The sequence below is a fragment of the Bubalus kerabau genome, chromosome 3 (genome assembly GCF_029407905.1).
Source record: "Bubalus kerabau isolate K-KA32 ecotype Philippines breed swamp buffalo chromosome 3, PCC_UOA_SB_1v2, whole genome shotgun sequence".
In the NCBI taxonomy this organism is placed as follows: domain Eukaryota; kingdom Metazoa; phylum Chordata; class Mammalia; order Artiodactyla; family Bovidae; genus Bubalus; species Bubalus kerabau.
The window spans coordinates 156837834-156982012 of NC_073626.1; the positions used below are offsets into that span (position 1 = coordinate 156837834).

A 144179-nucleotide genomic window follows, 5' to 3' on the forward strand; every position below is an offset into this window, starting at 1 on the left:
GTTCTATGTATACAATGAGTTCTTGTTTTGAATCATTACACAATGAGGACAGACATTTAGAAAACGCAAATAACCATCTAAGTAATGACAGCATCTGAAATTCTTTATAGGATGCCATGACAATTTCTCACCAAACATGGAGACTTCTCCCCCTACTGGGGATTGAAGATAGTTTTAAATCCCTCAGTCCCTCCTTCCATTGACATGTGGGCTCTGTCTTCCCTCCCCTGTACCTGGGATGGTCCCGGGATATGCTCTGATCAACAGAATGCAGCACAAGTGATGCTGTAATTTCTGAGGCAAAGCATCAAGAGGTCTGCAGTTTTTTCCTTCACTGCTTGAAATCTATTCTCTTTGGAGCCCAGCTGACACAGTCTTAGCAGTCTAAGTTGAGAGGTCACATAGAGAACCAACACAAAAGGAGGTTATGCAGCCAATAGAGGCTGTCCATTCTGTGAGTGACATGTATTGAATAGGCCAGCCCATTCAAAGTTACAGATATCTGCAGTCCCAGCTGATACTATGTGGAATAGAACCACCCAGGTGAGTCCAATCAAGCCACAGCTTCATGAAATATGATACATTATAGCCACTAAGTCTTTCTTTAGTGTAATAATAATTGACACATACCCTCCCATGTTAGATTGAGGACAAAATATATAATTTGCTTTCATCTGACTTAGACTTAAAATATTTCTTGTCTTTTTAAAATGATTCTTAAGTTTGTTAAATCATCAGGAAAACACAATTTATCTGCACAAATCAAAAATTGTGTTTTGTCTTTAAATCCATACTGTCTTGACCAATAGTACACCTGGTCATCATGTAAATATTTATTTAAGAAATGAGGATATTCAAAAAATATACACTTACAATTTCAAAAGTAAATGGGGTGTAAAGAATGAAGATTTTTTTTATACAAGCAGCATAAAAATCTCGATAAAAAACATTCTTTTGGAAATTATTTTGAGCATTTTAAGAATGACACATAGAATGATTTCCTTCAAAAAATCATCAAAAAAAGGAAGAAAGAAAAAAAAATGACTTTTAGTAATCTGTTAGTCATATTGCGGAGAAGGCAATGGCACCCCACTCCAGTACTCTTGCCTGGAAAATCCCATGGATGGAGGAGCCCAGTAGGCTGCAGTCCAAGGGGTCGCTCAGAGTTGGACAGGACTGAGCGACTTCACTTTCACTTTTCACCTTCATGAATTGGAGAAGGAAATGGCAACCCCCTCCAGTGTTCTTGCCTGGAGAATCCCAGGGACAGGGGAGCCTGGTGGGCTGCTGTCTGTGGGGTTGCACAGAGTCGGACACGACTGAAGCGACTTAGCAGCAGCACTAGCAGTAGTCATATTGAGTTGCTCTCTGATGACTGACTACTTTTGAGAGCATATTTCCTGTACCATTACAGTCTTGCAAGTTTTTAAGTTCAGATCCAAATTTCAAATTCACCTATTTTACTACACTGAAATGAACAAGAATACATGCATTTTTTAGACGATTCTCATGTGATTACTTTGTGAATTCAATAGTCAATGCCATCAAAGTCCCCCTTTTTAATTCTTGAAGGTGAATCTATGTATGACTGAGAATCCAATGTAAAGATCAACCTTGGTTACAATTTAAGATTATTCAATACCAGTAAGAGTATGCAATTATGAAGAACAGTTCAAGAAGATATTCTTTCTATTCTATAAGGTTAAAAAAAATGTAAGGAATAGGAATAAAACATTTTTGCCTAAGCATTTCTCCTTACCTAAGAATGTAAATAACCTTTTTCAAGAAATAACTCATGACCATAAATCTGATTATCAGAACTGCATAATAGTTGTATCTTGGTAACAATATATGTACCTATAATTTTGATAGTATATAGTATTCATTTAAAACTACCATTGATTTTTATTTAGTTTTTATTACCTGAAATCTATAACATATATCAAATTTTGACAGATGACTAATATTCTGATAATAATTTTACAATTATTGTAATTCTATGTCTTGAGACTAGAGAGCTTCTGGAGACATTATCCATTTCTAAAACATCATAACCTATTTGATGTCAAAAACTCTTCCCATTTCTTCTACAGCCAGTAACTTTGTTTTCTATATCTATCAATGAATTTCTTCCCTTGATAGAATAAACCCTGAATTTAGAAAGGCCAGTGTGGTGTTAAAAACCACCTAGAATTCTTTTATATCTATAAAGGAACTAACAATTTACATTTACATTATTACTTCATGTGTAAAGCAACCCCATGGGATAGGCAAAGATGATTATTCTTGTGATATAGGTCAAGAAAAGGAGACTGTGAAAAGCCTTGTCCAAACTGACAGTTAGTAAATGGCCCAGCGGGAACTCAGTCCAGAATATCTAACACCTTGTCTAATGCACTTGCTACTGTATCATGCTGTTCCGGATGACACAATATACTTTAACTTGAGGGACTGATAGCAGAACCTACAACTGCTGACTCTGAAAGAGAAGTGTAAATTTATTTTATGTTTTATTAGAAATTATAGAATATTGTAAAAGACAGGGACATAAAGTGTGGTTACTGTCAAAAAGAGCCTTTGCAAAAACAGCACCTCAGAAGAACATATATTTCTTCCCCATGTGTCTTCTGATTCACGTCTGCTTAGCTTACTCAGAAAAAATAAATTTTTTACTACCACCTCCTCTGTGGAACCAATCTTGCTACAGAAGAGCAAAATACATGCTATTCTGCCTCACAAATCAAAAATATAGCTGCCTAAATTCTGATTTCAGAGTCGCCATTGTTGGCAATGATACATAAGCCGAAAGAATTTTTGTTTAAAAAAAATGGTTTCAGTGTTATGTTTTAATATATAAAATGAAAACATTTGGCAAAATGTTGTATTTGAACCCTGTTTCAGAAATACTTGAATTTATTCTTATAGAGACAGAAATGCTTGACATCTTAAGTGATGGATACGTGAATGTGCTCACAAGAGTGGCAGTCGCAGATCTTATTATCAGGAGGTGGTGATTTAGTTTCATAAATTCTTGAGTTTTGTGTGGCAGAAATATGTAGCAAAGCTCAAAAAAATTGAGAAGCATTGTCCTGGCCTAATCATGCCTAGCAGTGATTTGAAATTAGGTAAAGCAAAATCGTTCAAGCCATAGACAGTACATCTACATAAATCAGAGCTTCTGTATGACTGCATCAGCTCTTATCTTTATAATGGCAAACACCCAGCGGCTGAAGCCAGCAAACTCCATCAACGACACAATGAAACAGGCCCAACTCATAACTGCAGGACACAAATATTCCTGTCTTCCTCCAAGAGCAATGATGACTCAAACACGAAAGGCTTGATTCTAGAATATTTTTTAGTAAATTCCCCAGACAGCCCAGCACTTAAGAATTTCTCAATTTTTTTCATGTTCCTTGTTCACTAGATGGGATAAAGTTTGCCTCTTTTCTGCATTCTTTTGTCACTAGTTTGTTTTGTATAAACAAGCAAGAATCTTCTCTGAAATGGCCTATCTCATGAAAGGGTAAAAATGAATTGCTTGGACCAAAGGCAAAAGAAATGTATATAGGTCACTGTCCTCTCTCAAATGCAGGCATGTTAAAATCACATTACCTTCATATTTTAAAGCAGATGGGGAGAAAAAGTCAGTTATATTTTTCAGCCAGGATGTTTCCCAGCATTATAAGAAATTCACCATTAGCAGTGAACCTGGGCATTATTCTTTGTGGGCTCTACTTCTATCTGTTCCATCCATTTGCATGGCCACTCCTGAAGACTTCTTTATTTAACCCATTACATATATATATAGCTGGGAAAAATGTATAAACCTATTGTTTATCATCTTAGCTATTAAATATTGATGACTAAATTTTTTTAAATGAAACTAAGTATCATTGGGACTTCCCTGGTGTTTCAGTGGCTATGACTCTGCAGTTGCACTGCAGGCGGCATGAGTTCAATCCCTGGTCAGAGAACTAAGATCCTGCATGCCACAAGGTGTGGCCAAAAAAGAAGAAAGAAACTCAGTATCATTAAAATTACCCTGTTTTCTACCTACCATTCCCTTGTTTTATTTTATTTTTTTTCCTTTTATGATAAAATTTTACTAAAATAAAAGTTTACAAAATGTCTATTATACCACCTAAAAGGTTTTATTTATATGGAACCAGAAAAGATTTCAGTAACTTGAATCTTATACAACCCCAAATTCTAGCCACATTTTTTTTCCCCAAATAGTAAAAATAGCATTTTATTTATTGTTTGTTTGTTTTTAATATAAAGTTATTTGTTTTAATTGGAGGTTAATTACTTTACAATATTGTATTGGTTTTGCCATACATCAACATGAATCCACCACAGGTATACACGTGTTCCCCTTCCTGAACCCCCCTCCCTCCACCCTCCCCGTACCATCCCTCTGGGTCATCCCAGTGCACCAGCCCCAAGCAACCAGTATCATGCATCGAACTTGGACTGGCGATTCATTTCATATATGATATTATACATGTTTCAATGCCATTCTCCCAAATCATCCCACCTTCTCCCTCTCCCACAGAGTCCAAAAGACTGTTCTACAAATCTGTGTCTCTTTTGCTGTCTTGCATACAGCGTTATCGTTACCATCTTTCTAAATTCCATATATATGTATTAGTATACTGTATTGGTATTTTTCTTTCTGGCTTACTTCACTCTGTATAATAGGCTCCAGTTTCATCCACCTCATTAGAACTGATTCAAATGTATTCTTTTTAATGGCTGAGTAATACTCCATTGTGTATATGTACCACAGCTTTCTTATCCATTCATCTGCTGATGGACCATCTAGGTTGCTTCCATGTCCTGGCTATTATAAACAGTGCTGCGTTGAACATTGGGGTACATGTGTCTCTTTCAATTCTGGTTTCCTCAGTGTGTATGCCCAGCAGTGGGATTGCTGGGTCATAAGGCAGTTCTATTTCCAGTTTTTTAAGGAATCTCCACACTGTTCTCCATAGTGGCATTCCCTTGTTTTAAATCAACTTCAGAAATGTGCACTTACCCTCAGATGAACTCAAACCTTGTCAAGCAAAAAGACACCAAAATGCCATCTAAATACAATCCAATCAAGTATCCAAGGTTAAATAAACCTTTGATTATATAATTGTTTGAGCAATGTAGCCCAGGCACTGAATGTCTCTATTTTTCACTACAGATCAATAAGGCTAATGAAATCAACCACTGGCAGGGCAAATGTCAGGTAATCCTCTGGTTCATCCTGGTCAGGAGACCTCCGATGTGAAAAGTTTACTCCAGAAATGAATCTAGTGTGCAGTGGGCTGATGACAAATGGGCCCCTTCTGATGGCTGTTAAGCCCCAGCCAAGCATGTGCCTTCTGTTACCACAGAGCTCCTCTTGTCCTTCAGAGCAAAGATGATGCTATCAGTTCATTATCTATTTGAATGGATGTTCTGTGGTATGGGAGTGAAGAGAGGTTGAAAAAAAAACTTACATTCATTACTGTCTGGACTACATTCATTTATGAGAAGGCTGGCCAAGGACCGATGATAAGGGGCTGGGTAATTAATCTCTGTGGAGTTCAAGCCCAGTACCAAGGCTTTGTGATAATTCTGCCTAACCAATTAAGGCAACTTCTTAAGACCTGGATGTAACCTTTAGATATGACATTAAGATCTATATATGTCACACACACACACACACACACACACACACACACATATATAATGGCATTTACACGTCATCCTTTTACAATGGTCAAGCACATTTTTTGTCTTAATATTTTAACATATGTAGTAGGAACATCTTTTCATACCCTCTCCAACTTATTTCCCTCAGCTTTTATGAAGTGCTTCTGCTCCTCAGGTTTGCTGCTGGATAGGATACTACTGCTTCAATTCTTCCCTAGTTTTTTGGTGGTGGTTGTTCATTCCCCAAGTCATGTCCAACTCTTTGCAACCCCATGAACTCAGCACTCCAGGCTTCCCTGTCCTTTACCATCACCTGGAGTTTTCTCAAACTCATGTCTATTGAGTTGGCGATGCCATCCAACCATATCATCCTCTGTTGTCACCTTCTCCTTCTGCCTTCAATCTTTCCCGGCATCAGAGTCTTTTCCAATGAGTTGGCTCTTCACTTCAGGTGGCCAAAGTATTGGAGCTTCAGCTTCAGCATCAGTCCTTCCAATGAATGTTCAGGGTTGATGCCTTCGGCACTCATCGTTCTTTGTGGTCCAACTCTCACAACTGTACATGACAACTGGAAAAACCACACTTTTGGCTACATGGATCTTTGTTGGCAAAGTAATGTCTCTGCTTTGTCATATGCTGTCTAGGTTGGTCATTAGCTTTTCTTCCAAGGAGCAAGTGTCTTTTAATACCGTCTGCAGTGATTTTGTGTTGTGTTAGTAGCTCAGTCATGTCCACCTCTTTGCGACCTCATGGACTTTAGTCTGACAGGCTCCTACGTACATGGAATTCTCCAGGCAAGAATACTGGAGGGGCTTGCTATTCCCTTCTCCAGGGGAACTTCCCAACCCAGGGATTGAATTCATGTCTCCCACGTTGCAGGCAGATTCTTTACCATCTGAGCCACCAGAGAAGCCCCTCCAAGAAAATGAAATCTGTCACTGTTTTCACTTCTTCCCCATCTATTCGCCATGAAGTGATGGGACAAGATGCCATGATCTTCATCTTTTGACTGTTCAGTTTTAAGCCAGGTTTTTCACTTTCTTCTTTTACCTTCAACAAGAGGCTCTTTAAGTCCTCATCACTTTTTGCGATTAGTGTGGTATCATTTGCATATTTGAGGTTGTTGATATTTCTCCCAAGACTATTGATTCCAGCTTGTGCTTCATTGAGCCCTGCATTTCACAAGATGTACTCTGCATAGAAGTTAAATAAGCAGGGTGACAATAAACAGCCTTGATGTACTCCTTTCCCAATATTGAGCAGTTCGTTGTTCCAAGTTCAGTTCTAACTGTTGCTTCCTGACCTGCATACATGTAGTTTTATGGTAGTTTGTTCTTGATCCTATGGCCTCTGGTACACAATAAACACATGTATCACCATGTATGAACACACATGTAGTCACATACCTATGTTGGCTAGCTCCTGATTCTTTGCAAACAGTTCCATTTTCTTTTGTTGTTGTTACAGTCAACACTTTGCAGATGGGGTGAGCATGTAACTTTCTGATCAGTGAGACAAAAGAAGCAGATTTGGGGTGTGCCTTACAGAGCCAGCAGTTCTTTTGCTCTCTCCTTTCAGTCTAAAATGCAGACATGATGGCTAGAGCTATAAGGAACACCTATATTAATAACAATGCTGTAAGGTAGAGAGAAAGGCAAACAAGACAAGGAAAAGGAGGTAAGGCAAAAGTAAAAAGGAAAGATATACCCATTTGAATGCAGAGTTCTAAATAGCAAGAAGAGATAAGAAAGCCTTCCTCAGTGATCAGTGCAAAGAAATAGAGGAAAACAATAGAATGGGAAAGACTAGAGATCTCTTCAAGAAAATTAGAGATACCAAGGGAACATTTCATGCAAAGATGGGCACAATAAACGACTTTGAAACAGTATGGACCTAACAGAAGCAGAAGATATTAAGAAGAGGTGGCAAGAAATCATAGAAGAACTATACAAAAAAGATCTTCATGACCCAGATAACCACGATGGTGTGATCATTCACCCAGTGTCAGACATCCTGGAATGTGAAATCAAATGGGCCTTAGGAAGCATCACTACGAACAAAGCTAGTGGAGGTGATAGAATTCCAGTTGAGCTATTTCAGACCCTAAAAGATGATGCTGTGAAAGTGCTGTACTCAATATGCCAGCAAATTTGGAAAACTCTCCTGGGGCCACAGAACTGGAAAAGGTCAGTTTTCATTCCAATCCCAAAGAAAGGCAATGCCAAAGAATGTTCAAATAACTGCACAATTGCACTCATCTCACATGCTAACAAAATAATGCCCCAAATTCTCCAAGTCAGGCTTAAACAGTATGTTAACTGTGAACTTCCAGATGTTCAAGTTGGATTCAGAAAAGTCAGAGGAACCAGAGGTCAAATTGCCAACATGTGCTGGATCATCAAAAAAGCAAGAGTTCCAGAAAAACATCTATTTCTGCTTTATTGACTATGCCAAAACCTTTGACTATATGGATCACAATAAACTGTGGAAAATTCTTCACGAGATGGGAATATGAGACCACCTTACCTGCCTCCTGAGAAATCTGTATGCAGGTCAAGAAAAAAAGAGTTAGAACCAGACATGGAACAACAGACTGGTTCCAAATTGGGAAAGGAGTACATGAAGGCTGTATACTGTCATCCTGCTTATTTAGCTTATATGCAGAGTACATCATGCGAAGTGCTGGGCTGGGTGAAGCATAAGCTGGAATCAAGATTGCCAGGAGAAATATCAATAACCTTAGATATACAGATGACACCACCCTTATGGCAGAAAGTGAAGAGGAACTAAAAAGCCTCTTGATGAAAGTGAAAGAGGAAAGTGAAAAAGTTGGCTGAAAGTTCAACATTCAGAAAATTAAAACCATGGTATCCAGTCCCATCACTTTATGGCAAGTAGATGGGGAAACAATGGAAACAGTGAGACATTTTTGTTTTGGGGGCTCCAAAATCACTGCAGATGGTGACTGCAACCATGAAATTAAAAGACACTTGCTCCTTGGAAGAAAAGCTATGACCAACCTAGATAGCATATTAAAAAGCAGAGACATTACTTTGTCAACAAAGGTCCATCTAGTCAAAGCTATGGTTTTTCCAGGAGTCATGTATGGATGTGAGAGTCGGATTATAAAGAAAGCTGAGCACTGAGGAATTGATGCTTCTGAACTTTGGTGTTGGAGAAGACTCTTGAGAGTCCCTTGGACTGCAAGGAGATCCAACCAGTCCATCCTAAAGGAAATCAGTCCTGAATATTTATTGGAAGGCCTGATGCTGAAGCTGAAGCTCCAATACTTTGGCCACCTGATGTGAAGAACTGACTTATTGGAAAAGACCCTGATGCTGGGAAAGATTGAAGGCAGGAGGAAAAGGGGATGACAGAGGATGAGATGGTTGGATGGCATCACTGACTCAATGGACATGAGTTTGAGTAAGCTCTGGGAGTTGGTGATGGACAGGGAAGCCTGGCATGCTGCAGTCCATGGGGTCATAGAGTTAGACATGACTGAGCGACTGAACTGAAGGTAGAGAATGGGACCCACTGTACCAGCCTTGGACCATTTGCCTCTAGGTTTTGTATTACATAAGAAAAAAATAATTCCCTACCTCGTTTAGACTGCTGCCTTTTAGATCTATTCCTAAGACAGATTCCATGTACAATTATTACTCTTTTCACAATAAGCAACTTGAGTGAAGAGTGAAGTTGCTCAGTAGTGTCCGACTCTTTGCGACCCCATGGACTGTAGCCTACCAGGCTCCTCCGTCTATGGAATTTTCCAGGCAAGAATACTGGAATGGGTTGCCATTTCCTTCTCCAGGGGATCTTCCTGACCCAGGGATCGAACCCAGGTCTCCTGCATTGTAGGCAGATGCTTTACCATCTGAGCTAAATAAGCAACTTATATGTATTCATTTATCTTCATGACCCTTCAAAACATGTTTCTCCTCATTTTACAGATGAGGAAATTGAGAGCCAGACATGAATCATTCAAATTAACTTCATAATTTAAAGTTAGCCCATTATGAACCACTACACTACGTCGTCTCTTTCACATGCTTTTCCTGGTTCATCCTCCTTAGTGAGTTGCTTCAGTGAGCTCAGGCATTGATTCTTTGCACCAAAAACTCTTCTGGAGCCACATCTGGGTTCAGAGATATTGTAGGGGGCTGCGGTGGTAGTAAACAGTTCACACTATTGAGTCAGATTATGTAGACTCAACTCTCAGCAGGACTAAAGCTATCTGTATGACTTTGGTCAAGGTGCTTAAACTTTCAAAGCCTGTTTTCTTATCTTTCAAATGGGACAAAAATTGTGCTGGGGAAATCAAGGCTGTTGCAAGAATTATTTAATACATGTAAACCAATGAAAATGGTGTTTGATCATGGTAGGCATGCAACAAGAAGACATTCACTGCTTTCATTACTATCTAGTCCTGACTTTAAGAAGCTTATACAAATTAGGTCATGGTTTCTTTAGTAAGAGCCAAAGGACCATTGACCTTCACCAGTAACTGGGAATAAGAGTTTTTGGTAATTTCTGATAGCTACACTGTGTCAATGTTGAAGTAAAACCTAAATTCTGGAGAGAAAAAAGAGAGAAGGGAAAAAAGCTTAATTCATAAGGCAAAAAAAAAGTGTTTTATCTACACAAGTAGGTGAACATCTGATGGCTTTATAAAACTAGACAATTCCAAGAATCCTGTGGAAGCTTGTTTACTCTTAGATGACAAAGCTAGAAAATAACTGGAGAGCATCGAAGCTCAGTTATGAGACTGAATGCCATTGACGGTCAATGAAGGGTAAAAATATGGAGAGCAGGAGAACGGTGATACAGAGGGAATGGAAGTCTAGCTGAAGACAATGCAATTAGTCTTCTGCTCAAGGTGTAGCACAGGGATGGAGGCAGAGACCTTTCTATTAAGGAAGAATGTAGTCAAGACATCTGGTGGCAGAACTGACAGTAAGAAAACACTCAAATAGAAAGTGGCGAATAATGGGGGAAAAACCCTGAGGTCCAACTCTGTAACCTTTCAGTTTACATGTGATGTAACATTTTTAAACACAAAGACAACTTAAAGAATAAGCTATTTTTAGTGATCCTTAGGATCACCTACAAATGGAAATGATTTATAATGGAACAGAATTTTGGAAAAGATTGAAAACAAGAGAAGGAAACGGCTGAGGACCAAGATTCTAAATCCCTGTTTACTGACACTCGATACAAGCTGACAGTATTACAAGGGATGAGCCCATCAAGGACATGTTGAACTCTGAAAAACTTTTTTTTGTTATTCAATGGATTCTTTTCCTTCAAAAATTATTATAAAATATTAAAATATTCTCCAGAGATAACCACCTGAATATGATATTTCTATGGATTATTTATCATCCAACACAGGGTAAGAGGTCTATTGCCCTAAACTCCCACAAGGTACCGATATGCTCAGAATTGAAATACTATTTTCTTACAGATAAAAATTACAAAACCACAAGCTTATCTTTGAATAAAGAAGCTTGGCTTATCTGCAAATCCTTAAGAAATTACAGTTTAACATAAAATGACATAAAGCAAGTATTGTGTATGCTTCATTCTGTTTATTCCTTCTTCCTCTTCCCTCAACCATAGTCCTGGGAGATTGATAGACTTTCCACTCAGTATTTCCATCTTCCAAAATGTCCAAATGGTCATCACCAATTGGACTTATATTTTTGTATCATCATTACCTGATAGCTTCCTCTTCATACACACTTTTAAAATCCCCATCACCTCCCCTACAGCTAGATGACTTCCATTTCAGATTTTTTTTCCAGATTTTTCCCATTCCATTTTACCAGATCTCCTGTGAATACAGCCTTTAGTTTTAGGCACTAAGGCTTATAAATCTCAATAGTACTACCTAAGGAAAAAACTTGATGCAAAGAGCAGATTCACTGGAAGACCCTGGGAAAGATTGAAGGCAGGAGGAGAAGGGGATGACAGAGGATGAGATGGTTGGATGGCATCACTGACTCAATGGACATGAGTTTGAGCAAACTGCAGGAGATGGTGAAGGACAGGGAAGCATGGTGTCCATGGGGTCACAAAGACTCAGACATGACTGAGTGACTGAACAATAATAATAAAGGTAAAATCATGCCTGGCTAGGAAATATTAGATAAGAAGGTTTAGTGCTTAAAAGATTAACCATGAATATCATGATACTTTGTATATAGAATATTACAGATAGAATCAGTGGACTTTTCTGAGCAAAGAATGAGTCAGCCATTTAAAATCATCATTCAAAGCCCCAAATCTCATTTGGAAAAGAAACTGTAGAATTTATATCAGTTGATATAAGGTGTAGAACTTATATCAAGTTGCTCCAAGCCCCACACAATTAGCCTGCTTATTTTGTCAAATATTACTCTAAAAGGTTAGACTACATCTTTCTAAACAAGGGTATGTCCAATTATTTCCAAATGGCAGAAATATTCCAAAGCACCATTTTAGTAATTATATATAAAAGGTAAAAATTTCTGGTTTTCAGAGGAATGTAAATAGATGTTGAAGACATTATACCCTTGCCTGCCCCTTTCTTTGCCTGAAAACCACACTGAGAAACCCATGAAAACAACTTCATAGATAGGAGAAGGTCAAACCCCAGTGCCTTAGAGGGAAGACAGACAAGAAGGCAGAAGTTGATTTACCCCTTAAAGCTTGACTCTGAGGGAAGTCCATTACCACCTAAGAATTATTTACCAAGCCAAAGGTCAGTGGTGATGGGAGAATAAAATATTTTTCAGACAAAATATTTAGAGATTGCATTCTTTCTCATGAAGCTACTGGAGGATATTCTCCATCAAAATATTGATGTAAAGCAGAGAACAGGGACTCCAATAGAGAAAAGAAGCAGGCGGCTTCCCAGGACCTGTGAAAGGGAAGTCTCAGGATGAAAGCTGGCAGCAGATTGACAAGTGAGCAGTCAACATTCAAGAGGGGAAGACAGAAGGCTTAGGAGGGAAGTGTTCAGGAAAACACCGAAGCCAGTCTATTGCCCAACCAGGTGTTTCTTGGAGAAAAAGTATATCATGAGACATTTCTCAAAGATCTCAGAAAGTAGTGGAAGATGCAGACATAGGTTCAAACATCTGGGTGTAAATTTTAGAAACTAATAAAAATAAAACCAAAAAGGTTTGCAAAAAGAAAATGCAACCACTGCAGATAACTTGGAAGAGCAAGAAATATTTCCAGTCCTTATGGTGAAAACCCTGAAGAGAGATTTAAGCCACCTATCAGGAAGGTTTGTAGAGGAAAGACGTGCCAGGAGTGCCGAGATGACCGACCATCTACCATAAGAGAAAATCAATACATGTCTAGAATGGATGAATCAAGAGAACCCAGAGCATACATACTTACTAATGGAGAAGGCAAATACCAATGTGAACTGCTGAAAGTGTGCAGAATGATTGCTTCTGGGGAGAGAGAGAGAGAGAGAAGTTCAGGAAACTGATGCTTTTTCATCTGAATCTTTTAGTATTATTTGACTTTTTAAACTATGTACACACATTACTCCTCTACAAAATGTAAATTCTTTTAACCACCAACAATCCATATTAAACGGCTTTCTTACAATACATTAAAAAAAAAAAAAAAACCTTCTTAATGACTACATCTGAATTCAGAGAAAACCAGCATGAATATTAAAAGCATACATTTGCAGAGAGGAAAAGGTAGATGAAATAAATCTGGATAGCTTTAACTGCTGTTTAAATTATCTTGAGATTAACTTTGGTAACTAAGCAAATTAAACACTGATATCAAAAAAAAAAAAAAAACCTCTCATTTCCTATTCATTGCTTCAGTAAGATACTGAAGATCCTATTTCTGACTTAACTTTCTAATTAAAGAAAAAACCTTCTAATAAAATATTGATAAAATGTCATTCTCTTACAAATATCACTCAAGGGGAATCAAAAAATGTTTAGTGACTATCATGGCGAATATTAATTCATTTGATCCTAAGAATGAGTCCTAGAACCCTTTTAAAAGCATTAAGCTGCACGTCCAGAGCAAACACTGGTGGGTTCTTTTGCCAAGTAAGTCACCGGTAGCTGTGTGTGAGACAGCCTTCCTGATGTCCTGACATAAAAATGCCCCCTAGGGTACATGGCTCCTCCAAGCCCTTCTTCCTGCACTGGTAAAAGTGGCCTGCTTTGCCAGACACAGTATCTGAGCAGCCATCTGTCTACTTGTTTGACTCTCCTACTAAAGTGTGAGCCGTTTTGAGGACTGTGGCCACATCATTCACTTTTCACTGCTCCAAGCGAGATGTGATATCCAGCAGTTTCCCAATAAATATCTAATGCATCAATGTACAAACTAGTGAGTGAATCAGTATCAGACTCTTGTTCAGCCTCCTTTAAAAATGTTAATGGTGGATTCATTTTGATATTTGGCAAAACTAATACAATTATGTAAAGTTTAAAAATAAAATAAAATTAAAAAAAATAAAATAAAATATTTTAAAAAATGTTAATGAGATCTACATTTTTAAAAGGATAAACTGCATATGTAATTACTAGTGTATCTTTGCATACCTCTTTAAAAAAGAGGATACTTGGTGAAAATGTCAACTGCCTGCCCTTTGTGCTTTTGTCATGTATCTGTAAACGAAAGGTCAGTGAAAAATAGCTTCAGATTTCATTTACTTTTCAGAATGTATTAATTCCTTTTTAAAAGAAATTGAAACATCATACCTGTTATCATTACTTCCACAGTCAAGAAATATAATATGAATTTACACTAGGTATCAGAACTCCAGAACTTACAGGAAAAACGAAATGATTACATTACAGTGAGAACAGTGATGATTTTAAGACACATGCATCAATCACATTCTATAGCAAATTTCACATACCTTAGTTTTATAAACGTGTGTTTTGAGAGATCACCTATATTACATACATAAGATATGGCTACATTTAGTCAAATTACACCATGCACATTTTGCATTGCAATAGGTGCCTGAATCAAAAAATAATCTCTAAATGGTGTGACCACATCACAAATTTTCAACAAGAAATGGTACCAAAGATGTAACTTGCAACTGTGGGAAGTGCAGGCATAAAAATCACCTAGAGAGCTTTTCCAAATTATCTTCCTCCTTCCGACTCTCTTCCTGCCTTAGAGCTTGTTTTTCCCCCTTCAATGACCAACTAAGAGGGCATGGCCTCCGAGCTGAGAATCACTTCTAGACTGAGCCACAGTTACTGACTGGAATAGGTCCTATACTTCCCATACACTGTGGAGAAAGCAACACACATATAAGGATTACTTAAGTTTTTTGAGCATGGCTGGTTTTATGAAGGTAAATAATTCTAACTGAAAAACCAATTTGACTAGTTGGCTGTGACTGCCTGAAATAAGAAAGATTTGAAGAAAGATTTGAAGATCCTTTTTGGTCTCAAATACAGATGCAATGACTGCTGAGGTGGAGGTGGGTAGGGCTGCGGCAAACGTGGGATGAATGCTATCTCCTCTTCTACATCAGCTTGAAAAGTTCAATCAAGTAGAAATCAGATTACAGGCTCTGTAACAGCAAATGCTTTGGATTTCTTAAAGAAACAATGTACCCTGGAAGGTGAGATAGCAGAAGCAGAACAACACATGCTTTTAATGTGGGCCCTGCCAATAATGAGGTATGTGACCTAAAGGTCTCCAGACCCATTTCCTCATCTTAACAGAAGAGCTCCTCACTGGTCAAATGTTAGTCACTCAGTCGTGTCCAACTCTTGTGCAGCCCCATGGCCTGCAGGCTCTTCTTTCCATAGAATTCTCTAAGAATATTGGAATGGGTTGCCATTCTCCAGGGGATCTACCTGACCCAGGGATCGAACCCAAGTCTCCTGCATTGTAGGCAAATTACCATCTGAGCTACCAGTGGAACACCCTCACTGGCAAAGTGATCCATAAGATCTCTACCAAAAAGCCTAAAATTCCTTTTCCTCTTTTTCCTGTTAGCTTCTAACCTGTAAGAGCTGGGATGTTCTGAACCTTACATGTAAAGCTTCATCAACTCATGAAAATTGCAGCAATCAACTAAGGCTTTTTAATTTCTGTATTTTAAGCATAACTGTAAGTCTTAATTTAAATAGGTAGGGTGTGCACTGCATTTTATAGATGATAATAATAGTGACTTAGCTTGACATTTTAACAAAATCTTCTCCCTTTCCCCAGGACCAAAATGTTTATATAAATATGTATATATATGACCAACCTAGACAGCATATTTGGAGAAGGCAATGGCACCCCACTCCAGTACTCTTGCCTGGAAAATCCCACGGACGGAGGAGCCTGATGGCTGCAGTCCATGGGGTCGCTAAGAGTCGGATATGACTGAGTGACTTAACTTTCACTTTTCACTTTCATGCATTGGAGAAGGAAATGGCAACCCACTCCAGTGTTCTTGCCTGGAGAATCCCAGGGACGGGGGAGCCTGGTGGGCTGCCGTCTTTGGGGTCGCAGAGTCGGACATGACTGAAACGACATAGCAGCAGCAGCAGCAGCAGACAGCATACTAAAAGGCAGAGATATTACTTTGTCAAAAAAGGTCCATGTAGTCAAGGCTATGGTTTTTCCAGTGGTCATGTATGGTGTGAGAGTTGGACTATCAAGAAAGCTGAGCGCAGAAGAATTGATGCTTTTGAACTATGGTGTTGGAGAAGACTCCTGAGAGTCCCTTGGACTGCAAGGAGATCCAATCAGTCCATCCTAAAGGAAATCAGTCCTGAATATTCATTGGAAAGACTGATGTTGAAGCTGAAACTCCAATAATTTGGCCACCTGATGCGAAGAGCTGACTCATTTGAAAAGACCCTGATGCTGGGAAAGATTGATGGCAGGAGAAGGGGACAAGAGAGGATGAGATGGTTGTATGGCATCACCAACTCAATGAACATGGGTTTGGGTATACTCTGGAAGTTGGTGATGGACAGGGAGGCCTGGCGTGCTGCAGTTCATGGGGTGACAGAGTTGGACATGACTGAGCAACTGAACTATACAGCTTTATCTGTAATAGTGAAGTCACTCAAGTCATGTCCAACTCTTTGTGACCCTATGGACTATAGCCTACAAGACTCCTCTGTCCATGGAATTTTCCAGGAAAGAGTACTGGAGTGGGTTGCCATTTCCTTCTCCAATCTCTGTAATAGAAATGACCCAAATAGTCAATAGCATGAATTTGATAAAATTATAACACATTTTTAGTAGGCAATTATACAACTATAGGAAAGTACATATAAAAATATTTAATCACATGGGAAAATATGGGAAGTATATTTAGGATTTAAATCCTTAGTTATAAAAGCTGTATGTGTATGTGCTTGCATAGAAAAGGATGTTAATAATTGTGCTTCTGAGTTGTGGACTAACTCAATATTCCCAAGGCCCAAGAAGTGGAGAGGCAGGAGAGTAAGGAATGATGGAGGCTGTGGAAAACTGAAGCACTCAAGCCCTTTCAATAGCATTCAATCTTTTTTTTTTTTTCACATTATGAAAGCCAAAACCAACTTGTCAGCTTATGGTTCCTGAATCTGGCTACTATTTTCTTCCTTGTGTTTTTATACTTTGCAAATTTTCTACAGTTATTATGTAATATTTCTATAAGAACTTAAAAACTTGAAGGTAGTCACATTGCTAAGATTCAGAAAAAGAACTATATATTTCACTGATGGAAGAATATTTTGACACTATTATTTTAGCAGCAGGCAACGGGGAGTGATTTTGAAAATTCTGTAGTATTAATAATGAAAATATGAGTTTCACAAATTATTAACTAAAGGTAGAAAAAAATCAATTTTCTTTTTTTAAGAGATGTATAAAGATTGGGCTTCCCAGGTGGTGCTAGTGGTATAGAATCCACTTGCCAATGCAGGAGACACAAGAGACATGAGCTCGATCTCTGGGTTGGGAAGATCCCCTGGAGGAAATGGCAACCCACTCCAGTATTCTTGCCTGGAGAATCCCATTGGACAGAGCCTGGTAGGCTCCAGTCCATAGGGTCACAAAGTTGGATGCGACTGAGCACAAAAATGTTATCCCTAAGTCACACAGCACAAAGACTGAGGTGCCCAGAAAGCACTGTGACACAAAGCCGACAGGAAAGGTTTGGCCAGTGCTTTCCAGGTGTACATAATAAGTATAGAAGCCTAAGCAATCTTGGTAACCAAAGCATAATACACACAATTCAGGGAATGAAAGCTAAATAAAATCTCACCTGAATGGGCAGGAGAATCTACATAGCTGGGGAAGCTGCACTCATAGCTGGGGAGAGAAGTCAGAGGAGAGAAATTAGCCAGGTCCTGGATGTTGTTAAGGCTAACATCAGTAAAGTGAAGACAGCACAGGCAGCATTTAAGCTGGAGTTGATGACGATGGCCAGAATGATTCAGGACCAAGACGACCAAGACCAGGACCAACGACTTCTCAACGAGCTGCTTTTAGAGAAGTCTGATCCATCTGCTCACACAGGAATGAAAAGTGATCCTGTGAGTGCCTGCACAGTGCTGTGCTTTCGTCCACCTTGACATCCATGGGCAACAGATAGCATTTTCCCACCTTTATAATTGTAGACACAGGCTAACTAAAGTAGTAAAGATATGGTAAACAAGTCCAACTGACTTTAAAGCCTGTGCAGGAGGCATGTCCTTCCTGGGTCTTTAATCCAATCTTCATGCCTGCCATTAGGCTCACTGACCCTCTCAGAATGGCCTGCACAGGCAAACTGGAGCACTGTGGCCAAAGTAATCCTTATCTAAGCTAGGGTGTTAGTCACAAACCAGGTCAGAGTCTGAACAGTTAAGTGTTCCCCCCACTTCTCCCACATCACCATTCTAATAGAAACTTTCAGGTATCAAAAGTTGTGTTTCCATATACCAAAAACAAGGTACCAGGAATAGAAGAAAACAGTCTAATTTACAACTGCATAAGGAGAATAAAACACCTAGGAATAAATTTAAGCAGGCGGTGAGACCTGTACCTTAAAAGAATTTGAAGACAACATAATTAAATGGGAAAATATACCTTGCTCATTGACTTGAAGAATTAACATTGTTAAAATGTTCATACTACCCCAGGCAATGTACAATCAATCCTTATCAAAATACCCATGGCATGTTTCACAGAACTAGAACAAAGAATCCTAAAATTTGTATGGAACAACAAGACCCAAATAGCCAAAACAACCTTGAGAAAGAAGAGAGCTGGAGGCATCATACTCCCTGATTTCAAAACATACTAGGCCCAGAAATAACCATGTATATATGGTCAATTAATCTATGACAAGAGGAAAGAATATATAATGGAGAAAAGACAATTTCTTCAATAAAGATATTGGGCTTAGCACATCTTTACTACTCAAAATAGGAACCAGTAAAATCAACACATTTTTGCCAATGAGAAATAAGTTTGTTTATTCTTGTAACATAAAAATTTGTGCTTAGGGATTCAACAAGCTCTTGGAAAGCATTTTCTGCCTCCTGCTCATTGTGGAAGCATTTTCCCTGCAAAAAGTTATCAAGATGCTTGAAGAAGTGGTAGTTGGTTGGTGAATGGTCAGGTGAATATGGTGGATGAGGCAAAACATCACAGCCCAATTTGTTCAACTTTTGAAATGATGGCTGTACAACATGTGGTCAGGCATTGTCCTGAAGAATTAGGCCTGTTCTGTTGACCAATGCCAGAGAAGGCAATGGCACCCCACTCCAGTACTCTTTCCTGGAAACTCCCATGGATGGAGGAGCCTGGTAGGCTGCAGTCCATGGGGTCGCTGAGGGTCGGACATGACTGAGCGACTTCACTTTCACTTTCCACTTTCATGCATTGGAGAAGGAAATGGCAACCCACTCCAGTGTTCTTGCCTGGAGAATCTCAAGGACGGGGGAGCCTGGTGGGCTGCCGTCTATGGGGTCGCACAGAGTTGGACACGACTGAAGTGACTCAGCAGCAGTTGACCAATGCTGGCTGCAGGCCTTGCAGCTTTTGGTGCACCTCATCAATTTGCTGAACATACTTCTCAGATGTAATGTTTTCGCCAGGATTCAGAAAGCTGTAGTGAATCAGACCAGCAGCAGACCACCAATGACCATGACCTTTTCCTGGTGCAAGTTTGGCTTTGGGAAGTGCTTTGGAGCTTCTCCTCAGTCTAACCACTGATCTGGTCATCATCAGTTGTATAAAATCCACTTTTCATTGCGCATTGCAATCTGAGAAATGGATTCATTGTTGTTGTATAGAGTAAAAGACAACACTTTTAAAAGTGACAATCCTTTTGATTTTCAGTCTGCGCAAGGCACCTGCTTATCAAGCTTTTTAATCTTTCCAATTTGCTTCAAATGCCAAATGACCTTAGAACTGTTGTTCTCTGACACCTTCTAGTATAGCTGTAAGAGTGTAGCTTTGATGATTGCTCTCATTTGGTCCTTGTCAACTTCTGATGGCCAGCCACTACACTCGTCTTCAAGGCTCTTGTCTCATTTGCAAAGCTTCCTGAACCACCACTGCACTGCACATTTGTTAGCAGTTCCTGCGCCAAATGCATTGTTGATGTTGAGTTGTCTCCACTGCTTTGTGACCCATTTTGAACTCAAAAGGAAAACTGCTCCAATTTGCTTTTTTTCTAACATCATTTTTATAGCCTAAAATACATAGCAAGTAATGTCATTAGCAAAAAACATAAAGCAAGCAATGCTCATTAAAATGATGTATAACATTTAAGAATGTATTCTAATATCAAACAGCAAGATTCAACAATGCAAAACCACAATTACTTTTGTACCAACCTAATTTTTTAAAAAAGTGTTGGAGAGAATGAGGAGAAAAAGGAATACTTGTGCTACGTTGATGGGAATGTAATCGTGAACATCGTTCAATCATGTCCATGGAATTCTCCAGGCCAGAATACCGGAGGGGTAGCCTTTCCCTTCTCCAGGGGATCTTCCCAACCCAGGGATGGAATCCAGTTCTCCCACATTGCAGGTAGACTCTTCACCAGCTGAGCCACAATGCAAGCCCAAGAATACTGGAGTGGGTAGCCTGTGCCTTCTCCAGGGGAACTTCCCGATCCAGGAATTGAGCCAGGGTCTACCTGCATTGCAGGCGGATTCTTTACCAACACTATCAGGGAAGCCCTGTAATTGGTGAAGCCACTACAGAAAACAATAGGAAGTTCCTCCAAAAGTTAAAAATAGAACTACCATTATGATCCAGAAATCCTACTTCTGGGTACTTATCTGAAGAAAACAAAAACACTAAACTTGAAAATATATATGCACCCCAATGTTCACTGCAGCATTATTTACAATAACCAAGATACAGAACCTAAGTGCCCATCAATAGATAATGGAAAAAGATGTGACATATATGTACAATGTAAATATACAATATTAACAAATTCAGCGGTAAAAAAAGAATAAAATCTTGTCATTTATGACAACATGGAAGGATCTAAAGGGTATTTTGCTAAGTGAAATAAGACAGAGAAATATAATTATTCTGATTTCACTTATATGTGGAATATAAAAAACAAAACAGAAAGAATCACAGATACAGAAAACAAACCAGTGGTTGCCAGAGGGGAAGGGGTGGGTGGGTTGGGAGTCAGGCAAAATCAGTGAAGGGGATTAAGAAGTAAAGATTTCTAGTTATAAAAGAAATTTAAGTCACTGGGATGTAATATGCAGCATAGGCAATATAGTCAATAGTATTGTAATAACTGTGGTGATAAACAGCAACTAGTTAACAAGGTGACCATTTGAAATGTAAGTAAGTATTGAATCACTACGATGCACAAATGAAACTAACACAATACTGTCAATTACATTTCAATTTAAAAAAAAAAGAACCACAAGGGAATCACTGTGTAATGACAGTCTTAATGACGATTCCAAATTACCAACGTTACACTGTATTCAAAACATTTTATTTAAGTAATAAAGTACTTAATACACATTTGAAATATAGTACTCAAAAAGATTAAGCTTTGGTCAGCTGAAAGATTTCCTCACACATCTTGCTGAGCCTCATTTTTCAACAGTGCAGAACAGGCCCCTTCTATAGAAGAAACAGAGATATGCAAGCACAACTTTAATGGTTTACGGTAATTAAGAAGGAAGCGCGAATCTCTGACTGAAAAATGAAAATAATTACAAATGTATCTATACAGAAAATACAAGTTTTCAAGAGCTTAACGTCAATTAGCTGCTGTCAAAATAAATAGTTAAGGAAACCAAATATAAAAACGCTTAATAGTGGGGCACAACATATGACAAAGAGGGAAGACAAACCAAGAGAATGAACGAAGGAAGGCGAGATGTAAATATCAGAAGTGTTTTTACAAACAGGGATTCAGATCAGAGAAAACAAACACACATTTGTCTAGGATATGACCAATGAGGCAATAGAAAGCAACCAAAAGTCAGTTATAAATCAAAAATGACAACCAAAATCCCAGGGAGTCTTAAATTATTTAATCCAGACATTATCTAACCCCTCAGAATTGCTTAGTGCTAAATATGTTGTTCATCATTCTCCATTAGAATGAAATGCAAAACAAACACATTACTGGTTGAAGAGAGTGTTTCAGAGCTAATTCACCCTTTGAAGGTCAGGATCAGCAGCAGTATTATTGTGTTCACATAATACATTTCTTAATATGGAAAAATAACATTGCAAAGAAGAAATTAAAGTAAACTTTATTTTGAAACAATCAGCCAAATTTCAAACTTCAAATAAATGGATCTTAAAATGTTCATGAACTTCAGACTGTCCATATTCTAACCTAATGGTTACCAAAAGGGACAAAGCTGCCAAGTCTCAACAGTAACACCTTCCCCATGTTTTCAATATTATAAGTACATTAAATTCCTAGAAAGACTTATTAAAGAATTCTACTTCTTAGAAAAATGTTTTTAAATGACTCAGTCTACCTTGCTGAATCACAAATAAGAACACTCAGACCACAGTAACCTTCCCAGGTCTCCCCATTCTCAGCTGATGTCCTGTCCACTGCTTTGCAGCCTTGGCAGTCCTGGAATCATGAGTGAGCCCTTTTCCTTGCTACCATTAAACTTATTGTCACAACCTTTTGTATCACCTGGACAAACTCTGTTTGAAATCAAGTAATTACCAACTTCTACCCTCCCAGAAACCTAAACATGAAAAACAATTTATGAAGAAAGAAATTAAGACCTATGAAAAAATTATGTTAAGGATATATGTTAAGGTCTACCAGAAAGACTGTATTCTAATTCACTTATATTTGAATAAAAATTTGTTAGTCTGGTGAGACCTTCTAAGAAATACTGAAATTAAAATATGTTAAAGAAAATGTTCTACACAGATAGATACATATGCTATTAACACAGTTATAAGCTGATTATTAATAAGCAAGTATATACAATAAAATATCATGAGCCCAATGTTGATTTTTCACCAAAAAACGATAATGTGAAGATTCAAATCATGATTTCCTGATTAAAAGACTTTTTTTCTTTTTAGAAAAGGGGGATAAAAATGTAGGAAGTCATCCAAGTAAATTATAAGTAACTAAAACACAACTGTAGAAAGCAAAAGAATTTTAACACCTATGGTGGCACATTTAGACCAGGTAAACTATTTTCATTATAATAAAACCAGAATACATTATTTGACAATATAATCTGCTTACTAAACAAAGGCAAATATTTTTGCTGGTGGCAGGTGTGGATTTTTTTTCATCAAAGAACACTAAAAGCGAGAGACATGATACCACTTGTAGATGTAACCAACAGTTCTGATACCATCTCATTAATCTCTGATATCTGATAGCATGAATAGTGACTTCCCAGGTGCTGCTAGGGGTAAACAATCTGCCTGCCAATGCAGGAGATGTGGATTCTATCCTTGGGTCAGGAAGATCCCATGGAGGAGGAAAATGGCAACCCACTCCAGTATTCTTGAGAGGAGAACCCCATGGACAGAGGATCCTGGTGGGCACAGTCCATGGGGTTGCAAAGAGTAGGACATGACTGAGCATCTGAGTACAATGTGAACAGAAAGACATGATGAATCAACACATATGCTAGTTTTAAAAAGAAAAATTCTTTAAAGCAATCTCAGCACTCAGCATCTAAATGGTAAATACAGAATGAATTCCTAATCTGGCAAACAATATATATATATATATATTTTTTTTAATTCAAGGGAAAAAAGTATATGAATGAGTCTGCTGCTGCTGCTGCTCCTGTTGCTAAGTCACTTCAGTCGTGTCCGACTCTGTGTGACCCCATAGACGGCAGCCCGCCAGGCTCCCCCGTCCCTGGGATTCTCCAGGCAAGAACACTGGAGTGGGTTGCCATTTCCTTCTCCAATGCATGAAAGTGAAAAGTGAAAGGGAAGTCGCTCAGTTGTGTCCGACTCTTCGCAACCCCTTGGACTGCAGCCTACCAGGCTCCTCCGTCCATGGGATTTTCCAGGCAAGAGTACTGGAGTGGGGTGCCATCACCTTCTCCCATGAATGAGTCTACCTATTTGTAAAAATGTGACTGATGAAAACAGTGCAGTCACTAGGTTATCACACTGTGCGAGTTCAGTTGTCAAGAGGGAGCAACTCAAAGGACATCACACAATCTATAAACCAGCTGGAAGGAGCCATCCAGACTTTGCCCTGCCGAACCCTTTCTGGGCGATGATTAGACAAGTCCTCATAGATGATATACTGTGTGCAGAAGCGCTGATCAGAATCAGGTCTGGCATGGTACGCGACTGTATTGATGGTTTGAGTCACATCACTGTCTGGCTTGGGCTTTCTAATGAGGATCTGGCCCCCACCGGCAGCGACAAGCTTAATAAGGTTGTCCTTTGGATGGTGTTTGAAGGTTCCCCCCAAATAGAAGTAACATCCATCAAACAGCTTTGGCAACTGAAAAAAAACAAACAAAAAAAGTTCATTAAAAGCAGACAAAAATATTTAAAAACACTGCACATGAAATAAGGGAAATAAAAAGTCACAAGCAGTTAAGAAGCTATTTAATGAGGTGCAAGGACAAGACACACTTCAAGAACTCTTTGGGTTAAGAAAAATACTCATGAAAATAAAGGTTTCCAATAATTTTTTTCTCCTGAAGACTCTGGCCCTTTTCACTCTTCTCACATTTTAGGTGTGCTATGAATGTGTGTGTATATGTGTGTTTGGTACACATACATATTTAACATCTGTTCCTCAAACTTCTTGTATCAGAATCTTTATTCATACTTGGTAGGACTTAAAGTCTCAAGAATTCCTTCTTCCATATCTAAAATATGCTCTGGGTATACCGAGCTAAACTTAACTGTAAGTGTAACAGCTTGTCCATGGAGCTTTCCAGCTCTGCCCATCCACATTCAGGTCCCTATATACTAACAACCCAGGTTCCCCCAGGGCAGCATGTGGGAGGGTGGCCTCCAGGGTTCTAGAAACGTTTTCCTTAGAGCACAACACATTAGAAAGCCAGGGCCAGAGAGCCACTTAGCTATAAACACATTTCTGTGTGCTTTACAGAGAAAGCTTCACAAGTCCCTTCTACAAAAATTCTTCTTCAACATTTTTAATACACTTGTATGTCAACAGAAAAATGGAATTTTGTTCATTAAAATCTCAATATGTGGTAATAAAGACATGGTTAACTAAACCTGAGCATCAGCTGTCTTCTCTCAAACTACTTCTTGCATCTAAGACTTCCCTCAGACTCTAAAAGGTTTATGGTAATGTTTGAAATGCCCAAAATGCAGTAATCGTATGAAATTATTACCTTCTGGATTTTACTGCTCATTGTTATCATCTCTCAGAATCAAGCACTTGAAATGAGCACAATTAAAATTTTAACCAGGGGTTTCCCTGATGGCTCAGTGGTAAAGAATCTGCCTGCCAAGGCAGGAGACATGGGTTTGATCGCCGATTGGGAAAGATCCCACACGCTGTGGAGCAAATAAGCCAATGTGCCACAACTATTGAGCCTGGGCTCTGGAGCCCGGGAACAGCAACTACTGCACCCCGCATGCCCTAGAGCCTGTGGTCCACACAAGAGAAGCCACCACAATGAGAAGCCCGAGCACAACTACAGAATGTAGCCCGCTGCTGGCTGCAACTAGAGAAAAGCCTGCATAACAATGAAGAACCAACACAGCCAATACATAAATAATTTTAAAAAATTTTAATCAGTCACCTGTACTTGTTAAAAGGGCAGGAGAAGTTTTTCCTGATGGCAATAATAGTATTAATTTATGATAAGAACAATGAAAGTAGAATCAAAAGGAAAATACCAGCTGTTCTCTGTTGAGCCTGCTTTTCTGTGGTCCTTCAGGAATTTCATACTTTTCTTCCTGTTCACATTCTTTGCTTTGTAGACATGCTTTCACCCCTGGCAAAAACCAAGGATAAAAGCAAAATAAATATCAAGTGAATTTCTTTCACATTAAAATGAAGCCATTTACCTATGCCATTTTTCCTCTTCATGGTTAAGTACTGCTCTGAAACAGAAAAAGAAACCTAACTTATGCTAAAACAAAAGGTAGTAAAACTGATCTTTCCTTCAGAAGACTAAGCAATGAGGCAGTACTGAATACAAATTTGAGTTTTCTTTGTAAAAAACCTAAATCAATACATTATTCCACGTACAAAGTAAAAATCTAAATTTTAGTTTATGGCCATTATCAAAATTAGGGTGAATAAAAAGTCCCATGAAGTTCAGCTCACAATGATCTGACCCCAAGATCTAACCATATGTCCCACTCATCCTGGCAATCCCGTCTAACCTCCTGTTAGACTATAAGTGATCTGACATTCAGCAAAGTACCTGAGTCCAGAACACCTCATTTAAGCTGGCCACCTAACAGGGGCTCTATAGCACTTGTTAAAATAAACAGTAAAGCAGAGTCTGTGACATGTTTGGAATTGACAGGTACACACTGCAGTCACCAAGGGACGACTGGTAAGTACTTCAAATGCCTTAGAGCTGCTTCAAGGAAATCAGTCCTGAATATTCATTGGAGGGACCGATGCTGAGGCTGAAACTCCAATATTTTGGCCACCTGATGTGAAGAAATGACTCACTGGAAAAGACCCTGATGCCGGGAAAGATTGAAGGCAGGGGGAGAAGGGGATGACAGAGCATGAGATGGTCAGATGGCATCACTGACTCGATGGACATGAGTTTAGGCAAGCCCCAGGAGTTGGTGATGGACAGGGAAGCCCGAAGTGCTGCAGTCCACGGGGTAGCCAAGAGTCAGACATGACTGAGCAACTGAACTGAACTGAACTGACAGCTGCTTCAGTTGAGATGTTCCAAGATATTATATACTATAACAAAAGTCAGAATATTTTAATGACTGAATACTCCATCTCTTCAAAAGCATAGCTTTGTCAAGGGACTGAATTTTTCTTAACTTGGAGCTATGAATGCATATCACAATTCAACGTTCAACGCTGGCATATCTGTAATTCTCTATCACGTGATTCTTAATTTTCTGCTAGTTTTGCCTGTGTTTTGGGGTCCCTTTCCCCCAATGTTTTCAATACAAGAATCCTATTTAGCTAAGTCTGCTATGCTGAATCTTATTCTGATCAGTAACTTATAAATATGATAGTTTTATAAAAACTGTTTTTTTTGTATGTAATTAAAAACTATATTTTAAAAATATAATTTTAATAACCACTCACAGGGTATAAAAAACTATCTTTCCAATGAAGCTAATACTAAACTATCAATTTTACCATTTATTAAAAATGAATTTCAAAATAAAAATTATGACTAGGTCAAAATCATACCAGAAACACTGACAGTGTGCTTACATGATATACTATATTAAATATCAATACAAAAAACATTACCAATATAATCAAATAACTGACTTACCTCAGACTTATTATTTCACATATAAATTATTCCTTTTACTTTATGTCACTTAAATATGTAGCCCCTTCTCCTAATGGTATTTGCAGAGCATTTATACTGGTTTCTTTAGATGAACTGTACATGCCAGTACATAAAGCCAAGAACTGAACACTGAATACCCCTATGATGTCTAACTGCAACAAGTAAACAGCTAATGTGTAACTACAAAAATAAATACACTGCGCCTATGCTGGCTGCTTACCCAACCTTATGGGTTTATGTGATTGGTTATTTAAACTATCAAAAAATCATACTAAAATTATTTTAATTGACCCAAGGGATTTGCCAGCATTAGTCAATTAACAGAATATAGCATTAACAGATAGCAGAATGAGACAAGCACAGCATCAAGAGAAATGAGACGGCAGACACCAAGAGGACAGCTTTTTCAGTGTAAATATGCCTCAAATCATAAAACTTCCAGCCTTATAGTAATTGTTCAGTAAATTTCTGTAAAGGTAGTCAGAAAAATCCAAGGCTTTAATTATAACTGTTGAGCTAAATGAAGAATGCATTCCTCTGATATTCTCTTCTTACAAAGACAACTCTCTCTGTCACTTAATATCAACTAAAGAAGGAAAATATAGTTCCCCACCCCGCCCTGCCTGAAAACTAAGGAACAGTTTCCAGTTCTATGATAACATGGTAGAATTATTGCTGCACAGAAAACATGGAGAATTTTTTGAACCCTGGGTGAGAATAATGCCTACAAGGGCCTTGCAAATTACATAATCATGTTGGGTATCTCGTGTCAAGTGGGAGGAAGTTATGGAGACTGTAATGGTAATATGCACATCTTACTTAAAGACACAGAAATTAAATGATTATGATGAACTAAATCACATAAATTGTACCTGTTTTGGACTTAAGACTACCAATTTGAAACTCCTGATGCTTCATCTAATCAAATTCTTCATTTCACAGATAAAGGAAAGTTAAATTCTTTAAGTGACATAAGTGAGATAAAAACTCAGATTATCTTCCAACTCCTAGATCAGTTTTTTCCTATCTTTATTTTATTAAAAAAATAAAGCATCTTAGGAAATGCCAGGTACTCTCTACTCAGATTTAATATATTATATCTCTCTTAAAAATAAATGACCTAATGACTAAATGACTAAAATGAACAGATGACTAAATAGGAGGATCCCTATTTTTAAGAGATTAGCCAAAAAGTGTACCAAAATGTCAAAAACTGCTGACTACTTGGGAGTTTGGGAGCAGGGAGAATAATGCATTTGCCTTTGTCTTTAGTGAATCAATGAGTTTGTTTAATTTGAAACCAAAGCTGCCACTCTCTCATTTGTACCCTTTGAGTTTCAGAATAGTCTCCAATGTGTCAGTAGACAATTATAATTACACTTCATATCAACTTCCTAGTTGACTTCTTTTGCAATAAACCAACTGAACAGATTTACTACAACATGAAAAGAAGACTTTAAACTTTCAGAAACTTAAATGGTGATATTTATCTAATCCAATTTCATTTATCCAAACCAATGAAATGGATGAATCTACAAGCCAAAATACTATTTAAAGTTACTACCTTAACAAACCTAAATAGATAATCATTAAGGTAATTATTATTAAGATAATTATTAATAATAGAGAATAACCAAAGTTTTAATTACTCAATACTATAAGTTAGTTAACCAAACTGCAGCAAGAATTATTAAATCTATTTACCATATTAAACAATCAGAACTTTCAAAATATTCCTAGTCATAAACTCATCTAAAGTAATAATATATACTGTAATCCTTAATCTCTATAAAGACTTTAAAAATAGGTCATTTTCACCAATTTAATATTTCCTTACTGTAGAGCAGAGACAATACTTAATAACCTATGATAAACCACCATGGAAAAGAATATTTTAAAAAAGGATGCATATATACATATAACTGAATCACTTTGCTGTAAAGCAGTAATTAGCACAGTGTAAACCAATTATACTGCAATAAAAACTTCCTAAAACTGAAATTATATTTTGTATTTGTACTTAATAAAGTCCATATTATTTCATCATCTGCAATAGTTCAGCAGAAATAAAAATCTATGCAAGATCACTGCTTAACTTTCTCAGCTAAATAGGAGGATCTGAATCCAAACTGAAATGACTTTACACGAGTAACTTATATTGCTTATATAAACACAGATTTCTGAATATGCCAGAAAGATACATACTTCAAAATGTGTCAAGCCACTACCCTTGTAAAAGGTATGCTTTATAACATCTTTACTTGTCACATGTTGTATTTTAAGATTGTGACCAAAGCTATCATTTTGCAGAGACATAGGAATAAACTAGTTATCTTATTAAAACGAAGAGATTCCTTTCAGTTCAGATGTATTCCTGATCATGTCTACCATTTCAGGTAAGCTTTCCTTGTGCCCTGATTTTATTACTTTTTAATACAGAGGTAAGCAGCCCAATTCCCAAACTACTGCTTAACTCAAAGTCATTAACTCTTAACTCATTAAGGCAGCTCCGGCTACCTAAGAAACCTCTGGAACCTGCATACTCATGCAGCTTATGAATTCTGGGATATGATTTTTTTTAAAAAAGAGAGTCTTGTACCATCCAAAAATGTACTTCTTTATTCTAAATCTCCAGTAACCACTCTTGCCTCCTACTTCATAAAACCATACAAATCTTTGGATGTGTATTTTTATTTTAGCTACATGAACCACTGATGATGTTCATTAATTTCTATTAAGCTTAGTCACTTTTCCTAGTTTTAGAAGGAAAAAAAGGATTACACAAATGGGAGTAGGTTCCTGAATCCAAAGCTACACACAAATGATTATAGAATTCAATGAAGACAGAATAAAGCTTTAAAATGGAAATCTGTCAAATGCTCCAAATTCCAAATGTCCAAAGGGGAAATGATCCTTCGATGAAGCCACAGAACATGCTCACTCTCTTCAAAAGCCAGACCAATAAACAAACTCTTATTTTAAAGAACTGTTATTCTTCCGAAGCCAGTGGCTATTTGCATTGACAATTAGAACTAAATATTACTCTCAGCCAAGGCTAAATGGTATCCTAAAAAAAAAAATAAAAATACAGAATCAAAAATTTTATGTCAAAATAAAAAATCCTAATAAATATGTCATTAGATCCAAACTAGGCACTAATATAACTCAAGAAACTGCATATTAGTAAATTTCCTTTCTGATTCTATTAAAAATGAACACCCAAGTTGTAAAAACAAAACAAAACAAAAAATTATTTTTTAGGTGCTTTTCTAGTGGGCCTTTTAGTCAAATAGGCTATCATATCACTAAATTTTAGACAAAAGGAAATTGTTTTCAAGAGGAAACTTTCTACAACAATGACAAAAGTGGGAAAACAACTTTTATTCTCACTGTAATTTTTAAAAAATTGGATGGCAAGTAAAAGAGCTAAAACCAATATTATGAAATTCCACAGTGAGGAATGGAAGGACAATAAAATGAAGGCTGAAAACATAAAAGGTAAATGCTCCTCTCATGCCATCATAACATTTGGATTTAGAAATCAACTGTCACAAATCATTAGATTTTGCATTTTCATATAAATATCATTGAACAATTATTTATTTTTGGCTACATTTTAAGCCAGTATTCTAATTACAAGCATGAAAGTGAAAGTGAAGTCACTCAGTCGTGTCCGACTCTTTGCGACCCCGTGGACTGTAACCTACCAGGCTCCTCCATCCATGGGATTCTCCAGGCAAGAATACTGGAGTGGGTTGCCATTTCCTTCTCCAGGGGATCTTCCTGACCCAGGGATTGAACCCGGGTGTCCCACCTTGCAGGCGGATGCTTTAACCTCTGAGCCACCAGGGAATTACAAGCATATTTATACATAAAAATATATTTCTTCATAAGACAGTGTGCTAAGTTTATTTGTTTTACTTAATGCATACTGAGAAGCAGGTCAACTTCTATCACAAAAGTATATTACTGTATGATAAAATTTGCTTAGGCAAAATTTGGTTATCAATTCTAAAACCTTGTATTATGAATAATAATATCAAATCAATCCTTCTCTTTATAAATGTGGTTAACGAACAAAGTCAGTTTAACGTTCAAAAATTTTCCTAATAAAATACTTTAAAAACTCATACTTGGTGCTCTTTCTTCATCGTATATTTAACACAAATTATTTATGTAAGATTTCTATGTTCATTGGACAATAACCATATTAAAATGTATCTGGCTAGATCTGCGTAACGGGTATACACAATTCATGGTATCAGATTCAAGCAATATACACACAGAGGTTCTAATTTCCCTGATTAAGAATGAAACCATTAACTCCTCAATAAATTTTGAGAAAAGATCAAAAAGAAGATCTAATTGTTATTAGAATTTAAGAATTTGAATTTCTTCCTAAAACACTTAAGAGACATATATTGATGTTAAAACTGTTATAAACAAATAGACCTCTACCAAATCCAATCCATGATTGTTTACTTCCTTCGCCTGTACATATTCACACATTTATGTAATATTGACAGAAAAGATATAAATGTTTTATGCTCTTTAAAAAGTTTAAACAAATTTGTTTTTCATACTTCAGACCTGTTATCATATAAAAATATAAATTTTTTTCAGAAAATATCTTTAAGCATTTCAGAATTTTCTTAATCCTCTGACACTCCAGTTATGCCCCCCTATTTCTTGTTATAAGAAATAACAATAGAAATCAGTTTTTTTTCCTTCTCTATTACTTGCTTGGGTATCTCAGAAATAGGACTATTAGTATAGTAACAGATGTTATTTTTTTTTTTTTTCTTAAACAATCTTTGGTAAAAGATTTCTGTAAGCATGAAGTTGTCTCTCTAATCTTAGTTGATAGAAATGCTTTGGTATATATAAAATTTTTCTTTCTTTTAAAAATTCCACAGCACTCTCAATATCCATTTAAAGAAAATTTTAATTGAAAAACATGTTCATTAATCTGATTATGAAGTTATTTATGAAATGATGATGTAGTGATTGCCTTTTAGGTTCCATCTTCCACATCTAAAACAAAAACAAAGCAACACTGTATCTGGACCTTCCTCTCCTCACAGATAAAAGTCCAGAGGAAAATGTTTGGCACATTCCCACACCAATTTCCTTAGGTGCTAAGGTCTTTCAAAACTTCTACATTTTATTTCAACTCAGATAATAGTGGGGAAGAGATTATGAAAGAAAAGATGACAGCCATCTGCTCTCCCCTTCACAATGAGACAAGAAATGAAGAGGCAGAATTCAATTTTTTTCAAAAAAAAAAAAAAAAAGGTTAGGCTAGAGGAGATTTGAAAGCAGTGTACTGAAAGAACAGTGCAGTAAAATACATTTTCTCTTTCTGAAGGTTAGTTTACATCTTTAGGATGCAGTTCCATCTTCTTCATTCTCTAAGAGATGAATACAATTTATACATCTTCTATTTTTCATTCTAGCCACCTCTAATTACCAAAATCACCCTGTACAGGGATGGTTATTAGTTTCCTGTGAGGAATTGGCACCAAAACTAGGACTAAAGTAGAATCTCAGGTACAAACTCAATCTTGAAGAAGGAATTTTCCTATCTATGCCTCCTGTTTCTATAAAATAAATACCATCCAATAAAATATCTGTAAAATAAACATGATGAGAGAGAATGCCTGGCACAATAGCATAATTATGGCCTATTAGAATGTTCATGCACAGTTCATTAACTATGACGCTGTAAGATGCTCCATATATACAAAATAGAAAAATAAGAGATATTAACCAGTTAAGAGAAAAATACATTTAAACAGAAAACTTCCAATTAAATTTGGATCCAAGGAATCCAGACTGTTCTATATAATTATTTTTGTTAATTTATTTAAATTTGTTTAATTTTTTAAGTAAGTCAATTCCCCCTATAGAGAAAGTTTACATGAAACTTCCTCTTCAGTCTACTTGGTTTATGGAAAATACTGAAAAAGTTAATACTAAACATTCTACAGAGTTCAGCCAGTAAAGATTTTTTCTTTCAGGCAAGTTAGTGAATATCTCAAACACAAAATTTAGTTTTAATAACTCATAGATCTTTGTGATTAGTTTTGAAAGCTTTGTCCCATCATATCATTCCTTAATATAGATGATTTTCAACTAATTTTGAATACCTCTGAACATGTTTTTAAAAATCACACTAAGTTGCCTGACATTAAGAACAACACAAAACAATAGAAAAATATATTAGGATAGAAAGTGTTCTTACAACTATTTCTTGCAACTAAACCCAGCAACTATTTAAATTCATTGTCTCAAACCTTGAACCTATTCCTCTTTGTACTTTGAATTAGAAAATATGGGGATGTGAAGTTCAGTAAGAGATTCCATCCACCTTTTATCCTAAAAGAACCATTGATATTAAGAGTATGTTATTCACTGCTGTGACAATCACCAAATAGCACACTATTAAGTCAGCTTGAGTCCATTAGTGATTCTATAAAAATGACATGGCCAAGCCATTAAAATGACAAAACTTCCATTTCTTAAAGAAGGCAGATTTTATGGAAATGAATCATGTAGTCTGTGTATGTAACAAGATGCAAGTTCAGCAAATTCACAAGAACTAGACTTACAGGGTAAGTGGTAAGTGCCTTAATATTTAAAATTTCACATAGCTTCTTTATTACTGAGATTCTTGTTACTATGAAAATCCATTCCTTTCTATAACCACTGGCAAGGTTTCTGGCAAAAGTTCAGTACAAAAACATCCATAATCATGGAAACATTTTAGGTCAATTTTTAAAATACTGAGGCCCAAGAAGACTTGACACAAATCTGAAAGGGAAGCAAAGGTCCAAAAATAAGGGACTAAAGAAAAAACTTTTTTTCTACATAAACGGCCAATCAGTCCAACTTCTTCTCATACTTTTTAGCGTGGCTGACTGGCAGAGTAGAGTAACAGATACAGACTAGAACAGAGAGAGTGGCACTGCTAGTTATACATGTCACAGGCCAAATCAATGGAGACGACCATCAAAAGCAAAGTGGTAGCTGTATTTTACTGAGATGAATCTCAACCGCTAAAAGAAAACTTTTTACCAACCAAGTTAATTTAAAACAACAGATTAAATTAATAATATAATTCAGGCTTTGATTGAATCAAGCAACTCTACCATAAAACCTTGAAAGTACAAATCTTAAAACAAAAGATTTTTCAAAACTAACTCTAACCCATCATTTGCTTCTTACAAAGAAAGTTTCATGAAAAACACTATTCTTTAATTTTAAAATTTGAAATAATTATAGATTCACAGGCAATTGCAAAGAAATGTACAGGAAAGTTTCATGCCCTCTTTTTCTAGTATCCAGTGTTAATATCTTACACAACAATAGCACAATTATCAGCACCAAGAATTTGACACTGATACAGTCCAAAGAACTTACCCAGATTTCATCAGTTATACATTCACCATTTGTGTGTGTGTGCACACACAGACCTGACATTTAATCATATATGTAGACTATGTAACACAACTACCTCTAAGATCAAGATATTCAACTGTATCATAACAGGACTTCGCAGGTCCCTCTTTAACAGACACTATTCTTTTTATAAGCAATCAGTTAGCAAAAAGGTCATTTCATTGTCCTATTTTAGCTGTCACATCAAAAGCAGAAGACACTTTAGTGATTGAGGAGTAGAAAATAACCTTGTACAAGCTTTCTTTTTATTTTGTTAAGTCCTAGGTAAAACAAACAGGTGAGAGCTGGGAAGGTGAGAGGCAGCATCAAAGGAGAAGGTGGTTGACTGCTAACTAGAAAGGAGTAACAGGAACACATTTTCATCAGAGGTTTAGAGAATAGCTAGTGTAATTGCCCCCAGTCAGGTGGTACAATTGCCTGGAGGATCCCAGGGACGGGGGAGCCTGGTGGGCTGCCGTCTATGGGGTCGCACAGAGTCAGACACGACTGAAGAGACTTAGCAGCAGCAGCAGGTGGTACAAAGCAGTCTCAATTTCCAAAGACCTTCCTAAAACAAACCATATTAGCTGAGAGAGCTAAAGAGAGTTATGCAGATAAGTTTTTAGACATCACAAGGAAAAGCAATAAACTAATTTCATTTAATAGTCATATATTTAAAACAAGCATTTATTGAGTTAAATATATCATACAATGGTAATATGGGCTTCCCAGATGACTCAGTGGTAGAGAATTCATCTGCCAAGCAGGAGACGTGGGTTTGATTCTTGGATCAGGACGATGCCCCGGAGAAGGAAATGGCAACCCACTCCAGTACTCTTGCCTGGAAAATCCCATTGACAGAGGAGCCTGTCTGGCTACAGTCCATGGCCACCAAGAGTCTGATATGACTGAGCAACAAAACAACAACAACAATAATGGTAACACAGATTGCTTAAGCTTACAGGTCTATTACAGGATCCATTTACTCTGGATTAAAATAGTTGTTATGACAGGAAGATTTTGAAGTGAGAACATACTTGTATATATTTACCAAGAACACTTAAATGATACCATTAATATGAAAAGCTTTTTCAAAATGTAGGGACTAAACAGAGGTAAAAAACATTAGCATAAGGTCTTTAAATAATTACTGGCAATACTGCAATAAAAAAATGAAATTACTCTATTTAGTTCCCTTTGCAATTCTCCCAAATCCAATACTTACATTCAAATTTTAGGATCCAGCATCCACTGAGAATTCCAAGCATACATTTCAGGGTGCTTTGAACTGTATCACCAGGAACAATGACATGAGTTACTATAATACAAAAAAAGCAGTAAGAGAAACAGAAATATAAACCAAAATAATTATTTAACTAGTCCACTCACATCTGAATTTTCTTCAAAGGCAACAATTTTTATACTTTGGTAAAGACTTCTTTATTTAATTTCATTCTCTATTATGGCTACCAATATGAAAAATTAGATCATAAATCATAAATCTTAAAGCCACACAGAGTGTATGTGTGTGCTCAGTCGTTTCTGGGTCTTTGTGATGCTATGAACTATAGCCTGCCAGGCTCCTCTGTCCATCGGATTCTCTAGGCAATACTAGAATGGGATGCCATTTCCTCCTCCAGGAGATAGTCCCAACTCAGGGCTCAAACACACATCTCCTACATTGGCAGGTGGATTTTTTTTTTACCACTGAGCCACCTGAGAAGCCCAAAGCCACATTGGCCAAAGCAAATTTCTTTTCTATTTCCAATTACAACTAAGGAATTAAATAAAGCACTACATTGTTCAACCATTTATCTGTCATTAGCAAACTCATAAAATTGCTCTTCTGACATATGCCCTAAAATAGGGGCAAAGCTTTAAACTTTATATTTCCTAACTAAATGAAGACTGTAAGTAATTTATAACTGTAGAAACATTTTAGAATTATTACCAGATTCAAAGTATATAGACAGATTCCAATGGGTAAAATGTATAAATTATCAAGGTGAGTTCTACAATGGAATTACCCATTTAAAATTCTCTTCTACCAAAACTAAATAAATAAATAATCCCCACCTGTACTGTCAAACTCGGCACATTTTTTAGCTTTAAGAATCGTTGCAAGCTCACTGAGCATTTTCTGTTGTTCGGAAGAAAGTCCACTGCCTATAAGTACAAGAGGCCCATCCCGACGCTGACCAGTGTTTACCTGTCAATAGAAGAGGCGATGCCACAGTGTCAAAAACATTTAAAGGCTAGAGAAAGATTAAACTGAGTTTCAATTGATATGAGCTTGGATTTCTCTACTTTATCTAGTAATTCCCAATAATTTCCATTGAATCGTCACTCAGAACCTTAAAGCACAATGCATCTGGTTCTACTTCTTTACCCCCTGCCCCTAATAAAACACCATTTGGGATACCTCTCTATAGCTAGGGTGTCTTGTTTCCTCGATTCTAAAGTGGATCTCTCTAGGGTTTTCTAACTTCATTCTGTTACCAGTAAGCCCTACCTTTTTATAAAATAACCCCAAATACCCACTTAAAATGATCAATTCTCTACCCCGCCCAAACTAACTTACTCCAACAGAGCTAAACCCAACCTGGTGTGTTTAATTTAAACTGAGATTACATAAAAAATGAAAAAACACCAAGGCTTCTAGAACAGCACTGATCTCGAAGACAGAAAACAAAATTTTAACAATGAAAGAATTATTTTTCAAAACCAACAAAGTAAAAACAGACAAGGGAATACTGAAGTTATTATATCAGATTCACCAACAGAAATAAGTCACTGAAGTTTATGAAAAGGAAAGTGCTCTAACAAAGATTAATATTTTCACTTTAATTTACACTTAGAATTTACAGGAGACAAAAAAAGACAAGAAATTTAATTCCAAGAAATTGGAATGAGAGTTAGCCAAAAGCTACCTGATGAAAAAAAGCAATGATCCAACAGATAAGAAAGAAAGGGTAAATGAGCACTACTGTATTACAAGATAAAAAGCAAGACATAATACTTTAATTTTCAAATACAACACAAAGGACCCTCCTACATGTATGAGTGTCTAAGTATTCTGGACCTCTGGCCTCTCAGAAGTTCCACAGAACGTGAGTGAAACACTGCAGGTATAATTACCAGTATAGTTCAGCAACTAGACTGGAGGAAATTTATATTTAAATATTCACTTCACATATCTGAATAATGATAATTTATCTGGTCTGATGCCCTACAATATTACATGTAAATTGCTGGCTACATCTCTAAACAGACTGATCTCAATAATTCATTCACTCAAAATGCATTAAATAGGATTCTACTATATATTAAGCAAGAATGTATTCATGACATTTTAAAAAACATTTCTATAAAGTTTTTTTAATGACAATATTCAGCACTTAAAAGTTTCAGCTTCCTGAACTACTTTTCTTGAAGGTTCAAGTTACAGAGGTTTTACTGGACGTGCTGTGCACACACCACACACATACTGACATCACATTTCTGTCCATTTATCTTTCCTATTCACTCAATTATAAGATGAGGTAACCATCTTATAAATACTCCATAACATGAAAATAGTTCAGTTTACTTTATCAATTACTATATTATAATCATATTAAAAAACAGCATTTCAAATATTCTTGTCAGTTTACAAATGAGCATCATAAAGTAGTTCTATATGGAACACATTACTTTTCAATTTTTATAACTCCACTTCAGCTAAATGAGTTCTCTGCACAAAATAAAAAGTGAAAAGATATCAGTTGTAAATATAGCATATGATACTACTTCCATCAATTTCAGGAAAGCACCAAAGTGGGTCAAGCATTTTTCTATCTAGTTTCTAAGTTTGAATAAATAATAGAAACTGGCACTAATTTCTCATAATTAAGGAAAGCTATTAAAAATAAATAAACAAAATCAAGCAAAGAGCTGTCAAAGCCACATATCTAATTTGGGGCAGGAGGTGGGAGTTTGGAGGCATTCGATTTGAGTAAGCAGAGGTCTCAGAATCAGGAGATTCAAAAGCTGTTCAGAAAATAATCCAAAGGTTCAATAATCTGTTTTTAGAGATATTAGATACTATGTACACTGACATTAAATAAACTTATCTAAGGAATAATTTGATATGAAACTTTTTCTTGGAAAAATTAGTTACTCTGAATTTATCAAAATTAATGAGTTTATCAAAAACAAAGTTTAAAAAACTACAACAAGAGCCAGAGGAAGTGAGGAAGCATGCCATGTGTACATCTGGCTCCCTACATTTGTTCCTGGTGGAGAAAACTGCTAGCACCAAGGACTTGAAATGGGAACGTGTCTGGGGGATTCAAGAAAGAGCAAGGCAGCCTATGTGGCTGAAAGAGACGAGTGAAAGGGAGTCTGATGCTATCTGGCGAAGAAGATCCCAGATCTTGTCTTTAGTGAGTATACACAAAGAAGCAACTCTTTCAACTTAAGTAACTGTTATTGTTCATGATCATTTCCTTAGCCAAGTATCTACCATTAAGACAGTAAATAACTGCAGTGTTCATGTGACATGCAGCAAGTATAGGTTTCTTACATTTAACAAAAACACAAGAGTAACTGGAAGGCCAAATTAAGAGGAAGATTGCCACTTTCAGATTCCAATAATACCATTAACGTATCTTTATTTTTGACACATCTAAAATAATCCTTTTCCCGATTTTTACATAAAAGAAATATTGTCAGATGACAACTTAGTTACATTATGTTCTGCCATCAGAATCCAAGTCCAAATGAATAGAGTAAGGATCAATTTATAGTTAAGTACAATGGGACCGAATGAATACTGACCTAAAATTTTCTTAATATTCTGAATTCACTCAACTTCTAATTCATCTATTGGAAAAAAATGTGTTGTGTTTTTTTTTCCTATGGTGGGCTAACCCTGAGCAAATCAAACTACATGTTAGTTTTCTCATCTATAAAACAAGGAAATTAAACTGCTGATTTCTAGGTTCTCTTCCAGGTCTATAGATAGGGCACACTTACAAGGCTGATGCCTGGAGCAAGGAGATTAAGAGTTTTCAAAGAATAAGGGTAACCAGCCTGTGATAGCATATACTGTTCTTCAGTTGCTCAGTCATGTCCAACTCTTTGCGACCCCATGGACTGACTGCAGCATGCCAGGCTTCTCTGTCCATCAGTGTCCCCTGGAGTTTGCACATACTAAAGAAATAGAGGAAAACAACAGAATGGGAAAGACTAGAGATCTCTTCAAGAAAATTAGAGATACCAAGGGAACATTTCATGCAAAGATGGGCTCGATAAAGGACAGAAATGGTATGGACCTAACAGAAGTCTCTTCAAGAAAATTAGAGATACCAAGGGAACATTTCATGCAAAGATGGGCTCGATAAAGGACAGAAATGGTATGGACCTAACAGAAGCAGAAGATACTAAGAGGTGGCAAGAATACACAGAAGAACTGTACAAAAAAGATCTTCACAACCCAGATAATCACGATGGTGTGATCACTGACCTAGAGCCAGACATTCTGGATTGTGAAGTCAAGTGGGCCTTAGAAAGCATCACTACGAACAAAGCTAGTGCAGGTGATGGAATTCCAGTGGAGCTATTCCAAATCCTGAAAGATGATGCTGTGAAAGTGCTGCACTCAATATGCCAGCAAATTTGGAAAACTCAGCAGTGGCCACAGGACTGGAAAAGGTCAGTTTTCATTCTAATCCCAAAGAAAGGCAATGCCAAAGAATGCTCAAACTACTGCACAATTGCACTCATCTAACATGCTAGTAAAGTAATGCTCAAAATTCTCCAAGCCAGGCTTCAGCAATATGTGAACCGTGAACTTCCTGATGTTCAAGCTGGTTTTAGAAAAGGCAGAGGAACCAGAGATCAAATTGCCAACATCTGCTGGATCATCAAAAAAGCAAGAGAGTTCCAGAAAAACATCTATTTCTGCTTTATTGACTATGCCAAAGCCTTTGACTGTGTGGATCACAATAAACTGTGGAAAATTCTGAAAGAGATGGGAATACCAGACCACCTGATCTGCCTCTTGAGAAATCTATATGCAGGTCAGGAAGCAACAGTTAGAACTGGACATGGAACAACAGACTGGTTTCAAATAGGAAAAGGAATACGTCAAGGCTGTATATTGTCACCCTGTGTATTTAACTTATATGCAGAGAACATCATGAAAAACGCTAGACTGGAAGAAACACAAGCTGGAATCAAGATTGCCAGGAGAAATATCAATAACCTCAGATATGCAGATGACACCACCCTTATGGCAGAAAGTGAAGAGGAACTAAAAAGCCTCTTGATGAAAGTGAAAGTGGAGAATGAAAAAGTTGGCTTAAAGCTCAACATTCAGAAAACGAAGATCATGGCATCCGGTCCCATCACTTCATGGGAAATAGATGGGGAAACAGTGTCAGACTTTATTTTTCTGGGCTCCAAAATCACTACAGATGGTGACTGCAGCCATGAAATTAAAAGATGCTTACTCCTTGGAAGGAAAGTTATGACCAACTTAGATAGCATATTAAAAAGCAGAGACATTACTTTGCCAACAAAGGTTCGTCTAGTCAAGGCTATGGTTTTTCCTGTGGTCATGTATGGATGTGAGAGTTGGACTGTGAAGAAGACTGAGCGCTGAAGAATTGATGCTTTTGAACTGTGGTGTTGGAGAAGACTCTTGAGAGTCCCTTGGACTGCAAGGAGATCCAACCAGTCCATTCTGAAGGAGATCAGCCCTGGGATTTCTTTGGAAGGAATGATGCTAAAGCTGAAACTCCAGTACTTTGGCCACCTGATGTGAAGAGTTGACTCATTGGAAAAGACTCTGATGCTGGGAGGGATTGGGGGCAGGAGGAGAAGGGGACGACAGAGGATGAGATGGCTGGATGGCATCACTGACTCGATGGATATGAGTCTGGGTGAACTCCAGGAGTTGGTGATGGACAGGCAGGCCTGGCGTGCTGCGATACATGGGGTCGCCAAGAGTTGGACACGACTGAGCGACTGAACTGAACTGAACTGAATGCCTACTGTGGTGATGATGCCACCCAACTATCTTATCCTCTGTTGCCCCCTTCTCGTCTTGTCCTCAATCTTTCTTAGCATCAGGATCTTTTCCAATGAGTTGGCTGTTTGCATCAGATGGCCAAAGTATTGCAGCTTCAGCATCAGTCTTTTCAATGAATATTCAGGGTTGATTTCCTTTCAGTTTTAGTTCAGTCGCTCAGTCATGTCTGACTCTTAGTGACTCCATGGACTGCAGACTGACTGGTTTGTTCTCCTTGTTGTCTAAAAGACTCTCAGAGTCTTTTCCAGCTCCATACTTCAAAAGCATCAATTCTTCAGTGCTCAGCCTTCTTTATGGTCCAACATTCACATCTGTACATGACTACCGGAAAAACTATAGCTTTAACTAGATGGACCTTTTTGGTAAAGTGATGTCTCTGCTTTTCAATACACTGTCTAGGTTTGTCATAGCTTTTCTTCCAAGGAGCAAGTGTCTTTTAATTTCATGGCTTCAGTCACCATTTGCAGTGATTCTGGAGCCCAAGAAACGAACACCTCAAATTAGAAACACCTTCAGTTACCTCCTTATCTTAAACAATCAGGTCAATCACTGAGTATCTGCTGCCCCTACTGGACAAGAAGCCTTCTCTGAACGGTTCTAGATGTGTTTACCCTTTTCTCTCATTTTCCCCCATCTGAGCAGTTAAGATACACTGAGTCCATCACCCCTCTCTTTAAAGCCTCTCATCTTCACTTCACACCCCCATCCCCAACACCACTTGTAGTTCCAATCCTCTCCACTTCACATGGACACACAACAACAGTCTCCTCACCAGTCTTCAGTCCCAGCCCGCCCCTGCTATCCCCCAGAGTCCCATTCCACTGAGAGAGACACTGAGGGTGCCTCACTAACTGGGGAATAAAGTCTCCATTCCTCCACAGAGAACTCAATGTCTTTCCCAATCTGATCCCAACCCAGGTCTTTACTTCCAATTCCTCTTTAATACACCTCATGCTTCTCTCACACTAAATTCTAGTTTCTCAAATTTCTAAGGTCCTTTATATCTCCTTGTCTCTGAGCAGCTGTTCCTGAGATCTGGGCTTCTATTTCTGCTTTGTGTACCTGATTGCAGTGGCCAATGAAAATCCATTCCTCACTCCTTCTAGAGTCTAATAGAGTCCTAATGCTGTTCATATCTTCAAGGATTGACTCTATCTTCAACCACAATGTATGTCAAAAGCAATTATGTGACCAGTTCTGACCAATAAGACGTAAGAGGAAGTCCATTGGAAGGCTTCTGGGAAAGGTTTTAGTCCTAACACTGGACACTGTTGTATCTGGAATTGTGGCAATCATCCTACAATCACCAGCAGGGAGATTAGTGAGGACACAACCACCACACTGAAGACAGGGAAGCAGAAGAACAGAAAGAGTTTAGATCTTTGGTGCAGCCTTGTAATTGCTAAGCCAAATTATAACAAGAGCTGTCGTATATTGAGATTATATAAGAGAATACACTCTTTAAGTATTTGAATGAATGTTTTCTGTTATTTGCAAATAACAGCCAATATAACACAGTATTAGATATCTTGCTAAAACTTGTACCTTCAAAGGCTTACTTAGATATCATGTTACCTTCTCTTCTGATCCCTCCTAAAATCAGCTTCTTTCTTTAAGACTCTACTATACATTTGTATGGCATCTATTACAAATATATTGCAGTGTGCAATAATTTTTTTTTACATCCATATTCCCAACTAAACTACAGGTTCCTAAGAAGTAGGCATTTTTTCCACAAGGCAGCAAATGGCACCCACATCTACTCCATTGGTAAAGTAAAAAGTGGATGTGTTAGTCGCTCAGTGGTGTTTGACTCTCTGTGATCCTATGGACTGTAACCCGCAGGCTCCTCTGTCCATGGAATTCTCCAGGCAAGAATACTGGAGTGTGTTGCCATTTCCTACTCCAGGGGATCTTCCTGACCTAGGGATCAAGCCTAGGTCTCCCACACTGCAGGTAGTACCATCTGAGAAAACAGTGAAGCCTAAGTCATATTAATTCTACTCTTTCTCCATACTTCGTCTATAATCTATCCAAAAGTTCTGATGGCACTACCTCAAAAATACATACCAATCTCATAACTTTTCACAACTTCCATTGCTGTTCCCTTAATTCAGGTCATCATGGTCTCTCTCTCTTCTTTACCAAGAAACAGTCCAAGTAATTTCCCTGCTGCCACTCTTGCTGCCGCTCCATCTTTTGTTTAGAAGCTGCCAGAGTGAACTTTCTAAAGTGTAAATCAGATTATACCATTCCTTGCTTTAAATTCTTTCAGTGGTTTCCCCATTACTCTTAGACATGCCCTATGTCAAAGCCTTTGACTGTGTGGATTACAATAAACTGTGGAAAACTCTGAAAGAGATGGGAATACCAGACCACCTGACCTGCCTTTTGAGAAATCTGTATGCAGGGCAGGAAGTAACAGAACTGGACATGGAACAACAGACTGGTTCCAAATAGGAAAAGGAGTACATCAAGGCTGTATATTGTCACCCTGCTTATTTAACTTCTACGCAGAGTACATCATGAGAAACACTGGGCTGGAGGAAGCACAAGCTGGAATCAAGATTGGCAGGAGAAATATCAATCACCTCAGATATGCAGATAACACAGCCCTTATGGCAGAAAGTGAAGAAGAACTAAAGAGCCTCTTGATGAAAGTGAAAGAGGAGAGTGAAAAAGTTGGTTTAAAGCTCAACATTCAGAAAACTAAGATCATGGCATCTGGTGCCATCACTTCATGGCAAATAGATGGGGAAACAGTGGAAAGAATGACAGACTTTATTTTGGGGGGCTCCAAAATCACTGCAGATGGTGATTGCAGCCATGAAATTAAAAGACGCTTACTCCTTGGAAGGAAAGTTATGACCAAACTAGACAGCATATTAAAAAGCAGAGACATTACTTTGCCAACAAAGGTCCATCTAGTCAAGGCTATGGTTTTTCCAGCAGTCATGTATGGATGTGAGAGTTGGACTCTAAAGAAAGCTGAGAGCTGAAGCATTGATGCTTTTGAACTGTGGTGTTGGAGAAGACTCTTGAGAGTCCCTTGGACTGCAAGGAGATCCAACCAGTCCATCCTGAAGCAGATCAGTCCTGGGTGTTCATTGGAAGGACTGATGCTGAAGCTGAAACTCCAATACTTTGGTCACCTGATGTAAAGAGCTGACTCATCTGAAAAGACCCTGATGCTGCAAAAGATTGAAGGCAGGAGGAGAAGGGGACGACAGAGGATGAGATGGCTGGATGGCATCACTGACTCGATGGACATGGGTTTGGGTAGACTCTGGGAGTTGGTGATGGACAGGGAGGCCTGGCGTGCTGTGATTCATGGGGTCACAAAGAGTCGGACATGACTGAGCAACTGAACTGAACTGAATAGAACTGAGTCACCAGCAACAATGACTTTCTCTCTAACCTTCAAACACACCAAGGTCACCCACTGAGGGACCTACACACTTGCTGTTCGCTCTACTAGGACACTTGTCCTCCAGATATTCACCTAGGTGCTCCCTTGACATCAATCAGGTTTTAGAGCAAATATCAGTTCTTTAAAGGCTCTCCTCGATGACCCAGGTAAAATGGTACCTTTCTTGAAGCCCACAACCTCCAGTCTATTACACTCTATAAAGTCTTCATCAAAGAACTCATTTGTAAGTTTCCAAAATTATTTTATTTATATTAGTTTATATATCCACAGTCTTTATCTTTCCTAGCTCTCATTAGAAAGTATACTTTTTGAGAATAAGAGTTCTATCAGTCATATTTATTGCTATATGAATGCTACCTAAAATATGGAGGATGAAAACAACAATAAGTATTTGTTGATTTATTCTGATTATTTCTTTGAAATCACAACAGCAACTACATAGAAAGTGCTCAACTGGTGAATGAAAGCAGTTCACTAACTAGAAATTTTGCCATTTTGTTCATTTTATAATCGATTTCAATAAAACACATAAATGTCCCAAGGCTACATCCATACTCACTACAGAGCAATGGCTGGTTGATGAGGATTCCTTCTTCTCCGGTAACAGCAACACTGATTTCATATTTTCACTGTCTGCATAATCCACAGGCCGCAGACCAAATATGTTGCTGGTAAAATAAGTACAGATGGGTTTAAGTAAATAAAATGTGTGATCTGATTTTTCACTAAATGAATACACTAGTGGAACAATTTTTTCAACTTTCCTAATAAGACACAATTTTTTGAAAATAAATGACTCAAGAATTCACATCAGGCATAAGAATCAAGTACTACAAGCTGCTGAAAAATAGAAAAAAATATGTGAAAATAGAAAAAGAGATGTGAAATTTCAATTTAACACCAGACCATTACAGGGACTCTTCTTAACTGAATATATTGTTACTTAAACATGATTTTTTTTCACAACTCCATATTGGTATTCAAATTCATATTTTAAAATATAGCTTCATAATCATTAATCACTATGGGCTGATTACATGCTTTCAAATGCAAATAAAAATCACTTACTGTAGCTGTTACAGGCTCTATAGTCTATATAAACAAATACAGAAATTAGATAAATTCACAAGATAGGTATTTAGATTCACTAGAAGGAAAAGTATGTCACATGACAATTTAATAAAGTGGTAAACAGGGCATTTTAAAATTAATTTTTAATATGTATGTACACTACAATCTACAATAATTATAGCCATCACAGAATAAACTGATGGGAGTTCAGAAAGCGACCCAGACTTCCCTGCTGCACTAATTCGAGAGTCACAGAACATTACAAGGGAAGAGACCTCAGACACATGGTACGGCTGTTACTTCACTGAAAGCTTCCACTGACTTGACAAAGGTCTCGCTTTCCTTCTATTCATTCTAACAATATTCCATATTGCCCATGATTAGTCTTTCAATCATAAGGACACTGTTAAAATTACAGCACTTTGTCTAAAATCCACTTCTTTACATACAGTTTCAAAATGATTTTAATGCATTATATCATGGCAGAAAAGTTTTTACACTGAACCTGTCTTTTGAAATCTTCTCTGGTTTTTAGATTACAGGATATCCATACAACAGTCATTATTGTTCATGTAAAAAAAAATGCAATGTGTTAAACAGGATATAAAATTATAAACTTGGTACAATACGAGCTTTCAAATTTGTATCAAATGTGCAGGAAAAGATCTGGATGGAAACACGGAAACATTAAGAGGGAGAGAAAGGAAGAAGGTGTCAAATCTGAGAGCACGGGGTGAGAGATACGAGCACCTACTAGGTTTAGAGTCAAGGTCATTAATGACCTTAGAGAAAGCTGTTATGATGGCAGAGTGGAAAAAGAAATGAACCACAGCAAATGTTTCTCTAATGACTGCTATTCACGACTATCAGGTTCAGTCACTCTTTCTCCTTGGGCAAGTGCTACATAAACTCTGATCATCGTGTATTCTCAGATTCCCTTACATGCCCAAGTCCTACAGCATGTGTCTTTCTTCTGAAAAGTTTTTCTCAAACCAAAGTATAATACAGTTACTTGTATTTCAACTTTCTGATTTAAAAAAAAAAGGACACCAGTTACTGCACCAAATTATTATATATTTAAAGCAGGAGCGGGGGCTTCCCTTGTGGCTCAGCTGGTAAAGAATCTGCCTGCAAGGAGGGAGACCTAGGTTTGATCCCTGGGTTGGGAAGATCCCCTGGAGAAGCAAAAGGCTACCCACTCCAGTATTCTTGCCTAGAGAATTTCATGGACTGTATAGTCCATGGGGTTGCAAAGAGTTGGACAGGACTGAGTGACTTTCACTTTCACTCTCAAAGCAGATAAGGTCATTTTCTTTCAAAAGGGAGCTGATCTCATCCACTACACTTGACATTTCTCAATTTCATTATCTGTTATGGCCATGTACCAAATACACAATCTCCTCACATACAAATGTTGTAAGTATGACAATCAAAAAGGAATCAATATGCTAGGTCTTATATCCCCAGATGCAAAAATAAACAAAAAAAGTCACACTATATGCATTAAAAAAAAAAAAAATCAATCAGTGCACACATAAGGACTTTTTATCAAAGACAAATGTAGATTTCTCCAAGGAAATGAAATTTAAGAGCCCAATCAAGTATACTTTAATGCACAGTAACTACAGCATAATTATTTTACACAAATACAAACTAAAGAGAACCATGACAACATTTAAAAATGTTAAATGAAAGTACTTTCCAAAGAACCAAATCAGCTTAAAAAGGCATTAAATCAAAAATAAACAATGGTCTCTGAACAAGGAAGATGCTTTTACGATCTTAAAAAAACTGCTTCATAAAATGACTAGCAAGATTCTAGTCATTTAGAGTCCTTACTACACAAAGCTTACTACCTCAATATGGTTTTTAAACATGTGATTTCTCTACCTGGATTATGGATGGCTTCTGCCTATACACAATTTGCTAAACGCTTAGCCTTCCTGCATTGCTAATGAACTGGAGAATGGCACATTAAAAATGCTACTGAAATAATCAGTTAACCCTTAGTCCTGCATCATGGGAGATGCAGTCTATTAAATCCTGTCATGATACTGCTTTGCCATGGACCACTGAAATTTGGAATTAGACACAAGTTTTTATGTGACACCTTCAAAAACCATAGCAAGAGAAGACAGAGCATATGTAAGATTTCTCCTTTATTATGTGGGCACAAAAAAGGCATAAAACTTTTTCCCCATAATGATATATTTGAATGAATACTGTGCTTACACATTTATGTCAAAAATCAGTTTAAAATATAATTAGATTATCTTCTTTAAAAAAAAAAAAATAGGTAATACATAGAGGAAAAGCCACAAGGAACTATTGATGTGATCAATTATTAACTGAAGACATGATAAATCACTTATTCCCCATCACTATATAAGGAAGAAGTGTTTTGTTTGCTTTAGATTTACTGCAATATCATGGAGCAGACTAAGTATCAATAATTTGCTATTAGAATGGGTTACCAAGGGAGCTTATAGAACGATTTTTTTCCTAAATGTTCTTAAATATAGCACGTTCTTTATTTTTTGACATACTTTAATCTAAAACCTTAACCTTAAAACAGATTATTTTGGAGGGATACATAATACTTAGAAAAAACATTGTCTTTGCCTGTAATCCTACTGAGGACAAATACTCTTTAAATAGATAAGTATAAAACTAAAAAGCATTAATCAAGGCACAAATAATTAGGTGAAATGTGAGATGGATTTTACAGGAGGTTAAAAAAAAAACACACACAGTAGCAAATAAAATGAACTCAAACTCAGGACTAGAAACTAGAATTTGGAAGATGAATGTGAAGGGCTTGTTGGGGGAATAAGTAATGTGATTATTGAAATGGATGGAATTAATGGAAGAAAGCTTTCTATCAGGGCTGAAGAGCCTAATTACTATATGCTCATGTGTCTGAGCCAAATAGAACATGGAAAATTGAAAACTATATGCAGGTCAAGAAGCAATCAGTCAGTTCAGTTCAGTCGCTCAGTCGTGTCCGACTCTTTGCGACCCCATGAATCACAGCACGCCAGGCCTCCCTCCATCACCAACTCCCAGAGTTCACTCAGACTCACGTCCATCGAGTCAGTGATGCCATCCAGCCATCTCATCCTCTGTCGTCCCCTTCTCCTCCTGCCCCCAATCCCTCCCAGCATCAGAGTCCTTTCCAGTGAATCAATTCTTCGCATGAGGTGGCCAAACAACTGGAGTTTCAGCTTTAGCATCATTCCTTCCAAAGAAATCCCAGGGCTGATCTCCTTCAGAATGGACTGGTTGGATCTCCTTGCAGTCCAAGGGACTCTCAAGAGTCTTCTCCAATACCACAATAGTTAGAACCAAATGTGAAACAATGGGCTGAGTCCAATAGGGAAAGGAGTACATCAAGGCTGTACACCGTCACTCTGTTTACTTAACTTATATGCAAAGTACATCATGCGAAATGCTGGGGTGGATGAAGCACAAGGTGGAATCAAGGTTGTCGGGAGAGATATCAGTAACCTCAGATATGTAGATGACACCACCCTAATGGCAGAAGTGAAGAGGAACTAAAGACCCTCATGATGAAGGTGAAAGAGGAGAGTGAAAAAGCTGGCTTAAAACTCAACATTCAAAAAACGAAGATCATGGCATCCAGTTCCATCACTTCACAGCAAACAAATGGGGAAACAATGGAAACAGTGGCAGACTTTATTTTCTTGGGTGCCAAAATCACTGCAGAAGATGACTGTAGACACGAAATTAAAAGATGCTTGCTCCTTGGGAGAAAAGCTATCACCAACCTAGACAGTGTATTAAAAAGCAAAGACGTCACTTTGCTGACAAAGGTCTGTACAGTTAAAGCTATGGTTTTTCCAGTAGTCATGTCCAGACATGAGAGATGGACCATCAAGAAGACAGAGCTCCAAAGAATTGATGCTTCGAACTGTGGTGCTGGAGAAGACTCTTGAGAATCCCTTGGATTGCAAGTTCATACCAGTCAATCCTAAAGGAAGTCAACCCTGAATTCATTGCAAGGACTGATGCTGAAGCTCCAACACTTTGCCCACCTGATGCAAAGAGCCAACTCACTGGAAAAGACCCTGATGCTGGGAAAGACTGAAGGCAAGAGGAAAAGGGGGTGACAGAGGACGATACGGACATGAGTTTAAGCAAACTCCAGGAGATGGTGAAGGACAGGGAAACCTGAAGTGCTGCAGTCCATGGAGTTGCAAAGAGTCGGATATCACTGAGCAAATGAATGCCACAAATAAGGCATAAAGCAACAGTCATTAGAGACAAAGACAGTATGTAGCTGTGAAAACAGAAAAACATATATGTATACTGGCTAAACTATGGGTCAATGCAAACCAATAAAATTAAAACTATTTTCAGAATATAGGAAAACCGCAACATCTTCACTGCTGAATTTACACGTAGTGCATGACAGTATATTAACAACTTTCATATGCACCATTTTTGACAGTTCAGTTCTCTTATGACCTATCAAAGAAATCTCTTTATGATTCAGTGAATGGCAAATGACTACATATAGATAACATACTTTATCAATACTAAATCATAAAAACTGATAAGTAAAACATTTTATATAGTCACTAACCAGGAAAGTATCTTTCTGATTCCAATTTTTCTTCTGTTTCTTCACAACATATTATATTAGCAAATTTTACCACTTTTTTCCCTCTGATATATTCCTGCTCTATTTTTTTAGTGCTGATTTTAAATAATTTTAAATGTATTTCACATAAAAGTTTTGAAGGTATGACTGAAGATTTTAAATTTCTTTTCAAAAATTTAGTTTAAAATCTTGACAGACAATCTAAGTGTCCATAAATTATTGCTTTTTTACTACAGAAAAATTAATAAGAAATGTTGGAGGGTCATTGTTACTGACCTGTAACTGACCCAGGTTAATAGAATCAACATAAAAACGCATATATGTATTAATATACATAATGTATATATATATCACAACTAGTAATAATCATTTATTTATTTAACACACATAGACTGAGAATATGTGCATGCAGCCTGCCCTCCATTTCCACAGGTTCCATATCCATGGATTCAACTAACAGTGAGTGGATCAAAAACAATAAAAAAGAAAAAAAAAATTTTTTTTTTAGAAGTTTCAGAAACAAAACGAATTTGTCATGTACTAGCAACTATTTACATAGCATTACACTGTATTAAGTATTATAAGTAATCTAGAGATGATTTAAAGTATATTGGAGAAAGTGCATGGTGGCACCAGTGGTAAAGAATCTGACTGCCAATGCAGGAGATGTAGAAGACCTGGGTTCGATCCCTGGGTCAGGAAGATACCCTGGAGTAGGAAATGGCAATCCAATCCAGTATTTCTGCCGGGATGATCCCATGGACAGAGGAGCCCCTAGTGGGCTACAAGCTATGGGGTCGCAAAGAGCTGGACATGACTAAAGCAACTTGACATGCTCAGGCACACACATGCATAAGTTATATGCAAATACCATGCCACTTTATTTAAGGGACCTGAGTACCAGATTTCGGTACCCATGGGGGAACTGGTTCCAAGTCCTTTGTGGACACCAAGAGGCAATTCTGTACACCTAGGGGAGAAGCTACAAACATCATTTTATAATAAGTTTGGCAAACATGCACTCAAGTAGTTCTAAGTTCTCTTAGTCACTAAAGAACCAATGAGATAAAAGGGCCTCACAGAGCTGAGTGGGGCACAAGCCAAGGAAAGAAAACAGGAAGAACTTTAAAGCCTGGTAAAGCTGCGTAGACATCAAAGGAGAAACAATAAAAGGAGATACAGAAGTAGAATAAGAATCTCCCAGGAGAGAGAAAAGCTTGTGTGAAGGCCTGACATAAGCTAGTGTGGAAAATGAGAAACACCAAAAAATACAAAGAGAAGAGCAAGAAAGAAGAAAAGAAGAGGGAGAAAGAAAGAGAAGACAAAGAATGCAGTGTTCTGGAAAAGTAAATTGTGACCTGAAACGAAAAGGAAGGAGCTGAAGAGGTGGACTGTCTCCTAAGGACCCTGATCAGCTCCCTGAACGGCTATCAGCAGAAGGGAGGCATCAACAGAGCAGGACAGCTGAGAGCTGGGGTTACACAACCAGACAGCCTGAATTTAGAAAGCGTCTGTCTACAATGCGGGAGACCCGGGTTCGATCCCTGGGTTGGGAAGATCCCCTGGAGAAGGAAATGGCAATCCACTCCAGGACTATTGCCTGGAAAATCCCATGGACAGAGGAGCCTGGTAGGCTATAGTCTATGGAGTCACAAAGAGTTGGACACAACTTAGTGACTAAGCGTACACGCACAGGATACAATACAAGGATAAAAAAAAATGAAAGGTACAATCCTCACTTGGATTCTTTTTCATCACTAAGGCTAATAAAAACAAAGTACTTACTGGAGTGTGTTGTAACATTTCAGCCTTTTTTTCAGGTGTTTAACATTTCAGTTTTACCCCAAAAGCAGAGATCAGAATACAGTATAGGCCTTCAATGTCCTCCCCCTCATGAATGACAGAATAATTAATACGGACCTACTGTAAAACACAGGGACTCTTCTCAATGGGAAAAGAATCTAAAAAGGAGTGGTTATATGTATATATTTTGAGCAAACTCTGAAATTTAGTGAAGGGCAGAGGAGCCTGGTGGGCTACACTTCATGGGGTAGCCAAGAGTCAGACATGACTTAGCGACTGAACAACAACAAATATGTATGTGTTTATCTGATTGACTTTGTTGTACAGCAGAAACTAACACAACATTTTATATCAACTATATTCCAATAAAAACTTAAAAAAAAAAATGATGAATAGACACACACCTACAGCTGTCCCCGAGATGATCTTGACCACTAGTACAAGGGGAGAAGGAGACAGGGGCTAATTTAAACTTGCACTTGCACATATAAATCAGTCTATCCCAAATAACACATGAAACAGCATTTTTACTAATACTAAACCTGTAACATATGACAGCAAGACTGTCCACGATGAAATCCTTTATGAACAACTATGAAACTGCAACACATAGATTTTAATTTTTCAAGTCACTTAATTTGTGGTGAAACAAGAAACAGCAGAGAAATTCAAAAGAGCAACATGATTCTTAACAGCTATAAATAAATTATCTGTTACATAAGATGAATATTTGAAAAATTAACAACAGTAGTGGAATAATAACTTCAATGTATATACTATATTCTAACTAAGAATTCTACATCCTTAAAAAAAAAACTCTGTTAATAGCAGACCAAGTATCAAATCCTGAACTCTATATTTCTCTTAAAAAAAAAAAAAGCTTATGATATGCTCCAAACACCCAATATACTTCTGATGTGACTGGAATAGTTCTGTTTTAAGTTCAGTCTGAGACACATAGAAAGCCACAGAAAAGGATAACCTGCTGCTGCTGCTAAGTCGCTTCAGTTGTGTCCGACTCTGTGCGACCCCATAGACGGCAGCCCACCAGGCTCCCCCGTCCCTGGGATTCTCCAGGCAAGAACCTGGAGTGGGTTGCCATTTCCTTCTCCAATGCATGAAAATGAAAAGTGAAAGTGAAGCCGTGTCCGACTCTCAGCAACCCCATGGACTACAGCCCACCAGGCTCCTCCATCCATAGGATTTTCCAGGCAAGAGTACTGGAGTGGGTTGCCATTGCCTTCTCCTTAAGTATAGCCTATGAGGTTTTAAACAGTTACCAACATATTTCTGAGAAACAAAGAAACACAGAAGATTTGAAATTTATTTTCATATATGAAGTTAAAAATAGAACTTTTTCCCTCCTGGGTAACAGACTCTTATTTTAGCCCTCAAGGGGTAAATGTCTCATGCAAAACATAGCAACTTCAGAGCAAAGCTGATTAATCAGTTCACTTCAGTTCAGTCGCTCATTCATGTCCAACTCTTTGCGACCCCATGAACCGCAGCATGCCAGGCCTCCCTGTCCATCACCAACTCCCGGAGTACACCCAAACCCATGGCCATTGAGTTGGTGAGGCCATCCAACCATCTCATCCTCTGTTGTCCCTTCTCCTTCAGCCTTCAATCTTTCCCAGCATAAGTCAGCTCTCTGCATCAGGTGGCCAAAGTATTGGAATTTCAGCTTCAACATCAGGCCTTCCAATGAATACCCAGGACTGATCTTTAGGATGGACTGCATAGATCTCCTTGCAGTCCAAGGGACTCTCAAGAGTCTTCTCCAACATCACAGTTCAAAAGCATCAATTCTTCGGCACTCAACTTTCTTTGTAGTCCAACTCTCACACACATACATGACTATTGGAAAAACCGTAGCCTTGACTAGATGGACCTTTGTTGGCAAAGTAATGTCTTTGCTTTGTAATATGCTATCTAGGTTGGTCATAACTTTCCTTCCAAGGAGTAAGTGTCTTTTAATTTCATGGCTGCAGTCACCATCTGCCGTGATTTTGGAGCCCCCCAAAAAAGTTTGTCATTGTTTCCATTGTCTCCCCATCTATTTGCCATGAAGTGTTGGGACCAGATGCCATTATCTTAGTTTTCTGAATGTTGAGTTTTAAGCCAAATTTTTCACTCTTCTCTTTCACTTTCATCAAGAGGCTCTTTACTTCTTTGCTTTCTCCCATAAGGGTGGTGTCATCTACATATCTGAGGTTACTGATATTTCTCCCAGCAATCTTGACTCCAGGTTGTGCTTCTTCCAGCCCAGCGTTTCTCATGATGTACTCTGCATAGAAATTAAATAAGTAGGGTGACAATATACAGCCTTGACGTACTCCTTTTCCTACTTGGAACCAGTCTGTTGTTCCACGTCCAGTTCTAACTGTTGCTTCCTGACCTGCATACAGGTTTCTCAAGAGGCAGGTCAGGTGGTCTGGTATTCCCATCTCCTTCAGAATTTTCCACAGTTTATTGTGGTCCACACAGGCAAAGGCTTTGGCATAGTCAATAAAGCAGAAATAGATGCTTTTCTGGAACTCTCTTGCTTTTTCCATGATCCATTGGATGTTGGCAATTTGATCTCTGGTTCCTCTGCCTTTTCTAAAACCAGCTTGAACATCTGGAAGTTCACGGTTCACGTATTGCTGAAGCCTGGCTTGGAGAATTTTGAGCATTCCTTTACTAGCGTGTGAGATGAGTGCAATTGTGTGTAGTTTGAACATTCTTTGGTATTGCCTTTCTTTGGGATTGGAATGAAAACTGACCTTTTCCAGTTCTGTGGCCACTGCTGGGGTTTCCAAATTTGCTGACATAGTGAGTGCAGCACTTTCACAGCATGATCTTTTAGGATTTGAAAAAGCAAATTAATACTATATTCAAATGCAAGAGGCATTTATAAAATGCCAGTTTGCACAGCAAAAGCTCAAAGCGCATTAAGAAAGTATTCTAAGCAAAATGTGACTGTAAGAAAATAGTAAAGAAACAGAATATTAAAATTAAATCAAAATAAAATTTAAAGTAAGAAATATATATGGTCTCAGATTTAACTACAAAATAGGTAACTTTGTTTTACAGTTCACAGGGACAATTTCAGGATAAATTAAAAGGATAACAAAAAGTCCATCTTCTCTTTAGTACCTATATTCTACTATTAATACATTAGAATTTCAGAGTGATAACTACTAGTAGTAACCAAATTGAGAGATATCTCCAAATATACAGTATGAAAGTGATCAAAATAAATAATGTTATGGCAGGTTGGGGACAAAGGACAGGGGATGGGAAACAGGAAGTAGGGTGGGAATTATTTCTGTTAGATACTCTATTCACATACCCAAGACCAGAGAAGGCAGAAAGCATCCTGATTATTTTTAAGAACTATAAGTATCATTTTAACATCAAAACCTGAGGGTAAAAAATGGAAGTTAAAACAACAAATTATTCTAATTTATACCTATAGATGCAAAAGTTTTAAATAAATCCTAGGAAACTAATGTGAACTATTTCTGTAAAGATTAACGTAATAAACTAAGTTTATCCCAACAATACAACATGGAGTAATATTTTTAAATGTGTTAATAACATCAACTGGCAAAAAGTGTAAGATCATCTCAAAATCACTTAATAAAATAAAATCCAGTCTTGTTTAAAAATGCTAAAATAACCGGAAGGAAGCTCTTTTTTAAAAATTGAAGTGTAGGTGACTTACAATGTGCTAGTTGCTGGTATATAGCAAAGTGATTCAGTTATACACACATCAGTTCAGTTCAGTTGCTCAGTCGTGTCCGACTCTTTGGACCCCATGAATCCCAGCACGCCAGGCCTCCCTGTCCATCACCAACTCCCAGAGTTCACTCAGACTCACATCCATCGAGTCAGTGACGCCATCCAGCCATCTCATCCTCTGTCGTCCCCTTCTCCTGCCCCCAATCCCTCCCAGCATCAGAGTCTTTTCCAGTGAGTCAACTCTTTGCATGAGGTGACCAAAGTACTGGAGTTTCAGCTTTAGCATCATTCCTTCCAAAGAAATCCCAGGGCTGATCTCCTTCAGAATGGACTGGTTGGATCTCCTTGCAGTCTAAGGGACTCTCAAGAGTCTTCTCCAACACCACAGTTCAAAAGCATCAATTCTTCGGCGCTCAGCCTTCTTCACAGTCCAACTCTCACATCCATACATGACCACAGGAAAAACCATAGCCTTGACTAGACGAACCTTTGTTGGCAAAGTAATGTCTCTGCTTTTGAATATGCTATCTAGGTTGGTCATAACTTTCCTTCCAAGGAGTAAATGTCTTTTAATTTCATAGCTGCAGTCACCATCTGCATTGATTTTGGAGCCCCCAAAAATAAAGTCTGCCACTGTTTCCACTGTTTCCCCATCTATTTCCCATGAAGTGATGGGACCGAATGCCATGATCTTCGTTTTCTGAATGTTGAGCTTTAAACCAACTTTTTCACTCTCTACTTTCACTTTCATCACATACATTTATAAATATATACACACATATATATATTCTTTTTCATATTCTTTTATGCTATGGTTAATTATAGGATATTGATTACAGGAGTTCCCTGTGCTACACAATAGGACCTTGCTCTTTATTTTATATATAGTGGTTTGTATCTGCTAATCCCAAACTCCTAATTTATTCCTCTCTTACCCTCATTCTCCTTTGATAACTATAAGTTTGTTTTCTATGTCTGTGAGCCTATTTCTATTTTGTAAATAAGTTCATTTGTATCATATTTTAAATTCCATATGTAAGTGACATCATATGGTATTTGTCTTTTTCCTTCTGATTTACTCAGTATGATAATCTCTGCTGTGATGATCTCTGATATGATAATCTAAGATAATTCGCTCAGTATGATAGTACCAAAATCAGATTGTTTATATTCTTTGCAGCCAAAGACGGAGAAGCTCTATACAGTCAACAAAAACAATACCAGGAGCTGACTGTGGTACAGATGTTAAACACCTTATTGCCAAATTCAGACTTAAATTGAAGAAAGTAGGGAAAACCACTAGACCATTCAGGTATAAACTAAATCAAATCCCTTACAATTATACAGTGGAGTGAGAAACAGATTCAAGGGATTAGATCTCATAGACAGAATGCCTGAAGAACTATGGACAGAGGTTCCTAACATTGTACAGGAGGCAGGAATCAACACTATCCCCAAGGAAAAGAAATGCAAAAAGGCCAAATGGTTGTCTGAGGAGGTCTTACAAATAGTTGTGAATAGAAGAGAAGCTAAAGGCAAAGGAGAAAAGGAAACATACACACATTCGAATGCAGAGTTCCAAAGAAGAGCAAGGAGAGATAAGAAAGCCTTCCTCAGTGATCAATGCAAAGAAATAGAGGAAAATAACAGAATGGGAAAGACTAGAGATCTCTTCAAGAAAATCAGATACCAAGGGAACATTTCATGCAAAGATGGGCACAATAAAGAACAGAAATGGTATGGACCTAACAGAAGCAGAAGACATTAAGAAGAGGTGGCATGAATATACAGAAGAACTATACAAAAAAGATCTTCACAACCCAGATAATCACGATGGTATGATCACCCACCTAGAGCCAGACATCCTGGAATGTGAAGTCAAGTGGGCCTTAGGAAGCATCACTATGACAAAGCTAGTGGAGGTGATGGAATTCCAGTTGAGCTATTTCAAATCCTAAAAGATGATGCTGTGAAAATGCTGCACTCCATATGCCAGCAAATTTGGAAACCCCATCAGTGGCCACAAGACTGGAAAAGGTCAGCTTTCATTCCAATCTCAAAGAAAGGCAATGCCAAAGAATCCTCAAGCTACTGCACAACTGCATTCATCTCACATGCTAACAAAGTAATGCTCAAAATTCTCCAAGCCAGGCTTCAACAGTACATGAACCATGAACTTCCATGTGTTCAAGCTGGATTTAGAAAAGGCAGAGGAATCAGAGATCAAATTGCCAACATCTGCTGGATCATCGAAAAAGCAAGAGAGTTTCAGAAACACATCTACTTCTGCTTTATTGACTATGCCAAAGCCTTGACTGTGAGGATCATGACAAATCATGGAAAATTCTTCAAGAGATGGAAATATCAGATCACCTGACCTGCCTCTTGAGAAGGAAGCAACAGTTAGAACTAGACATGGACAACAGACTGGGTCCAAATAGGGAAAGGAGTACGTCAAGGCTGTATATTGTCAACCTGCTTATTTAACTTATATGCAGAGCACATCATGAGAAACGCTGGGCTGGATGAAGCACAAGCTAGAATCAAGATTGCCAGGAGAAAGATCAATAACCTCAGATATGCAGATGACACCACTCTTATTGCAGAAAGCCAAGAAGAACTAAAGAGCCTCTTGATAAAGTGAAAGAGAGAAGAGTGAAAAATTTGACTTAAAACTCAACATTCAGAAAACTAAGATCATTGCATCTGGTCCCAAAACTTCATGGGCAAATAGATGGGGAAACAATGGAAATAATGACAGACTTTATTTTTGGGGGCACCAAAATCACTGCAGACGGTGACTGTAGCCTAGAAATTAAAAGACGCTTGATCCTTGGAGAAAACTTATGACCAACCTAGACAGCATATTAAAAAGCAGAGACATTACTTTGCCAACAAAGATCTGTCTAGTGAAGGCTATGGTTTTTCCAGTGGTCATGTATGGATGTGAGAGTTGGACTCTAAAGAAGGCTGAGAGCCGAAGAATTGATGCTTTTGAACTGTGGTGTTCAAGAAGCCTCTTGAGAGTCCCTTGGACTCCAAGGAGATCCAACAAGTCCATCCTAAAGAAAATCAGTCCTGAATATTCATTGGAAAGACTGATACTGAGGCTGAAACTCCAATACTTTGGCCACCTGATGCGAAGAAATAACTCATTTGAAAAGATCCTGATGCTGGGAAAGATTGAAGGCAGGAGGAGAAGGGGGTGACAGAGGATGAGATGGTTGGATGGCATCACCGAGTCTATGGACATGAGTTTGAATAAACTCTGGGACTTGGTCATGGACAGGGAGGCCTGGCATTCTGCAGTCCATGGGGTCACAAAGAGTTGGACATGACTGAGCAACTAAACTAAACTGAAGTTAATCTCTAGGTCCATCCATGTTGCTGCAAATGGCATTATTTTATTCTATTTTATTTCAGAGTAATATTCCATTAATATTGCAGCTCTTAATATTTCACTGTATACATATCCTACCTCTTCTTTATCCATTCCTGTGTTGATGGACATTTAGTTTACTGCCAAGTCTTGGCTACTGTAAATAGTTCTTTTATGAACACTAGTATGCATGTATCTTTTCAATTAAAGTCTTCTCCAGATATATTCCTAGCAGTGGGATTCCTGGATCATATGGCAGCTCTAGTTTTATTTTTTAAAGGCATTTCCATATAGCTTCCCATAGTAGCTGTACCAATTTACAGTCCCATTAACAGTGTTTCCTCCACACCCTTCCAGCATTCACTGTTTATAGACTTTTCTTATGGTGGCTATTCTGACTGGTGTGAGGTGGTACCTTATTATAGTTTTGATTTGCATTTCTCTAATAATTAGTGATTTTGAGTATTTTTTCATGTCTCTGTTGGCCATCTGTATGATAAGATCATTATTTTTAATACGACCTTAATATTGACTTGTAAACCTACAGCCAATATTTTTTATAAAATGAGAATAAAGCAAGTATGCCAGGTATACCACTATTATTTTATAATATGGCTCTGGAAACTGTGACAAATGTAATACAAAATAAAAGTTAACATATGATCATTTGATCCTTCTCTTTACTTCTCCCTTTGATTATTGAAGAGACCTTTTCAATTGGATTCCTTCCCAGCGTGGAGGTGAAAATTTTCAGCTTCATATGTGAACTCTTTAGCACACAAGGCCTTTCACTGCCTCTGCCCACCTTCTCTGGCCTCTTATCTCACCGTGCTTCCTCCCTTCATTCTAGTCCCCTAGAAGTAAAACAAGTGCCTAGTACCTTAGCAACCATTATCCTCTTTCTGCAAAGTCCACCCTCTTATCCTTTTTCTTCAAATTCAGTTGAAGTGCTACATCCTCTAGAAAACCTTTCATGACTTCCTCTAGTCATTATTTGTAGCCCCTATCCTCGATATTCATAGAATCTTGGGGGCACTGAGCTATGAAGACATGTATCATACTGTTCTGTAACCACTACCGTGAGGGCCTGTTCACATCTACTTGTATTATACAAGTAGCAGATAAAACAACTGGGGAGATGAAGATGTAAAGGGGGCAATGGAGAAGAGTGTAAGAGAAAAATCTAACACTCATTCCGTTGAAAATCCAGGAAAAGAAGGCATGTAAGTAGAAAGAAGCCTTTAGCTTTGAGATAATGAAGAAGATTCCAAAATGTCTCTTGTAGAGCTAAAGAATGGCATTTAGAAATTTAGAATAGGCAAAAGGACACTACTTATCTACAACTTCAATTAGCCGAAGCACCAAGGGCCAAAGAAGGAAGGATAAAGAACAGTTTTTGCCCTTTCTCGTCTCTACCCTTCTTCTAGAGATGGAAAAAATCTAGTCCTGGTTACTCTGAGATAAGATATATTAAGAGTAAAATACATGGTAAGCAGAGAAAAAAAATGGAAGCACACCTATCAACTCAGATTTCAGAGTCTGAGATATTAACAGCTTAAATGGAAAATGAACTTTAGGCGGAAAAAAAACACAAAAGAGTAGTAAGAACCCTACAAAGTCTCCATGACACCCTCCCCATGCTCTATTTCAGACATGGAGGAAAGCACAGGAACAAATTTCATCTGTTCTCACCTGTTAATACTTAACTCTAGAAAAACAGTATACAGAACACTGGCAGAAAGAAAAATAGACCTTAAAAATGTCAAGGCTAGAGGAATTACTTTGGGTGGCCTTGATCCCACAAAAGGAAACAGGAATGCCCAATGGGCAAGAGACTAACAATTCTGCCCAGGGAGCATACATCGTTCGTTCACTCTGATCAATACGGGGAACCAGTTCTACCATCCGAGATAAGGTGCAGCTTACAGAAACTTGGATTTACACATTCTCTTCATAGTTATAGCGAAGTTGGGAGCAGAGGGAGGCAATTCCTATTTTCATCTTGTCTGTTCCTTTAACCAAGAGATGAAAAAATATATCATCATTTTATGGATTCAGAAAAGTGCAAGTGTTAGTCGCTCAGTCGTGTCCGGCTCTTTGCGACCCCATGGACTGTAGCCCAGCAGTCTCTCCATGGGATATTCCAGGCAAGAATACTGGAGTGAGTTGCCATTCCCTTCTCCAGGGGATCTTCCCAACCAGGGATCGAACCCAGGTCTCTTGCATTGCAAGTCGATTCTTTACCATCTGAGCCACCAGGGAAGCCCTTTTGTGCATTCAGAAAAGTGAAAGTAAAAGTTGTTTAGTCATGTCCGACTCTTTGCACCTCCATGGACTATACAGTCCATCAAATTCTCCAGGCCAGAATACTGGAGTGGGTAGCCTTTCCCTTCTCCAGATCTTTTCAACCCAGGGATCGAACCCAGGTCTCCCACATTGCAAGAGGATTCTTTACCAGCTGAGCCACAAGGGAAACCCTTTATGCATTCAAAGACTGACCAATTCACTCTACAAATAACTGTGGGTACAGACTACCCGGCATGCTAGAGTCCATGGTGTCGCAGAGTTGGACACGACTTAGTGACTGAACAACAACAGACTACATCAGGCACTCAGGAGGGCCTGGGAGAGCAGGCATGATCCCTGGCACACAGAGCACACAACCTAACGAGAAGATAGTAAGAAGCAGGTACACTGCCACCTCCATTTATAACCAGGAGGAAGCACCATATACAAAGGACCCACGAAAGCCAGCCAAAAACAAACCATACCTAAGATGAAACCCAAAGGAAGAATATACCACACAACGCAAAAGCATATTTGATGGTTAGGAGGCAAAATAGCTTTGCATATCTTAAGGAAATAAAAATTTAGAAAGGCTAGTGCAAAAAAAGTTGAAGAATGGGGACAGGAGGGACCAGAGATGGAGTTGGAGAGATGAGGAAAGCTGGACCACCTGAGGCCCTACAAATTAGGTTCTTAAGTCTGACTTCTATTTTTAAAACATTGAGTTACCGGGAAGGGTTTTAAGCAAATAAGTCATTTGGCCAGAACTGTATATTTTGAAAGCTCTTGGACTGTGTAGTATGAAGAGTAATCTGAAAAGGAGATCAGTTAGGAAATGGCAAGGCTAATCAGGTCAACAGCAATGATCACAAGATAAAACAGAAACCAAAAAATACAGAAAATACTTAAGTATGATGACCACCAGTCCAGAACAGAAGGAATAACGATGTTTAGAAACAGCTCCCGGTCTGTTACACCTTAAATCAAATCAACTCTTGCAATTGTCCTACAGTTGCCTTAGTATCCTATACCCAAAATCATTCCTGATTTCAGTCACCAAATAAACCTGCCTTCCCTACTATCCAAACGGTACCAACCGGCTCTCCAATGCAGTAACCATCTGGCATATGTGACTATTTAAATTAATTAAAATGTATTTTAAAATGTATTTCCTCAGTAGCAACAGCTCCATTTCAAGTGCTGAATAATAAGAGATGTCCAGTGACTACTGAGTGCCTGCAACTGTCACGGAGCGCCTCCATCAGTGCAGAAAGATCCACTGGACAGCAATGGGCTGGCGGTGTACCTACACCTGCTGCTTCACCCCATAACCCTACTGGGTACAACACAGCCATCTGAGAAGGCACCTCTGAAAGCAGACCCGCTAACCGTCTCAGACCCACACCTTGTGTATTAACGAGCTTCACAGTGTAGTGAAGAATCATGGTGTACAAACCATACGACAGACCCTGGGTTTTGGCTCATTAATCCCCACTATACTCTGAAGAAATAGAAAAGCAGCAGGCATCACCCATGTTTTATAGGTGAGGACACCAAGGCACAGAAACTAACCTGACTGAAGCTATAAAGGCAATAATGGAATCACAAATAAAAGCTGGAATCCCTAACACCCTGACCAGTGCTCCATTCATAAGAGTGGTCATGGCTGATTTAAGCACCCATGAACAGGAACTATTCCGTTTTACCTGAACAAAGCAACCACCTTCTCTACCAAATGGATCGCTATCCCAAGAGGGTCATACCTGTTAGACATGTATATATGTATACATACACACAAACACACGGCCTAATCTAATACACGTGTGTGTAAAAAATTAAAAAAAAAAAACAGAAAAATTAAAAAAATAGAAGAGATGTGTTTTCTGAGTTTGCCTCAACCATCTTATCACATGTGATGAGAAAGAAAGGACATTAAAAACACCAAAACTAACAGCACCAAGGTATAGCAATTTCCTGCATTATTATTTATCTTTCAACTATATTATATGATTCCCTATTTTTTAAAAAAATGAAACCTATAAGATCTGCATTTTGGAATCTTTATTCCCTTCTGTAAACAGAGCAAGTCCTGACTTCTGTGTGCTACTTCCAAACCTGCAAAAGTAATGGCTAAACAGAGAGGCAATTCTTGCATTTTCATTCCAACTACTTCATTAACTAAAAAGAATCAAATAATATATAGGGAGACATGAACCAAGTTAGAGATTACAGATATAAAATCCACATACAGCATTTACTTGTGACACTCTTGACAACAGCAACTTTAAAATGCAGCCGCCAGCATTCACTGATATGTCTCCGTGCTCCAGTACTGGGAAACGATTTACCTGGAGGTTCACTTGAATGATTTGAAAAATCTAAGAAATAATTTGACTGCACTTGCCTAACATCTGAATTCTTACATATTTTAAATGTGGTTATACTAAATATTTAGGAAAAGAAGAAAAGGAATAGAAGATTTACAACAATTCTAAAGTACTAGGGAGCATACAAAGTAGTTATTTAGCTTCACATTCTTCTAATTCTTGCCTTATTAATAAGTATGAATCAATCTACATAAAAACTGAATGACTTTTTCCAGAAACTCGAAGCTTCCAAAATTAATCTGAAAACTGTTTCTGAATTAAGAGTATACCTCCCTTCAACATGTAAGAATTATAAAGGAAAAGGGCATGAATGCTGATTTTAAGTCTAGAATACATTGGCCACATTTAAATATAGTTGTGGAAAAAAAAAAAAACAGTCATCAACTTAGGTAGAAAAGTCTCTGCTTCATCAAAGACCTTGTTTCAATAAAAAGTCAGTGGAAAAAAATAGGCCTTAAGGTGAACTACTTACACTGCCTCCCTGGAGGCGCCATAGCTGAGTAACAGCTTGACAATGTCCACATGCCCGTTCTTCACTGCGTCGTGAAGAGGCGAGTCGTTCTGATACCCAGTGGTGTTCACCAACGCCTTGTGCTGGAGCAGCAGCTCCACCACCTTCAGGTGCCCGTGATTGCAGGCTTCATGCTGATTAAAGGAGAGTGAGAAGAGCAATGAGGAAGACCAATGAATAATATCATAACAAAGCCACACTTCAGAAAAATAATACAAACCTCAATCAGAAAACCGGTTCTTACCTAAATACTCCTACAGACCATAAGTTATTGACAGAGTAAAAACTCTTAATAGTCTTTAAGGTAAGATAGGCCGCAATCAAGATTTATGTAATTCATGAAAAAAGATCTTTCTCATTTGAGCCTTGGGTCAAATGCTCTTTACTTGGAAGAAAAAGTAGCTTTAGTCCAATTACAGCTCCTAAATTGCACTATAGCAAGAAATTTAAAACAAGGGTGAAAAAAAACATAGAAAATATTTCAAAACCAGATCATGCATAAAATCTGAAATCCTTCAAGGCTGAATAGTACTCACTAAATCAACTGCTTAGCCATAAGCTAAGTGGCATATATACACGTAAGCACCCAGCAAAGTGAATACCTTAGAATGAGAACTGACGAGACAAGCCTCTCTAGTTGTGGAAGCTACAGATATTGTATGGCTAGTGTCAGTGACAAAAGATATAACACAGTGGAGGTACTCAGAAGGAACTTAATGAATGACATAACTGGTAATGGTGGAATGTTCAAAGATGCTTCACACTGCAAATCTTCCTTCGGTTTAATCATCTGCTAACGATGCCACTGTGTTGTATTCTAAAAAATCTCTGGCATAGCATGCCTTTAAGTACATACCTTCAAATCTTAATAGGCAAAACACCACACTGAATGCTTCTGGTCTATTTCTATGAGAAAGGACTCCAAATTAGGTCTCATGTCCCCTAAATTATTCACCAATTTTTATTAAAGTTTGCCTTAGTTGCTTAAAAGAAAAATTAACCTTTCTTTGAAAAGGTTAGCCAGACTGTGTGTGGAGTCCAAACAACAAAGTGACTCTAATCTAGAATAAACACTCCCAGCTTAAAAAATTGCAGGGAGAAGGCATTATAGACAAGTTTAAAACCTTTTTTGCACCTAGTCTAATGAGAATCTCTCCATTTCTTCGAATTTACAGTTCACAGAATAAGGGTATCCATCTCATCTCTTGATATTTTATGGTTGCATTCAAACCACATGCTAACTGTCCCAATGGTCCATATAGCAGTTGTTTCTATGTACTTGTGCCATTCTTTTCCCAGACTGTTCTTTACATTGTATTTTTTAGCAATAAAAAGCAAAGACTTTAAAAATTATTTAATGTGAGCAAAGATTTCTACTACCTCTGTGTGTCTGTAATTGGACAGGGTATAAGTGAGGCCAAGACAGATCCTCAATAACAACCACTGCCATGTACTACATTCCTATACCCATTTCTTGACTTCTTTATCCTGAAAATTGTGGTTCCAGTGACATGCAGTGGTGCAGAATAGAGCCTGATGTCTGTTGTAGCAGTTAGCTTTCCATACATGTGGTAAATTCAACAATATAGTGGAACCACTCTTAAATCTAGAAGCAGTCAGTCAAAAGGTAGGCAATTTTTCACCTGTCACAACTGAAAAGCTAGATGAAACATGATGTTTACCCTTATTTGTTTAAAACATGAGTTCCCTTATTTGTTTAAAACGTGAGTTCTTCAGATTAAAAAGAGACTATATATATGGCAGAAGGGGATATACAGACACCTACATAACTATAATAACTATAAACCATAAACAGAAAGATAATAAAAAACAAACAAGAAGAAAACTACCAATGGTGTCCATCCAGCATGGTCTTTAACATTTGGGTCGTTTCCACTTTGTAAGAGGTATTCAACAGAAGGGATGTCGCCCTAGTAGAACAATGAGAAAGTAAAATTAAAAATTATAAAGGAAAGAAAAAAAAAATCATGATTTTTTATTTCTTCTTTACGATTTTGTCTTCTTCAAGATAAAATTTAAATCTGTTCTATGCCCATTGCTCATGAGTCAATAAATAATAAGTTACTCATTCATGGATTGTTCTCAGATATCAACTCAAACTCATGTAGTCCATCTCTGAACAGACTCCAATCTCTCTGCAATTAGCAACCTGTATCAAAAGTCAAGTCAAAACACCAAGGACAGTAGCCAAAGTTCATCTGATCATAATGAAGTTTTTAAAGTCACCATTTTATTTGTGAAAAACATCCTTTTTGAACATACAAGAAAACGGTTTCTGATTATCATTTAAAACAAAATTAAAGCCAACAGGGCATCTCGGTGAAGCGAATGTTAAACCCATAACTGCTGCCTTATTGGTAGTTAATCTACTTATCCTCACGACATTAATTTAGTTTCAGTTCAGTTCAGTCGCTCAGTCCTGTCCAACCCTTTGCGACCCCATGAACAGCAGCATGCCAGGCTTCCCTGTCCATCACCAACTCCCAGAGTCCACCCAAATCGATATCCATTGAGTCAGTGATGCCATCCAACCATTTCATCCTCTGTCGTCCCCACTCCTCCTGCCCTTAATCTTTCCCAGCATCAGGATCTTTTCAAATGAGTCAGCTCTTTGTATCAGGTGGTCAAAGTATTGGAGTTTCTGCTTCAATATCACTCCTTCTTATGAACACCCAGGACTGATTTCCTTTAGGATGGACTGCTTGGATCTCTTGCAGTCCAAGGGACTCTCAAGAGTCTTCTCCAACACCACAGGTCAAAACCATCAATTCTTCGGCACTCAGCCTTCTTCACAGTCCAACTCTCACATCCATACATGACCAGTGGAAAAACCATACCTTTGTCTAGATGGACCTTTGTTGACAAAGTAATATCTCTGCTTTGTAAAATGCTGTCTAGGTTGGTCATAACTTTCCTTCCAGGAGTAAGCGTCCCTTAAATTCATGGCTGCAATCACCATCTGCAGTGATTTTGGAGCCACCAAAAATAAAGTCAGCCACTGTTTCCCCATCTATTTGCCATGAAGTGATGAGAGTGGATGCCATGATCTTAGTTTTCTGAATGTTGAGCTTTAAGCCAACTTTTTCACTCTCCTCTTTCACTTTCAAGAGGCTCTTTGGTTCTTCTTGGCTTTCTGCCATAAGGGTGGTGTCATCTGTGTATCTGAGGTTATTGATATTTCTCCTGGCAATCTTGATTCCAGTTTGTGCTTCCTCCAGCCCAGCGTTTCTCATGATGTGGTCTGCATATAAGTTAAACAAGCAGGGTGACAATATACAGCCTTGACGTACTCCTTCTCCTATTTGGAACCATTCTGTTGTTCCATGTCCAGTTCTATCTGTTGCTTCCTGACCTGCATATAGGTTTCTCAAGAGGCAGGTCAGGTGGTCTGGTATTCCCATCTCTTTCAGAATTTTCCACAGTTTATTGTGATCCACACAGTCAAAGGCTTGGGCATAGTCAATAAAGCAGAAATAGATGTTTTTCTGGAACTCTCTTGCTTTTTCCATGATCCATTGGATGTTGGCAATTTGATCTCTGGTTCCTCTGCCTTTTCTAAAACCAGCTTGAACATCTGGAAGTTCATGGTTCACATATTGCTGAAGCCTGGCTTGGAGAATTTTAAGCATTACTTTATTAGCGTGTGAGATGAGTGCAATTGTGCGGTAGTTTGAACGTTCTTTGGCATTACCTTTCTTTGGGATTGGAATGAAAACTGACCTTTTCCAGTCCTGTGGCCACTGCTGAGTTTTCCAAATTTGCTGGCAGATTGAGTACAGCACTTTCACAGCATCATCTTTTAGGATTTGAAATAGCTCCACTGGAATTTCATCACCTCCACTAGCTTTGTTCGTAGTGATGCTTCCTAAGGCCCACAACTTCAAGTTCCAGGATGTCTGGCTCTAGGTGAGTGTGAGTGATCATATTCACCTTTTTTTCTCAAAGTTATTTTTCAGGCAAAGGCAAGGCTTATTTTCTCAAAAAAAAAAAAGAAAGAAAGAAAGAAAAACTGACAGCTTACTCTGAAATGCTGAATAAATAAAAGTTATATGTGATAAAAATTACATACACCAATGTTGTGTTTTGAGAAGAGCTTCTTCAGGGAGAAGGAAATCTCTCTCCTACAACAAGCAGCCCCAACTCCTGTTGGGGCTATTCTGTATTGATTGGAAAATATAGAAGTCACTAAATCCCCTCAAGACAGTAACATTTGCTTTTACTGGGCTGTTTCAGACTACCTCTCAAATACAGCAAATCTAAAATGGTAGCTTACTCAGTTTTCTAAAAAACAAAAACAAATCTTCATGCAATATATATTTTTAAGTCCCTAGATTACCAAAAAGACCTTAAATATTCAATGGGCCTAAAAAGCAAGCACTCTACATGTCTCAAATCAGTTGCGCCACGTCCATTAAAAAAATATTTCCCATAGTTCCTCAGAGGAGCAATTCTACACCTGTGGTGCAAGTTCACGTCCATTTAGCTACTTTTGCACCATGTTTAAGTCAGTTCCAAATGAGCTCAGGAACATCTGTCAAGACACAAATTTGATTTTTTTAAACAATCCCATGAATACAAGGACAGATGAACGGCCAGAACCACACACATTCCCAACCTTCAAAATGAAAGTATACACAAAAAATACACAGAAACCTTCACAAAAATATCCTCAATCTAATTCTACACAGCAGTCACAAAAACATATTAAAGAAGCCTGTAAATTAATATAAACACAACTGTGCAATGAAAGAGTCATATGGAAGTCACATAGGCAATTAGAGTGACAATTTGGAAACTAAAAGCAGAATCTCTTTTAAAGTTGCTAGCCATCTATGGGGAAGCACAGAGTATGACACAACTGAAGTGACTTAGGAGCAGCAGCAGCCGGTGGTACTTTTCTTTCAAGTCACCTCTTCATATTATCAAAGGTGTCTTCTGTTAACATGTTAGCCCTAGACTATCCTGAAAAGTACGAATAAAGCTAGTGGAGGTGATGGAATATCAGTTGAGCTATTTCAAATCCTAAAAGATGATGCTGTGAAAGTGCTGTACCCAATCTGCCAGCAAATTTGGAAAACTCAGCAGTGGCCACAGGACTGGAAAAGGTCAGTTTTCATTCCAATCCCAAAGAAAGGCAATGCCAAAGAACATTCAAACTACTGCAAAATTGCACTCATCTCACACGCTAATAAAGTAATGCTTAAAATTCTCCAAGCCAGGCTTCAGCAATACGTGAACTGTGAACTTCCAGATATTCAAGCTGGTTTTAGAAAAGGCAGAGGAACCAGAGATCAAATTGCCAACATCCAATGGATCATGGAAAAAGCAAGAGAGTTCCAGAAAAGCATCTATTTCTGCTTTATTGACTATGCCCAAGCCTTTGACTGTGTGGATCACAATAAACTGTGGAAAATTCTGAAAGAGATGGGAATACCAGACCACCTGACCTGCCTCTTGAGAAACCTGTATGCAGGTCAGGAAGCAACAGTTAGAACTGGACATGGAACAACAGACTGGTTCCAAATAGGAAAAGGAGTACGTCAAGGCTGTATATTGTCATCCTGCTTATTTAACTTCTATGCAGAGTACATCATGAGAAACGCTGGGCTGGAGGAAGCACAAGCTGGAATCAAGATTGCCGGGAGAAATATCAATAACCTCAGATACACAGATGACACCACCCTTATGTCAGAAAGCCAAGAAGAACTAAAGAGCCTCTTGAAAGTGAAAGAGGAGAGTGAAAAAGTTGGCTTAAAGCTCAACATTCAGAAAACGAAGATCATGGCATCCGGTCCCATCACTTCATGGCAAATAGATGGAGAAACAATGGAAACAGTGGCTGACTTTATTTTGGGGGGCTCCAAAAATCACTGCAGATAGTGATTGCAGCCATGAAATTAAAAGACGCTTACTCCTTGCAAGGAAAGTTATGACCAACCTAGATAGCATATTAAAAAGCAGAGATATTACTTTGCAGCAAAGGTCCATCTAGTCAACGCTATGGTTTTTCCAGTGGTCATGTATGGATGTGAGAGTTGGACTCTAAAGAAAGCTGAGCGCCAAAGAATTGATGCTTTTGAACTGTGGTGTTGGAGAAGACTCTTCAGAGTCCTTTGGACTGCTAGGAGATCCAACCAGTCCATCCTAAAGGAGATCAGTCCTGGGTGTTCATTGTTGTTGAAACTGAAAATCCAATACTTTAGCCACTGGATGCAAAGAGCTGACTCATCTGAAAAGACCCTGATGCTGGGAAAGATTGAGGGCAGGAAGAGAAGGGGACAACAGAAGATGAGATGGTTGGATGGCATCACTGACTCAATGGACATGAGTTTGGGTAAACTCTGGAAGTTGGTGATGGACAGGGAGGCCTGGCGTGCTGTGGTTCATGGGGTCGCAAAGAGTCAAACACGACTGAGCGAATGAACTGAACTGAACCCTGAAATGTATAGCTGATTTGCAAATTGCTTGTTTTTTATACTCAATCTGTATTTTCCTCCCTAGTTCTGAAAATCTGTCATATTTTCTCCTTCTCCTTTATGTAGATGTAATGTCATGCACATAAATAAAATTATGGTAATTAGATAATCCAGGGTCCACAGTAACGGGGTAAGCTTGAACCAATATATAGTTTCCAGGATATAAATTAACTTCTGCGTCTGATTTCTTGGAATTACTTTAAAACAGAAATCTCTCAAACAGAATATTTTCTGAGTAATAAGAACTCACTTCTAGGCTTCTCACAACTAGATTCTCTTAAACCACAGAAGGAGGAAAAATCAGAGGTAACAGTATTTACCAAAGCTTATAAAAATTTTTAAACAGACTTGATGCTTTCAAATAATACCTTAAAGGGAACATGTGTCACACTGAATCTTCTTATTGCTAACCTTTCATTCAAAGGAAATATTCTTCACGTATTCATGCATATGGCATCAATATAAGTTAACTTTTCAAAAACAAATACACTCACACACAAACAAAACTTTTTTCTTATAAAGGTAAGGTTTTTAGAATAAATATCTGTATAAAAATAGTACAGGACAGTACAGTTAAGTACAATAATAATGACCTACCCAAGGTGGCACTAGTTGTAAAGAAACTGCCTGCCAATGCGACAGATGCAAGAGATGTGGGTTCAATACCTGGGTCGGAAAAATTCCCTGGAGTACGAAATGGCAAACCACTCCAGTAATTTTAGCTGGAGAATCCCATGGACAGAGAAGCCTGGTGGGCTACTGTCCATGGGGTCACAAAGAGTCAGACATGACTGAGTACTTACACACAGCAACACCCAAAATGGTTGGGTTTTTACACATAAATGAACTAACCAGGTACCTAAAATTTCTCCTTTTAGCAATTAAGTACTGTTGTCGCCAGCTTGAAGACAGAGGACAAGGGCCACATACCCAGGAATGTGAGTCTCTAGAACCTGAGAAGAGCTCTTAGCTATAAGCCAGCAAGAAAACAGGATCTCAGTCCCACAACCACAAGCACACATACAGTTTCCACGAATAACCCAGATAAGCAAGGAAATGGGTTCTCTCTTAATACCTCCAGAAAATAACACAGCCGATGAACTGATTATAGTCTGGTGAGACTCATACCAGACTCTGACCTAGAAAGCTGTAAGAAAATTAATTTGCCTTGTTTAACTCACTAAATGTGTGGTTACTAGCTATGACAGCAACAGGAAGCTATCTCAAGGGGCTAGGGCAAGAAAACACAAGTAACTTCCATGAGGGTGATAGCTATGGCCAACAAAGATGCCCGGAAGTAGGTATGCGGCAAGATATTAAAGAATTTTAGTAATGATGTGGCCAAGCTCAAAGGTCCTTCTGTAAAGCCATCTCTGTAGCAAGGGATGCTACCAGCCCAACAGAAGAGGAGAACTACCATGGGATTCTCAGACCTCAGCACGTCCACCAGGTGTATGCGGTGCAGCAGTGCACTCTGAGGATCCGAGGGAAACAAGGAAAACGTGGGCACGGCACGTGTACAAGATGTTCCTGGAGAAAATAACAACAACAAAATCTATCTGACAGCAAAAAACTTCATCTGTTCTGTCGACCTGCAACGTCATCAGATCTGTATTCATCACTCGGCTGCTGTAACTCTTTCCTTTTCCCTGCTCTTTGTTCCATGTTATAGTATAGCTGACCCTTGAATAACACAGATCTGAACTGCATGGGTCCACTTAAACACACATTTTTTTCAATAAATATACTGGAAAAATTTTCGAAGTTTGTGACATTTTGAAAGAACTTGCAGACCCACCAGGTAGCAAAGAACTGTGGAAAAAATTAAGAAAAGTTAGGTATGTCATGAATGCATAAAATACATGTAGATAACAGTTGATCCTTACCTGATCTATGGTGATATTTAAATTAAATTAATCATGCATTAGTATTCTCACACTTTTATAACTTTGCTCTCAAAGAACTACACTACCATTTAAGATGCCTCTCTGTACAGTATGCCTCTCTCTTGCAACTGGAGAAACTGCACATCAGTCTATCATCACAGGTAAGTCATTTTTTTTAAAATGTAACAATATTTCCAATAGTGTATTATGAGTATGACACTATGGGCCATAAAAATCTTATGATTCACTTACAGAGTATAGGCTAGGCTACAGTGATGCAACTGTATCAGTTACACTTGTCTACCACAAAGCAATCACACTGCTGCTTCAGTATCAATGCATGAATCATTATACCTGTTAATAAATATGAATTTTTCACAATATCTTTTCATTTTTGATGTCTAGTGTTAGTACTGCATATACCAAGTACACTATTTTATATCATACAAGACAGCACTGATGTATGTACTGACTATTCATCTCATAAACAGACAACATAAACCAATGTTACTTTGTATTGTATAAAAGCAGTACAGTATCATAAATGTTTTCCTTATGATTTTCTTAATTAATACTTATCTCTAGCTTCCTTGGGATTCTCTTGTGGTTCAGCTGGTAAAGAATCCGACTGCAATGCGGGAGACCTGGGTTCGATCCCTGGGTTGGGAAGATGCCCTGGAGAAGGGAATGGCTAACCACTCCAGTATTCTGGCCTGGAGAATTCCATGGACTGTATAGTCCACAGGGTCGCAAAGATCAGACACGACTGACCAACTTTCATTTCTAGCTTCCTTTATTGTAAGAATACAGTATATAATACTTATAATATAGAAAACATGTATTCACTGGCTGTTTATATTACCAGTAAGGGCTTCTGGTCAATAGATGGCTATTGCCTAGAGGAGCTAAACCAGGTCCGAGGTCAGGGGCAGAAGCCAGGAGGACCCCATGCCCGAAAGGCGGTGGCCAAGAGGAGTTACCCACGTCCGAAGTCATGGGCAGCGCCAAGAGTGCCAGGCTGCGATGGCGCAGGAACGGCGGAGAGGAGCTTCCCCGCGTCCGAGGTGAGGAGGGGCGGCCGAGAGGAGACACCCAGCGTCTGAGGTCAGGGGCAGCGACGAGAGGAATTACTCTGCATCCGAGGTCAGGGGCGGCGACGAGAGGAGTCACCCCGCGTCCGGGGTCAGGGGCGGCAGCCGGGAGGAGCAACCCCGTGCCCGAGGCCAGGGAAAGAGGCCGGGAGGACCAACCCCACGCCCAAGGAGCCCTGGCTGCGCAGGCGGGAGCAGGAGGAGCTAGAGGAGCTATCCCACATTGAAGGTCAGGAAAGGCGGCAGTGAGGAGATACCCCTCGTCCAAGGTAAGGAGCAGTGGCTGCGCTTTGCTGGAGCAGCCGTGAAGAGATACCCCATGCCCAAGGTAAGAGAAACCCAAGTAAGACGGTAGGTGTTACAAGAGGGCATCAGAAGGCAGACACACTGAAACCATATTCACAGAAAACTAGTCAATCTAATCACACTAGGACCACAGCCTTGTCTAACTCAATGAAACTAAGCCATGCCCGTGGGGCAACCCAAGACGGGCGGGTCATGGTGGAGAGATCTGACAGAATGTGGTCCACTGGAGAAGGGAATGGCAAACCACTTCAGTATTCTTCCCTTGAGAACCCCATGAACAGTATGAAAAGGCAAAATGATAGGATACTGAAAGAGGAACTCCCCAGGTCAGTAGGTACCCAATATGCTACTGGAGATCAGTGGAGAAATAACTCCAGAAAGAATGAAGGGATGAAGCCAAAGCAAAAACAATACCCAGTTATGGATGTGACTGGTGATAGAAGCAAGGTCCGATGCTGTAAAGAGCAATACTGCATAGGAACCTGGAATGTCAGGTCCATGAATCAAGGCAAATTGGAAGTGGTCAAACAAGAGATGACAAGAGTGAATGTTGACATTCTAGGAATCAGCAAACTAAAATGGACTGGAATGGGCGAATTTAACTCAGATGACCATTATATCTACTACTGCGGGCAGGAATCCCTTAGAAGAAATGGAGTAGCCATCATGGTCAACAAAAGAGTCCGAAATGCAGTACTTGGATGCAATCTCAAAAACGACAGAATGATCTCTGTTCGTTTCCAAGGCAAACCATTCAATATCACAGTAATCCAACTCTATGCCCCAACCAGTAACGCTGAAGAAGCTGAAGTTGAACGGTTCTATGAAGACCTACAAAACCTTTTAGAACTAACACCCAAAAAAGATGTCCTTTTCATTATAGGGGACTGGAATGCAAAAGTAGGAAGAAACACCTGGAGTAACAGGCAAATTTGGCCTTGGAATACAGAATGAAGCAGGGCAAAGACTAATAGAGTTTTGCCAAGAAAATGCACTGGTCATAACAAACACCCTCTTCCAACAACACAAGGGAAGACTCTATACATGGACATCACCAGATGGTCAACACCAAAATCAGATTGATTAAATTCTTTCCAGCCAAAGATGGAGAAGCTCTATACAGTCAGCAAAAACATGACCAGGAGCTGACTGTGGCTCAGACCATGAACTCCTTATTGCCAAATTCAGACTGAAATTGAAGAAAGTAGGGAAAACCACTAGACCATTCAGGTATGACCTAAATCAAATCCCTTATGATTATACAGTGGAAGTGAGAAATAGATTTAAGGGCCTAGATCTGATAGATAGAGTGCCTGATGAACTATGGAATGAGGTTCGTGACATTGTACAGGAGACAGGGATCAAGACCATCCCCATGGAAAAGAAATGCAAAAAAGCAAAATGGCTGTCTGGGGAGGCCTTACAAATAGCTGTGAAAAGAAGAGAAGCAAAAAGCAAAGGAGAAAAGGAAAAATATAAGCATCTGAATGCAGAGTTCCAAAGAATAGCAAGAAGAGATAAGAAAGCTTTCTTCAGCGATCAATGAAAAGAAATAGAGGAAAACAACAGAATGGGAAAGATTAGAGATCTCTTCAAGAAAATTAGAGATATCAAGGGAACATTTCATGCAAAGATGGGCTCTATAAAGGACAGAAATGGTATGGACCTAACAGAAGCAGAAGATACTAAGAAGAGGTGGCAAGAATACACAGAACTGTACAAAAAAGATCTTCACGACCCAGATAATCACGATGGTGTGATCGCTGACCTAGAGCCAGACATCCTGGAATGTGAAGTCAAGTGGGCCTTAGAAAGCATCACTACGAACAAAGCTAGTGGAGGTGATGGAATTCCAGTGGAGCTATTTCAAATTCTCAAAGATGATGCTGTGAAAGTGCTGCACTCAATCTGCCAGCAAATTTGGAAAACTCAGCAGTGGCCACAGGACTGGAAAAGGTCAGTTTTCATTCCAATCCCAAAGAAAGGCAATGACAAAGAATGCTCAAACTACCACACGATTGCACTCATCTCACACGCTAGTAAAGTAATGCTCAAAATCTCCAAGCCAGGCTTCAGCAATATGTGAACCGTGAACCTCCTGATGTTCAAGCTGGTTTTAGAAAAGGCCGAGGAACCAGAGATCAAACTGCCAACATCCGCTGGATCATGGAAAAAGCAAGGGAGTTCCAGAAAAGCATCTATTTCTGCTTTATTGACTATGCCAAAGCCTTTGACTGTGTGGATCACAATAAACTGTGGAAAATTCTGAAAGAGATGGGAATACCAGACCACCTGATCTTCCTCTTGAGAAATTTGTATGCAGGTCAGGAAGCAACAGTTAGAACTGGACATGGAACAACAGACTGGTTCCAAATAGGAAAAGCAGTACGTCAAGGCTGTATATTGTCACCCTGCTTATTTAATTTCTATGTAGAGTACATCATGAGAAATGCTGGACTGGAAGAAGCACAAGCTGGAATCAAGATTGCCGGGAGAAATATCAATAACCTCAGATATGCAGATGACACCACCCTTATGGCAGAAAGTGAAGAGGAACTCAAAAGCCTCTTGATAAAAGTGAAAGAAGAGAATGAAAAAGTTGGCTTAAAGCTCAACATTCAGAAAACAAAGATCATGGCATCCGGTCCCATCACTTCATGGGAAATAGATGGAGAAACAGTGGAAACAGTGGCAGACTTTATTTTGGGGGGCTCCAAAATCACTGCAGATGGTGACTGAAGCCATGAAATTAAAAGACGCTTACTCCTTGGAAGGAAAGTTATGACCAACCTAGATAGCATATTGAAAAGCAGAGACATTACTTTGCCAACAAAGGTTTGTCTAGGCAAGGCTATGGTTTTTCCTGTGGTCATGTGTGGATGTGAGAGTTGGACTGTGAAGAAGGCTGAACACCGAAGAATTGATGCTTTTGAACTGTGGTGTTGGAGAAGACTCTTGAGAGTCCCTTGGACTGCAAGGAGATCCAACCAGTCCATTCTGAAGATCAGCCCTGGGATTTCTTTGGAAGGAATGATGCTAAAGCTGAAACTCCAGTACTTTGGCCACCTCATGCGAAGAGTTGACTCATTGGAAAAGACTCTGATGCTGGGAGGGATTGGGGGCAGGAGGAGAAGGGGACAACAGAGGATGAGATGTCTGCATGGCATCACTGACTCGATGGACGTGAGTCTCAGTGAACTCAGCGAGTTGGTGATGGACAGGGAGGCCTGGCGTGCTGCAATTCATGGGGTCGCAAAGAGTCGGACACGACTGAGCGACTGATCTGATCTGATCTGAAGATTCCCCTGGGCTTTTTTCCACGGCCCATGTTGAGCATAGATAAACTATGGCCTGAAGGCTCGATACCCAATTTTGTGTACAGAGCTTTACTGGTTTATGATATTGTCTATGACTACTCTGGCACTAAAATAGAATTGAATAGTTAAGACCATATTACTACAGAGCTGGAATATTCACTTTAATTTCTCCTTTAATAAAGAGTTTGACAAACCACGGCTTGGACTAGGTCCTAGAGATCCCCACTAATAAAGATAAATGATTCTTATGATTGAAAGAAAATTTCTCTACCAAAGTAAGTGGATGCTTAACTAGTGGTCAGAAAATAATTCCCAGAAAGCTGAATGTAGAAACTAAAGCAGTCTACATTCATATGCTAGCTAGAAAAATGAACAAAAGACATTGATTACTACGCTAGCTACTTATATCTATGAAGCATTAATAACACTATAATGTTAATACTGTTATACCTACTCTAATACACACATGAACACACACACACACACACACACACACACATAAATAAAACAAAGAAGACAAAAAATAAAGTCTGATTTTTTAAAACCATACCTTGCAAAAATCAGACTAAAATGGAACTAGAGCTAACTCCAAAAGTTCAAGTTGTTCAAAGTATATGGACTGCCTAGAAAATAGTCATCTTACAGGGGAACCAGACAGAGCATTCTACATTCATCATTTATTAGAAGACAAACAAGAAAAGAAAAGCATTAGAAGAAACTCATTTTTGTGTTTTTCCCTTTCTACACAGAAAGAATATATCTGGACTCGGCCTACTCCATGTTCCTCCCAAACATTTTATGATTCTCACCAACTTCATGCTCATGGGTCTCGAAGGGTTCTTTCCAGACCTCCCAAAGTTCTCTACCCATGCAAAAGACCTGAGTTTCCCAGTGAATTTACTGTAAGATAAAAAAAAAAACTATCCTAAATTCAGTACTAATCTTTCCTATATTATCGTTTCATAACACCTGAATGAATTCACAAACCAAAGTCTAAAAAGCTGTGTCGCTAAGTGCTCCCTCTATGTCCAGCACTTGTGTCAATTTCAAAGAGTAACCACTGCAAGTATACCTCATGCTCAGCAAAAGAGGTAGCTTCCAGAAAACAAATATTGCCACTTCTGTGGTACAGAGGCAATAAACAGACATAACGCAAAGAATGGGCTATTGAAAGGAAGAGGCTGGCTGTGGGGCCCAGAGAAGTCCCTCTGTGGTGAACCACAGGAGTCATTCATGACACTCAAATTTCCAGTCACTGGAGGAATGTACAGGCCATGTAGTGAGACCTTCCGGACTCTGCACGAGCCTGCCAGGAGGGTCAAACATACAGAAGCTCATGCCTTCTCGAACTGCCCTGAGCTTAGAAGCTGGGTAAAAGACATGTTGCCGGCATTAAACTTGGCAATGGTGTGTCTATATCCATAAAGCATGAGAAGAATGGGTAAAAAAAATGGTGAAAACTGAACAAACCATTGAAAGTGAAAGTCAAAGTTGCTCAGTCATGTCCAACTCTTTGTGACCCCATGGACTACACAGTCCATGGAATTCTCCAGGCCAGAATACTGGAGCGGGTAGCCTTTTCCTTCTCCAGGGGATCTTCCGGACCCAGGAATCCAAGCAGGGTCTCCTGCATTTCAGGCGGATTCTTTACCAACTGAGCTATGCTGCTGCTGCTGCTAAGTCGCTTCAGTCGTGTCTGACTCTGTGCAACCCCATAGATGGAAGCCCACCAGGCTCCACTGTCCTTGGGATTCTCCAGGCAAGAACACTGGAGTGGGTTGCCATTTCCTTCTCCAATGCATGAAAGTGAAAAGTGAAAGGGAAGTCGCTCAGTCGTGTCTGACTCTTAGCGACCCCATGGACTACAGCCTACCAGGCTCCTCCATCCATGGGATTTTCCAAGCAAGAGTACTGGAGTGGGGTGCCATTGCCTTCTCCAACTGAACTATGAGGGAAGCTCAAACAAAATCATTATGGAATAGAAAAAAACAAAAGCACTTGGCAAAGTTGAAGCTGAAATATGGAAATACTGGTTTTCTCCTGCAAGGTCACACTCTTCTGGCCCAGGGACCCTGCTTGAGGTAGGGTTCAAGTCCCTATCAATTCTTGCTTCCCCGGTTCACAGGAAGTACCACTTATGGTCAGGTTAATTCGCCTAGTAATCATGTCATTTTTCACAAACTCCAAAGAAACCATTTTATACTGGGTCTCATTGTGAAGCTGTATTTCACAGTAAGCATCCTACCTTAATTGAAGCAATATGGAGCAAAGTCTCTCCTCGATGATTTCTCTTCACAGCTGTATGGCTAATGGGCCACAGCTTTGTTGCTGAGGGGCTACACATCATTCGTCTGTAACTTGCACTGTTCAGTGTAGAAGGCGGCGTACCTGGTGAAAGGCTAATGGATTCATCCAATATAGTACGGCTAGTCCTACTTAATGTGTCATCAACTTTAAGTTTGTTTGAAGGTGGTGAAGAACAGCCAGGCAATGGCATGTTTTCTAAGAGGACTGTTTGCTTAACAGAGTTTCCACCAGTGCTCTGACTTCTGCTTCTGCATCTCTTAGAAACAGGACTGGAAATTCTGTTGTGACGCCCACGCTTCCTATTACGACCTGATGACAAAGATTTCTTGGACGGAAGACAGTTTGCAGAGACTGTCTTCTCAGGAGTCACTACTTCATTCTTGCTCTCACTTTCTGGAGACTCTATATGCTCAGCCAATGGTAAAAAGACTTCATCCAAGCATTCAGATTCTGTTACGGACCCACTTGCTAGCAAGTCTATTTCACCATTTATCTGCAGGTCACCAATCACAGATGGTTGGCTACAGAAGGATACCAGCTTTTCCTTACTTTCCTCTTTGGAGTCAAGGTCACCATCTTCCTTTTCTGCCTCTAAATTCCATTTTCGGTTGACTTCAGCTAAAGTTTTCTTTTTCTGTTTTTTTCTGGATCTTGTGGAAGGCTTCTTAGGCCCCTCAGAAACCTCCACCGGAGGGCTCGTAGAGACAAATTCATACATGGAGGTCTGCTGAGCATTTTCATCATTTTTCACAGAAGGCTGGGTTTGCACTGAAAGTTTACTCACAGTATATCTGACTTTCTTACTTCGAGGACTAAACCACATTTTTATTGAATTCTTCTTACTTTCTGCATCATTAAATAAACTCTTCCTAGATGTTTCTTCTTTCAAATCTGATAGGAAAAAGGAAAAGAAATTTGTTACATGAACTTAATCTCTCCCATCCTGAGCTCCCAAAGAACTGTGTTGATAAATCTCCTAAGGTGTATCACCTTTTATTTGTGTACCTCTTCTTTCCTTCCCAGATTATGAAAGCAGATATTCTCATTCAACAAATATTTAGAGTCCTATCTGATTTTAGACCATGTTCTAGAAACTTACATTCCACTGGGAAAGACAAAATATACAAACAAATAATTAGAACATACAATCTGCTGTATGGAAGGATAGCCATGGGGAAAAGCTATATTAAATAAACAGATTAACAGGTAAGACTTAATAAACAGTAGTCAAAAAAATTAAGACTTATTAGCTGGGGAGGGAATAAAGTCAAGAAAAAAATAGACTTATTAGCTGATGCTTAATTTTAAAAGAGGACTTTTGAAAATTAATCAATATAATTCACTATAAAACAAACTAAAAAGAAAAACAAGTGGTTTTTCTCAACAGATATAGAAAAATAAATACACTGGCCAAATCCAGTATCCATTCATTATTTTAAAAAAGGCTCAGCATTAGGGATAGAAGGAAACTTCTTCAACCTGCTAAGGACATCTACAAAACTACACACCGCTAGTGCCATCCTTAATGAAGAAAACCTGGACTACTATTTTGTTCCTATTATCTTGTTTCTGTCATCAAGACAAGGCAAAGATGTCCACTCTCATCATTCCTATTCAACCTCACACTGAAAGTCTTGGATAGCACACCAAGGTTAAGAAAAAGATAAAAATCACATGAATTAGAAGATATAAAAATTTATCTGCTCAAAGCTAACTTGATTAGCTATATAGAATATCCCAAAGAATCTCTTTAAAAAAATCACTAATAAAACAAGTGACTATTCAAGGTCATAGAATACAAAATCAATATACCAAGTTCAGTTGCAACTGTATTTCTATATACTAAAAATGAACATATGTAAACTACCAGACAATGCAAATTCTTGTTGGCAATGTTAAAGACCTCAACACGTATGCTAAGAGCCAAAACCTATGCTAAGAGCCAAAGAAAACCACGAAAATGTTTTATATCAATCAGGTGGCATGACTACATCTGTGTTTTTAAAAGATTCCTCTTGGCTGGAGTGTGGGAGAATAAGTTGGAAGAGGGCAAGAGTGGATGCAAGAATAATCGCTAAGAGGCAAAGTAGCAATATAAGTAGAAGATAACAGCCTGGAGAGGTGATAGTAGAGAAAGAAGTAGAATCATCTGAAAAATATTTAGGAGATAAGATTTACAGGATTTGGTGATGAAATGAATAAAGAAGAAGGTGACAAAAACAATTCATGTGTTTCTGGCTTATAGCACTGGATGCACCTAGAGAAAAAAATACTGATGCTGGCAGGGACAATCTGCTCAGGCTCCCGAGCACACCGACATGCTCCTGTGGGGTGTACCAAGAAGGCAAGGCCCTGGATACTTTTTACCCAGGCCATTTCTCAGGATTGTGTGTGCAGCAAGCAACCCTGAGGGAGCAGCAGTGTCTCCCCAGGGGAAAAAAGCAGGCCCATTTCTGCTTTCTCTGTGCATGCTAAGGCGCTTCAGTCATGTCTGACTTTGTGCAGCCCTATGGACTCTAGCCCACCAGGCTCCTCTGTCCCTGGGATTCTCCAGGCAAGAGTACTAGTGTTATATACAGTCAATTCCCCAAAGCTCTGAGTTCCTTTCCTGTATGGCAACCACCTGTATGTGTAGGAATCCATGATGGGCCCTTTGCCAAGTATCATCACGGATGCAAAGGTGCACTGAGGAATTTCAATGGCAATGTGATAAAATATTTGCAAATTTTTTTATGCATGTACTCTTTCACAAGGCAATTTTACCTCTAGTAACCTATCTTACAAAATATACAAAATATTCATACATGTTCCTGGAAATCTGAATGTGTGAGTGTTAACTGCAGCAATATTTGTAATAGCCCAAATGAGGAAAAAAGTCAGTGTCTATCAACTAAAAATCAGTTAACTATGGAGCATTTATATTACAAAATCTTATGGAGCTGCTATACACATCAACTAACATGCAAAGATCCTCAAGACACTTTAAGTGTAGCACAATCCTACTTACATTTTAAAAATTCTATTGTGTTTATATTCAAATATTTTCATAAATTCATAAAACAAAGATTAGGAAGGTTAACTAAAAACAGTACGTTTGAAAAAGATTTTGTGTTTTTTGGTTGGGAATAAAGGGTAGAGGAGTACGTCAAGGCTGTATATTGTCACCCTGCTTATTTAACTTCTATGCAGAGTACATCATGAGAAACACTGGACTGGAAGCAGCACAACCTGGAACCAAGATTGCCAGGAGAAATATCAATAACCTCAGATATGCAGATGACACCACCCTTATGGCAGAAAGTAAAGAGGAACTAAAAAGCCTCTTGATGAAAGTGAAAGTGGAGAGTGAAAAAGTTGGCTTAGGCTCAACATTCAGATAACAAAGATCATGGCATCCAGTCCCATCACTTCATGGGAAATAGATGGGGAAACAGTGGAAACAGTGTCAGACTTTATTTTTGGGGGCTCCAAAATCACTGCAGATGGTGACTGCAGCCATGAAAGTAAAAGACGCTTACTCCTTGGAAGGAAAGTTATGACCAACCTAGATAGCATATTCAAAAGCAGAGACATTACTTTGCCAACAAAGGTCCATCTAGTCAAGGCTATGGTTTTTCCTGTGGTCATGTATGGATGTGAGAGTTGGACTGTGAAGAAGGCTGAGCACCGAAGAATTGATGCTTTTGAACTGTGGTGTTGGAGAAGACTCTTGAGAGTCCCTTGGACTGCAAGGAGATCCAACCAGTCCATTCTGAAGGAGATCAGCCCTGGGATTTCTTTGGAAGGAATGATGCTAAAGCTGAAACTCCAGTACTTTGGCCACCTCATGCGAAGAGTTGACTCACTGGAAAAGACTCTGATGCTGGGAGGGATTGAGGGCAGGAGGAGAAGGGGACGACAGAGGATGAGATGGCTGGATGGCATCACTGACTCGATGGACGTGAGTCTGGGTGAACTCCGGGAGTTGGTAATGGACAGGGAGGCCTGGCGTGCTGCGATTCATGGGGTCACAAAGAGTTGGACACGACTGAGGGAATGAACTGAACTGAACTGAAAGGGTAGAGGGGGACTTTCACATTTTACTCTACACACTTTCATACTACTTACAATGTTGCTAAGAGAATGTTCTCTTATATTTCTTATGTAAATTAAACAAAAAGAAAATAAAACTTGTATAATACAAGTTATATACCTAATTGGTGACTGAGCTGGCATTTGAATTCCTAAGTTTTCACTAAGTAAAAACTAAACCTTTTCACTAAATACATACTATATGTAATACTGTGATTTATAAGAAATATACATTTGGTCTTTGTCCACCATTGTTGTTGCTGTGTAGTCACTAAATTGTATCCAGCTCCTGTGCGACATCATGGACTATAGCCCACCAGGCTCCTCTGTCCATGGGATTTCCCAGGCAAGAATACTGGAGGGGGTTGCCATTTCTTTCTCCAGGGGATCTTCCCAACCCATGAATTGAACCTGTGTCTCCTACATTGGCAGGCAAATTATTACTGAGCCACCAGGGAAGCCCACTGTACCAGACACAGAGTTCCTAAAACCCTTGAAATTTCCTATATGAACCACAGGGGCATCTTTGGTTACATTTAATTGTGTTCCTAGTTACCTAAACGGCTCCCGTGAAAAAGATAAAATGGGTGTCTTTTATTATTCATAACAAGCCCTGGTTCAACCACACCTGAGTTTATGTTAATAAGATATCAGAAAGTCCCTAATGTTGGAGGCTGGTTGCCAAGGGAACCAACTTGGATTAGAGGGTTAGAACTTTCAATCCCATCCCCTGACCTCCAGGAAGACAGGGACAGAGGTTAAGCCCATCGCGGAAGGCCAATGATTTAATCAATCAAAACTTTGATCAGGCTTCCCTGGTGGCTAAGACCATAAAGAATCTGCCTGCAATGCAGGAGTTCAGTTCAGTTCAGTCGCTCAGTTGTGTCCGACTCTTTGCGACCCCATGAACTGCATTCCAGCCATCTCATCCTCTGTCATCCCCTTCTCCTCCTGCCCCCAATCCCTCCCAGCATCAGGGTCTTTTCCAATGAGTCAGCTCTTCGCATGAGGTGGCCAAAGTATTGGAGTTTCAGCCTTAGCATCATTCCTTCCAATGAACACCCAGGCTGGACTGGTTGGACTCTCAAGAGTCTTCTCCAACACCACATTTCAAAAGCATCAATTCTTCGGCACTCAGCTTTCTTTATAGTCCAACTCTCACATCCATATATGACTACTGGAAAAACCATAGACTTGACTAGACAGCCCTTTGTTGGCAAAGTAATGTCTCTGCTTTTTAATATACTGTCTAAGTTAGTCAAAACTTTTCTTCTAAGGAGTAAGCGTCTTTTAATTTCATGGCTATAGTCACCAACTGCAGTGACTTTGGAGCCCAAAAAAATAAAGTCTGACCCCATCTATTTCCCACAAAGTGATGGGACCAGATGCCATGATCTTCGTTTTCTGAATGTTGAGCTTTAAGCTAACTTTTTCACTCTCCACTTTCACTTTCATCAAGAGGCTTTTTAGTTCCTCTTCACTTTCTGCCATAAGGGTGGTGTCATCTGCATATCTGAGGTTATTGATATTTCTCCCGGCAATCTTGGTTCCAGGTTGTGCTGCTTCCTGTCCAGTGTTTCTCATGATGTACTCTGCATAGAAGTTAAATAAGCAGGGTGACAATATACAGCCTTGACGTACTCCTTTTCCTATTTGGAACCAGTCTGTTGTTCCATGTCCAGTTCTAACTGTTGCTTCCTGACCTGCATATAGGTTTCTCAAGAGGCAGGTCAGGTGTTCTGGTATTCCCATCTCTTTCGGAATTTTCCAGTTTACTGTGATCCACACAGGTTCAATTCTTGTCTTGCGAAGATCCTCTGGAGAAGGAAATGACAACTCACTCCAATATTCTTATGCAGAGAATCCCAGGGACAGAGGAGCCTGGTGGGCTATAGTCCATGGTGTCACAAAGTCAGACACGACTGAGCAACTAACACACACACACACACACACACACCCCTATATAAAGAAGTCTCCATTTAAAAAAAAAAAACTCCAAAACACAGTTGGAGAGTTTCCGGGCTGATGAACGTGTGAAGGTGCTTGGGAAGCTGTACACCCAGAAGGGACATGGAAGCCCTTTGCCCCTTCAACACACCTAGCCCTATGCACCTCCTTCTGTCTGTCTGTTCCTGTGGTATATCCTATTACAATACACCAGGAATCTGGTAAGTAAAATGCATGCCTGGATCTGTGAGACACTCTAGCAAATTATTTAAATTCGAGGTGTTGACAGGAGCCTACAATTTATAGGCAGTGGGTCAGAAGCACAAACTGGACCTGAGAGTGGCACCTAGGAGGAAGTGGGGGCAGTCTTATGGGACTCCTAACCTGTAAGATTTGACACTATCTCCAGGTAGACAGTGTCAGAACTGGGTAAACTGACACCCAGCTGATGGCACATCATGGCTTGATGTGAGGAAAACCTGCACATCTGGCGTCAGAAGTGAAACAGTACTTACTGTATGTAATAGCAGGGTGAGTGGTGGTGGTGGTTTAGTCGCTAAGTCGTGTCCGACTCTTACGACCTGTAGCCCACCAGGCTCCTCTGTCCATGGGATTTTCCAGGCAAGAACACTGGAGTGGATTGCCATTTCCTTCTCCAGGAGATCTTCCCAACCCAGGAATCAAACCTGGGTCTCCTGCATTGCAGGCAGATTCTTTACTGACTGAGCTATAAGGGAAGCCCAGTAGGGTGAGTAGAGGACACATAAGGGGAAGAGAGCTTTTCTTTACACAACTTATAGTATAATCCTTATGTGTATTTTATTTTTTCAGACCTACCAATCTTGCCTATTAACAGAGGCTCCAAAAATAGAGAGTGAACTGTACAGCATTTCACTTTCTGATTCTGGCAGTGGTCCCTCTTCAAGCTCTCTTGCTTTGTTTTTGCCCTTAAGCCCATTCAGTTCAGTTCAGTTCAGCAGCTCAGTCGTGTCCGACTCTTTGCGACCCCATGAATCGCAGCACACCAGGCCTCCCTGTCCATCACCAACTCCCAGAGTTGACCCAAACTCATGTCCATTGAGTCAGTGATGCCATCCAGCCATCTCATCCTCTGTTGTCCCCTTCTCGTCCTGCCCCCAATCCCTCCCAGCATCAGGGTCTTTTCCAATAAGTCAACCTTTATTCAAAAATATTCCCTTAACATTCTCTTTTCTCACTCCATATGGACAGGTAAAACCAACCCAGTCAGCCCAGCACAGTGGTGAGCACATAAACAGTGCTCAGAAAACACTGATGAATTGATGAATAAATTATTTGAAATGTTCTCTTAAATTCCCTGGTGGCTCAGACGGTAAAGAGTCTGCCTGTAATTCAGGAGACCCAGGTTTAATCCCTGAGTCAGGAAGATCCCCAGAGAAGGAAATGGTAACCCAGTCCAGTATTCTTGCCTGGAAAATCCCATGGACGGAGGAGCCGGGCCAACTACAGTCCATGCGTTGCAGAGTCAGACATGACTGAGCGACTTCACTTTCACTTTCATGTTCTCTTAAATCTTGACTGGTATTTATTCAAGGGGGGTTAGAATTCAATTTAAGGGCCAGAAGAAAGTTGAGAAACTGTCCAATTCTCTCATTTTAAATATAAGGAATTAAAAGTTAAAAATAAAGAACAGGGAGTCTCCCATCTCCCAATCCAATACTCTTCTCTCTGCACACACTGGATTATCAAGAGGGCACTTTAGTTATGAAGAACAACACCAGAAAAGCAGAGAAACTGGAAAAACCACCATCACCAGGACCACCTGACAGGACTGACAATGACCAACAAATGACTTCATATGGCCTAGCGCTTACTCCCCGAATTAACATGGACTGAATCTCCTATAACTAACTAGGACAAGGAGAATAGGTTTTATTTGTCCTATTTTAAAAAAGAATAAGGAAGTTATGTGACTAATGTTTTTCTCTTGAAAGGTCACTCTTCATTCAAGCTGAAGCATGCATGAGTACTCAGTCACATCTGGCTCTTTGTAATGCTATGGACTATAGCTCGCCAGGCTCCCCTATCCATGGGATTCTCCAGGGAAGAATACTGGAGTAGGTTGCCATTTCCTCCTCCAGGGCATCTTCCGAGCCAGGGATGGAATCCGTGTCCCCTGCATCAGCAGGCAGACTCTTTTCCAAGAGTTCTATATAAAATCTGTCTTACATTATGGATTCTAGAGGAAAATTTTAATGAAGTTCTAACACTAAGTTGCTTTAAGAAGAAAACCAACCTATGCATCTTACTCCTAAGGACTGGTAACAGCCACTGAATAGGAAGTAAGCATGTATGGATGTTACCACAGTGAAACTGTCAGGTGTGTTATTCCCAGGAAGCTTTCATACTTAAAGAGATACACAGTAATTTTAATTTCATTTTTCTACTGTTTCTGGAAATACATTTCAACATTTCTCATGTCTTAAAATATTAGCAAGAGAAAATGAAGTTATGAGATATTATTTTTGAACTCCTTTTAGATACTCTTTATTCACCAAGAACAGTTTAAAATTATTTTAATACATGAGAGGATTAATAAACTCTCAGATCTTCTCTAACGTTCAAAACCCCTTTGGTGTATTCTTTCACCTCATGTTTCTTAAGTACAAAATTCCTATCTTTATAAATAGATCTGCCAAGTGAAAAACAGCACTTTAAACAGATTAAGAAAAATGAAACACTGGATTTTGAAAATCAACTTGTATTTATCTCTGGAGAAATTTCAGAGATATGATCCCTGTCAAGCAAAAAAATTCAGTGAAACCCCCACTCACTCCAAAGAAGCTATTCATTCCTCCTGGGAATGGAAAGGAAGCCACTGCACTGAAAAGTCAGTTAACAATAAGCCAGCTGGAAGGAGAGAGGTTATCGGAGTCAGAGCAGACCCTCTCACACCCTTTTTCCATCCAAACTGAACTGATGCTCAGAAAAGTGCAATTAAAACAGGATCTTGGAAATAAGGCAATCCAAATGAAGATCCATTCACACAGACTTTACATCTAAATTCAACATCTAAATGTCACTTTTCTCTGCAGTGACAAATAGATTTCAAAACTAAGTCCTTTCCAACATAATCTGGAGACGAGAGAAAAGGTCAAAATGAAATGTTATCAGGATTATTTTTTAAGGAAGACTCAGAATTACAAAGACTTAAAGGTTAATCCTTTGATAGTCTGTAAAAACTCATACTTGATTTTTTTAATTTAATATTAAACACAGCTGATGACATTTTCAATTAAAAACATTGAATTCTGAAGTCCTTAACAGTTATAAAACTTACAAAATGTAGAATTAGGCATTTTAAAGGAAAATTAAGACTTGCAGGTAGTAATAACCTAATTAAAAAAAAAAATCTAAACCTAAAACGACAACAGAACTTCAAACTGAGGAGCACATATTTTCTTCAGTAACAACATAATCAACAACAGACTTTAAAATGAGGAACACAAATAAAGGAGTAAATGAAGACAGCATATATTCATGCAATTTACATGTACACAATAATCTTACTAATCTCACTAATCATCCAGTAAATAAATTTACTCAGGATGATTTTGATTATGCATCTTGTCCTAACTAAGCAAGAATGACTACAGCAAACATGATTTTAAGTTTTGGATTTTACATAGCATAACTAAGTCACACAGCATAACTAAAAGCGTAAAAAGAGAAAACACCACCACTGTTGGAACACAAATCAAACTATCAACAGCTACAACAGGTTTTATGGGTGAATGCTTTTAAGCATAAATTATCATTTTCATTTCATGAAGAAAAATATTGGTTCTTCCTCTACATAGTAAATTTCTTAATGACATTTAAAAGAATTCTATTCTCTGAATTTAAATATTTCTGAGTACTCCACAAAACACCGAGGAACGGAGACGTACATGCTGCTAAGGAGCTGCTTAGCCAGGAGTTTTTCTTAAAATTTAATAATAAACTATAGAAAAGGGAAGCAATTAGCAAATGTGATCTAGCTATCATTAATCTACATCAAAGGATTATAATGATGTACATTGTGTGCCTTTCAAATTATTCTCTATTATAGGTTTCACAACAGAAGTTGAGAAATCTCTTTGACAAACTAGTCCCTTATTAAAAATCAAAGGAAAGTACTTTGCTACCATCTGTGCAACATTAGCGCCTTCACTAAAGAATGATTATTTTGTAAGTTAAGAAGTATTCAGTTCTATTTAAAACAAAACAGCAGTGACACAGCTATTCAAATGCTCATCTTCATCTATTATAAAAAAGTCATAGCATATATGAAACACTACGCAATTCGCTACAGAAAGACCAGCATCTCTCCCAAAACCTTTCCTAACAGAAAGGAAAATTGAGACCCATGAAAGCATAATCAAAGTGTTGCTGGTTTTTTTTTTTTTAATGTCACCAACACCAACATATGCTTCACAAAACCTGACCAGCACCTGCAATGTCTGATTTTATAAGATGGGGGACAAGAGAAAATAAAAAACTTTAAAGTTTAATGCCACTCGTAGAAAGCAGATTATGTTTTAAAGAATAAGGTAAAATTACCCATAAATGGTTGTCAGAAAAATTTATGACAATCTCTTCTCTTTACAGAACACTGAACCAAGAAAAATCTGTTCAAGTATTTAAAAGCTCATTTTAGAAAGTATTACTATGAATTAGGCTTCTTTGTCTCCAGTATACCATATACCATGTCCATGATTTGACAAGGTCTTCCTAATTACCCACTTTAATTACAGTAATTATATATTTTATAGTAAATGAAAGTAACAAGGTTCATTCGGAAGATAAATTGTGAATTACAGGTTTAAAAAAAATAGAGAAAATGTGGCTATGTCCAACCATTCCACTTAATTAAACATATTCAACAGATTACCATTTAATAGAACCGTATGATTTTGGAGCTAGAACTTAGGAATCACTTAATCTAATACCTTTATCTTATATTATTTTCCAAGTTCCTCATTACAAAGAGGATGAGCCATTATTTGTCACCAAATGTTAGCTCCATTTACATAGTCATCTTGTTTGCCTTATAATATTTTGGCTTTAGACGTACTTGCTAGATAAAAAATATATGGAATAAACTATAAAGACACAAAGGGATATACCAAAAGAAACCATCTCAGTTCCCTTCAAGACTAAATCTGTTTTGGGTGGCTAAACCTTGAGAGTAAAAGGTGATAATGATGCAACTTACAGAAAGTAGAAAATACTTTGTACCATGGAAATAACACACCCAGATAGAAATTTATACTTCAATATATTTATATTCTAGATACATTTCATCTCCTCTAAATATAGCAAAAGAGATGTCACCATTATAAAATGGATTATTGAAACCAAAATGTAAGAATTTGTTTTAATATTGTTTTAATTAAGTTTAGTCTCTAAGATATGAATTAGTCTTAACACTGCCAATTTTTTCCTAACACAATTCAACAAACTACCCACACTTCTAACAAAAGTATGGTGCTAAATGATAAAACAATAGGCAAGACACTGACAATATGACCATCCTGCATAACCTAGGCCCTCAGTTTCCTCACCTACAGAATAAAAATCCTAAAATTATGATTATAGGTTAGGCAAACAGTAAAATTTCAATTCATTTTAAAATAAGTAAAATGTTAAAGTCAGCACAGCTGAAGTCTGATAATGACTAACGTAATCATCATTCATTATAATAAGGAAATAAACACAAAATGGCCTTTGGAAAGTGAATCACTGTAATTCACTTCCCATGCTCCACTTCTGCTCTTAGATGAGAAAAACAGAATTCCAGAAGGCCTCAGGTTCCACACGAAAACTTATTCTCGACTCGGCAATTTTCCTACATCTCTTTTTTAATGATGAAATATCAAGGCATTTAATATTCCAAGGTCCATGAAATGTGAAAACCATACTGATAACTCAAACATCACTAACTAATAGTAAAATTTCTTGAGGAGTCCCGATTCCTCTTGGCATCACATGGCACACAGACCTCAGTGAGCCGGAAGTGACTACAAGCAACCCACTGAAGGTTGTTCTGCTCCCTCATTAGTACCATCAGAGGTATCACAGTGCTTCTTTATGGGCTAACCTGTGTCTCTCCCAAAATTCAGTTTGAAGTCCTAACCCCATTACCTTAGAACATGGCCTTATTTGGAAACCGGGTCATTGCACATATAATTAGTTAAGATGAGGAAGATGGGGCCCTAATGCAATACGAACCATGATCAAACAAAAAAGGGAAATCTGACACAAACATGCATATATGGAGAACACATGACCGCCTTCTACAAATCAAAGAGAGAAGCCTGGCACTCATCTTTTCGTTGCAGACCTCAAAGTAACCAAACTACCCCAACCCTTGATTTCTAGCCTTCAGAACTATGAGACAGTAAATTTCTATTGTTTAACCCATCCAGTCTGTGGGACTTTTTTACAGCAGTCCTAGCAAGCTAATATCTGACTATACAGCAGCTGAAGAAGAATCAAATCAGAACATCATGACAGCCACAAACAAAAGAGCACCCAAATTTGAATGCCTGGACGACATTCCTAAAAGGCCACACATCTTTAAGAACCTGATGCAAGCCACTTTCACAGAGACATGACATTTTTCATATCATACACTTAAGAGAATCACTAATCCCCACCCTCAACACTGCTAAAGATGCGTGGACTCTTGATTACGAATTCCTGCCTAATCATTGGTATAGGGATGGAGAAGGAGCAGATCCTACACCCATGTTTTCTAAATATAAAGTAAAACACTATCAGCACTGCCTCTGATAAAGAAGGAAAAGAACACAGATGAACTAATAAAACTTTTCCTCATTGTGCCTTTATATAGGTTTATGCTATTTTTTAAAGGTAAGTACTTTTAAAAATATGTGCATATAAAATTATATCTGAAAATAAGCAAAACTTTATCACCATAGCACATTTTATCATGAAAGAATAGAATCTAACACAATAATCAGAAAACTAGATAAAGAAAACTTTTCTTTGGTAAACTATGGTTCAAAGTCTTCTCAAAAATATGGACCTGGTCAGTAAGACTCAAAGTAGTTGTCTTATTTCTTTATTTTGCCCAAACAACTTCACCTTTAGTAGCTGAAAATAATGTATCGTGTTGGAAAATAAGATCATAAATTTTTAAAAATAGAAATTCTACCATTTTGTATGAGCTTAATCAATCATTCATGGCATCCTACCAGTCAAGAAAAGGTTCTCCCATAAACACAAGCTAACATGGTATTATCTGGTCAATAAAAATCCAATTCCAGTATCTGATTATGAAGATTCAAAATGCTTTACTTTCTTTCCACAGCTGATTAGCTCTCAGCAGAAAGCACAATGGGAAGATACATAGTTAATACACAGAGTCTAAGAACAATTTTGAAAAACATTAACCTCTGTTTAAATAGAAAAGAAAAGGAATATTAGGTTTTGCTCTTTCAAAATGTGCACATCTAATAAATCTGTAGGAAAGTGATACACAGAAGGTTGCATTCTGTCTTGTGAAATGATATTTAAGTGAGTTTTAAGGACAAAATCATTATTACTAGGGACAAAAATCACTACTCTATATATATTATACAGAAATTATTGTAACAGTAAAAAGCGGGCAGAAAGAGAAGGGGAAGACAGAGGATGAGATGGTTGGATGGCATCACTGACTCCATGGACAAGAGTCTGAGTAAACTCCAGGAGTTGGCGATGGAGAGGGAGACCTGGAGTGCTACAGTCCATGGGGTGGCAAAGACTCGGACACAACTAAGTGACTGAACTGAACTGAAAAAGTGGGTAGTGTAGGTGAGGAAAAATCTCTGAACTGACAATCCAAAGAAACAGGCTTTATTTCTCCTGCTCCTGGTACTAACTATATGCGAGACTTCAGGCAAAATCATTTAACTTCTCTGGACCCTGGCTTCTCATCCATAAAATAAGTCAGACTTAATTATCTCTAAGGTACCTATCACCTCTTGATTCATAACACTATAAACCTTCAAATCTGAAATAAGTCATTCATATTTTATACATTTATAAAATCAATATGAACCTCAGTTATTTAAGAGAGACAGTGATACTTCCTTCTTACCTGCAAGATCAGTGTCGTGCAGCAAATTCTGAAGCTTACTACACAGCTGGATCATGCTGTCCAATTGTCTGTTTATCTTCACATCTTGTATCCAGGCTGGGGTATAACACACTGGACATTCACTTCCAATGCAGTCACTTACACAATTACTTAAAAAGGATCAAAAAATATATAAATATCAACACACATTCAGCAGGATCTAAATTCAAAAAAATAAACAGTATGAACAGAAGTAAATGAAGCAGAGGCTGTTCTAATAAACATTGGTCCATCATGAAATATTAGTTAAAACAATGTTTTTGAAAGAGTGTATTACACTAACATACACATCATGCAATCCACATCTAAAGTTGCTTATGTAACTTGCTACAAAGAGACTATACCTGGTCAGACACGAGTCTGCCTAACTTTTCCCTGTAAATAAATCTATAGCTTCTAAAGAGAATACAGAGGGAGATTTAAAAAAAAAAAAAAAAAATTTAGTCCCTAATGCATACAAGCCATGCATATGAACCTTGCCTATTCTAAACCTAACACTGTGCTTCATAGAAATTCCCCAAATTACTGCAAAGACAAAGGTAAAGGTATTTTTTCTTTTATTTGTGTACAAGTGTGTAAAGGCTTTTAAAGTAGTTTTTGAGAAAAGATTTTGGTTCTTTCAGGTATTTTTAATCTGTAGATTCAGTTAAATGACCTCAGATTATCTGTCCAAGAGTTACAATCTCATAATTAGAAAGGCTTTTATTAAATTTCTTGGTGGCTCAGACGATAAAGAATCCGCCTATAATGCGGGAAACCCAGGTTTGATCCCTGGGTTGGGAAGATGCCCTGGAGGAGGGCATGGCAACCCACTCCAGTATTCTTGCCTGAAGATTCCCCATGGATGGAGGAGCCTGGCAGGCTACAGTCCATGGGGTCGCAAAGACTGAGCAACTAAACACAACACAACAACACCATTTATGACTCCGATGAAGATATGCACAAGTTTTGTTCACAATTCCCCCCTGTAACCTATCTGTGAATCCCGAAACAAGAACCCTCTACACTGCATGGTGGGAGTTCCCTGGTGGCCAAGTGGTTAGGATTCCAGGCATTAACTGCCAGGGCGCAGGTTCAGTCCCTGGTTGGGGAACTGAGATTCTGCAAGCTGTACAGCACAGCTGAAAAAAAAAAAAAAGAACCTTCCGCACCTTCTTTAGCTTCACCAGATGGGCTGCAGCAGGAAGGGGTAAAATAATAGCCATAACAGCCACATCTCCTCCAAACACCACACCCCTTTTCCTATGACCCTCTTGTCTGCAGGCAGAGGACTCCTCCCACAGGATCCCCCTTCAGAATATTTAACCTGTCTTCTACTCAGCAAAGGAGAAGGAAATGGCACCCCACTCCAGTACTCTTGCCTGGAAAATCCCATGGACGGAGGAGCCTGGTGGGCTACAGTCCATGGGGTCACTAAGAGTCGGACACAACTGAGCGACTTCACTTTCACTTTTCACTTTCATGCACTGGAGAAGGAACTGGCAACCCACTCCAGTGTTCTTGCCTGGAGAATCCCAGGGACGGGGGAGCCTAGTGGGCTGCCGTCTCTGGGGTCGCACAGAGTCGGACACGACTGAAGCGACTTAGCCGCAGCCACCGCAGCTGAAGTGACTTAGCACCAGCTATTCAGCAAAACAAAAAAATTTGCAAAAACGTAAAAACAGTGCCACCCTGCCATTTTTACTTTGGTTTGCCAAAGTTATTTTCCCTTAAAAAGGGTTCTTTAATATTACTATGCAATGTTTTTATTATTGTTATTTTTAAATGAATTAGTATTGTTTAAATGTCTCAGTTTTACATGGGAAAAACACACACCCATAAACAAAAGCTCTTTGGGGGGCTCAATTTTCAAGAATGCAAAGTGGTTTGAGCCCAAAATGTCTGGGTCCTCCTGCCACATATCTTGAAGACTTACATCTGAGAGTTCATGAACTACTTTTATCAGGGACTGGCATGAAAGTATGATATTCTGAAGCTGCCAGAACGTGTCAGTAAGATAAAGACCTGTGTTCTGCCAACCTTCCCTTGACTCCAAGGCTTCAGCTGCACTGCGACATATTAAAGCCATCTTTTAAAACCGCATGGCGGTCGGAGAAGGCGAGGGTAGGACAACTTGAGAACAGCATTGAAACATGTATATTACTATATGTAAAACAGTTGACCAGTGCAAGTTCGATGCATGAAGCAGGGCACTCAAAGCCAGTGCTTTGGGACAACCCAGAGGGATGGGGTGGGGAGGGAGAAGGGAGTGGGGTTCAGGATCGGGGGACACATGTACACCCATGGGTGATTCATGTCGATATATGGCAAAAACCACCACAATATTGTAGAATAATTAGCCTCCAATTAAAATTAATTAATTAATTTAAAAAATCTGCATGGCAAGAGTTCCCTGGTGGCCTAGTGGTTAGGATTCCAGGCATTCACTGCCACGGCCCAGGTGCAATTCCTGGTTGGGAAACTGAGACTCCACAAGGACGCACAGCACAGCGCCCAAAATGAAAACAAACTTCATGGCATTTACAGCGCTGGTCAACAGCTTTAATATCGCCAAGAAACACAAACAGCCACCCTAATTCTTGGCAACATATAATGAAAATGAATCAAAACTACACTGAATCAGTTCTTTCTTCTGTTCACATACAGATGACCATTTTCTCTTTTAAGATGGTTCTCAGGCCTCTCTTAATCTTTCATTGGTTGTTTTAAATCACAGATCCCTTCAGAATCCAATTAAAGGTATGGAACACAGACAAACAGGTGTCTTATATACAGACCCCTTCAGAATCCAATTAAAGGTATGCAACACACACATATACACATGCTTTACATACAATTTCAAATTTGTTATGCTCTAGATGTGTAACTGATCTATTATATACAGTGAGTACAACCCTGAAATGAAATAAATCTGCTTATTCCAGAGTGGAGGCAGGGAGCAGACAAATTTTAGATAGGCATTATGGGAAGCCTTTTGGAGGAGGTAATACTTGAGCTGAAATACAACTGATGAAAAGCTAGGCTCACAAAAATCTGGTGGACAGAATTTTAGACAGGCATTATGGAAGACATTTGGAGGAGGTAATACTTGAGCTGAAATACAACTGATGAAAATCTAGCCTCACAAAAATCTGGCAGAAGTACAGTTCAGATGGAAAAATCGGTGAGTGCAAAAGTCCTGGGGCAGGAGTAAATTTGACATGTTTAATGAACCAAAAGGAGAAGGTGGCTGAACAGTGTGGTTCGAGAGGCAGTCAGAGACTCTGCCCTGTGCAGAGTCTTGTGGACCCCAGCAGAGTATTCTGATTGTAAAAGGAAACCACTGAAGGATTTTAAGAGTGGTTATCATATTTTAATGATATGAATGTGATTCAGATTTTCAAAAGATCACTCACAAGAATGTAGAAAATGGAGAAGGGGACCAGTTCTGAGCGTTTTACAATAGGCCAGGGAGAGATCATTTGATGGTGGCTTGGACAAAAGCATAAACAGGAAATAGAAAAGTGCGAAAATGAAAGACTGAGGGTACATTTTCAGGTGAAATGAGAACTTTATGATATGGGATAAGCAAGAAAAATAGCAGCCAGGCGTGCCTACTGGTTTCTGCTTTGAGCAACTTTGGTACCATTTATTCCAATGGCACCGTTTACTGCTATGAAGATTACCGAGGCAGGAACAGGGCAAAGGCAAGAACGAGCAACAGATCTGCTCTCAACATACCAAGTCTAGAATCCCACTTCATCATCCAAATGGAGTTATCAGGTAGGCAAGAGATACTCTTTCCTACCCCATCCTCCTGCTGGATGTGCCCCATGGAGCAGGCCTATGTTTCTACATAGAAACAAAATCCAGACCCTAACCATAGCCGCCTCCCACAGTCCCCAGCACACCCAAGTCACAAGGTAAATTACTTTCATATGTGCTTAAACTTCATATCACAGTTTGCTCATGCCAGATAATCACAGTCATAACTTGAAATAATTAAAAGGTTGATTCAAAGGAGGATATATTAACCCTGTCTCACAGACAATTAAACTAAGACATTCACTCCTTTAATTGATTTCCTCTTGAATAAGAAATAAGATGAGATGAAAATCTCTAACCTCTCAGCCAGGGCGTTAGTGGATATAATTTCATAGCAACTGTTATGGCTTGAATTGTGTCCCCCCCACAAAAAGATGCTTAAGTCTTAAACCCCAGGACCTGTGATCTTATCTGGAAACAAGGTCTTCGTAAATGATCTAGTGTAGATGAGATCATTAGGGTGACCACCCTAATCCAATATAACTGGTATTCTTAGTCTTATAAAAAGTGGACATTTGGACACAAATAGGCTACTCTGGCCACCTGATGTGGACAGCCCACTCATTGGAAAAGACTCTGAAGCTGGGAAAGAGTGAAGGTGGAAGGAGAAGAGGGCGACAAGATGAGATGGCTGGATGGCATCACCAATGCGATAGGCATGAACTTGGGCAAACTCTGGGAAAAGGTGAGGGACAGGAAGGCCTAGCCTACTGCAATCCATGAAATTGCAGAGTCGGACACGACTTGGTGACTCAACAACAACAAAAGGCACACAAGGGAGACTGCCATGTGAACTTGCAGGCTAAGAGCAGAGTGATGTATCTCTAAAAGGATCATTGCCAGAAACCAAAGATTTTCTACCAGAAGGTAGGAGAGAGGCATGGTACAGATATTCCCTTACCTCCCTCAGAAGGGGCCAACTTCACTAACACCTTGCTATCAGACTTCTAGCCTCCACAACTATGAGACAATAAATTTCTGTTGTTCTCAAAGTCACCCGGTTTTTGGCACCCTGTTATGGCAGCCTTCAGAAACTAATACAGTAAATGATAAGAACTTAGGTTTCACAGTTTGCAGAGGCCTAGATTCAAAATTAACTGGAAGAGTAAGAGAGGCATATTTGAATTATACAGTAATTAATTTTCTCCCCAAACTTAGTAAAGCTATTTTCTAAGCTTTGTACCTGTCAATAAGTTATCCTCTTTGACCTTTTAGCTTCTGATTTGTAAATTAAGACGGATAAAAGGATCAAAAGGAGATAATGTACAGTAAGTTATTTTGCAGTCCATGAGAATTATACAACAGAAAGTAATACCAGTATCAACATGGTCACGTGACTATTACCTTAGTAAAAAATACACTTACATTAAATGTGTGTGTCTATCTATCATAAGCCATCATTACTTACCTACAGAAGATGTGCTCACATCCGCCTAAGCACACAGGCTCCCTCAGAATATTAGTGCTGTTTGAAGAAAGAAAAATAATCAAGACTTAGGTCACTGTTAAACATTTTTTACCCAACATTTCACAAGTCCAAGACCCAACACTACTGTACTTGTTTCTCAAAACATAAGATATTAAGGTCATATTCATTTGAAAGGCTGTAACTCCCTGATTAAATATTGTATCATCACACATCTGTTGAATTCAAATAGCAACTACCAAACTCAGGACAAACTGTAACACTTTTTATAATGCATATGCTGTGAAATCATAGAAAGAAGCAACTTTGGTCAGTATCTCTTTCAAGTAAAACCAACCACTGGCCACTTCTTTCAATTCATGATTCAAAGTGTAGACCATAAATCTCAAAATGAGACTCACAAATAGAATGACTATACAGTGTACTGTCCAAATGACAATACTTCTGAGAATAAAGGGGAGTGATAACTGGATAGAACAGCAGGTAGAAATCAAGACTGTCATAGAAAAATAGGACATCTGGTCCCCTTGACCATAAAAATTTATGGTTTCCCATTAAAAAAAAAAAAAACTGCTTTCCAGTTGTTGTCAAGTAGCCATCTATTTTTTACAGATGTCTTTTCAGAAATGCAGCTATTCTTTCTATTTACAGGAAATTGCTTTATTCTTTAAAGCAACTGGGAATAGGAATCATCAGGCTGGCAGTCTGCAGAAAATTAAGTATCCCCAGCATTGTCCACCAAAAAACACCTGCTAAGTTTGATAATCCTAAGAAGGTAAAGCTACTTAACTAATAAACACAGATCAAGTCATTAAAGTCAGAGGGCGTAATGTGGCAAGAAAAAACAGGAGAAGTAAAGCTTTTTAAAAAAATGAACTTTTTTTGGTTTATTACACTAACCCTAGGACCTTTAGGTATTTACATCATTATTATCCAATTATCTCTGCGAACATCTCACATATAAATAAAAATAGTTTTCTACATTTCTTGAAAGATCAGATGCATCACACTGCACATTTTAATAGATATGAACATTAAAGTGAAATTGAGTTTTCAGCAAGAGTGCTAAAAACAGAGCACACCCACAATGTTATTCTCAAGATATTGAAAATGGTGCTCACTGACATTATAAACCCATCACTTTTTAAAAACTCAGAATATCTGATTTCTCTATCACACTACATAGAACATAGTGATAAAAATATGACTTGTGCCAGCAACTTCTGGCAATTCAGATGATCTCTGCTACAATGCTCATGCTAGTCCTATAATTTCTGTTCATTATTTGAGCTACAAAACCTAACCTCTGATCTCCGAATAAGTGTGTTAAATTCTACTTCATTACAAGCTCTGCTTCTGAGATCTCAAAAGTGGTGTGACCAAAAGTCCTCTTATCATAATATACCCCCTCTCTTTCACCCTGACCAAACCTCCACATTCAGGTTGCTCTCCATCTGGAGAGACTTCCATTCAGTATTAGCTGCTTGGATTCCCTACCAGCCCAGGCCACAGAGTTTTACATGCTTCAGCACCATCACCCTAATTCTACTAACCTCTCAGACACTCAAGAATGCCAATCTACAATGCTAGACAGGCCCCGTAGTCAGCTCTTTCTATGCCTGCACTCAGGCTCTGAATAACCACTATAAAAAGACAGAAATACATACAAACTTGTCTCTAAAACTCAGGTAGTTTCCTCACCGTTGTATCTCTACCAAAATGATGTAATAGATGTTCTGTGAGTAAACAAACAAATGAATAGACTATTAAAGCAATGCCCAAGCTCTAAATCCCATTAATCTTACTGAAGCCAAACAGTGTGAGCTTTGTCCCACCAGATTTATTCCTACTTCCCCACCCTCCAGGTTCAGAGTTGTCCTTGGATCCTGTATCTTCTCTGCTTTCTAAAAGAGCCTATTCACATGACTATAGCCACCTTTCATCTTCTAGCTGCATCTAAACATGCAAAGTTAATCTCTCCTGCAACATAAAAAAAAAAAAAAAAAAAAAAAACCCTTTAGACCCTACCTTCCACTCTACCTTCCACCCTACCTCTTCCCTTTCTTGTATATTTAAGATCTTAAATAAGGAATCTCATCAGCAAGTCCTTCCCTGGCTTCCCTGGTGGCTCAGAGGTTAAAGCGTCTGCCTCCAATGCAGGAGACCCGGGTTTGATCCCTGGGTCTGGAAGATCCCCTGGAGAAGGAAATGGTAACCCACTCCAGTATTCTTGCCTGGAGAATCCCATGGACAGAGAAGCCTGGTAGGCTACAGTCCATGGGGTCGCAAAGAGTCGGACATGACTGAGCGACTTCACTTACACTTTCACTTTCACCAGCAAATCCAGGAGTCCCCAACCCTTTATAGCACCAGGGACTAGTTTTGTGGAGGGCAATTTTTCCATGCACTAGTGGGCGAGTGGGTGGGGTTTGGGGATGATTCAAGAGCATTACATTTATTGTGCATTTTATTTCTATTATTATTACATCAGCTCCATATCTGATCATCAGGCATTAGATCCTGGAGGTTGGGGACCCCTTAGCTAATCTGCCTTTCTTCCTAGCTTTACTCTCATCACTCTGTTCACACTGCTCACCAAAACATGTTTTGGTCCTCATTCTCCCCAACATCCCTGTGAAATAACATCAACCTCACCTTCTTTCCTGAAACCTTCCCTGAGTTTTAATTTTCTTAATTTGCTGAGTTCAATACTTCCTTAGCTGCTTCTTTTCCTATTTCTCAATGGAGGTGTACCCTCAGGATGCAGCCCACAGCCTTCTGGCTCTCTCTGCCAATACTTGACTCAATGACTTGATTCTATTTATAAACTTAAATTTCCTTCCTAAAATGACTCTGAATTTCTTGATCTACAGTTCTTACCCTTCACCCTAGCAACCTACAGTGCAGTTAGCAATGAATCTAGTACTATGAATAACTGGTCAACTATAGTAATTATTTTAATTAATGACCTTGAAAATATTTTTTATTGCTGTTAATAAATGAGAAAAGACACTGGGGGAGTGAATGAAAAGTACGTGCATGTGTGAGTTAGGGGAAGGAGCAGGGAGAGGAATGTTACAGCCAAAGCTGTAGTTCAAGGAGTAGTTCAAAAGAATTCTAATGGAAGAGCTCAAAGAACAGATTCGCTACACAGAGGGTGACACCGATTTCTGTCAAAAGTGAGACTTTCTCAAATGTCTAGAGCTTCGCCGAGAAGACGCTCTGGAATAAAAGAATCCTTATTACAACCAGACAATACCTATCAAAATTTTAAATGTGCCAAACTTTAACTCAACTATTCTACTGCCAGCAATTTATTTTTCAGATAATCTCAGATGCTTGCAAAACTGAAACTTCAAAATAGTAAAGATATCTATCTAAATAAGACACCAAAAGCTTCCAGAGACTAAGATAAAATATTAGATATATATACATACATATTTTTTTTTAAGAATTCAGAATAGCATAAATCATCTCAAGGGAGACAATGGACATTAGGTCTTCACAGTGAATGACTAAAAATTATTTTGTACTTTGAATACGATATCCAGTCATCTTCCACAGTAGAAAGTTGATCACTGGTAATCAGAAAAGTCATCTTTCAGAGTAGGAAGTTAGGGAATTAACAAATAATGTCCAAAACAGAAAAAAAAATCTAGAACTAGCAATAGAAACACATTTGGTCATGTGGAAGTTAAAAGAATTAAGAGATGAAAGAGGCTGTACCTGGACTACAGAACTCAAAGGTAATAGGAATGAGGCAAAAGAATGTTTCATTACAGTAGTACAGTCTTTGTCCCACTGATTTTGTCAACCATGTTCAGGCATAATTTTAATTTAAAAGTTTTAAATGTAAAGACACATGGACAAGGACATTCACGCTAGGCGAAGTCTTGTGTTTACATAGCACAAGACTGGAAACTAAATTTCTACCAAGGAAATGGTTAAATAAATCATGATACATCTACCTGATCATTGGTATCCTCTCATCTGAGGTACAAAGTGCTTATACAAATAGAGAACCACTTAAGGGATACACAAGTAATTGATCGCAGTGAGTCCTTGAAGAAGGTTCAGACTTACTTGTCATTCATTTAACAAATATTGAATGACTGTATACTGTGTTACTTTAATTATTTGGCATATACATGTATTACTTTCAGGTTTTAAAACCCAATTTTAAACAGCGCTTCACAATTTGGTTACTCCAAAGCAAAAACTGCTTTTATCACACCTGTCAGTGTCTGTTAACATTTCTCCATCACCTTAAGTCCAATGCCAAGCCCAGGACTGCTCAGACTGCCCCCAGTCTAGAATACATCAACAGTTCCTCCTCTTCCAACACGTTTTCCAAATACTCTCCAGGATGACAGAATAAAAGTGACACTAAACAAAGAAGCATAGAAACACTTGGAATTTTGTTTCCATACCATTCTCTTCTGCAGAATCTGTACCCTGCAGCAGACATACACAGGACACAAAGCTGACTGCATTATACTCCTTCCTAGTGAAAGTGAAGTCACTCAGTCATGTCCGACTCTGCGACCCCTTGGACTTGTAGCCCATCAGGCTCCTCCATCCATGGGATTCTCCAGGCAAGAATACTGGAGTGGGTTGCCATTTCCTTCTCCAGGAGATCTTCCCGACCAAGGATTGAACCTGCGTCTCCCGCATTGTAGGCAGACACTTTACCGTCTGAGTCACCAGTGGCTTACTAATCTAGTTAGGTAGCTTTATAAGCCAAGTTAACATGTGCCTTAAGTACAAAATATTCTAAAGTTCCACACATGGCATCAAGCGGGGGCTCTGGAAACCAATGTTGAAAACTAAGTATTTTGTATTTTATCTTCCTGATTCCTTTTTTTTTTTTTTTTTTTTAAGTCTCCAAATAGATCATAGTCCTACGGACAAGAAATCTTGACTTTCATTTTTTCTGAGCTCCCCAACACACCATTACCTACCTAGCATGGTGCTATGTGATTTCAATAAATCCTTAGTGAATGAATCAAGCGGAAGACTACATACAAAAGTGCATTTATATTAGCAATTCTATTTTATCCTCACCCTGTATTTTGTCTGATATACAGGGGAAAAAATCCAGAGGAATAAGAAAATACATTTGCACAGTAACAGGATTTCTGCACCTTGAAAATTCAGCTACTTTACTTTTTTCCATCTGCCGTCATACTTTTGTTACTTTACATGTAGTTGATTTAGAAAGACCTGTAATCAGAGGATTATAACTAAGTGAAGAAATAAGTAGGGAAAACAGACTTTTTTTTTTAAGGTCTTACTGACAGAAAATTTTCTTTGCAAAGAAGAAAAAGAAAGTAAATTCAGTTGAGATCACAATACTGAGGCAGACCTATTTCTGAACTGAACTGGTCCCTAAATTTCCAGGAGATATCAACTGCTATTTAGTATTAGGCAAGATAGCTACTGGGCTTCCCTGGTGGCTCAGTGGTAAAGAATCTGCCTGCCAAGTAGGAGACTTGGGTTCAATCCCTGGGTCCGGAAGATGCCCTGGAGGAGAAAACAGCAACCTACTCCAGCATTCTTGCCTGGGAAATTCCACGGACAGAGGAGCCTGGAGGGCTACAGTCAATGGGGTCACAAAAGAGCTGGACCTGATTTACCTGATTCAGACAGCTACTACAGTGCTCATGCATTTCAGAAAATCCCCATGCTATTTTTAAGCGTGGACCAACACACTTACCAAAATGCAGAGGCTCACCAAGTTAATTAAACAATCTGGGTTTTTTTCTTAAGGGGAAAAAATAAAATTGTTAGCAAATAAAGGAATATGGACAATGACAGGAAAGCATGTTATTTTGCACAGTTATTCTGTATGTCAGATTCAAATAAATCACAGGGAAAAATAATAATTCGTGTCTAATTATTCAGTTCAGTTGCTCAGTTGTGTCCGACTCTTTGTGGCCCCATGGACTATAGCACACCAGGCCTCCAGGTCCATCACCAGCTCCCAGAGCTTACTCACACTCATGTCCATTGAGTCAGTGATACCACCCAACAATCTCATCCTGTCGTCCCCTTCTCCTCCAGCCTTCAATCTTTCCCAGCATCAAAGTCTTTTCAAATGAGTCAGTTCTTCGCATCAGGTGGCCAAAGCATTGGAGTTTCAGCTTCAACATCAGTCCTTCCAATGAATATTCAGGACTGATTTCCTTTAGGATGGACATGGACAGATTGATCTCCTTGCAGTCCAAGGGACTCTCAAGAGTCTTCTCCAACACCACAGTTCAAAAGCATCAATTCTTCAGCACTCAGCTTTCTTTACAGTCCAACTCTCACATCCATATGACTACTGGAAAAACCACAGCTTTGACTAGATAGACCTTTGCTGGCAAAGTAATGTCTCTGCTTTTTAATATGCTGTCTAGGTTGATCTTAACTTTTCTTCCAAGGAGCTGCTGCTGCTAAATCACTTCAGTCGTGTCCGACTGTGTGTGACCCCATAGACGGCAGCCCACTAGGCTCCATTGTCCTTGGGATTCTCCAGGCAAGAACACTGGAGTGGATTGCCATTTCCTTCTCCAATGCATGAAAGTGAAAAGTGAAAGCAAAGTCGCTCAGTCGTGTCCGACTCTTTGCAACCCCATGGACTGCAACCCACCAGGCTCCTCTGTCAGCATCTTTTAATTTCATGGCTCCAGTCACCATCTGCAGTGATTTTGGAGGCCCCCAAAATAAAGTCTCTCCCCCCAACAGTTTCCATTGTCTCACCATCTATTTGCCATGAAGTGATGGGACCGGATGCCATGATCTTTGTTCACTGAATGCTGAGTTTCAAGCCAACTTTTTCACTCTCCTCTTTCACTTTCATCAAGAGACTCTTCAGTTCTTAGCTTTCTGCCATAAGTGTTGTGTCATCTGCATATCTAATTATTTAGTGTCAATAAATATTGAATAAATCAATGAGTCAAACATCAAAGGGGTTAATAGAATTCTATACCTTAATGTCTAATAGAATAGAATCTACTATTATGAGACAGATAAGCCACAGAGAATATCATGTATATCCAACTCAAATAGTTTCGGTTATTTTGTCTTCCCATATATTCCCTTTCTATCAAAGCAAAACAGTATCTAAAACTGCTGATACTCCTGTTCGTAAAGTATCACTTCCCCTACCAGGTGGCTCAGACGGTAAAGTGTCTGCCTATAATGCGGGAGACCCAGATTCAATTCCTGGGTCGGGAAGATCTCCTGGAGAAGGAAATGGCAACCCCAGTATTCTTGCCTAGAAAATCCCATGGACAGAGGAGCCTGGTAGGCTACAGTCCGTGGGGTTGCAAAGAGTCAGACACGACTGAGCGACTTGACTTCACTTCACTTCTTTCCCCTACTTGATGTTCAAATACTGAGTTTCAAGGCTTAGACACAGGCATTCACCTTTGATAGATGAAATATTCCTGCCACATCAGTAAACAAGAATCACAGTCATCAGCGATTTCAACCCTGAATGTCTGAGCCTGAAGGGCAACCAGAAAGGAAAACAATACCTCCAATCCAGCAGTCAGTAGCCTGCAGCCACTCCCTACAGCGAGCCCAGAGGCTACTGGCCCCAAATAGCTGAGATGCCTCTGAAAGGAAAGACTTCAGTAAGCCCAGACTTGAATTTTTAGAAAAGTGCTAAATTCCTTAACCTGAGATATCTGGTTTTAATTCACAAAAATACTTTTGATATTCAGACTACCCGCCTTTTGTTGCAAACTTCTATGTAAACTGACTCTTTCCAGCCCGCAAGCAATTCTCTCAGGGTTACCTCACTTGCCGTCTCCTGTGCTTGAAGTCCTAAAAATTCCCACCTAATAAAACATAACTCTCAAATTCTAGGTTGTGACTATTTTTTAAGTCAACATTTTTATACCCTCTTTCCCACTTACTTCCAGGAGTTATGTTTTCGATTGCCATGTATTTGCTGCTAACTTTCAAATTTGCACTCTGAGCCTGAAACTCTCCTCAGGCCCAGACCTGCATAACAGTAACTTCACTTGCAAGACCATCTCCTCTGCTAAAGGTCGGTAACTAAAAGGTGCGCAATGTGTCTGGTAAGTTTCCCCAGCAGTCACAAGCCCTATATAACACCAAGTCTGTGTAGCTGTTACCGGACTGTGCATGTCCTGGGTCTAGCTCTAAATCCCTAGGTGGAAGACCTTCACCTTTACATCTGCCCTGAAGCCTTGTTGTTGTTGTTTTGTTCAGTTGCTAACTCCTGTCCAGCTCTTTGCAACCCCATGGGACTGCAGCACGCCAGGCTTCCCTGTCCATCACCAACTCCCTCAAACCCATGTCCATCCAGTCTGTTATGCCATCCAACCATCTTATACTCTGTCGTCCTCTTCTCCTCCTGCCCTCAATCTTTCCCAGCATCAGGGTCTTTTCCAATGATTGGGCTGTTTGGATCAGATGACCAAAGTATTGGAGCTTCAGCATCTGTCCTCCCAATGAATATTCAGGACTGACTTCCTTTAGGATTGACTGGTTTGATCTCCCTGCAGTCCAAGGGACTCTCAAGAGTCTTCTCCAGCACCACAGTTCAAAAGCATCAATTCTTCAGCTTTCAGCCTTCCTTATGGTCTAACTCTCACATCTGTACATGACCACTGGGAAAACCATAGCTTTGACTATACAGATCTTTGTCAGCAAAGTAATGTCTCTGCTTTTTAACATGCTGTCTAGGTTTGTCACACCTTTTCTTCCAAGGAGCAAGCATCTTTTAATTTCGTAACTGCAGTCACCATCTGCAGTGATTTGGGGTGCCCAAGAAAATAAAGTCTGTCACTGTCTTCCATTGTTCCCCCATCTATTTGCCATGAAATGACAGGACCGGATGTGATGATGAAGCCTTAGTCACTGTTTATTATGGGTAATTATCCCCCAGGAACCTATGGAGGATTCCTGGCATTTCAAATGAACTAACCAGGTCCTCTGGTACTTCCACCTGCAATGTAATCTTAACCTAGATGCTTTAATATCTTAATTTAACAAACACTTAGAAACTATATGTCCAACACTGTGGCTGCAACTGTGAACCTACCTGTATGAAATGTGTAGTATAAGTGAAAGAGAAAGGTGCCAATCAAAGAAATCAAAATACCACAGAAGTAAATAAATCCCACAATTTGGAGGACATGGTTTGTGCCTTTTTCTATGTGTATATCCAACTTAACTAAAAAGTTTTAAATGATATTTTGTATCCAAAACATGCTAATAATTCCAGAATCTGAGAACAGAAAAGAGTTTGAAAAATCAAGTCATCCGTTTTCCTCATTTTACTTATGAGGACGCCAGAGTTCAGGGAAAGTTACACACGTGGCTCTCCTTAGGGAGTAACAATGCTTCTAATCTAGGATCTGACTTTGTCTTAACTCTGCCCACCTGACTCACTCCCTTGTTATTCTATATACTTTTCAGCATATTTTCATTTGCTATAATCTTCTATCCGGCTCCACCTATAAAAATCTATCTAAACCCCAATTCAAAAGCCCAGGATGCTTTCCTCCATTAGCCCCACACAAGTACTCATTTCTGCATCCCCTAATTTACCCTGGATTGTGTGTTAGGTAAGGTAAGGTAAGGTAAGTCACTTCAGACGTGATTGTGTGTTAGGGTAACGCATTTCACCTCTTACAGCTCAAGATACCCTCCTTGAAGGTGGAAAGCCTCAGGGCGTCAGAACACACAGGTAGTGCCTCAGCGGTTGCTCATTGTCCTAATAATGAAGGCAATAATCATCCCAACAAAGGATCAATGGCCTGTAAAAACGCCTCTGAACAATCAGAACTAATGAAGAAAGACAAATTCCTGATGCTGGCATCAGGAATTCTATCCTTTATTTTACAAGCATCAGTATAGCAATTCAAACAGAACACACACTGCTCTGAGTACCTTATAAATATTAACTCATTTAATTTCCTTAACTTACAAACTTACAAAGTAAACTTACAAAGTAAAAACTACTAACATCTCACAGATGAAGAAAATGAAACATATACAGATGAAATAATTTGTCCAAAATCACCGAGCCAGGATTTGAAGCCAGGATCCAAAATCCATTCTCTTAACCACTAAGCTATGCAACTTCAAAACAATGTCAATCACCTTTACTATTAATAAAATGACCAGAGGTAATTTAGTAAAATAAAATCGCCTATCTTAAAAAACACAAAACTACATTTTTACTTTTTACTAAAGTTGATTTAAAAAATCATTAGATTAAGGACCTATAGTACAACACAGAGAATATTCAATATCAATGGTTTATGGTAATAAACCATAATGGAAAATACAAAAAAATGTGCATATATGATAACTGAATCACTTTGCTGTACACCAGACACTAACACAATACGCTGTAAATCAACTACACTTCAATTTTTTTTAAAAGTCACTAGAATTCCAAGTTAAAATTGTGGTAGATGCTAAACTCCAACCCCCACCAAAAAAATATATCAAGAGGTATCTTATTATTTTAACTCACAAAACAGCGTCAAATGACACCTGGGCTTTCACACTACATTTCCTAATTTCTGCTTTCTTTAGGAACACATTATTCTCATGCTTTCTGTCAGCCTCTCAAATGACAGTCTTCCTGTTGCATTTTTCCAAATCTTTAAATAGCTACTATTTGGTTGTGAGGCAGGCACTTAACACAAATGTCACATCTGGCCTCTTGAACAATTTCATCAGCTTTGCCTTGAAGTCATACTCATGTTAAAGGTCAAGAAAGGATGCCCTGTAATGTAGCCAATCCACCCTCACCCACTAGTAATGCCCAGTGCTCCAAAAGAGATACAATGTTCTACACAGGACAGGTGACAGCTGGGAACGGGAGATGGATAACAGCTGCAAGCTGAATGTAAGGGTAATTGGGGTAATCACTAGCCCACTGAGTAAAACTGTGAAGCTCTATAAAAAGGACATACTGACACACAATTGCAGATAATATGACTTTGTTTTGAATGATGCCTAGCAAAAGCAAGAAACAGGGCATCCTGAGTTGCTCCTTTCAAGCTATGATACAGCCACTAGGCAAAGCATAAGTGGGAAGACTGGGCTGGTTTTCTCCCATACTTTACTCGCCACTGCTATTGCTACTGCTAAGTTGCTTCAGTCGTGTCCGACTCTGTGCAACCCCATAGACGGCAGCCCACCAAGCTCCTCCGTCCCTGGGATTCTCCAGGCAAGAACACCGGAGTGGGTTGCCATTTCCTTCTCCAATGCAGAAAACTGAAAAGTGAAAGTGAAGTCGCTCAGTTGTGTCCGACTCTTAGCGACCCCATAGACTGCAGCCTACCGGGCTCCTCCGTCCATGGGATTTTCCAGGCAAGACAGACAATGTCAAATGTGCAGTGACAGGAAGAGGAACATCAATCATTGCTAAACTCTAAACCCCATTTGACACTAAATTTTCCATCAAAAAGGATTTTTTAAGCTTAAGATGTTTTAAAATAGTTTTGCAAACTATTGCCTATGCACCAAATCAAGCCTGTTTTTGTACAGCCTTTGAGCTAAGAATTTATGTTTTTAAGGGTTGTAAAAAACAAAAGAACAGTGTGTGGCCAGCAAAGCCTTAAATATATACCATATGACCCTTAGAGAGTTTGCAGAGCCCTATGTTAAAATAAGCACAAAAGGAATAGCTAAGATTTAGTTAATCCATCAGTCGTTCACATATTAATTTTGTGTTTTCAATCACTGGAGTTAAATATTATTAACCATGCAGGATGAGTTGTATTAAAAGTCTGGACCTAGTTACTGATGTCTACTTTCAGTCTTTTTTGGCTCTTATTGTTTGCTCACTTTAGTAAAACTGGAAAAATACTGGTGGGGACAAAACTAAAACTGGCTTTATCAGATTTCAGGACAACCAATAGATTATTCCTATAGATTAGCTCTTTTTTCCACCTTCCTCCCAAACCATTCAGCAAGCAGACTGTATTTTTGTATTTTTATAAGACACTTGTTGTAGGACTTCCCTGATGTCCAGTGGTTAAGAATCTGCCTTGCAATGCAGGGAATGTGGTTCCATCCCTGGTTGGGTAGCTAAGATCCCACAAGTTTTGCAGCAACTAAGCCCACAAGTGACTCAACCACTGACCCCATGTGCCACCAAGGAAAGAGCTCCCACATAACAAAACGAAAAAAGAAAAAGGTCCCACATGAAGCAACTAAGACCAAATATAGCCAAAAAAAAAAAAACTACTGTCACTTGTTCAATGATTATCACCACAATAGCCACCCCAACAGTTGAACTGTCTAGTGAAGCAACATGCTGCTACCCTCGCGCCTTCCATACTGAAATGTACCATCTGAACGTCTAACTTTCATTGACTTTTAAAGGTGTGACTACAGTTGCTTCTGTTTTAACAGCCAGCAGAGCCGGTTTGTTTGAAATTTTTTATTCTCAGATGGATGACCTGTGAGCTATGGGAAAATACACACAATCAGAATGTCTTCATATACAACATGCCACTTTTCTAGAGTGTCACGATGTCATTTCATCACGTTTTAAAGTTTTTGTAAAACAAAATGTTAAGTACAAAACTCTGACAGTTAAGTCCTTTCAGTTTGAAAAAGTTGCTATATTACTTATGCTTTCTGTACAACTAAGTTCTGCAAGTTGGAAATCACAGTGAGAAAACAAAGTCCAAAAAAGAAATATGATAGAACAGTCACAAGCAGAGAGAAAAGCTACCAGAGTGATAGTGACACAGAAATGCTGAGCTGTGCACGCTGCAGGGGCTCAATAAAGGATTTTTGAGCAGGAAAAGTGAGATAAACCCTTTTATGGTTTTATAAACCTTCTTGACCTCTATATTAGGAGAAGCTACAGGAAAAGGAGAAGCAAGGAGTACCAGTCATAAAAATGATGGAATGAAAACCTTGAAATGAAAGGATTCCCATGGTGTCTAACAGTATGAAGGAAAACAAGCAAAAGTTAATAACACACAGCATCTCTAGAAGCTGGAATCCCAAGCCACACAGTCTTTGATCAAACCAAGGAAATGTGGAATTGAATAAGCAATCGGCAGTGTCCATTACACTGGCATCTTCCAGTCAATCGCCAACAAGGGTACCCAAAACTCCCCCTCTCCAAATAAGGCTGCGACGGAGAACTGATCAAAGGAGTCAGTTCAGCAAAGTGACTGCTGCTTTATATTTAGCGGGCCTCTTCAAACATTACAGCCCTGGGACTAAGATTCTGAAATTACCCTGGACACAAGAACCAGGGGCAAGGTGAACAGTGCAGATGCCTCAGCCCTACCGATTCAAACTCTGGAGGCGGGAACTGGGATCCTCCTCTTTAGCCACACCTCTAGACTCTTTTGCCCGCTAAAGTTCAAAAACTACCATCTTAGATGGTGTTTGGTGCAACTGAAAGGCAGAAAGTCGCCCGGAAAGGATTGAATGGGGCCAGACTGGGGAGAACGAACACCGGATCCCTGTTGCTGTTCAGTCGTAAGTCGCGTGGAACTCTTTGCGACCCCCTAGACTGCAGCAGGCCAGATCCCTGGGCAGGTATTAACATACCCGCCAGCCCAAAGAGGGGGCGGGAAGGGGAGCGGGAATGAGGAGGAAATCGGAGGCTTGAGGAGACCCCTGGCCGCGCCGCGACCCTCCCGGCAAGCCCCCTCGAGAGTCGGTCTTTACCAGCGTGAGCAGCGCAGCAGCTTCTCCAGCCGGTCAAGCGCTGCGCGGCTGTGGGCCCAGGCCCCGCGACCGGCCGGCTTCATGGCGGGCGCGGGATGAGGCTGGTTCCCGGAGCGGACCCTCGGCTGCCGGTTCCCCTGCATCGCCCCGCCCTCGCGGTGTAGGCTCCTCCGAAGGCGGGAGGCTGAGAGAAGTCGGGCAGCCTCCGAGACACCGGAGACCGGAGACCCGACTCCTCGACCCAAACCCAAGTAGTTCCTAGGTCTGGGCCAGCGGGACGCCTAGAGGGCGGGGCGCGCGGGTGGGCGGGGTGCACGGGGTGGGCGGAGCAAGGCCGAAACGCGCCAAAAGCCGGGGCACGCTAGCTGGTGGGGCGGGGCCTAAGCAGGAGGAGCGGCCGCTGCAGGACCCTTGTGTTGGTGGAAAAGGGGGCGGGGCCACAGGCTATCTGGAGGTATAAATGCAAAAAAAAGCTGAGACGGTTCTAAGGAACTTTCACTGAATTTAATCAATGGAAAGTCACAAGCCGAGAAGTTTTAAGTATTATCTATGTTACTTGCTCAGTCGTGTCTAACTCTTTGCAACCCCCGTGGACTGTAGCCCGCCAGGCTCCTCTGTCCATGGGATTTTCCAGGCAAGATAACTGGAGTGGGTTGCCATGCCCTCCTCAAGGGGATCTTCCGGACCCAGGGATGGAACCTAGGTCTCCTCATTGGCAGGCGAATTCTTTACCGTCTGAGCCACCAGAGAAGCCCTTTAAGGAGTGCTATTTCGACAGTTGCTTTGTTTGGAAAAGCTTTGCTGTGACACTGAAGATGCCACTCTTGATTGCTAAGAAAGTATCTTTCTTTTCTTTCCCTACTTCCTCTTCCACCCCCACCCCAGGCTTTTCTGTGATCGCCATATATACAGACGGGCTTAGCGGTGGCTCAGAGGGTAAAGCGTCCACCTGCAATGCGAGAGACCTGGGTTCGAATTCCGGGTCGGGAAGATCCCCTGGAGAAGGAAATAGCTACCCACTCCAGTACTCTTGCCTGGAAAATTCCACGGACAGAGGAGCCTGTTAGGTTACAGTCCATGGGATTGCAGAGTCGCACATGACTAAGCAACTTCACTTAGATATACACAGACACTAACTACTACTCACCCCTTCACCCCGCCCCCATCCACTCCACTGCCAAATCTTTGCATTTTCCCCCCTAACTTACTCGCAAATTTTCCCATTTCTATCTTCACAACAGGTCCAGTTGTATCATTTTAGCCTAGATTTTCCCCATCACCTTCTAGCTGATTCCCCGGTGTCCCCCCAAGTCCCCTTCAATCTTTAAACTGCACTGCAACTGTCTAAAACATTTCCAAATAAACCCATGGTTAGTAGAAGTAGAAGGAGAAAACTAAAGATTTCAACTGACCTATGATAGCATGAGAAACTAAGCACATGTTATATATATAAATATACACACATTTGTATATATATAAATTATGTGCTTAGTCACTCAGTCCTGTCTGACTCTTTGCATCCCCATGGATTGTAGCCCACCAGGCTCCTCTGTCCATAGGATTCTCCAGGCAAGAATACTGGAGTGGGTAGCCAGGCCCTCCCCCAGGGGATCTTCCCAACCCAGGGATTGGACTCAGGTCTCCCACATTGAAGGTGGATTCTTTACCGTCTGAGCCACCAGGAAAACCATATAAATTATATGTAAATATATATTATTCATATGTTTCTGTTTATATATAAGCATATATTTACATTTATATATATGTTATAAATTTCAAAAATTTTATGGCACCCCACTCCAATACTCTTGTCTGGAAAATCCCATGGGCAGAGGAGCCTGGTAGGCTGGAGTCCATGGGGTCGCTAAGAGTCGGACACGACTGAGCAACTTCACTTTCACTCTTCACTTTCATGCATTGGAGAAGGAAATGGCAACCCACTCCAGTGTTCTTGCCTGGAGAATCCCAGGAACGGGGAGCCTGGTGGGCTGCCGTCTATGGGGTCACACAGAGTCGGACACGACTGAAGTGACTTAGCATTAGCATAGCATATATTATTTCTTATAATAATTTTTTCCATTGTGGCCTAAAACATTTATTAACATACCCTGGAGGAAGATATGGCAACCCATTCCAGTCAGTATTCTTGCTAGGATAATCCCATGGGGAGAGGAGCCTGGTGGGCTGCAGTCCATGGGGTTGCACAGTCAGGCACAAGTGAGCAATTGAGCATGCATTTATTAATATATTTAAGTTCAGGGGTAGCCAAGAAGTTAATCCTTGATTTTTAACCCTGTTAAGCCATTGTTTACAATTTGCAGACAAAACAAGCTTTCAGTTCAGTTCAGTCGCTCAGTCATGTCCGACTCTTTACAACCCCATGAACCGCAGCACGCCAGGCCTCCCTGTCCATCTCCAACTCCCAGAGTCCACCCAAACCCATTTCCATCCAGTCGGTGATGGCATCCAACCATCTCATCCTCTGTCATCCCCTTCTTCAGCCCTCAATCTTTCCCAGCATCAGGGTCTTTTCAAATGAGTCAGCTCTCTACATCACGACTGAAGCGACGCAGCAGCAGCAGCAGCAGCAGCAAAAATAAAGTCAGCCACTCTTTCCACTGTTTCCCCATCTATCTGCCGTGAAGTGATGGGATCAGATGCCATGATCTTAGTTTTCTGAATGTTGAGCTTTAAGCTAAATTTTTCACTCTCCTCTTTCACTTTCCGGAGAAGGCAATGGCACCCCACTCCAGTACTCTTGCCTGGAAAATCCCATGGACGGAGGAGCCTGGTGGGCTGCAGTCCATGGGGTCGCTAAGAGTGGGACACGACTGAGCAACTTCACTTTCACTTTTCACTTTCATGCATTGGAGAAGGAAATGGCAACCCACTCCAGTGTTCTTGCCTGAAGAATCCCAGGGACGGGGGAGCCTGGTGGGCTGCCATCTATGGGGTCGCACAGAGTCGGACACGACTGAAGCGACATAGCAGCAGCAGCAGCTTTCACTTTCATCAAGAGGCTCTTTAGTTCTTCTTCACTTTCTGCCATAAGGGTGGTGTCATCTGCATATCTGAGGTTATTGAGATTTCTCCCAGCAATCTGGATTCCAGCTTGTGCTTCCTCCAGCCCAGCATTTCTCATGATGTACTCTGCATATAAGTTAAATAAGCAGGGTGACAATATACAGCCTCGACGTACTCCTTTTCCTATTTGGAACCAGTCTGTTGTTCCATGTTCGGTTCTAACTGTTGCTTCCTGACCTGCATACAGGTTTCTCAAGAGGCAGGTCAGGTGGTTTGGTATTCCCATCTCTTTCAGAATTTTCCACAGTTTATTGTTTAGCAAACTTAAAATGTTAAATGAACTTAGAGAATTAGTTGGCAATTTCAGGAGCCAGTCTTTTTTTTTTTAATTATAATTTTTAAAATTTTAATGAAGTATAGTTGATTTACAATGTTGTATTAATTTCTTCTGTGGCTTCCCTGGTGACTCAGAAGGTAAAGGATCTGCCTGTCATTCAGGAGACCCAGGTTTGAACCCTGGGTCAGGAACATCCCCTGGAGAAGGGAATGGCTATCTACTCCAGTATTCTTGCCTGGAGAATTCCATGGACAGAGGAACTCTGGAATTGGCAGCTCCAGTCCATGAGGTGGAAAAGAGTCGGACACACTGTGGAGCACAGTTGGAAAGAGACTGACACTTTCCACACTTTTCATATATATATATATATATATATATATATATATATATATATTCTTTTTTATTTTCTTTTCCATTATGGTTTATCACAGGATACTGAATATAATGCCCTGTGCCATAAAGTAGGACCTTATTGTTTATTCATTCTATATGTAATAGTTTGCATCTGCATCTGCTAACCCCAAAGTCTCAGTCCCTCCCCCCAAACCCCCTCCCCCTTGGTATCCACAAGTCTGTTCTTAATGTCTGTTTCTGTTTCATTTATTTTGTACTTTAGATTACACAAAGTGTTATCATATAATATTTGTCTTTCTCTTTCTGACTTCACTTAGTTGATAATCTCTAGATCCTTCCATGTTGCTGCTAATGGCGTTATTGCTTTCTTTTTTATGGCTGAATGGTATTCCATTGTAGATATGTATCAGCCCGTCTTTTTCCATTCATCTCAGACAGTCCTACTTCTAATCCCACTTCCTCTACTGAATAATTGTGTGATTTAAACCAAGTCTTAAGTTCTCTGAGAATTTGTTTCCTTATTCGCAATATAGAGATTTATCCTGTAGATTTGTCAGATTATTAAATGAGATAAATGTAAAATCACCTACATCATAAGTACTCAAAACCAATGTGAAGATGACTGGTACTGTGACTGCTTTACTTATCCTAAAATACATTGAATACTTTTATCAGATGCCTTTTATTTTTTATCAGGGCACACTTTACTTTGTGATCAGCATAAATGAAAATTTCACATTTTGGTCAAATGATTTGAGAACCAAATAATTGTTACTGGTCTATTCATAGTGCTATTAAGTGAATTATGATGCAGGTGCAATGAGCTCTTTCTCCTATTTGTTTCCTTTTTCCTTCCCTCTACCACTGCTCCATAGGTCTTCCCCAGCGGCTCAGTCAGTAAAGAATCTTCCAGGAATGCAGGAGATTGCCTGCAATATAAGAGGCCCAGGTTCAGTGTCTGAGTCAGGAAGATCCCCAGGAGAAGGAAAAGACAACCTACTCCAGTATTTTTGCTTGGGAAATCCCATAGACAGAGGAGTCTGGAGGGCTACAGTCCATGTGGTCACAAGATTTGGACACAACTTAGTGACTAAACCACCACCACTGCTCCAATACCTCCCACCCCCTAACCTCACAAAATTCTTGGCAGCTGTTTTGTAGTGGCCACAGTTAACTGGTCAAGAGAATAGGCAAAGTTATTCTTCCATCAGCCACTTCCCCTTCCATTCCCTTACTCCCAACCCCGCAGTGCTGCAGTTCAGCTGGCTGATGCTTAGCTTTTAGTTGAGATGGGATATGTGTCTTTAAACCAACTCTTCCTCCCAGCCCTGGATCCTGAATTTCAAAAGCCAGTTCTTTCTCACACGGCCACTGGACGTGCAGGTAAAAAGATGAGCAACCTTTCAGGATGAGGTCCACGAACAATGTGTGAAATCCTGAAATTCTGCTCCCAAAGAAAACCTCCCCTGGGAAATCTAGTCCACTTATAGGATTCCAGGGGAGTCTTAGCTTAGGGCATTAACAATATCCCTTCTCTGCTTTAAAAGGGCGAAATGGTATCTTCACATCACTTCATGGCAAATAGACAGGGAAATAAAGGAAACAGTGACAGATTTTATTTTCTTGGGCTCCAAAATCACTACAGACTGTGACTGCAGCCATGAAATTAAAAGATGCTTACTTGGAAGAAAAGCTATGACAAACCTAAATGAAAACCTGCTGCTCCTGCTGCTGCTGCTGCTAAGTCGCTTCAGTCGTGTCCGACTCTGCGCAACCCCATAGACGGCAGCCCACCAGGCTCCCCCGTCCCTGGGATTCTCCAGACAAGAACCTGGAGTGGGTTGCCATTTCCTTCTCCAATGCATGAAAGTGAAAAGTGAAAGTGAAGTCGCTCAGTCGTGTCTGACTCTTAGCTTCCCCATGGACTACAGCCTACCAGGCTCCTCTGTCCATGGGATTCTCCAGGCAAGAGTACTGGAGTAGGGTGCCATTGCCTTCTCTGAAATGAAAACCTAGATGGCATATTAACAGAGAAGGCAATGGCACCCCACTCCAGTATTCTTGCCTGGAAAATCCCATGGACAGAGGAGCCTGGTAGGCTGCAGTCCATGGGGTTGCACAGAGTCGGACACGACTGAAGCAACTTAGCAGCAGCAGCAGCAGCAGCAGCAGCAGCAGATGGCATATTAAAGAGCAGAGACATCACTTTGCTGACAAAGGGCTGTATAGTCAAAGCTATGGTTTTTCCAGTAGTCATGCACAGATGTGAGAGTTGGACCATAAAGAAGTCTGAGCGGCAAATAATTGAAGTTTTTGCGTTGTGGTGCTGGAAAAGACAAGGAGTCCCTTGGACTGCAAGGAGATCAAACCAATCAATCCAAAAGGAAATCAACCCTGAATATTCACTGGAAGGACTGATGCTGAAGCTGAAACTCGAATACTTTGGTCACCTGATGCGAAGAGGCAACTCATTACAAAAGACCCTGATGCTGGGAAAGATTGAGGGCAGGAGAAGGGGATGACAGAGGATGAGATGGTTGGAGGGCATCACCAACTCAATGGACCCGAGTTTGAGCAAACTCCAGGAGATGTGAAGGGCTGGGAAGCCTAGCATGCTGCAGTGCATGGAATCACAAAGAGTCAGACACAACTTAGCAACTGAACAACAAAATAGTATCTTATGTCCCTTTCTGTTTCCCTGCAAGGACCTCCTGAATTCTTGAGTTTAGGTTTGCCACTTCATTTCACTCCTAGTCTTTCCTTCTCTTCTTCCAATTAAGCATTATTCCCCAGAACCTCAGACTCTTCCAAAATTATTCATCCTACCCCAGTGTAACACTCTGGTACCAGGAGGTAATCTGAATGATACAAATTGGCTTGCTCTAGCCTACTTACCCATTCTGCTCTCTCCATGCCCAGCCCCTCCTCACTGTGATTACCATCTATAATTCTACTTTGGGCTTCCCAAGTGGCACAGTGGTAAAGAACCTGCCTGCCAACATAGGAGACACAAGAGACATAGGTTTCATCCCTAGGTTGGGAAGATCCCCTGGAGTAAGAAATGGCAACCCGCTTCAGTATTCTTGCCTGGAGAATCCCATGGACAGAGAAGCCTCAAAGAGTGAGACTGAGCACAAGCATGAATTCTACTTTACTCCAAATGGGCTTCCCTTGTGGCTCACCTGGTAAAGAATCTGCCTGCAATGTGGGAGACCTGGGTACAACCCTTGGGTTGGAAGATCTCCTGGAGAAGGGAAAGGCTACGCACTCCAGTATTCTGGCCTGGGGAATTCCATGAACTGTAGAGTCCATGGGGTCACAAAGTATCAGACATGACTGAGACACTTTTACTTATTCCAAAGGCACCTTGTGCCTGGACCTCTTTGCCAATATTCAGGCTCAGTATAACTATTTGTTGAAAACAGTCTAAATGCTAACTTTTTTTGTGTGTTTGAAGTATTTTACAAGTAGTAAATTCCTCATATTCATTTGGATGAACATATATAACAAGCAAAATGGGAGAAGCATAATACCCAGACTCTCAGCCCATGGAATGTAAGTTATCCCACAAATTTAGCATGTACACTAGTTCTTCTCTGGCTTTTAATTATGATGTCATGCAGTGAACTCACCACCTCAGTTCTTTTGAGTGCTTTCTCCTTGACGGATATAAATTTTGTTTTCAATGACCTGGCCACCAACGAGTCCATCCAGGGGCCCAGCTCTGCTCCAGAGTCGTATTGGTAAGAACTTTGGGGCTTAGTTGGATTCAGATTCCAAACCTCCTACCAACCAAACCTCTGCTGTAGTTCAGGACACAAACTGCCAGTCTGGATCGATGCTGCTGGAGCAAGGTCAACCTCAAGCTCTGATTCTCTCTCCTGTGGTCAATTCTCCTTGTCTGAGTTTCCTTAGGGAAGCAAACACTTAAAAACTATTTTTTTTTTAATTTTGATACAGTTTTTCAAGGTTACTTTCCATTTACAGTTATTGAAAAATTATTGGCTCTATTACCCATGTTGTACAACATCTAAGAGTTTGAGCCTGTCTTACACCCAATAGTTTGTGCCTCCTACTTCTTACCCCTATATTCCCCCTTCCCACTCTCCACTTCGTAACTACCAGTTTGTTCTCTATATCTGTGAGTTTGCTCTTTTGTTATGTTCACTAGTCTATTGTATTTTTTAGATTCCACATGTAAGTGATATTATACAATATTTATCTTTCTCTGTCTGACTTATTTCACCTATCATAATGTCCTCCACGGAGAAGGCAACGGCAACCCACTCCAGTACTCTTGCCTGGAAAATCCCATGGATGGAGGAGCCTGGTAGGCTGCAGTCCATGGGGTCGCTAAGAGTCGGGCACGACTGAGCGATTTCACTTTGACTTTTCACTTTCATGCATTGGAGAAGGAAATGGCAACCCACTCCAGTATTCTTGCCTGGAGAATCCCAGGGACAGAGGAGCCTAGTGGGCTGCCGTTTATGGGGTCGCACAGAGTCGGACACGACTGAAGCAACTTAGCAGTAGCAGCATGAAACCTCAAGCTCTCCCCAGAAAATGCAGTTTGAAAACAATTCATAAAGAACAATCAAATGTGGTAATTGATGGAGTAGAACAAACCTCCCCCGCATCTAGGAGGGTGGTATCTGCTCTCTACCTATAACTGAGCCAGCCTTCCTATGAGGTGAAAATGCAATTAACCTAAGTTAAAGTCATAAGTTCTGTGCCATTTTTTCTGGAAACCAGTGTGGCATAATGATTAAGTGCCTTGGAGCTCTGGAGTCAATCAGAACTGAGTTAAAAACCAAGCCCTGTCATTTCCTAGAATTGTGTCCATGGGCTCATTGTTTAACCGGTCCTGGAACTTAGTTTAATCTTTTGCAGACCTCAGATTAATGTATATCAACCTCACATTCGTAGGGTTGTTGTGAGAAAGGAATGACAAACTTTGAGACTCTTCTAAACCAAGACGGCAGCACAACCAGTGCAAATCTCTTCACAATGGGCTATCCTAAACCTTAATGTATATATTAAAGCTTATGTCACAGCAAGTGCACAACACATTTTCCCATTTTTAGAACCGGTTTTAGCATTGTTGATTTACACTAAGCCAGTTATGCTTGCTTTAAAATTCTCTTATGAAAGAGTACCTCTTCTGAACGAGAAGGAGCCACTCAATTCTGTGCCTATGGAACAGAGATACTAGCTGTAGCAATTCCTTTGCAAATATGATGTCGTAACTCTGAAAAGAAGCTTGAATTCTATTTAATGCCCATAATCTCTCTTAGTATCTTTGCAGATGCAGTATCTACTGAATTCCTAACATCATCCTTGGCATGGTGTTAGGACTTGATAATAAAATCCTTATAGTTTTTGTTCAGTTAACTTGGAAATCTTTTATTTACAATATTTTGTTCCTCCTTTAAGAGCAAGAACACCTCAGCAGTTAAAAACAGTAATTTGGGGGACTTTCCTGGCAGTGTAGTGGTTAAGACTCTGTGCTTCCAATGCAATGGGCACAAGTTTGATCCCTGGTCAGGGAACTAAGATCACATATGCTGTGCAGTGCAGCAAAAAAAAAAAAAAAGAAACAGTAATTTTGTTCTATGTACTACAAGCAGCATTATGAAGCAAACCAAACAGTATGGCCAGAAGTAATCAGTACCCAGCCCCTGCAGAACCATATGATGAAGGTGGATCCCCTCTTGATTGGTAGGGTTGTGCATACCTGTATTGATCAAGTTAGTGGCTGCAGCCTCTTTGTATTGCATGTACAGACACAGTCTCAAGGTCACGTAGACCTTGGCATTTACTGAAAAACTACCCAAGTCTCTAGAAGCGTGTAAATAGTTTGAAATGGTTTCTGATAGGATGTTAACCTTATTCTTGTGGGCACCTACCAAATTTCTGTCACTGGATCAGAAGTAACTAGTCTAAGGGCATGGGTATATTAATAAGTCCCTTCAGCAGAGAATTTAAAGGTTTTCATGTCTTCTGTATTTCCTGATCATTTATCAAATTCAGCCTGACACAGATATTTCACTGGTCATTGTTTTTTGTTCAACAGACTTCAGAGTTCAGCCCATTCCACTGCCTTTTATTGCTTGCTGTTTTTAAGGAGATGCCTCAGTAGAAACCTCCTTTTTCTGTACAGCGTAATTATTGAAGCACATAAAGTGGTTATAGCAGGAATTTATCACTTTCAGGTGGAAATACTCCCAGCCAAATAAAAGATAGAGTAGGAATGCCAGACGCGATTTATAACAGGCTCACTGACATTTTGTGTCGAGAAGCTCTACCAATGAATAAGCATCAAGTCATAAATCTCTGTAAACGTGATTAAAGCAAGCAAGTTATTCTTTGAGGGGACACCATAAGAAAAGAATGTTATGATGCAAAGCAGGAAAATTCTGTTGACAAAAATCACCAAAAACAGCTGTCAGTAAAATTTACAAACAGCTTGTTTTAAATTCTCTTGAATTCCAGCAGCTGTTTGTTTGAGCATAAAGTGTTCATTTACGAAATAAGAATTGGCCCTAGTTTGGATTCCATTGTGTTTCAAAATTTTGTTATCAATTTAGTCAAAATTCATACAATAATTTAAATTTCTTTCCAAGGCCAAGTGAGAGGTAATCAGTATATTTAAGTATACCTTAGACACAGTATATGTTCAATAAATAGTGAAATAAATGAGTGAATGACTGTATACCACTGTCCCTGAAATTACAAAGTGCATTTCATCTTTTTTTCCATTCACATATACTGTTTTGAAAATTATGGTTTGTTCATATTGAATTCATTTTGCTAACCCTTAATAGCCCTTCAGAAATAGATTTTAGAGTTTAGAACATTGAATTAAAATTTAGTTACTATGTAAACTCAGTCTGTGAGAGAAAGTTTATCAAATCTCTCAATATTTTGCATATGCCTTCACTTAGTTGCTTTTCTCACTATTTCAAAGATAGTTTATATATTTCTTCATCTGTGAAGCAGGGATAATAGAAAATACTTCATTGCTATTGTACGGATAAAGTAAACTAATACCCTTAGAAAAGTCCTTGATTGATACATTGTAAACTCTTAATACTATCACTTATTACTGTACAAAACTCTAAGTTCAAGAATAATAAAGTGATAAGAAATTTATTCTTAAGTAATAAGAATGACAATATCCTCTTCGAAGCTCAGATCGGAATCCAGTATGTTTCAACTTTTAAAAATATACGTTCCCTCAGCCTCTCTCTTTCTCTGTGTGTGTGTGTGTGTGTGTGTGTATGTATATATGTGGCACTTGTGGTAAAGAATCCACCTCCCAAAGCAGGAGACTCAAGAGACACAGGTTCAATTCCTGGGTCAGGAAGATCCCCTGGAGAAGGAAATGGCAACCCACTTCAGTACTCTTGCCTGGGAAATTCCATGGACAGAGGAGCCTGGCGGGTTACAGTCCATTTGGTGGCAAAGAGTCGGATACGACTAAGTGACTGAGAACACACATGCAGTTTTTAGATGTTAATTGGGAGATAGGGAAGTTGCCTCAAATGATAAAAGCTTATCTTAAAAATAACTATACCAACACTTTTCACTGTTAAGCCAGACATACACAATGATAATCTTTACAAGAATTATTCAAATCATTGAGAAAAATATACAGTCATTCCTCAATATGGGGCAGGAGTCATAGGGTAGGGAGGGGAAGATTGGTTCCAGGAACCGCCATGCATACCAAAATCTGAGGTTGCTCAAGTGTCATGTAAGCCCTCTGCGTGTGCAGGTTCCATATCCAAGGATAAACCAACCTTGGACCACGTACCAAGTTTGGGACCCACAGTTGGTTGAATCTGAGGATACAGAACCCACAGATAAGAAGGTCCAACTGTACATTTACTAAAAGAATTCTATGTATAAGTGGACCTGCACAGTTCAAACCCCTGTCATTCAACGGTCAACTCTATCCATTGGTTTTTAATTTCCAAAAAGAGTCTATAGAATGCAGACTTACCATATAATCTTAACAATCACCTAATGGTACAGATGTCATTATCTCTTCAGTAGACAGAAAAGAGGCTTCAGATTGTTTAGTCATCATCCCAAGGACACACAGTTTATAAATGGCAGAGGCGGGAAATAGATCCAGGTCTGCCTGTCTTCAAAACCCAAGTTTTAAGCACCTGCATAACCTACTTTTAATTAAATTTAACTTCCAAGGATTTTTAAGTCCAAATTAAAGACCAGAGCGCATACTGACTTTCAGCACAATTTCTCATTATAAAATTATAAAAGAAGTTTAATTCATAGTCTTTTCCCTCAAGAGAATTTACTGTCTACAGATAAGACTAATATAAGAAACAATACAAATTATATGAGACAGGTTATAATTAAGTGTTTCATTATGCAGTGCATCTGTAAGTATCACAAAATGTCAGAGGATAGAGTGTTTAAAATTGCTTACAAAAGACTGGGGTGATGGTGGATGTTTTTATGGGAGAGGTGAAAGTGGGAGTTCATTCTTGGAAGATAAAAGTTTGAAGTAGTAGAAAGGCAGAGGAAGATTATTTCAAATGGGCAAAATCATATAACAAAGAGACACATGATGGGGGAACATTGGCACCAGTTTGACTAGAACAAAAACATTAGATTGAAGCATATGAAATGACTGTTTTTGTAGGTCAAAATTAGTCAGGTAACAGCAATTTCAGCTGGCTCGAGCTGCTGCTGCTGCTGCTGCTAAATCGCTTCAGTCTATTACATATTAAATAGTAGTGATTATGTATAGCGCATGAAAGTGAAAGTTGCTCAGTTGTGTCTGACTCTTTTCAACCTGATGGACTATACAGTCCATGAAATTCTCCAGGCCAGAATACTAGAGTGGGTAGCCTTTCCCTTTTCCAGGGGATCTTCCCAACCCAGGGATTGAACTCAGGTTTCCCACATTGCAGGCGGATTCTTTAGCAGCTGAGCCACAAGGGAAGCCCATGTATAATACATAGCTGAGTGCAATAAAGAATTTCTGGAATTTGGGAGAGGAGTCCATGAAAAACCACTTTCTTAAGACGGAAGCAAGCAGGAATGAACTAATACTGGCTGAGATTATTATTTGCTCATCTATGCACTGTAAGAGAGATTTGGAAATAGGTTGCTTAGATATTCAAATAAAAGCCCTGGTTCAATTAAAGCAAATTGAGTAAAATTAAAGGACTGAATTTTTTTTTTAAACTTGCCTTTTCAAGGCAACTTGAGCATGAGAATAAAAATTAACTAACATTATTAAAAACAACAATACACATTTATATGGTTTTGGCATCTATCAGTGATGTGTGGTAGCTGGTTTATACAGGTTCAAAAGATCCAACACTAAATTTGTAGGAATTTTACTAGCTATTTGTTAAACATAGCCATTATCAAAAAAACATATTATGTAAGCTTAGAATTAAATAAATTGTTTCTTAAAAGTAGTAAATATTTAAAACTCATCGCGTCCTAAATGTGTTACTACATTTTAAAAATTATCTATCTTCTTAGTGTGAATTATATTTTTTAGAAATTTCTATGATGAACATGCTATAATACATAAAGGTGGGCCTGCACATTTCTTGCCAATTTCATGATCAGTAACCTCCTCTTGGTGGCTTGAAATCTATGCTGCTTCTTGCTTTCTTGCTTGCTTGCTTGCTTGCTAAGTCGCTTCAGTCGTGTCCGACTCTGTGCGACCCCATAGATGGCAGCCCACCAGGCTCCCTCGTCCCTGGGATTCTCCAGGCAAGAACACTAGAGTGGGTTGCCATTTCCTTCTCCAATGTATGAAAGTGAAAAGTAAAAATGAAGTCACGCAGTCATGTCCAACTCCTAGTGACCCCATGGACTGCAGCCTACCAGGGTCCTCCGTCCATGGGATTTTCCAGGCAAGAGTACTGGAGTGGGGTGCCATCGCCTTCTCCGGAAATCTATGTTAGTTACAGATTAATATGTCATGTCTGTAATTCTTATATTATGAATTGGCACAAAAAATTGATGATTTGTTTTTCCAGTATTCAAAACTAAGTCAACAAACAATTCATTCACATCACTGATAAACAGGTTTCACTTTATCTTATTCATGAATTTAACATGAATATCAACCAATATGTATGGGAATTATGCTCAGAAAGCCAGTTATTCAACGTTTACCAGAAGAACAGTGCATCTTCCCATCTGGTGTCTCCCTATTCATCCCCACCCCTCCACCCCCCACACACATCCCCACCCCCCTGCCATGAATGTCTTCAGGCTACATTTCACATTCATTCACAGACCTGGTGTTGGCTATAGTATTGGCATCTAGCTTTTCCCTCTTCCCAGGCTTTGACTCAGAGTCCCACAGTGATTCCTGCTGCCATATGCTCTGAGATCCTGAGATTCTTACTCCTTTGGGTTCCACAACCCCAGTCTAAAGCTGTCTCTAGTGGCTACCTTTGGAAGGTTCTCTGGGTCAACACTGCTTTATTAAAATAGGGAGATTTCCTTTTCGGCAATATTGTACCTGGGAGCTTCCCTGATAGCTCAGTTGGTAAAGAATCCTCCTGCAATGGCAGGAGACCCGGGGTCGGTTCCTGGGTTGGGAAGTTTCCCTGGAGAAGGGATAGGCTACCCACTTCAGTATTCTTTGCTTTCCTTGTGGCTCAGCTGGTAAAGAATCCGCCTGCAGTGCTGGAGACCTGCGTTCAATCCCTGAGTTGGGAAGATCTCCTGGGGAAGGGAAAGGCTGCCCACCCGAGTATTCTGGCTTGGAGAATTACCAGCTGTATAGTCCATGGGGTCACAAAGAGTCAGACAAGATCAAGTCACTTTCACTTTCAATATTGTACCTATTCTGAACTAATTATGTTGCCTCGTGCCTGAAGTATCTCCCAAAAATAATATATGAAGTTGACTCTTCTGGTTTTGCTGTGCTTTTTATGTTCACATCACACATTTCTGAGGGCTGGTTTGGAGAAGCACCTCCTAACCTACTTGACCTTCTCTGTGTGTTTCTAGCAGGTATCACTAGCTAATACACTGTTCATTTAACTTATTTATCTGATTTAATATTTGTATTTCCTTATGGAATGTATGCTCCAGGAGAGCAGAGGGCTTTTTTGTCTGCTCATTTCTATAACCTCAGCACACAGAACAGCACTGGGGGCTTAATAGGTATTTACAAAAATGAATGAATGGGGACAACGTGACAGATCTTATGCCGTAGTCAGAATTAGCTTGGCCCTTTGATGCTAAGGACATTATTTCTGAACCAAATTTGCTCTACATTCCCTTTAATTAAGAGAAGGTTTTTGGTTTTTATTTTTCTGTTTTTCCTCTGGAGATTCCTAAATCATTTGTGCCCTCTACTGTGCTGTGCTTAGTCACTCAATCATGTCTGGCTCTTTGCAACCCCATGGTCTGTAGCCCACCAGGCTTCTCTGTCCATGGGGATTCTCCAGGCAAGAATACTGCAGTGAGTTGCCATGCCCTTTTCCAAGGGATCTTCCCAACCCAGAGATTAAACCCAGGTCTCCTGCACTGTAGGCAGATTCTTTACCGTCTGAGTCACCCGGGAAGCCCAAGAACTGAAGTGGGTAGCCCATCTCTTCTCCAGGGGATCTTCCCAACCCAGGGATCAAACCCAGGTCTCCTGCATTGCGGGCAGATTCTTTACCAACTGAGCCACCAGAGAAGCCCCATTTGTGCCCTACAAGTTCTCTAAAAATGATTAAACTCTTCTCCTTGGTGGGTGTTCCTTAGACTCCCCTCCCCACACCATTCCCTAGTCATACATAGAGTCGTAACTGGAAAGTTATAACGTAACCTGTCTAAAGAGAAATAAAACCTATGAGCCTGTAAAATCAGAATGTTTAAAAAAAAAATGATTTTCTTAATGGTTTAAATCAGAATTTCTTTTGTGAGATGGTTTGGTAAAATTCTTGATAAGATGTTTGGCTAAGAAGGGTATTCATAAAAGCTAAAGCAGCAACAGGCAGTGTTTAAACTACTATGGACAAGGAGAAAAAAAATTAGCTTTGGGGCCTGGGAAGGAGGGAATGGGAGAGGCAGGGACAGAAAGAAGAGCCAACAAGACTGTCACAGGATAGGGCTTGCAACAAGAAAAGGCAGCCGATGAAGAGTCCCAGGAGTTGGATGGTGAGAACTTCAAGAACAAGTCCTTAATAATGGAACTTTTTTAGCCAGCTATAGGATTACTATGGAAACAAATCTGAATTCCGTGGATTTATGGGGCCTGGCTCCCTGAAAAATGCTATGGACGCTCTCTATGTACACTGAGGTAGAGATAATGGTATTTCATGTCTCTTATGCCAGTGAAGCAGCTGAACAATATTTTTGCTTACAGATCAGAGCACATCATCATATGCTGCCCAGCCCCCCACACCAAAAAAAAAAATACAGATAGGAGCTGGCTGGCAATCTGGGACCTTGAAATGATGAGGAAAGTATGAAATTGTTAGCAAAATGGTGAGAGCCCAGATTTGAGCAAGTCTGCTTGGAAATCCAATCTTTTGTTTTATCTCAGTAGGACCACTGAGATAAAACTGACCAGGTAAGAAGATTCTGGGTTTTTTGTTGTTTTATTATTTTTTTAAAAAACATCAGATACTTTCTGCCCCCAAAGAAAAACATTTTGCTCACAGAACAAGAAGGACAAAGGCTGTGGTGTTGGAAGATGTTTCAGGCTTCTAGCATTTCACCCTCAAAACCATCCAAACAGCCCACCAAATGTGTGCTTATTCTGCAAGAGGCAAGAGACAAGAGTCTGTGTGGGTAAAAAACATTACCTGAAATTTTTTTCTGATCATATTATCTTCTCAATAGAGTTCTATTTTCACATTCAATGACATGATGTCCAAGATTTTCACACCTTTCTGGCTTATTACTTTAGGTGAATGTGGGTGCTCTGATGGCAGTAATTATCAAAACCCAGAAAGAACAGGAAAAGGAAAAAGACCCTTTGTTTTCCAGCTTATTTTTAATGGTTAAGGCTACTTATAACAAAAAGGAGAAATATACTTCAAAGGTATACATATTTTTAAAAGGATTCATGTGCATCTTTTGGGGTAGGAGTAGGGAGATAAAAAAAATAGGAGAGATGGAATAACAACTAATGAAGAGGCTAAGAAACAAAAACAAACCAAAATGAAAACAGGACATTGTACTTGAGACTTGGTCCAGAGCAGAGGGTGCAGGTTCAATCCATAGTCAGGAAACTAAGATTCCACGTGTTGTGGGGCACAGCCAAAAAATTATATATATAAAAAAAAGATACATGATCAAGCCCTTGCCCTGCCATTTGCTAACACTCTGACTTTAGTTAAGTCATTTAACACATCTCACACATCACATGGTTCTTGAGCATGTACATGCCATCACTCTTTTAGGTGCTGGAAAACCAATCTCTCTCCCACCCCCGTCACAGATTTTATAATCTCTGCTTCCCTTGTATTAATGCTATAATAGGAATAATAATAATTACCTTCTCATAGTGTTGCTGTGAGAATCAAATGAGAATATCTTATGTAAAAACAGTATGTAAGCTATACACACCAATGATTATTATAAAGCTATGACAAACCTAAACAGCGTATTAAAAAGCAAAGGCACCACCTTGCTGACAAAGGTCCATAGTCAAAGCTATGGTTTTTCCAGTAGTCATGTACAGATATGAGAGTAAGACCATAAAGAAAGCTGAGCATCAAAGAACTGATGCTTTCAAATTGTGGTGCTGGAGAAGACTGTTGAAACCTTCCTGGACTGCAAGGAGATCAGATCAAATACTTCTCCTTATCTGACCTCAAAATAAGAGGTACTCAACCAACCCTACATTTGTTAAAATTGAAACAAATTTTTTAAACTTCAGTGGCTTCTGCTGAAGTAAATATCTTCTTTAAAAAAAAGAAAATCTATCAGGATTTTGTGCAACTCCCATTATGATCAACAGACAATGTGGGTTGCTTTGAAATTTTTCATCTGGATTTCATTTCCAAGTAGGAATTAAATTTCCTTTCTTGAATTGTAGGGTGCCAGAATAAATGGTTGAAGCATTGGGGGAGAATCAGAAAATCACACTCATTCTGTTCTAATACTAGAACCACAGACAAAATAACCCCCTATAATTTAAATAGAGATATCCTCAGACCTTGGTAGTTTTTAATTACATAACATCATTACAACATAGTTAAAAGAAAAATATATCTAAAGATAATTTTTTAAATTAAAATAACAAAAAAATAAAAACAAACAAAATAGCAATTTAAGACTGGTTCCAAATAGGAAAAGGAGTATGTAAAGGCTGTATATTGTCACCCTGCTTATTTAACTTCTATGCAGAGTACATCATGAGAAACGCTGGGCTGAAAGAAGCACAAGCTGGAATCAAGATTGCCAGGAGAAATATCAATAACCTTGGATATGCAGATGACACCCTTGGATAGGCAGAAAGTGAAGAGGAACTAAAAAGCCTCTTGATGAAAGTGAAAGAGGAGACTGAAAAAGTTGGCTTAAAGCTCAACATTCAGAAAACAAAGATCATGGCATCTGGTCCCATCATTTCATGGGAAATAGATGGGGAAACAGTGGAAACAGTGTCAGACTTTATTTTTTGGGCTCCAAAATCACTGCAGATGGTGACTGCAGCCATGAAAGTAAAAGACGCTTACTCCTTGGAAGAAAAGTTATGACCAACCTAGAGAGCATATTCAAAAGCAGAGACATTACTTTCCCAACAAAGGTCCATCTAGTAGAGGCTATGGTTTTTCCAGTGGTCATGTATGGATGTGAGAGATGGACTGTGAAGAAAGCTGAGCCACGAAGAATTGATGCTTTTGAACTGAGGTGTTGGAGAAGACTCCTGAGAGTCCCTTGGACTGCAAAGAGATCCAACTGGTCCATTCTGAAGATCAGTCCTGGGTGTTCTTTGGAGGGAAGGATGCTAAAGCTGAAGCTCCAGTACTTTGGCCACTTCATGCGAAGAGTTGACTCATTGGAAAAGACTCTGATGCTGGGAGGGATTGGGGGCAGGAGGAAAAGGGGATGACAGAGGATGAGATGGCTAAATGGCATCACTGACTCGATGGACGTGTTTGAGTGAACTCCGGGAGTTGGTGATGGCATGCTGCAATTCATGGGTTCGCAAAGAGTCGGACACAACTGAGAGACTGAACTGAACTGAACTCAGGGAATAAATTTAATATCAAGTCAAACAGAACCATAGCCCCATATCCTCTCTTATTCTCATTCACATGCTGTATTTCTTTAAATAAAATTCTAGCACTAACATATTTGTAGCTCAAGCAAGCTTGACAAGCTCTGCTCTGCTAAGTGTTCTATAATTAATCAAAAATTGTTAAGTATTACTTGAAATGAGTATTTCTTTTAAGTATTACTTGCTGACAAGCACACCAGTTTTGAAGTAGTGGTAGTACCTCTTTTAAATAGTATTTGATCCATGGATCTTCTAAATAAAATTGCCACTAACTTTTGAAAATAAAAGTTACCGTAAGACATCATTTTCTTTCTTACAAACTGAAATATGCCTGCAGACGTGAATAAATTGGTTTATGTATGCATTTCTGTATTGTGCTTTACTTAAATTTACAGCCAAGTAAGCATAGAACAAACCACTACATAATACAACCAAGATCAAAGGCAAATAAAAGGAATAGTGTGTGCATACATATATTATTGTAGTAGGATATAAGATTAAACTGACTCATTCTTAAATTCACAAGGTTGAAGAGTTACAGACTTTAGAAATATAGGAAAGAGTTTTTTCTGCAGTAAATTATTGCAGACAATTGAACATTTCAAAGTGTGAACAACTGGGCCTATGTAAGCATAAAGAATAAACAGATCACTAAATTTGGTTTGTGTAGTGTTTAAGCATGGTGTGATATATGTCATGGCTTAGTTCTGTGTGAACATGAATCAAGATGTCCACATCCTGTCAAAGTAACAATGGACCCAACCTTACTAAAAGAGTAATATGATTTCCAAGCAATGCACTTCTTAAAGAATGAATTTAAGGAGAAGAATGGCACTTTGGAAGAAAAGTACAATCATATTCCAAATAGATTGTACTACAGCCTCTGTATTTTAAGTAGCTTCACTTATCATCTTTATGTACTACTTAATACAAATAGTTTATTTATTAAAATGCCTAATGAAAATTTGAGTACAAATATGGTACTCATTATTTTACAAGGTTTGGTATGTTTTTTAATATAGTAAAAGTTAAAAATATTCATCTTTGTGAAAATCAATATTTTAACTCACTGAAATAAGTACAGGAAGAGCAATTTTATATTTGTGACTATGTTTTTAAAATAATGAACCTTTTATTGCTTTCCAACATGACTTTAGAAAGAATTACAGCTCTTTTTTCTATTACTCATATTCTGCATAAACAGAATATGAAACAAAGAATGTCATGAAACAATTTATAAAAGTATATAATCACAGTCAATGAACCACATTTTACTTAATAATTATTTAAGTGAAATATAATAAAATCCTGTATAAATTATGTTTTTATGAGGAATAATCATTTCACATCTTATAATGAAGCTACATCCATCACTGGTGAGATTTTCTTTAAAATATTCCATTAAGATCAATTGTAAGCTACCTGAAGAAAATAAACTGCAAATATGGATCTCTTCTCAAGATTCAAATTCAGCCTAAAATTTATGATTAATATTTCTGATGTGCATCTATCTTAGAACTAGGGGTGAACAAATAACCCAGTATTAATGACCCAGGGTTCATTAGAAAGTACTGGAAGGGTAGATGCCAATAGTTTTTATTCCTCACTTGTATGGATGATCTTGACTGAATCACAATGAGCAAAGCTGTTTAGTCAGTCATATCCTCCTTTCCAATTACTTAAGTCGAGAAGAGACTGAAAATATATTCTGGTGATGATTTTCTCTGATACTTAGAATTAACAAGAAGAATACATCAAATACAAAGAGATTCCATTTCAAGTCCAGAATTAAAAGGAAGGATATGAGAGATTTATTTCCACATGTTGCAGAATAGCAATGCAACAAGAATGGCTTCCTCCATGTAGTACCTGTTCAGTTTGTTAAAACTTGACTTTCATGTAGGAAAAAAAACGTTTTTGGTCAAATAAGTATCAATATTTGAAAGATCTTTTCAGGGAAATCAATCCTGAATACTCTTGGAAGGACTGATGCTGAAGCTGAAACTCCAGTATTTTGGTCATCTGATGCCAACAGCCAACTCATTGGAAAAGTCCCTGATGAAGGGAAAGATTGAAGGCAGAGGGAGAAGTGGTCATCAGAGGATGAGATGGCTGGATGGCATCACTAATGCAATAGACAAATTGGGGACTAATACCAAATAGTGTCAGATCCTGGAGACCCTCTTGGGGTAGGGAGGGGGGAGGTACAGAAAAAGGAATGAGCCAGAGCTATTCCAAATCTCAGTATTCTGAAAGGGGAAGGTCCACTTGGGATAAAGTATCCACCTGCCAACCCAGGAGCCACAGGATATTCAGGTTTGATTCCTGGGTCAGGAAGATTCTCTGGAGGTAGAAATGGCAACCCACTCCAGTATTCTTGCCTGGGAAATCCCGTGGACAGAGCAAGGTAGGCTATAGTCCATGGGGTCTTAAAAGAGACTTGACTAAGGTACTAAACAGTAAAAAAAAAAAACGGTCTACTTGAGGTGGGTCCTCTTAACTCCAGGGCAGAATTTCATAATAAATACTAATGTAGGAGAATGAAAAGAAAAAAAAGAGGAGAAGGAGAAAGAAGAAGAGGGGGATAAAAGAGATATGATGGTTCTTTAACTTAAAAAATGAAATCAAAATTGTGAAAATAAATTATTCAACAACAGTTAGGTTATAACTGCAATTACATGTTCATCTTTAGAATGAACAAAGTATGAGCCAAAACTTCACTGCTTTGGGGTGTAACATGGCAAAGAAATGTTTTTGATAGTCAGACATGGCATTCTTAATGTATGTTTTAATCCATGTATGGGCCTCTCTTAATCCTTTGATAATCAAATAGTTCTTTTTGGAGCTCCTCCCTTGTCATCACACCTACTACTTTTTTTGCTCCTCTCCAGTGGTTGGGTAGTGAAATTGGCATTTGCTCAAGATCCTAGCAGTTATCTATTATCACTTTCAGTGACCTCAAGAAAGTTTGCATTTTATGCAATATTTGTATTTTCACTTTGAATTTGATTTGCTGTTGCATTTATATCATATTCTCCAGATGCTGATGTTTTAAGCAGTGGGGAAAATGAATCTAAGTGTGCAGAATTCTGTTCCATTTGAGTGAGTACTAATTTTACAAATGGCCAGTTTTGTACTATGTATTTGTAAGTGTTTTGTATTTTCTTTCCTATACAATCCTGTACACATCCAGGAATTTGATTATGAAAACTCAAAAGAAATACCTCTTTTATCTCTAAATAATCAAGAATGGCCTGTCTTTCTGAACATCCTACAAATGACTAGATTTTTATATAGATGAAATGTAATCATTGAGAAGTATGTTTCTATTTCATCCTCAGAAATTTTTTATGCTATTCTCATGTCATAATAGTATATCTTTGCAATATATGTCTAGTCTTTAGCAAGTTAATTGTTTACCTCAAAATTTAACTAAAAAAAATAGCAGAAATATAATTACTTATCCACTATCTGATTGGTGAGTTGTCAACAAACAAACAAAAGATTCTCTAGTTTAATTGCTTTTCTTTGTGGCAGTTTAAATTGGTTAAAAAAATGATTAGTCAGATTGTCAACTTTGTTGTTTGTACAAATATATGTAGGGAAAGGGTAACTATAAATTATGACAATTTGAAATGCAATTATAATCTCATGATACAATGCATATTCACAGTCAGAAAAATATAACATTGGCAAGAGACTTGTTGCTAGGAAATAAAGCTCTCACTACCAATTAGTATTCCTGGAAGTTTTCTATTAAATGAATGTATTATTTCATTTTGAAAGTTTCTCTGGATTAATTTGGATTTTCAAATGGGGTTTACATAAGAACTAAGGTGATAAAAAAAATTGTAAGTCAAACTTAAATCTATCCAATGCTTTTCAAAAATAATTAAGAATGGGTATTCTGACAAAATCCCACTTATAATATCAAATCTCCACATTCCATTTGTACCAGTGATGCAGGGAAAATCATCACAATGCATCATAAAATTGACTTGTTTGATTTTACTGGGAAAAAAAGAAAAAGGTTTACTTTTGGAAGAAGCACCTTCATTGCCCAAATTGTTTTGCATTTGGTTCACTAGAAAACAAGCCATTATTGGCCAATAGATAATCAGTAAATGAAAAGATGTAATAGAGATGCACTCTTTTCTGCCACCTTTAATGCCTAAGTTCTAATAATTTGGTTCATAACCTGCCCATTTTGAAGCAATCTATATTTTTCAGTCATTTCTTTATTTAGAATCCTGTGACCCTTCTCATTGCTTTAAACAGTGGGGGACACTTCAGACAATAAATACACTATGGGCTTCACTTTTCCCTCTCTGTCAGCCACAAACATGCTCTAGTAACTTTGAAAATGACTAATCATTTTCCCTAGAACAATGGCCAGAAGACTTTTTGTTAGAATTTGATAAATTAGTTCAGTTCAGTCTCTCAGTAGCGTCCAACTCTTTGCAACCCCATGGACTGAAGCATGCCAGGCCTTCCTGTCCATCACCAACTCCTGGAGCTTACACAAACTCATGTCCATTGAGTCAGTGATGCCATCCAACCATTTCATCCTCTGTCGTTCCCTTCTCCTCCCGCCTTCAATCTTTCCCAGCATCAGGATCTTTTCTATAGAGTCAGTTCTTTGTATCATGTGGCAAAAGTATTGGAGTTTCAGCTTTAGCATCAGCCCTTCCAATGAATATTCAGGACTGATTTCCTTTAGGAACGATTAGCTTAATCTCCTTACAGTCTAAAGGATTCTCAAGAGTTTTCTCCAACACCACAGTTCAAAAACATCAATTCTTCAGTGCTCAGCTTTCTTTATAGTCCACCTCTCACATCCATACATGACTACTGGAAAAACCATAACTTTGACTAGATGGGCTTTTGTCAGCAAAGTAATGTCTCTGCTTTTTAATGTGCTGTCTAGGTTGGTCATAGCTTTTCTTCCAGGGAGCAAGCATCTTTTAATTTCATGGCTGCAGTTACTGTCTGCAGCGATTTTGGAGCCCAAGAAAATAAAGTCTATCACTGTTTCCATTGTTTGCCATTTGATCCATGGCAGGAGCAAAAAGCTCTGTCTCATACACACTATTCCTCTCACTTTCCAATGAGTAACAAAGAAGTAGCCTCATATTAGGAAAGGCCAGGGAGATAATAGAAACAGTAGTGATATTTTAGGATGATTCTCAATTATTGTTAGTCTTGCTTTGAATTAAATATTTCAATAAACTCAATCACAGTCATTTTAGTTCATGCATATCAAAATTTAGCAAGTTCCTAGAAACTTAGCAGTACATTAAAAATTACCAAAGGATTTAAATTTCCCAAGAAGGTTTAAATCACTAAATTTACCAAGGAGGAAGTATCACTAAGAACAAAGCTAGTGCAGGTGATGGAATTCCAGTTGAGCTATTTCAAATCCTAAAAGATGATGCTGTGAAAGTGCTGCACTCAATATGCCAGCAAATTTAGAAAACTCATCATTGGCCACAGGACTGGAAAAGGTCAGTTTTCATTCCAATCCCAAAGAAAGGCAATGCCAAACAATGCTCAAACTACTGCACAATTTCACTCATCTCACACACTAGTAAAGTAATGCTCAAAATTCTCCAAGCCAGGCTTCAACAGACGTGAACCATGAAATTCCAGATGTTCAAGCTGGTTTTAGAAAAGGCAGAGGAATCAGAGATCAAATTGCCAACATCCGCTGGATCATGGAAAAAGCAAGAGAGTTCCAGAAAAACATCTATTTCTGCTTTATTGACTATGCTAAAGACTTTGACTATGTGGATCACAATAAACTGTGGAAAATTCTGAAAGAGATGGGAATACCAGACCACCTGACCTGTCTCCTGAGAAATCCATATGCAGGTCAGGAAGCAACAGTTACACATGGTCAGTTACACATGGAACAACAGACTGGTTCCAAATAAGAAAAGGAGTATATTGTCACCCTGCTTATTTAACTTATATGTAGAATATATCATGAGAAACGCTGGGCTGGAGGAAGCACAAGCTGAAATCAAGATTGCTGGGAAAAATATCAATAACCTCAGATATGCAAATGATACCATCTTTATGGCAGAAAGCCAAGAAGAACTAAAGAGCCTCTTGATGAAAGTGAAAGAGGAGAGTGAAAAAGTTAGCTTAAAGCTCAACATTCAGAAAACTAAGATCATGGTATCCACTCCCATCACTTCATGGGAAATAGATGGGGAAACAGTGGAAACAGTGACAAACTTTATTTTCTTGGGCTCCAAAATCACTGCAGATGGTGACTGCAGCCATGAAATTAAAAGACACTTGCTCCTTGGAAGAAAAACTATGACCAACCTAGATAGCATATTGAAAAGCAGAGACATTATTTTGCCAACAAAGGTCCGTCTAGTAAAGGCTATGGTTTTTCCAGTAGTCATGTATGGATGTGAGAGTTGGACTGTGAAGAAAGCTGAGCACCAAAGAATTGATGCTTTTGAACTGAGGTGTTGGAAAAGACTCTTGAGAGTCCCTTGGACTGCAAAGAGATCCAACCAGTCCATCCTAAAGGAGATCAGTCCTGGGTGTTCATTGGAAGGACTGATGTTGAAGCTGAAACTCCAGTATTTTGGCCATCTGATGTGAAGAACTGACTCATTTGAAAAGACCCTGATGCTGGGAAAGACTGAAGTCAGGAGGAGAAGGGGAAAACAGAGGATGAGATGGTTGGATGGCATCACCGACTCAATGGACATAAGTTTGATTAAGCTCCGGGAGTTGGTGATGGACAGGGAGGCCTGGCGTGCTGCAGTCCATGGGGTTGCAAAGAGTCAGACATGACTGAGCGACTGAATTGAACTGAACTAAAGGAGGTTTAAAAAATTATATATTACTGTGAGATGCCTGAGGAAAAATAGGTTGTAAAACCACTAGACCATGGTAACTGCCATGTCTTTCTTCCAAACAATCTCTATGGAAACTGCAAACATCCTCTGTCCATTTACTCTCCCTCTCTGAAGCTTTCAAATTCATGACAAAATAAATGACAGACATCAAATTATGGTAGGAAAATCCTGAATTGTGGGTCTCTCATTCACTAAGGAATTCACATACTCATAAATTTAAGTTTCTCTTGCATCCCCTCACCTGCTTTGCTCCAACTTAACTTGTCTGCTGAAATCAGAAAAATTTTCGTCTTGATTTTTCCTTTGTGTTTCTCTCATTTTTACTTGCTTCTGTATTCCTACACTGAAATTATTTTTCCCTTCCTTTCTTCCAAAGAGAAGAAACTTTCTCATGCAAGAAGTCAATAAAGATATAACGATGCTTGGACAGTTTTCTCAAATTTAACCCACCTTCCTCTTCACCCTCAGCATTTAGCAATCCTTTTAGTCTTGTATACAGCTGTAACTGATAATGAAAAAGATTTCATAAATGTGGATATTCTTCCTTGAATTTATCATATTCCTCAAATGTAGCAATTTAGTGAACTTCATAGTCAAAATTATTGTTCTTCCAGTGGTCATGTATGGATGTGAGGGTTGGACCATAAAGAAGGCTGAATACCAAAGAATTGATGCTTTCGAATTGTGGTGCTGGAGAAGAATCTTGAGAGTCCCTCAGACTGCAAGGAGATCAAATCAGTCAGTCGTAAAGGAAATCAACCCAAATATCCATTGAAAGGACTGATACTGAAGCTGAAACTCCAATATGTTGGTCACGTGATGAAAAGAGTCGACTCATTGGAAAAGACCCTGATGCTGGGAAAGATTGAAGGCGGGAGAAGGGGACGATGGAGGATGAGATGGTTGGATGGCATCACCGACTCAATGGACATGGATTTGAGTAAACTCCGGGAATTGGTGATGGACAAGGAGGCCTGGTGTGCTGCAGTCCATGGGGTTGCAAAGAGTTGGACACGACTGAGTGACTGAACAACAAATAGAAAAAGAGATACACATGACAATTTTTTTCTTTCCCATCCTCACTGATAACTCAAGTTAAGTACCTAATTAATTCAAATTTCAATAAATTGGCAATCATAAATAAATAAATAAATTTACCAAAATAGTAGCATGAGACATAGTTAATGTTTTCAATTTAAATTGAATTAGATTTATACATTAATTTATATTTAACTTGTAATTTTGTTGATTTTGTATTTTATTTACATATTTATTTTAGTTTATAAGAGCTATTAGCTTAAGAAATTAGACTTAATCTTACCTTTGTATGTATATATGTAAGTAAACCTCAGTATGAGAAACATTTTTTTTCCATTTAAAAGCTACTATTTTAAAATATATTGTAAAAGCTACTTGACTCAAAAACATTCTTTGAAGTCTCTATAAGGCTTAGCTAGTCAATAGCTTTCTATTCTTCCCAATTCCCCAACACACTTGAAGGAATAGAGTATATCTCTCAAAGCCTGAGAAAGTACAGCACCCATGCACATGTTCACCTTATGGTTAAAGATATTCCAGATACATTTGCTCTGGGATGTCATTTGCTAATGCAATCTTTATGAGTTAAGCATAGTTTTCAGAATAACTGCATACCCACTCTGATTGGAACTCTCGTGGTTTGAATATACAAAGTTTCAGTTAAGATCAATATTGGTTTTCAGATGAAAGTTTACATGACATAAATTCCTCAAGTAAAAAACAAACAGAGTTAATAGACGGTGATGATAGATGTCAGAAATGTAAACTCTTGAGGTCTTACTCATCTCTGAAAACTCAGCTACTTTGTCATTTCCTCCAGGAAGACTTCCTGGGTCCCCAGGCTCCAACTGTGGGCCTGGTGCTGCTCCTCTGGACTCTCAGAGTACCAGTCCTTATTGTGTTCTTTCTCATTAATCAGATGGAAAAGGAAAGGGTATAGGTGTTGGTCTTTTAATTTCTATATCAAATAAAAGGCCTGTCTCAAAGTCTCATACCCAATGCCTAGTGTATAATAGACCCTCAATGTTTATTGAATAGGTCTAGCTCCTGCAAATCTTATTTTCCAGGAGGAAGAACACTTTTAATAAGAGGCTCTTTCTCACGGGTTACTCAGCAAATGTCAAGTCTTTTAAACTATTGCCTAGGAAAATCTTACACTGGAAACTTTAACCTTTAGAAGCCATATTAGCATTTACTTAAATGCTATGTTGTGCAATGAATAACCGGCTACATCTAAAGTTAGCTAACTTGTACTCCAATAACACAGATTTAATAAAAACGTAAAGTGGATAGTGAAATTATCAAAAACCGTAAACTCCCAGCTTATTACTCTCTAGCAAAGAACATATTCTCTACTTAATCTTCTATTTCTTAATGATCTATGTCCACTTAGTCATTCTTAGAATCCAGTCAAATCAATTACAGTATCAGTTCTTACAGCTTCCAGGCAGGAATATCCTTCATTTGCCCACATCTGCATGTTTCCCTGGGGATGAAGATTTCATTGTATGCCAGGTGAAAGCATAGCCCAGTTGGTAAAGAATCCGCCTGCAATGCAAGAGACCCAGGTTCGATTCCTGGGTTGGGAAGATCCCCTGGAGAAGGAAATGGCAATCCACTCCAGAATTCTTGCCTAGAAAATCCCATGGACGGAGGAGCCTTGTGGGCTGCAGTCCATGAACTTGCAAGAGTCAGACATGACTTAGCAACTAAACCACCACCTCCACAGGTGAAAGCTGATTTTTAAAATGACATGTTCTTTGAGTAATTTTCCTTATTAGAAAAAAATAAAACTGAAAAGATAGAGGCTTTGGAATAAGCAACAGTACAACTGCACTTAATGTGTGTCCACTCAGGCTTTCTCTATGCTCACTACTTTACCTTTTGTTGTTCAGTCACTCAGTCGTGTCCGACTTTTTGCGGCCCCATGGAGAGTAGCACACCAGGCTTCCCTGTCCTTCACCATTTCCTGGAGCTTGCTCAAACTTATGTCCATTGAGCCAGTGATGCTATCCAACCACCTCTTCCTCTATTGTTCCCTTCTCCTCCTGCCTTCAATCTTTCCCAGCATCAGGGTCTTTTCCAATGAGTCAGTTCTTCACATCATGTGGCCAAAGTATTGGAGCTTCAGCTTCAGTATCAGTACTTTCATTGAATATTCAGGTTTGATTTCCTTTAGGATTGGCTGGTTTGAGCTCCTTGCAGTAAGGGATTCTCAAGAGTCTTCTCCAACACTACAGCTCAAAAGCATCAATTATCTCAGTCTTCTTTATGGCCCAGCTCTCACATCCATATATGACTATTGGAAAAACCACAGCTATGAGTATATGGACCTTTGTCGGCAGAGTGATGTCTCTGCTTTTTAATACACTGTCTAGGTTTGTCATAGCTTTTCTAAATACATCTATAAATAGTTTATGATTCTTCCTCTAGTTTTCCATGAGCACATGTACTCATAATTATTTTATATTTTATATGTATTTGCATTCATTCCACAAGTATTTCTTGAGCATGTATTATACATCAGGTACCTGTATAGTTCTATAATATATGTATATTTCTTATAGCAAAATATTTCTAACCTATATGAGGAAATTAGATATATCAGTGTTTTGTAAAACTGTGAATCTATGTGTTCTGCACCTAAGCACAATTGCAGCTCTCCCAAGCTAGAACCCATGAAATTATTTGTGCCCATTGGTTAGTCTTCAAAGCATAAGAAAGAGACCATGTTTGGAAGAACCATGTGTCATTCCCCTCTAATTATAGTTCTGGTACTGTTGACCAATTTATTTTTGGTCTCAGTCAGTTCAGTTCAGTTGCTCAGTCATGTCTGACTCTTTGTGAGCCCATGGACTATATAGCATGCCAGGCTTCCCTGTCCATCACCAACTCCCAGAGTTTACTCAAACTCATGTCCATTGAGTCGGTGATGCCATCCAACCATCTCATCCTCTGTTGTCCCCTTCCCCTCATTTCCTGATATGTTATCATCTCCTCCCAGGTTTCATACTCTTCATGGAACTCTTGATATTCTATCAAAAAACTTATCCCTCCCCTAGCCTTTCTATCTCAGTAAATGGCATGGTCATTGACACTGTGCCTTATAACAAAAATGTAGGAGTTAACCTTGATTTCTCTCATCCCCTCTTCAGTATCTAAAATTTTGATAACCATTGGCTTTATCTTCGAAGGTACCACAAACCCATTAATTTATCTCCATCTCCTCTGTTCTTACCTGGTCTACCATCATCTCTCACCTAGTCCACTGAAATCACTTTGCTATTAGCTTTCCCATTTCAACTCTTAGAATTTTGCTGTTCATTCTCTGCACAGCAGTTGGAGTGATGCTATAAATCTAAACAGACACTGTAACTCCAGTGCTTAAAGCTCTCCTGTGGCTTCTTTTTCCACTTGGAAGTTTTACCACTCAAAGCCCTTTCTATGATCTTCAGAAGTTTCATGATGCTCCCTGCC

The 144179-nt window shown here is 39.0% G+C and overlaps 1 protein-coding gene across 5 annotated transcripts; it reads right to left on the bottom strand.

Moving 5' to 3' along the window:
* Positions 1-21622: 21622 nt before the first annotated feature.
* On the bottom strand, positions 21623-114134 carry BARD1 (BRCA1 associated RING domain 1). Of its 5 annotated transcripts, none has more exons than XM_055573384.1 (11): positions 113840-114134; positions 100145-100201; positions 94894-95042; positions 80686-81638; positions 67194-67274; positions 65305-65477; positions 46116-46224; positions 37128-37260; positions 36277-36369; positions 25999-26096; positions 21623-24619 (listed from the first exon to the last, which is right to left on the bottom strand). In XM_055573384.1, the coding sequence occupies exons 1-11, from the start codon at positions 113980-113982 to the stop codon at positions 24287-24289; spliced, it is 2322 nt and encodes a 773-aa protein (XP_055429359.1). In that variant the 5' UTR covers positions 113983-114134; the 3' UTR covers positions 21623-24286. The 5 variants fall into 5 exon arrangements, with proteins under 5 accessions (XP_055429359.1, XP_055429361.1, XP_055429362.1 ...); XM_055573386.1 differs by lacking the exon at positions 113840-114134 and adding an exon at positions 110667-110975; XM_055573387.1 differs by lacking the exon at positions 25999-26096 and having other exon boundaries at positions 24471-24619; positions 113840-114133.
* Between the last annotated feature and the right edge of the window lie 30045 nt (positions 114135-144179).

Excerpts from the sequence above, each read along its gene's own strand:
- BARD1 (XM_055573384.1), bottom strand. The coding sequence starts at position 113,982 with ATGCAGGGGAACCGGCAGCCGAGGGTCCGCTCCGGGAACCAGCCTCAT. Across the intron at positions 67,275-80,685 it reads TCCATATTGCTTCAATTAAG|GGCGACATCCCTTCTGTTGA; the intron begins GTAGGATGCTTA and ends TTGTTCTACTAG. Across the intron at positions 36,370-37,127 it reads TGCCGAGTTTGACAGTACAG|TAACTCATGTCATTGTTCCT; the intron begins GTGGGGATTATT and ends TTTGTATTATAG.